The 144,179-nt window shown below is 39.4% G+C and overlaps 1 protein-coding gene across 2 annotated transcripts; it reads left to right on the top strand.

The window, feature by feature from the left end:
- Positions 1-52,636: 52,636 nt before the first annotated feature.
- On the top strand, positions 52,637-133,365 carry LOC136857531 (UPF0047 protein YjbQ). 2 transcript variants are annotated; one of them, XM_067136260.2, is made up of 6 exons: positions 52,668-52,746; positions 52,833-53,043; positions 53,913-53,967; positions 87,193-87,232; positions 110,366-110,407; positions 124,980-133,365. In XM_067136260.2, the coding sequence occupies exons 2-6, from the start codon at positions 52,878-52,880 to the stop codon at positions 125,193-125,195; spliced, it is 519 nt and encodes a 172-aa protein (XP_066992361.1). In that variant the 5' UTR covers positions 52,668-52,746; positions 52,833-52,877; the 3' UTR covers positions 125,196-133,365. The 2 variants fall into 2 exon arrangements, with proteins under 2 accessions (XP_068081327.1, XP_066992361.1); XM_068225226.1 differs by having other exon boundaries at positions 52,637-53,043.
- The last annotated feature ends 10,814 nt before the right edge of the window (positions 133,366-144,179 follow it).

The raw sequence follows: 144,179 nt of genomic DNA, 5'->3' as shown, positions 1-144,179 counted from the left end.
TTTATTTTCTCTCGACATTTGAAGTCAAATATTGGACTCTAATACTGCTAAGAAAATTACATTTCATTGTAAAACTGTAAATTCTCATCAATAAGGAAGACTGTTCGGCAATATCAAACTTAGGTGACTGACTTTCAGCGCGCAGTTCACTGGTAAATGTTTTCACGTTGAAGATAAGGCATGGACTCTCGAGCTTGCATCCGAGGATAAGGTGTGAGTGAGGGGGGTGAGATGTAAGGGGAAAGCACGCTGGGGGACAGTTCTTGGGAGGGGGGGGGGAAGGGTGCGGGAAGAGGCTTTCATGTGGGCAGAGTCCGTAGCACTAAAGGTGCCGATGTGTGTTTGGTCCGCGAGAGCTATGTTATTTCACTCTCCCCAGACCTAAGAGTTCACCAGCTGCCACTGTTTATGAGAAAAAGAAAACGACCAAGATCAAGACAAATACAGGTGGTAAAAGACTAGGAATACTGTTGATGATGATGATGATGCATGTTTAAAGGGGCTAACATCTAGGTCAACGGCCCCTAATGGAACGACATGAGACAAAATGTAAAAGTCCCAAATCATCCACTGACCAGTGTTCAAAACGTGATGACGAAGAATGAATGGATAGATATGAATTTAAACTAATCAGTCGATCCGATCCACAATGCCCCACACTCACAAAAACTATCGTGAAGCAACAGTATTACTGACCAAGGGACTGCTTCTAAGGCACAATCCTGAATCGATGATGCTTGTAGTCTAAATGGGTCCAAAATCCAGGTCATTGGCCCCTCATAATGGTACTTATCGCTAGGAAAGTAGAACCATGATATTTGTCATGTTGTGGTACTAATCAAAAGTAGCGTAGGCTCGCGGTATTCTACACATTATGGTACTACTCACAGGTAATGTAACATGCACATGTAACACAGACCTATGGTGTTTCTCACATTGTGATACAATTTACATGCAACGCAAACCTATGGTGTTCCTCACATACATGTACTAATCACAGGGACTCATACTATCCCGTAGCATTCCTCACATAGTAGGTACTAATCATAGGCAAGGCAGACTCATGGTGTCACTCATAGATTGGTACTAATTACAGGTTTCCTATCTTCCATTCTAATTACAGGTACTGTAAAACTCACCTTGACTCCCACACTGTCGCTACTAATCACAAACCTATTGTGTACCTAACACAGGGGTACTATGCACAAGTAAAAGGGACTCATAGTGTTCCCCGTGTGGTGGTACTAATTAAAGTAGTCGCATGGTTCTTATTCGATCATCTCTTGGTCGCCTCTTACGACAGGCAGGGGATACCGTGGGTGTATTCTTAGTCTGCGTCCTCCACCATGGGGGATGTGTGTTTGGTCCGCAAGAGCTATGTTATTTCACTCAAGTCCGCCAGCAAGCCAGTTAGGACTCCCCTATCCGCCACCTGGGAGTATCATATCTGCCCCCTCGAGTACAAAGCCTGCACGCTTTATGATGCTGTGAAACAGAAATGAGCTGATCAGGGGCTGACAAGAAATGGGTGTAGTCGAACTAGGATTGAAAGAGAGAGACCATTTAGATGGCAGCCTATAAAGATGCAGAGACTGTCTTTGTCCTTTTGTGTTTTCATGTTTGTCTTCATCTCCTCTTTCTGTTGCTCCCTCTTTCCACACTGATCTGTCACTATCGTATTATGGGAATTTACCTTACAGTTGGTGGCAGGAAAATTAACAATCTCAGATATGCGGATGACACTGTGATAATTGCAACAGATGATCATGAACTAGAAACCATCACGCGGAGGTTAGACGAGCAAAGCAGAGAATATGGTATTGAAATCAACAATAAAAAGACCAAAGTGATGATTGTAGATCATGTTAATAACAACAGACATGCCATAACCAGAATTTCTGATTATGAGGTTGTCAGTTGCTTCGAGTATCTGGGATCTATTGTCACAAATACCGGAGACTGTGAACCTGTGATCCATAACTGCAATGCGATTGCAGGAAATTCAACAGCAAAACTTACTCGCATCTGGAAGGACATCTCCATCACTTGCAGGGCAAAGTTCACCCTCGTTAGAACTCTGATCTTCCCTATCGTGACCTATGCAGCAGAAACTTGGACGATGAAGATGGTGGATCACCGCAGAATTGATGCTCTAGAAATGTGGCGCTATAGGAGATTACTGTGAATACCATGGACAGCACACCGTACTAATGAATCAATCCTACAACACCTCGGCATCAGAACAAGACTGTCGACCCTTCTTCTTCTTCTTCTTCTTCTTATTCATCGTCATCATCATCATCATCATCATCATCATCATCATCATCATCATCATCATCATCATCATCATCATCATCATCATCACCACCACCACCACTTCCCTTTATCCAGCTGTAGCCGGGTAGGGGCAAATATGGTTCCTCTCCACTTCGGTCTTTCCACCACTCCTCCTTCAACACTGTGTCCCAGTCCAGGTTTCCTTCTACAACCTGTGACAATAAAATACGATCCGGCAACACTGGCGACACACTACGCTGTACCTGCATAGCAGTAGGTTTTGACCACCTGCTCCCAATGTTGTTCAGTTGAGCATTATTGTGTGCCGTGTTTAGTGCGTTGTTTCTGAACTTCAAACAGGAACATGAACAACCAAAAAATCAATGTACAGTTTTGTTTTAAGCTTGGCAAGACAAAGAAAGAAACGCATGCGATGCTGGTACGTGTTTATGAAGATCAAGCACTGTCCTTGAAGTGTGTCTACGAGTGGTTCGCCCGTTTTCGAGGAGGCCGGGGAAGTGTTTCTGACAACCCCCGTAGCGGAAGACTGACAACCACCGTCAGTGACGAAAACACTGAGAAGGTGAGGACATTAATCACGAATGATCGGCGATTAACTGTGCGCATGATAGTAGATGAACTGCAGATTAACCATGAATCTGTGCGACAAATCGTTACCCAAATTTTAGGGAAGAGGAAAACGTGTTCTTGTCTTGTGCCACATCACTTGACTGACAATCAGAAGCAAGCACGTTTAGTGGCTTTGATTTTGTCGAAACGGCGGATGCGACACCAAACTTCTTGAACTGTACTGTCACTGAGGATGAAACCTGGTGTCTCAGGTAGAGCCTGAAACGAAACGGCAAAGCATGGAATGGCAATCTCAGGGATCCCCTTGTTGGAAAAATTTCAGAGCCGAAAAGTCATGCATCAAACTCGCTTTGAAAGGAAAGAGATTTGACGATATTCCTGACATCCAACGAAATGTGTCAAGGCTTTTGAACACGATCCCAAAAGAAGCCTTCTTGCAAAGTTTCCAGGACGTATCGCCGATCTCAGCAGTGCATAGCTATGGGAGGGGACTATTTCGAAGGACAGTAAGGTCACTGTCATGCATTGTTCATCAAGTTGATAGTACAGGACTATTCATCGAACTTTATTGTCACAGGTTGTATAATACTGCATTGGATTGTGTCCTTCCATCTCAATCGTGGTCGTCCACTGACTCTCCTTCCTTGCATTTCCATCACCTTTTTGGCATTCTTTCATCACTCATTCGCTTTATGTGCCCACTCCAATTTTTTCCCAGATTTTCTCATTCCTTATTTTCTCTCTTCTACTCTTCTGTATCATACTCCTCAAGAACTTCATTTTGGCTGCCTGTATTTGACTCCCATCCTTCTTCGTCATTGTCCAAGTTTCTGCTCCGTAAGTTGTTTTGGGTACGTAATACATCTTGTACACATAGTTTGTTTGCTTCCCTTAGCACATCTTTGGCCCATAACATGTTTCTTGCACTATGATAGAAACAGCTTCCAGCTTGAATCCTCTTACTAATCGCAGAATCCAGTTGAGCATTCTCCATTAATTTACTCCCCAGGTATTTGAATGTCTCGACTATTTCCAGAGGCTTGTCTGCAAGACTAATCTGACCTTTCCCTTCTTTCTCCTCTCTAGTCATAACAAGAGTTTTACTCTTTTCTACACTTATTTTCAATTCACATTCTTCGATCTTCCCATTCACCACATCCAACTGTTCTTGAACCTTCATGTCATCTTCTCCCCAAATCACAATACCATCTGCAAATAACACGATGTTCATTTCTCTTCCTCAATATGTTGCTTTTGCTGTTCTCATGATATCATCCATTACTAATGTAAAGAGAACTGGCAACAGAACACTTCCGTCTCAGCCCACTAGTGATTTTGAACCAACTTGTGTTTGCACGCAACAACAACATACCTTGTACATTACTATGACCATTTTTATTAATCCCTGTCCAATTCCTTTTTGCACCAGACTATCCTAAACTTTAGACCTGGGGACACTGTCATATGCCTTTTCAATGTCAATGAATGTCAACACCATATCATTTCCATACTCCCATTGTTTTTCCATTAGTTGTCTCATAATGAAAATGGGCTCTATTGTTGACCTTACACTTCTGAAACCAAACTGATTTTCCTGTATCTGATTTTCAACCCTCAACCTTAACCTACTTCCAGTATCCTCTCCATTATCTTAGCAACATGGGATATCAGAGTAATTCTGCTGTAGTTCTTTGATACTTTCTTATCACCTTTCTTGAAAATTGGGATGATTATTCCTTTTTGCCAATCCTCAGGGACCTCTTTATTCTCCCAGACAATCCTGAGAACTCAATATGTCCACTGCAGGCCTACAGCTCCAGCTGCCTTTATCATCTCCATTGAAATTTCACCTACTCCAGCAGTTTTTCCATTCATCTTTCTTACTGCCATTTCAATTTCATTCATTGTAATTTCTTTATCCAATTCTTCATCAACTAATTGCCTTTCCTGGTCATCCATCGAATGACTGTCATTAGTTCTCATGTTCAGCAACTTCTGAAAATACTCTCTTCATCTATTTCTTATTTCTTCTGGCTTTGTTAATATAATGCTGCCTTCATCCTTCACAAATCTGGTGTTTACTTGATCTCTCTTTTTGTTTCTTAAAATACCATACAGTAATTTCTTGCTGCCCTGCATATCATATCACAATTTCTGTGTGATCAAGGGCCCGCTTTTCCTCTTTTCTTCCTCCACTACTTTCTAGGTCAAATTTTTTGCCTCCACATATTTTCTTCTACTTTCTTCAGTCTTAGATGTTTTCCATGCTTTCCATACTATTTTCTTTTCCTTCACTTTAATCTTTACCCTATCATTCCACCAGTGTGTCTCTTTGTCCTTCACATTTCCTGATGTTCTACCATATACCTTTTCTGCACATCCAACCAGTGCTTCCTTAAATCTTTTCCATTCATCTTAAACAATTCCCATCTCCACCTGGGTACCAAGGATATTATTTCCCTTTAAAATTCTTCTTGTATGCTTTTCTCTTCAACTTCCATACTTTAATTATTTTCTCTCTTCTTAATGGGGGTTTTTCTATCTTTTCCACTTTCAATTTTCCTATCACAACTCCATGATCTCCACCAAAGGTTTCTTCAGGCATGGCTGTAATGTCTAAAAGGTTCTTCCAGTGTCCTTTCTCTATGATTATATAATCAATCACGGTCTTTGTTCGTCTGTCTCCCCAACCATACCTTGTAATCTTCTGACTGTTCTTCTTTCTAAACCAGGTGTTTCCAACAATCATTTGGTTCCTCATGCAAAAATCCAGCAATAACTCTCTTTTTGGATTTACATTTCCATATCCAAAGGGCCCTACAACATCTTCCTTTCCTTGTCTTTCCATTCCAACTTGTGTATCTCCCATCAATAGCACTTATCTTCTGTCTCTCCACTTCCTCTTAAAAATTCTCTAGATGTTCATCTATGCAACCTGTTTGTGGGGCATACAAATAGAAACAGACCTTTCATGCCATTTTCAAACTGGAGTCTCATCACCATCATCCTATTACTGACACATTTTGTATATTCCACATATTCTTGGATTTCTTTTCTCTAAGTATGATGGCCACTCCATTTTTTGCCTCAGATCCTCTGCTGTAATACAGCCTGTGTCGTCCTTTCAGAGGAATCTCTCCCGTACCCCTCTTCTTGGTCTCACACAGTCCAAGTATGGCTATATCTTTTTCTTTCATGAAGTCAACCAGTTCTTCTGTCTTTTCCGTCAGTGTCGGAACATTTACTGTCGCAATCTTGATGTAGTTTGGTGCTGGTTGCCCACTTCTCACAGTTCTCCCAGCACCCGAGGAGCTGCATGTCGCTTTTAGCAGGGGATTCCCTAAACTTTTCTGAGGCACTATATCCGCTTTATCCATATAGGCTATTGTTACAATGGGCTCGTCACACCCAAAGGCATTTTATAACTACTGCCAGGTTCAAAATTAGGCCGCCCCTAACATGGAGACAGACGCCTTTCATAGCCGCTCTTCTGGAGTACAGACGCTACGTGTTTGCCCCTTCCACCATCTCCACTGCTGTACCGAAGTCCAACTTCTCCGCCGTAGATGCCATTGAGGTCTTCACTCGTAACCCTAAACTGGGCCCCATACCAGATGTTACACACCGGGTCAGTGTGCCAGGGGCGCCACTCCCTGGGTAAGGCTGCCTCCGAAGAGGGTCCCTACCTGCTCGACCCCTATCAACCAAAAATGTCCGGCTCCTTGGCTAAATGGTTAGCATGCTGGCCTTTGGCCACAGGGGTCCCGGGTTCAATTCCCAGCAGGGTCGGGAATTTTAACCATCATTGGTTAATTTCGCAGACGGGGACTGGGTGTATGTGTCGTCTTCATCATTCATTTCATCCTCATCACAACACGCAGGTCACCTACGGGTGTCAAATAGAAAGACCTGCACCTGGTGAGCCGAACTTGTCCTCGGACACTCCCGCCACTGAAAGTTATACGCCATTTCCATTTCAACCAAAAATAACTCAGATATTTTGGTCATATTGCCAGAAGCCAGGAGGCAATGGAAATACTTATCATAGAGCGAAAAGTTGACAGCCGGAGACCTAGAGGACGTGCACCATTATGATGGATGGACCAGATCAAGAGCTTAACCAGGATAAGCTTAGAGCAAGCAAGTCACCATGCCCAAAGCAGAGACTCCTGGAGGCAGATCACCAAAAGGCTTGTCATGTGATGCCACCACACCCTTACAAAGGGTTGGACTCAGAGAGAGACCTTTATACATGGCTTGATAATGAATATTACTATCCTATAACCTGTTTGAATAACAATGGTTTAAATATGCTTTGGAGATTAATAGGAAATATGAATGTATGAAATGTTATTTAAGTTCAGTACATAAATGAAACTGTATCTGTACTTCCTTTTACTAAGATGATATGAAGTTCTGTAAAAATAGGCAGCGCATGCATGCATGCAATACTAGTGATGGGTAGCTCATGAATGACTCAAATTCAATGAACTGGTAGTTCAAACACTTCACGGTTCTCACACTTATAAAATTCACAACTCATTCGGTTCGTCTATTGTTCGCTCACTCACTCTCTTCCCCCTCCCACTATCTGTGTCATTCATGACCCCTTCACTCCCAGACGCATCCTACCTGCCAAATGCGTTCTACACGCATTTCCTTCTTTATATAAGACAGCCTTCTCTGATTACCTTTTCCCTACCAACGGTTATCTAGAAGCTGTAAGCGGGTAACCCACTGAATGTCCATAATCAAACGGCTCTGCCATCTGTTGGTAATATTATTAAGTAGTATGAAGCTTTGATAAACTTCACCATAATAGGTATTTGCTTTGATCCTGTATTGACTTGTCTGAATCTATTAAACAAACTATTATAGTTTTATTTTGAGTCCACCTTGTCAATACACCTTATAATGATAGAAAATTATTAATTAACCGCACAGCCAACTCACCCGGTATATTTTTATTTTGGAGGATTTTGAAAAATATTAATTTAAAAATTACACTGCATTGTTATTAGACACTTTTCATGACAACATGCTATTTTATTAATTACATTAAAGCTTAAAATACTTAAGTTCCTTAAGTTTTTCCAAGCATGAAATGGTGATTATGGGAAAGGAAAGACCTAGGAGTGGGAAGGAAGCAGCTATGGCCTTAATTAATTTGCCTGGTGTGAAAATGGGAAACCACGGAAAACCATCTTCAGAGCTGCTGACAGTGGGGATCGAACCCACTATCTCCCAGATGCAAGCTTACAGCTGCATTCCCCTAACCACATGGCGAACTCGCCAGGTAATTATATAAAAGCCAAGGGCAGGTATTTACAGAAGTGGAGGTACATATCTTCCCTAGTACTTTGTCACTCAACTGTCCTAGAAAAGAGGCTTATAGTGGTGTCTCAACAGTGCACCAGCTGCCAGCGTCTTAGAAATGTGTGGCAATCCAAATGACGAACCCACTTCCATACTGAGGTGAAACACCACTAATTTCACAACTAAAAAGCCTAAAGAGCTTGAAGATTTTAATATTTTTAATTGATGAAATTAAATTAAGATTTCCCTCCAGGAATGTAATTTTTGACATTAGAGCTTAGACTATTTCATGAGAGCAAGGCTGAGTAGCTCGTACGGTACAGCGCTGTCCCTTTTGAGCCCAACTTAGTAGGTTCAATCCTAGCTCAGTCTGGTAGTATTTGAAGGTGCTCAAATACGTCAGCCTCATGTTGGTAGATTTACTGGCACGTACAAGAACTCCTGCAGGACAAAATTCCAGTACCTCAGATTCTCCGAAAACCATAAAAGTAGGGTGCTTTCTCACAAGTTGTTTTATGTCGCACCGACACAGATAGGTTTTATGGCAACTATGAGATAGGAAAGACCTAGGAGTGGGAAGGAAGTGGCAAAGGCCTTAATTAAGGAACAGCCTGCTGTGAAAATGGGAAACCACAGAAAACCATCTGCAGGGCTACCGACAGTGGGGTTTGAACCCACAATCTCCCAAATGTAAGCTCCTAACCGCATGGCCAACTCGCTCTCTGTAAAAGGAGTTGGTGCAACGTAAAAATCAATAATATTATTATTATTTCATCAGTTTTCAAATGAACCCATATCAAAGAATAAGTGGTCACCTGCACCAGAGATTCTATCAGTTTTGTTGATTTTATTAAATCAATAAGCCAAAAAATTACTGGAACATGCATTCAGCATATTGTATACAGTAATACCACTTATCAGCCTACTTTCATGTCGAATTTCAATAAAATCTAAAGCAATAATGTTGAAAATTTGTAACTGTTAGGTTCCTCAGTCTCCCCAAACTAATTTTGAGTAATAAATTTATAAACTACCTGCAAAAGAAAACATATGATAACAGTATTATACCTAAAAAAGCTTCATTAAAATTAATTAATTAATTAGAACAACCCTGCCACTGTGGTATACTGGTTAGTGTGATTAGCTGCCACCCCGGAGGCTCAGGTTCGATTCCCAGCTTTGCCACGAAATTTGAAAAGTGGTACGAAGGCTGGAGCGGGATTCACTCAGCCTCAGGAGGTCAACTGAGTAGAGGGGAGTTCGATGCCCATCTCAGCCATCCTCGAAGTGGTTTTCCGTGGGTTCCCAAATATTTTTTTTTTTACTTTACGTTGCACCGACACAGATAGGTCTTATGGCGAAGATGGCACAGGAAAGGCCTGGGAGTGGGAAGGAAGCGGCCGTAGCCTTAATTAAAGTACAGCTGCAGCATTTGCCTGCTGTGAAAATGGGAAACCATGGAAAACCATCTTCAGGGCTGCCAACAGTGGGGTTTGAGCCCACTATCTCCCAGAAGCAAACTCACAGCTGCGCATCCTCTAACCACATGGCCAACTCGCCTGGTGATTCCCATTTCTCCTCCAGGCAAATGCCGGGACGGTACCTAACGTAAGGCCATTGCCGCTTCCTTCCCTTTTCCTTGTCTATCCCTTACAATCTTCCCATCACCCCCACAAGGCCCCTGTTCGACATAGCAGATGAGGACACCTGGGCGAGTTACTGGCCTTCCTTCCCAGTTGTATACCCCAATCCAAATTCTTATGCTCTAGGACACTGCCTTTGAGGCAGTAGAGGTGGGATCCCTCGCTGAGTCTGAGGTATAAACCAACCCTGGAGGGTAAACAGATTATGAAAGTAAGAAAGAATGAATCAGAACAACCAATTCAATTCAACCAATTGAATCAGATGTTGCACTCATGATACTATAACATAGTATTTTCAATAGACTAGATAAAGGTACAATAGGCTTAATCACATGTTGAGCATGGACAACAAAATGAAAATATGAAACATTTCATGGTGTGGCATCAAACACTCTCCTGCTGTATTACTTTGACTGCCATAAACTGCTAGAACATGGAAAGTTTGAAACTGCTATCCATGATAAAACTGTTATAAAGAATTGTTTAAATGTTTTAAGAAAAAAACTGAAGGTATATTACTCCTATACAGATATCTTAATATAACCTCTCTATAACTTACTTTAATTAATACATTAATATATTGCCCATATTTAATATCTTATAGCCATGCCTGAATATACTTCTGAAAAACTTCAGTACACTTATCATTTGGTATGAAAACACTGACATATGCACAGATTGGGAATGAAACAATGCAGATGGTAATAGCATTGTATCAAAATTGCAAAAGCTGTGTTAGAACCAAAGTGGGTCAAACCGAATGGTTCACAGTTGAGACAGGCTTAAGACAGGGAAGTGTATTGTCTTCCTTACTCTTCATTATCATCATGGATAGAATTCTACATAATATCAAGGAGAAGTTGATGGGCGAGCAAGTAAAGTCTTGCTCTTTGCTGATGAGATTGTACTTTGGAGAGATACTGAAGAGGAAGTACAGACACAAGTTGATTTATGGAATGAGAAGATAAGAAATTTTGGAATTAAGATTAGTACTGTGAAAAGTAATACTTTGATCATGACAAGAGGTAACAGAAAATGCAGGGGAGTGATAAAAATAGGAAATGAACCTCTTGAAGTAGTGAACATGTTTTAATATTTGGGCAGCGTGATGTCACAAGATGGAAATTTGGATGGAGAAATTGATTTAAGAATACGTCAGTCTGCAAGTTTCTAACAGTGTGTGAGAGACATTGAATGGAACTAAGATGTGCCAATGAAGTGCAAGAAGGTTTTATACTCATCCTATTATAAACCTATACCGACCTATGCTTCAGCAGCTTGGATGATGACTAAGCGGAACCAAAGTAATATACAAGCAGCTGAAATGAGGTTCTTGAGAAGCATACAGGGAAGGACAAGACAAGATAGAATACGAAATGAGGAAAAATAAGGAGAAGCATGGGAGTGTGTAAACTTCAAGAAGATCAGTGTTCTCCCTAGGACCTTTCTAATGGGCCATTTTCACTGACCGCCTGACTGTCATAACCTAAGTATGCACTAGTTACATAATATTTAAAGTTGCTTTACGCACACTGACACAGATAGGTCTTATAGCGACCATGGGGCAGGAAAGTGCTAGGAGTGGGAAGGAAGTGGCCGTGGCCTTAATTAAGGTACAGCCCCAGCATTTGTCTCATGTGAAAATGAGAAACAATGGAAAACCATCTTCAGGGCTGCCAACAGTTGGGTTCGAACCCTCTATCTCCCCAATGCAAGCTCACAGTTGCGTGCTCCTAACTGTATGGCCAATTCGCTCGGTTTACGTAATGTTAATACATACCTGAGTTATTGTGTGTTTCAAATTAAAACGTAAATACTGTAAAATTGTTTATTTAAATGAAAAATCATCATTATTGTTAGAATAATTGCGCGAGTTACATTGTAGTTTAAATGTTCAGCTTATCACGTTGTGTCATGTGCGAGCAGTGTCTGGATTAGCATGGAATCGCATGCGAGCAGTCGATTCCGCGGGATGTAACAAACCCGTCTGGCTCTCCACAGCAACTGAGTGATTATGAACAAGCAGTAGAACACTATAGAAGTTCAGAATACTCCGTTATGTCTTCATCGTGATAAAACTAAAATAGTTCATTTTTGCAGTTAATGTTTACATGTCTAATATTATTGTTAATGGTCTGAGGGGAATAAGCTGAAATTTTATATTTATTTTTTTACGTAGTATTCCTCGCCCGGCTACTCATTCCTGCCACTCAGCTAATGAAAATTTCTGGGGAGAACACTGAAATATTGATATAGCAAAGCTAAAATGGTTTGAACACATGATGTGAATGCCACGAGAGAGAATACCAAAGAGAACATTCATGGATACAGAGACTGTAAAGAGGCCTAGGGCACGGCCTAGAATGAGATGGAGGAGCTCTTGTCATGGACTGTATTGCAAATAGAGGAGTCAATAACAATAAAGTACTAGAAGAGGAATGGTGGAATGATCCAGTAAGGTGGAGGGCTTTGGTACACTATCCTACCCAGAGAGAATCTGGAAAAGGGAATGGATGATGCAGAAGAAGAAGAAGAAGAAGAATTCTGAAAAACCATGATGCTAACATGTTGAGGAAAAAAACCTCTCTTAGTTGTCCAAAAATGTACTTGTCACTTTACTGACAAAGCTATAGTATATGAAATATAATTAATGTATCACCTTGCCAAAAGTATGTACCGGTACTGTACTATCCCCATCATGAGCCATAGGCTCACGGGACCTTTTGTCACCAATATATATTATATATATATATATATATAAAAATCATATTTGATGACTCACACTGTTTATTCTGGGGAATAACCATAGCCGTCTTTTTTTTAAAAACAAGTTTCTTTACATTGCAGCGACACCGATAGGTCTTATGGCTTCACAATTAAGTATTTATTTTCCACCTAGTCGATACAATGATTGCTTAAGGCAATTTTTAATGGTCAAAAGTGGTACATGTTTCGTATATTATCAACATCTTCAGCCACATAACACTATTTAGATGAAAAATGTATAAAATTGACAAAGTAATGCTTTAGAGGAAGTGTCCTTAAAATTAACATAAGATTGACAAGATTAAAACAAACAAATAACTCAAGAGAAAATATATATACATTTTTCATCTAAACAGTGTTATGTGGCTGAAGATGTTGATAATATACGAAACATGTACCACTTTTGACCATTAAAAATTGCCTTAAGCAATCATTGTATCAACTAGGTGGAAAATAAATACTTAATTGTGAATCTATTGAAGTGCGATACGGACCATGAAGCTGATTTTATGTAAGGTCTTATGGCGACGATGGGATAGGAAAGGGCTAGGAGTGGGAAGGAAGCGGCCATGGCCTTAAGGTACCGCCCCAGCATTTGCCTCGTGTGAAAATGGGAAACCATAGACAACCATTTTCAGGGCTGCTGACATTGGGATTTGAACCCACAACCTCCCAAATGCAAGCTGACAACTAAGTGATCCAAACCGTGTATTGACTGGCAATATTCTACTACAGTTGATTTCTCATATTACTGTTCTTACACCAGGTGTAACAGAATTCAATACTCAACATTCTAGGGATCAACATTCTAGGGATCAGAAGAGACCAAAACCAAGTTTAATTAAATACAGTAACTATAGGTCATAAATTGATAACTGAGGTACTTTCTGATGAGCTTGATAATGGAACTATTACATTTCTCTCATGAAGTTTGAACTGCAGATTAGCCATGGTAGAACCTGCTCATTCTCTCAAACTCACCCTTTTTGACTTTTTTTGTGTGGAGGCACTTCAAGAGGCTGGTGTATAAGACTCCAACTGAATCGGAAGAAGAGCTCTTGCACTGCCTACTCTCTGCAGCATGTCCGCAGTCTTTGAATGGCATGTCATTAGCCTGTGTTATTGCAGCAGGAGGCTGCACTTTTGAACAGTTTTTTTTTAAAGATTTACAATTAACGTGAAATGTAATGGTTTCATTCTCAATCACATCAAAAAGTATATCACCAATCAATTTCTGACTTATTAATAAAGCATATTTATTTTGCTCTTCTATAATCCGTAGAAGTTTGATCATTAAACTTTGTTACCCTTGGTGAAGTCTGGTGGATCCCTTTACTTTTCCTCCAATGAGTCTCTTGGTCTGACTGAAAATAAAACAAGCAGTGCAGTGAACCCTTCCCCAGGTGCTAATTTAGAATGAACATTAGCTGTATCTTCAAGTACACTGCTGCCAGTACTAATAACATTTATGTGAATATACAAATATCTACTTAACATTGTGCTAGAGAGAAAATAATAGCCTGACCTTGTTCCTGGAGGCTTTCAGTGGAACTACTTTCATCATCATAATCATAACAGATCTTAGTATTTCCTTTTTGTCCCAGACTGCTGTGCAATTTTAAAGCTTTCAGTTCGTGGAGTTTCAAGTCAACAATGGTACAAAATCTTCCTTTCAGAGGTGTCTTGTTGGGAGGCTCACTAGGGAGATCACCGTTTAATGGTCTTGACCTGCCCTCATTTTGCGAAACTCTTCTTTTATGTCTTAGAACACGTTTGCTTTTTGAAATGGTTAACTTCTCTTGTAAATATAAAACAATAACTTCAAGCATAGTTTTGTAAGGGTTAACTTGTTCTCGATTTCTTTGTAAGAGTTTCTCAATACATAACATGCGAGCAAGAACCACTCGACTTCGAATGCTGTCTGGAGTGCAAGGACATTCCCTATCCATACACTCCAACGTATTCTGCAAGCCCTGTGAACAAAAATCAAAATAATATATATTTTGTACCAGAAGTTTGAACAATTGCTCTTGACAGAAGCAGCGGTGACAATAACAAAAGTGTCAGGGGTAATAACTTGAATGGTACCTGTACAGGTTCACTAACAGGATGTTTCTCGGTGCAAATTTTTTAAAAAAAATCTCAGTGGCTACCTATCAGCAGAAAATTTAGGCAAGCAAGCTTTTTAAATGACCGTTGATGGAAAATGCTATTAGGATAAGAACTGATATGGCAAGAACCAGGGCCACCCTAAAAAAAAATGGGGCAATGCACAAAATGGTGGCACCTGTGGCTGCAGTACTGTTCAAGATCTGGACATCTGTACCATTGCCTAAACTGTCCTGTGAAAAAGTATGAATATTTTGATGCAGTCAAAGCTATACCAGCTTCTTTATACTAGAGCAACTTAACACATTTGAGGAGAATCATATATGATCATCATCATCATCATCATCATCATCATCATCATCATCTCACTGTTGATATCATTATCACAGCCATGTGAACTCCAATTTTACAAGGAAAGTAAAACACAGTAATGTGACTATTAATGTTGAAATGAAATGTCGTATGGCTTTTAGTGCCGGGATATCCCAGGACGGGTTCGGCTCGCCAGGTGCAGGTCTTTCTATTTGACTCCTGTAGGCGACCTGCGCGTCGTGATGAGGATGAAATGATGATGAAGACAACACATACACCCAGCCCCCATGCCACTGGAGTTAACCAATTAAGGTTAAAATCCCTGACCCGGCCGGGAATCGAACCCGGGACCCTCTGAACCGAAGGCCAGGACGCTGACCGTTCAGCCAACGAGTCGGACACTATTAATGTTTAAAATCCCATATAAATTAACTTTGTATAGAAATGTGGCTATGTCAGTGAGAAATCAGTGACTTTTGTCAGACACTATTCACTGTAGTGTGCTTCAAGTGGTCTAACAGATTTATAATCATTCAAGAAGGGAATAAACGTATGGTACTGTATGTTCCTTGTATTTAATGTTTTATCCGACTAAGGTCATTTTCAATATTATCAAAATATAATCTACCTTCCATGTAGATACAAACTTGCAGACACCCACAAAATCTATAGGTTCAATTGTTTCTGGAAAAAGTGTATCTGCAAGGAACTTATATACTACAGAAAAACGTGCTCAAAGCGGAACTTGAATAAAGTGGAAACTTGTCCACTATGGAATATTTTCTCAGTCCCAGCAAAGCTTACGGAGTTATAATGTTAATGTTGATGATGATGCTTGTTGTTTAAAGGGGCCTAACATCGAGGTCATCGGGCCCAAATGGTATAAAATGAGACGAAATGGAATGACAAATTAAAAGCCCAAAATTCGCCACTGACCAGAATTCAAAACATGAGGACGAAGAATGAATGGATGGATATGACTTTAAAACAATCAGTGGATGCCACCTGCAATACCTTACATTCATAGAAACTGACGGAAAAACAATAGGATTTCTGACCAAGGGACTGCTGCTAGAGCATAATACTGAATCGAGGATGCTTGCAGTCTAAAGGGGGTCCAAAATCCAAGTTATCGGCCCCTCATAATGGTACTCATCGCTAGGAAAGTAGAACCATGGTATTTGTCATGTTGCGGTACTAATCAAAAGTAGCAGAGACTCGCGGTATTCCACACATTATGGTACTACTCACAGGTTATGAAATTCGACATATAATACACACCTATGTTTTTTTCTCACATTGCGACGCCATTTACAGGCAACACAACCCTATGGTGTTCATCACTTAAGAGTACTAACCACAGCGACCTTCCGCTATCCCGTGGTGTTTCTCATATAGTGGGTACTAATCATAGGCAAGGCAGAACCATGGTAGCTATCATCCCATGGTCCTGCTCATATGATGGTACTAATCACAGGTACTGCAAAAGCTGACCGCACGGTGCTCCTGTGTGCTACTAATCACAAACCTATTTCGTACCTAATATAGTAGTATACACGCAAGTAAAAGCGACCCTTGATGTTCTCCGCATGGTGGTACTGATCACAAGTAGTTTCATAGTTCTAATACAATCATCCCTTGGTCGCCCCTTTTAGTGGCCTCTCACGACAGGTAGGGGATACTGTGGGTGTATTATTCGTCTGCCTACCCCACCCACAGGGGGTAGTGTGTTTGGTCCGCGAGAGGTATTTTATTTCCCTCAATCCGCTGGCAAGCCGGCTAGGACCCCCCTATCTGCCACATGAGACGCGCCACATGGGAGTATCACCTCTCCTCCTGCTACGCCTGCATAGCAGGTTCGTGGTATAATGTTAAGGTTCTTATTTTTGTATAATGAGGAATTTCAATGTGGAAACAGAAAGGAAAAATTAAACAATTCTCTGAAATCTACTTGTACAATGTGGAAAATATTGGGAACTGATGTAGTCCTTCCAACAATAATTGTGCATTTCTGGTGCTGGTATGATCAATGTCATTGTTTGGACAAACTGACACACGTGTTCGGAGAAACTGGTAATATGAACAGTGGAACGAATGAAGCGCTTGAAAACACACCGAGCAAGAACTTACGACACACCACATTTTTGAATCAACTACAGCTCTTCTAGCAGTGAGAAAGGTCAAGTATGAGGAGAAGATGGAAAAACATAAGGAGACGAGCAAGAAGATGAAGATCAAAACAAGATCCGAACCCACGAACAGGCCGCAATGCTTTTGTAATATACAGCAATTTCCCATTACATCTAACCCTTCCACTCTTCTATGAACTAATGTACTCAGCTCAGGACTGCATTCAGAAAGACATGATCAGAAAAAAGAGGAAACAAGTTTCTTTGTTTGATCTGTGAAAGAAAGCTTAATGTTGTGAAGTACTGCATAGAGTTTTATGATTGAAATAAATTTGAGGAGTGCTAAAGAGATGTGTGTATCATTCTGTATGTAATAATAAAGTGTACTAATAATAGTAATTAACAAATCAGTGTACTACAGAACTACATACATGAATCTGGATAGCCAAGCATCATGCGTAAGCAGATACAGGTGAACTCTAAACAATATTTCAAATTACTGTTTACTGCTTTAAGGCAAATAACCTGATGTTTTGTGTAATGCAAAAACTTGTCTAATTCGGAAAACATTTTTCGTCCCTTGCGATTCCGCTTTGAGCAACTTTTACTATACCATGTGCTTATTCTTTTTATGAGTGACTGTACAAGAATAGTCATTGGAATTTCTGTATACAAAAATATTTCTCTTATTATTGAGTGTTGAAACATGGCTGATAGTGCAGGAGACTTCTAGACAAGATGCTTTAAATGCTACATATACCAATTTTGTAAAGGTAAAAACAGAAACTTCAGGTGTAGACATCTCCAAAAGCAGGAATTAATTTTTCCCTAGAACTTCTAGAGATACATTCGGGTGCATCCATTATGCAAATAAATACTGTAGGCCTACAGTATGTGGTATATGGTGGTAAACTTTCTCTATATCCATGAAGACCATAATGACTGTCTTTTTTTCCCCTATGTTTTTCAAATAGTAATCTGGTTGGAATAATAAGGTCTAAAGTTGATCTGCCAGGTCAGAAAACAAGCTGCTCTTCCTCAATGTTGATTTTGAAGCTCAGACATAAGACTCACCAAAATTTTAAAGCCTTTTGACTCGTTCGTTCAGTATTTCATTCCATTTACAATGTTGTGAGTGAAGGAATACACCCACCCGGAGCGTTGCATCTTTGAGCATGTTAAATAATAGTAAAGAACGTTACTGCGACCAACAGATGAGAGGAGAAACAATCTGGTGCATTTCTTGACTGACACGTGTGTCTTGATTACAGTGTGTTCTTGTACTGTGTGTGCAGTTACAGCTGTTAAGTAAACGAACTGTGGATATTGTCCGTAAGAGACAAGAACAATCCTTCGAGGGTTGAACAAGGAAACTTGTGCATACGCGCAGAGCATTATCTCTGTCTCCATCATACCATACACCCCACTTCGCCTCCCTCCCCTTCTCTTCCCTTAAGCACGGCAGCGGCTTGTGCTCCGGCATAGCAAACACGGTGAGTTTGTCAATCTGAATCGTGCGCCCGGAAGTAAAAAAGTAACCTCATTTTCTTGAAAAGAAAAATGTTCTCCGCCAATCCGATTGCACCATTATAACACAAAGAGCATCCCTGATATTTTTTGTCAGTATAGTTCTGATACATCCTGTATAACAACAAATTCTACTGCAATGATATGAGCAGTGTTTAACTTTCACCTTCTCAATCATTCCACAGTTATGTGTTGCAGTGTTGCATAATCACGAGTATCGCACCTGCTTAAAATAAATTTGTTTGAAACCGCAGGGATTCACCCACCCAGCTGTAATGCATTACAGGTGCATTATATGATATACAGTTATAGAAATCTCTGTCAACGACTTGTGCAGTGCAACCCATGTGATCGTAAAGAGTGGTCAGACGTGATCAAACGATAATGTGCTACAATACGGTACAGTTTTTGAGTAAGTAAGTATTATTCTGGTGGTGTCATAGTATTTGTTAATGAAGTTGGTTTCATCAATTTACATTATACTGTAATTTGAAACATCATTTTTTATTAAACTCCCACAAAAGGAAAAATTACAAATACTATGTGATTCTGAAGACAGTAGTGGTTCTAGCAACAAAATATCAAGAATACAGTGATTGTGACACAGTTTAGCACAAGACAAAGGTATCAGCATTTGAGCGCACAGAGCACAGTGCAGCTGGAAATGGGTTTCCTAATACATCTGGTCACTCAAACCACAGCATCATTTGCATTCCTCACACAAGTACAGTCATCACCCTGAACTGGATAGCTTAGGTGATGGATTAACTCCAGCAAACTTGGGGTTGAGACACCCTTTCACCAAGACTCAGACCAGGAAAAGCCATATTCCCACTTCCTTCCACCTTATTTCTGCATGCCTCTGCACTCACCTGTTGTAGATATGAATAGTCAAGTAAACTTTGTTCTTATAGTGGCAAGTATGATTCTAAAGAGCTGAAAAGTGGAATTCCCCTTGATTTAAGTAAAATTTGTGAAATTAAATTTAAAAAAATTGTCTAAGAAAAGATATTTCTGATAAAAACAGGTGCTTCCAAATTAATTGGTACAATAAATATTCCTTGGATATAATACTCCAGGAGACGTGATTTTCTTTTTCATTTATAGATATATCATGACAAATAGACATGATGTTGAAGTAATGACAAACATTGGTTATAAGGATTGGAAAAACATATGTACCACTTTATGATGATAAGCTATCACTCACTGATGAGTATGATTGTCTTCCTCCGATGCTTGCTGGTGACTCTACGAGTTCTTAAGTGACTGTGGAGGACGATCCTTGAGTCACAAATTCTTCGACAGTGGTGGCAAACATCGTCAGCGTTGAGATCCAGTTGTAATAATAATGTCATCTGCTTTACGTCCCACTAACTACTTTCATGGTTTCTGCAGATGCCAAGGTGTCGGAATTTCGTCATGCAGGAGTTCTTTTGCGTGCTAGTAAATCTACAGACATGAGGCTGGCATATTTGCGGACCTTCAAATACCACTGGACAGAGCCAGGATTGAACCTGTCAAGTTCAGGTCAGAAGGTCAGCACCTCAAGCCCCCTGAGCCACTCAGCTCGGCAGAGATCCAATTGTTGATGGTTATTCAACCCTGAGGAACGCTCGCTCTTTCCGAGCAATTCTCTTCTCAGGTTTAAATCTTTGACGTCGTTGTTCAAAGTTCTTAGGGCTTGCCATTGATGCTTTCATGGCTTATGCCGTGTCAAGAATATAAGGTGAAATTCATTACATTTCGCAGAGAACTTTGCTCTGCGTCATCAGAAGAAAATCTCAACTGTCCACGAGAAAGGCTTTTTTGTGGATAAGATGATGTCATACCAAGTGGTTTGTTTCCCAGTTAGTGGTGTTGATGTGGCAATTCTTCATGTCTGACTTTAGTACGTCCCTGAACCTTTTTTTCGTTGTCCACCCTGATGTCGATGGCCACCCTTTAGTTGAGCATACATAATTTGCTTTGGGAGCAAAAATCAGGTATACGAACGACATGACCTGTCCAACGAAGTGGATGTTTCGTGATCATAGCCTCAATTAGTGATGGGCAGTCTGAGACGAGGTCTCGAGATTTCTCGAGACTAGCGTAGGCACTATTTCTCGCGAGAAATTTTGTGAGATCTCGAGAGCGTTGTCCCCACATTGTGCGGCGAGCAGCGTGTCGTAGGCCTACAGGTAGTCAGAGCTGAATGTTGTTTGTGCCGAGTATGAAGTAGTATGTAGTAGTATTTATTAATGAACAAAACAGGGTTCCAGCCCAGACACATGTTCACAAAGCAATAATCCTATTAAATATAATAATAATAATAATAATAATAATAATAATAATAATAATAATTGTACCGGGCGGTACACCTCTACACCGTTTATTTAAAAGTTGCGCCAGTCGAAACTCCTCTTCTGGAGGAAGGTTGAACTTTATCTATTCTATTAATTCTCTACTTTCTCAGAAGATGTCACCACGTGGAAAATTTTGAGTTTTTGAACTGTGTCACTTTTGATGTGTTTTTGTTTCGCTTGAAGTAAGAAGTGTGAACTTTCTCTTCTAGAGGACACTACTGAAGAATTACAATAGTGCAACCTAGTGCGAAATCAAAGAACTATTTTGTTGGAGAAATTTTTATTTCAAGAGTTTGTTCTTTGTTAAATTTCTTTCTGTCATGGTTTACGTTGGCTGTATACCCCTCCTTTTCCCCTTATTTTGGATCTAGCCAATCCCGAATTTCTTTAATTAATTTTCCACCAATAATGTGTTTCTTCTTCCTCTATGTAGGGGTTTCTTTTCCCTAGCCAATAAAAACTTTGAGGGAGGGTGTTTTATTTCCCCTAACGCCTAGAATCTTCCGCGAGAGGATATAAACTGCTGATTTTGGGGTCTCCGGGCCACTTCTGTTCCATCTTTCAGTGTATTAAGTACATAGCAGGAGGCGGGAAGCGCCTCTTTCTTCTTCAGCCGTTCAACACCAGGTAATGGCCTATTAATAACTTCTTTTCTTGCTAGGTCGGCAGTTTAACACTCGCGGCGGGTTCGAAGCATTTCCATCATGTAACCTTTTCCTAAAATGTAATTACTCTTTTCATCTTTTTCTTGTAAAGCTACATATTGGGATAGAGAGTGCTAACCCTCTCGAGCTCCCACTCACAGTTGTTTTGAGGTGAACTTATTTTCTCAAACTATTCTTCGTTTATGTAATGTAAAGTGTTCTTCTCTAAGTCACCTCTGTAGTATGGGATTAGCCCTTGCGTTAGCGGCCCAGAGCCAGATTAGGTTTTAAAAAAAAAAACAAAGTGTATTAGGAGTGCAAGATCGCCTCCTCTCAAATTGTTATTTTAGAGGTCATATAATCAACCTTCTTTTCATGTAATAGACCTCTGTAGGTTGGGTATTTTACCCCTGTGAATACGTCCTTAGAGGACAGCTTGAAGGTAGAGTTTGGTGTGGCCTTTGAGAGGCTTAAATTTTAAGAGCGGATCGCTCTTTTGAAAATGGAGTGTCATATGCCTCATGGAGGCTTTTCTGTGTAATTCGGAGCCAGGGGCTCCTAGGGATGAATGGGGTTTTCTGCCCCTCTGTTAAAACTTGTGTTTGTGGTAAAACTGAGCTGATCGCAGAAGTCAGGGCGTGAAGCCCAAAACCTGTAAATATTGTATCTCCCCTTGTTTTGCTACATTGTACCTGCCATGTCTGTTATTGCTTTGTTTTTGAAAAGAAAATATAACCTAGTTAAATTTTAAATTACTTTTACATTAACTTTGATCCCGTAGTTTGAAACCCATTCACGCCCGCACCTTCTTACGCCTCTACCTACCGCTAAAACACGGTAACAATAATAATAATAATAATAATAATAATAATAATAATAATAATAGTAAAAATAATAATAAACAAAAATCTACCTCAAAACAACTAATCTGGCCCTACCCTGACCTTGCATTCACCACATGACTATACACTCCACATGACCTTCACAACAGATTATGCTGCAAGAACCGCTGACTGTACTTTACAACAGATTCGGCTCACGCCCTTGTAATCACTACTGCTTACTCTGCATTCTTTATTCCATGACCTAATTCCTCTGGATTCAAGTAAACCAAATGACAAAAACTGCGTACAATACTCAATATCGCAATCGGTAAGGCATCTACATTCCAAGATACCAAAACATTTACTCACTCACTACCTCGCTACCTCAACAACCTTTGTTATCATTTGGTCTTACTTAGCCTTCAGACTCGAATTCAAACTACTTCACTATATCCACATCACCCACACTTCACTAGCTTCTAAATTTTCCAACAAATTCCAACGACTGAATACCCTCATACTCTTAACCACTTCTCCCTTACATCCTGACATATCGTACTATGCCCCTTCCTCTTCCATTTTTTTCACACAGGAATTTTTTACCGCACATAAATACCTGTTCAGTTCTCCTCTGTTTTCCCATTCCTTAATAATCCACCTTATAATACCCTGCTCATCCCCTTTACCTAAAATTTTCTGATGTTTGGCACTCAGTAAACTATTTCTAATCTTATTTGTTTCTTCACACTTACCTAATAAGTGAAAATCAACGTTCTCCGCCCCACAAAGTATACATACTGCCTTATCTCTACCTCTTGGCCACCCCGTATTTTTATGTATCCCCAACAACCACTATACCAACCCTCTTCTTCTCAACCTATCAACGTATCTAATATTTATCCCCGTTACTTCCTCAACTTTATTAAAAACACTAAGGGAACTTTTTAATCTACATTCGGCCAATAATTTCTGCCTACCCAGATCTCTAATCCTCCTTACCAGTACCTTCATCCCTCTAGCTTCTGTCTTCGTCCACACCTCTACCGACATGTACCCCAGACCTATCATCTCCAAGTACAGTAGAGTCTCGATTATCCAACCTAAACGGGACCTGGAGTACGTCGGATCACCGAAAATGTTGGATAATACAGAATAACTTTGAAAATGAACTAAAGCGAACACGAAGGCTATACTGTATTACTGTGTTTTATGGTACTCTATTGACTTACCAATTCAATTGTACAGTAGATGCAGTATTGAACGAAAACATTCCAAATGTCTTACGAAAAGGAACTTGTCAACAATGTCTGCTTGCCTGCTGATTCACGTTTTCTTGGTGCGAGACCCCACCATCGACGATAATCCTTCACTGTGAGTCATCGTTTTCTCCTTTTGTTCCGCAATGCCTCTTTCTTCTTCTTCATCATCCCCATTTTCGTTAGCATTCACAAAACCAATAAAACCAGGGTTAGTTAGTTCAAACAGCTGATCTTGTGCACACCATTTACATCTTGAGTCGTAGAATCCTCACAGCCAGGAATGCAATTCAGTAAGGGAACAATGTTTTCCATGTCTTCTTGTACCACCTCCTCTTGATGTTCAACCTCACTCAACAATATGTTCCAAGACTTTCTAATGTCATTGTTTCAACTTCTTCCCATGACTGCGCTATCCAGTATGCCACGTCTTTCATGTTTCGTTTTAACTTTTCTATCATGTCATTGCCATTGTCCATTTTCTCTATCAGGAATGAAAGGAGTTTCCGCCGATATTTCCTCTTCAATGTTTCCAGCACACCTTGGTCCATTGGCTGCATAATGATGTCACGTAAGGAGGGAGGAACAGGAACATTAACAGAAATGTTTTTTAATGTCCTAGGCTTCTTTGCCTTGCCGATCATAAGCATTTTTTTTAAGTTCCCAGTAATATTACTACAGGCATGAACAGTAACTCTTTCCTTACTACACTTATAGCCAGGTGCAGACGTCTTGGCTTGGGCTGCGAGAGTTTTGATGGCAGCATCTTGAAATTCAGCCCAGTCTCATCATTTAAAAATCTGATCACCGGTTCATCTTACAGCAAGATTTATTTCTTGAAATTTCCTTTTAAATTTCACAACCTCATCAGATTTAGCTGACAATTTTCTACACGGATATTAAGCTGCCTAATGCCGGACCGTTTTTCCCGCCGATCGAGCCACCCAGGATTGGCAGTAAAATTAGGGTCCCCTTCATTAAACTCCTTCTGGAAATACAAAGCCATTTATTGCAGAATGGGTCCAGATATTGACAGGCCTTTTTCCCGGTTTTGAGTGAACCAAAGAAATCGTGTTTCACTTAATTTTTCGTACTCACATTTTTCATTGTTTTTCTAATTTTCAGTGCATCACTTGTTGCTCTGGCAGAGCACCACCTTTCAATTTCTTCCCTCTTATGTTACCAGTCTCCCACTATAACACGTCCAACACCATAATCTCAAGCCATTTTTGAAGGGTTTCCGCTTTGTCCAGTCTCTTTAACCCACTCAACTTGTCTTTCACAGTAACAATAACTTTCTTCCCTTTACTCGCCATACTCATAGAGGAGATGGAAACTATAACATAAGCACCCAACCAATACTACACTGAACAATGACTGAAGACTCGCTGTACCTGTCCTTGAGAAAACCTGGTCCTACCACATGACTGCCAGTGCTTGTCCCATGGTCGGGTGTCCCAGAAATGGCTCCACCTAAAGTTCAAATTCAGCCTATTGATGTCGGATGACACGGAATGTCGGATAAGCAAAGGTCGGTTGAGCGAGACTCTACTGTATCCCTTAATTTTATCTAGCCAGCATCCCTTATACATACTATTCCGTTGTTGTTCGTAAGCGGCCTGTAATACCCTCCCTCCTTCCTGTCTTTTCAAATTCATCCAATATTTAACTATTCTTTTCACACACTCAGATTACAAATCCTCCCCACACATTAATTCCACCCCTGCATTGGCTATGCACATAGGGAGCCCCATTACCATCTTACCGAAATTAGTAATAATTCGTTTTAACTCAACTCTTTTGTCATCCAACCCCCAAACTTCAGCGCCATACAATACCCTCCCGAATATCACCGATCTTAGAACTAACCTCGGCGTTTTATAATTGATACCCGGATATTTCGCTAGCAAGTTTTTGACTGAGGCTAGGGCGGCCAACCCTCTGTCCCTCGCCCTCCTAATGTGATCATTCCAGGTGCCTTTACTATTAATAATGACTCCTAGATATTCTAACTTGCTTATCAGTTCCAACCTTTCTCCCTGCACAACCCATTTCCCGTCATCCCTTCTTCCTTTGTGTGCCCGGGCTATTAGCATTTTAGATTTATTCCCATTCATTTTCAAGGCCCATTTCTTCGCAAAATCCGACACTGCATTTAAAGCCTTCTGCATCCCCCCTGGGGTTAGAGTAATCAAAATTACATTGTGCCGAGTATGCGAATAGCCAACCACGGGCCTTCTCAATTTCGTAAATACGTGTCAACATGCGACTAGGACGTTCACTTCTACCGAGGTCTATTTTGACGCAGTACAACATAATTATAAAGGATACGCATTCTGGCATTGTATTCACTGGTAGGTACACAAATGAGTGGTTTAAGTACAGAACCTGACGGCTACTGTAGGTACACGTACCTGGATACTAGAGGTATGCGTTATTTGAACTCGAGACGAGGCAAGATGCGTCTTGTTGTATATGCAACCACCATTACGCATGAGTGGAATGTGTAATCTAAAATGCTTCACTTTGCTCCAATTGTTTCGACAGGTAGGTGTACATCGTTATCGGACCCCGCGTTCAATAACATATGACCATTGCTTGTGTTTACCGATATTTTGGTGACGAAGGAAATAATTCCTTATAATGTTATAGAGTATTCGCGTCATAATTAGGTATGGTACTTCGATATATGACTGCGCCATGTGAAATTGTGTCTAGTTGTACGCGACAACTTGCAGACGATGTCCGAAATGCAACGCAAGTCGTGGATGTCGGTTATTTTTAAGAGATGTCACATAACACAGCCCACAGTGTTGCTTATTCAAAAGAAGTAAAATACATCGGCGGAAATACTTCTGGGATGATCCGTCACTTACAAACGCATAGGCCTATCAATGAAGGGGAATCGTCACATAACACCTCCGACCCGGTCTGAATCACAAGAAGCTACCCTGCCGACAACGATTGTAAGGCATCCAGGTAGGTTTAAATCCTAATAACAATTAACAAATTATACACGTTATTCTGCTAAGAAGTCCACCTGACATAACTCGTGAACAGTTTAAGATACTGGCATTCTGTATTCACTTTCGTTAATGGTATTTTAAGGAGCTCATAGTTCAACATGCAGCGCTTTCCTAGGCTTTTGACAAAATTTATCGTCACACACGTTTCCATATGAGAAATGCTGATAACTATCAAGCTTACACTCTTAGTTACTGGGACGTTGCACAGTTCGCAGCACACGAGAATCGGTCTCGAGAGCGTTGCCCATCACCCCTGCTAAAAGAATTGGAGCAAAGTCGGGCATTTTAGATTACACGTTCCACTCATGTGTAATGGGGGTTGCATATGTAGCAAAGCACATCTTCCCCGTCTCAGGTTCGAATAATGCACGCCTCTAGCATCCAAGTAGGTGTACATCCTATCTACAGTTATTCACTAATTTTACATGGTTATTCAGCTAAGATGTCCATTCCAAATTAAGTCGTGAACAGTTTAAGATACTGACATTCTGTTTTCACTTTCGTTAATGGTATTAAGGGGTTCATAGTAGAACATGCAGTACTTTTCTAGGCTTTTGACAAAATGTATTGGCTCACACGTTTTCATATGAGAACGTTATTTCACGCAATAACTGCCAATGCTATACTATCAAGTTTACAGTAGTAGTTACCGGTACGTCGCACAGCTTGCACTACAGGACAATCGGTCTCGAGATTCTCGAGATCTGTGACATCAGTCTCGAGATCTGTGACGTCAGTCTCGAGAGTCTCAAGCGAGAGCGTTGCCCATCATTAGCCTCAATGCTGATGGGACAGGCTTCTTCCAAGATACTGATGTTAGTTCGGTGTTCTTGCCATTTAACCCTAAGGATCCTCCTCAGACAGCACTGATGAGATTTCTCCGGGCACTCTATGTATCATTGCAAGTGGTTCAAGTTTCACAGCCATAAAGGGGTTTTACAATAGCCTGGTACACATGAAGTTATGTCCAAGTACTGATGTTTGGTTATCAAAGACCCTTTGTCGTAGACGATCAAATGCTGTACTACTACACTCAGGCGATACTGAATTTCAACATCTGTATTAGCATTTGCACTTAAACATCAAAACTGAAATTCTCATAAGGTTTCAGTATGGGGTTACCATAGTATTTTTCTCTCAAACTGGGACACTTTATTAAAACTATTGCTTTCTATGCCTTGGTTACACTATTTAAGCCTATGGGTACATATTAATGAGTAATATACTAATATTATAGCATATTAAGTGTGTTCAAATGCAAGTACAAAAGAAGTACTGCATATTTTACTACCACAAAGACAAAAGAAGTACTACATATTTTACTACCAGTACCAGAGAAACGAAGTTCAGATATCTAGTTGCCTGAATGTGACTGAAACCATTCATATTTGTTACTGGCAGGGACCTTGTTTATAAAGGGTTTGCCATTACTTTTGCCGTAAAATTAAGTATTGCTACGTTCAATGTTTTAATTTACAGATCACTAGAACTTTTACAAAGGATGCTGTCATTTTACCTCTTTCTTCAGAGCATATATTCTTCGTAAGACTGACTGACTTGAATTAAATATACCCTTTCAATGGGAGAAGACAAGTCAGGCAGACAAAAAGATATACTCAACAATGTGGCTGAGATTATACACTGACTGACAGAGCAAATGCAACACCAAGAAGGAGTGGTTCGAAAGGGATGAAAGTTGGGGAAAAAACAGAGACGGCACGGACGAATAATTGATGTTTATTTCAAACCGATATGCAGGTTACACAATGCGCACGGCATCGACTCAGTAGGATGTAGGACCACCGCGAGCGGCGATGCACGCAGAAACACGTCAAGGTACAGAGTCAATAAGAGTGCGGATGGTGTCCTGAGGGATGGTTCTCCATTCTCTGTAAACCATTTGCCACAGTTGGTCGTCCGTACGAGGCTGGGGCAGAGTTTGCAAACGGCGTCCAATGAGATCCCACACGTGTTCGATTGGTGAGAGATCCGGAGAGTACGCTGGCCACGGAAGCATCTGTACACCTCGTAGAGCCTGTTGGGAGATGCGAGCAGTGTGTGGGCGGGCATTATCCTGCTGAAAAAGAGCATTGGGCAGCCCCTGAAGGTACGGGAGTGCCACCGGCCGCAGCACATGCTGCACGTAGCGGTGGGCATTTAACGTGCCTTGAATACGCACTAGAGGTGACGTGGAATCATACGCAATAGCGCCCCAAACCATGATGCCGCGTTGTCTAGCGGTAGGGTGCTCCACAGTTACTGCCGGATTTGACCTTTCTCCACGCCGACGCCACACTCGTCTGCGGTGACTATCACTGACAGAACAGAAGCGTGACTCATCGGAGAACACGACGTTCCGCCATTCCCTCATCCAAGTCGCTCTAGCCCGGCACCATGCCAGGCGTGCACGTCTATGCTGTGGAGTCAATGGTAGTCTTCTGAGCAGCGCCGGGAGTGCAGGCCTCCTTCAACCAATCGACGGGAAATTGTTCTGGTCGATATTGGAACAGCCAGGGTGTCTTGCACATGCTGAAGAATGGCGGTTGACGTGGTGTGCGGGGCTGCCACCGCTTGGCGGCGGATGCGCCGATCCTCGCGTGCTGACGTCACTCGGGCTGCGCCTGGACCCCTCGCACGTGCCACATGTCCCTGCGCCAACCATCTTCGCCACAGGCGCTGCACCGTGGACACATCCCTATGGGTATCGGCTGCGATTTGACGAAGCGACCAACCTGCCCTTCTCAGCCCGATCACCATACCCCTCGTAAAGTCGTCTGTCTGCTGGAAATGCCTCCGTTGACGGCGGCCTGGCATTCTTAGCTGTACACGTGTCCTGTGGCACACGACAACACGTTCTACAATGACTGTCAGCTGAGAAATCACGGTACGAAGTGGGTCATTCGCCAACGCCGTGTCCCATTTATCGTTCGCTACGTGCGCAGCACAGCGGCGCATTTCACATCATGAGCATACCTCAGTGACGTCAGTCTACCCTGCAATTGGCATAAAGTTCTGACCACTCCTTCTTGGTGTTGCATTTGCTCTGTCAGTCAGTGTACATCAAAATATTTTTATTCTTGAAATGATCAAACAGTTCGACCCATTTTTCTTCACATCTTAATTTCTGGTTTTCCAGGTATTCATAGTTAATGTAAACAGTAAAAAATGTGTCTGCTTGACCCAAGGTGGTGTAGCTGTTTTCAGGAACACTCCCACTGGAGATCAGCTGCACGTACCTATTTGACCACATACTAGTCTCCTGCCAATCTTAAATTTCTGACAGTATTGAGCCCACAAGGATGGCAGCTAACAGCACTAATCGTCACACTATGGAGATATGGTAATTATTGTTTTAAGAGGAAATACAAATAGGCAACAATCCTATCAAACACTATGAAGGTGGGCAATGTAAACAGTAAAATAGTTTCATTCATTTCTTCTGATTAAAGAATATTAAGTCAGCTATAGACAAAGTCATTAAACTGACAACACTGAGGCAACAGACTGTCCAACATTTCATTTCCGCCATCATATTATTTATTTTACGAGTAATACATTTCAAACTGGGACAATTTATAAAGTAGCCGGGACACCAGGACATGGTAAGCTTATGTTCCTGATAATGATGATTGTTGTTTAAAGAGGTCTAACATCAGGTCATCGGCCCCTAATGGTACAAGATAAAACCAAAATATAATGAGAATTAAAATTTTAAAATTTATCCATTGAGAAGGAGTAAATGAAAAGGCTGAAGGAAGCAAAACAGGGAAAGAATGGACAGTCATGAAGAATGAGGTCAGGAGGGGTGCTGAAGAAAGGAAATATCAACTACAAATCAATGGATAACTCAGGAGATACTAGAACTGATTGACGAACGACTTAAGTATAAGAATGTAAACAATGAGGAGGGCAGAAGAGAATACAGACAATTAAAGAATGAAGTAGATAGAAAGTACAGGACAGCTAAGGAAGAATGGCTGAAAGAGAAGTGCAAGGATATTGAAGATTGCATGGTCCTAGGCTCAAGCGTAAATATCAGGGGCAAATAAGAGAGGTGGCAGCAAAAAAGTCAGGAACTGCAAAGTATGTCTGATTCCAGAGACCTGCTTAACTTCTATGCAGGAATAAGAGAGTTATATGGCCCTCCTCCTCAGGACACTGGAAGCTGCTGATAATGCTACCACTATTACTGAAAATCAAGAAATTCTAGAAAGTTGGAAATAACATTTTTCCACTCTTCTTAATCTGAGTTCAAATGCAACTGAAGACTTTCTCAATTATGTACCTCTACATCCCCAACAACCACAGTTGGCTCTACCACCAACATTCAAGGAATTCAATTCTGCTCTTAGTAAACTGAAACCTGGCAAAGCTTCTGGCACAAATAACATTCATCTGGAAATGATTCAAAGTGGAGGCCTACATCTAAAGACCAGACTTCATATGCTTATCCTCTTAATATGGGAAACCTGCGAAATACCTGGTGACCTTGAACAATGATACTATTGTTACTCTTTTTGTTACTCTTGTTTGTGGCAGTTATTGGAGTATATCACTGCTGTCTATAGCCGGTAAAATTCTTGCTAGCAGTTTGCTCAATTGCCTGCAGATTATTTCCGAGAGGATCCTACTCGAGTCACAGTGCGGTTTTCGAACATCCAGAGGCACAACAGATATGATCTTCTGAGCAAGGCAAATCCAGAAAAAATGCAGAGAGCAACAAACACCTTCATAACTAGTGTTCTATGACCTGGAAAAGAATTTCAACTCAGTCCCGAGACCAGCTATGTGGACAGTACTGAAACACTTTGGCTGTCCACAGCATTTTGTAGATCTGGTCAAAGCTCTTCATGATAACACATCTAGACAAATCATTCATCAAAATATTATCTCTGATCCATTTCCAATCACTCATGGACTGAAACAGGGATGTGTTTGCTCCAACACTCTTCACTCTTTATCTAGCTGCCATGCTATATGGAACATCTACAGACAACTAAGGTGTAAAGCTCAGGCATCACTTTGATGGGGCACTGTTCAATATGGCTAGACTTTGCTCCCAAAAGCTTACTAAGATTTCCTCTGGTACGGAATTATAATATATGCAGATGACACTGCTGCACCTGCTCTCACCGTTACAACAGTCCGTCAGTTATTCCAAGAGTGCTTGCAATCATTTTGGTTTCTGCATTAATGTTCAGAAAACCAAAATGCTCCACAGCCTGCACCACCTGGATCGAACCTCCCAACTTTTTTTTTTTTTTTTTTTTTTTGCTAGGGGCTTTACGTCGCACCGACACAGATAGGTCTTATGGCGACCCTCCCAACTTTCAATATCTCCATTGCAGATATTCCACTGGAGCAGATCGACCACTTTTTATAACTAGGAAGTATCCTCTCAACAAGTGCTAACTGTTCACAAGATGAGGATAGGTGAATTGGTACTGCCTACTCAGTATTTGGACGTTTATCTCATCATGTCTTCATGAATAAGAACCTTACAATGCATACCAAGATTATTGTTTACCATGCTGTTGTCATATCAATACTGGTTTATGATAGTGAAACTTGGACCCTCTACCATCAGGATATCAAAAAAACCAGAGCGCTTTCATCTGAAAAAATTTAGATCCATCTTGAACATCAAATGGGAGAACCATGTCACCAAGCTTGCAGTTCTTGAGAAAGTGCATGCTATAAGCATTGAGGCCACCATCACGGATGGATAGGGCATGTCCGTCGCATGAGTGAAACCAGGCTTCCTCGTCAACTCATGTATGGTGAGCTCTGCTCTGGCACAAAATTTCATTGAGCCCCTTTGCAGCATTTCAAGGATCAGCTAAAGCATACTATGAAAAGAGCTGGAATTAACACTCAATCCTGGGATACATCAAGGTCATCGGCCCCTAATGGTACGAAATGAAATAACAAAAAGTTCAAATTCATCCACTGACCGAAATAAAATAAAAAATGTCATGAAGAATCAATGGATGGACATGAACCCAACAAAAAAACCCAGTGGGAATCAAACTCAAAAAAAGATCGTAAATAATAGTATTACTGACCAAGGGACCACTTATATGCTTGTTGTTTTAAGGGGCCTAACGTCGAAGGTAATCGGCCCAGGACCACTTATACAGCACAATGATGCTTGATGTCTAAAGGGGTGCAAAATCCACGTCTAAGGCCCCACAGAATGGTACATGTCGCGAGTAAAGTAGAACCATGGTATTTGTCATGTTGGGGTACTAATCATAAGTAGCGAAGACTCACGGTGTACCACACAAGATGGTACTACTCATAAGTATTGCACTTCGTACAGGGAACGCAGACGTATGGTGTTTCTCACACAATGGCGCCACTCATAGCCAACGCAAACCGATAAGGTTCCTCACCTAGGTGTACTAACCACAGGGACTCGCACTATCCCGTGGTGTTCCTCACATAGTGGGTACTAATCACAGGCAATGCAGACCCGCGGTGCCGCTCATATAGCAGTACAACTCACAGGCTACGCCCAGACCTGCGGTGTTGCTCACATGGGTACGATGCACAGGTACTGGAAACCCCCAAGCCAGCCTCTTTACTGCTACTAATCACAAACCTATTTCGTACCTAATTTAGTGGTACTACTCGCAAGTACAGGCAACCCATGGTGTTCCCCGCATGATGGTACGAATCAAAAGTAGTTTCATGGTTCTAATTCAATCATCCCTTGGTCGCCTCTCACGACATGCAGGGGATACCGTGGGTGTATTATTCGTCTGCGTCCCCCACCCACAGGGGTAAAGAGAGAGAGAAAAAAGAAGAAGAAGGGATCCGTCACTTCGAAAAATGAAGTAACGGATGAAGAAAGGCAAGGGCCACGAAGGGTGTGAAAATGAAAGACTCCTTAGGCTTTGAATACTCTAATACTGTGGGGGTCAGAAAAGAACAAGAGTTGAATAAGGAAGGTTGGATAGGATAGACGAAAGTGAGGAGCCTGGCACAAGTAAGTGGAAGCAATGCCAAGAATCAGCTAAGGGCCCCGTGGTCGCCAATCCACACTCCCAAGTTGAGAGCCCCTTGGGCCCCTTTTAGTTGCTTCTTACGACAGGCAGGGGATACCGCGGGTGTATTCTACATGTGTGCCTCCCACCCGCAAGGGGTTATTTCTAATTTAAATGGTACTATGTTTTTATAAAACTTGCAGCAGTAGGAAGTCTGAGTTTTCTAAAAGCTTAATAATTAAGTATCATATGTCATGTTTTTAACATACTTTGATTAGGTGGAAAGCCCAATCTTTATACATGTCATCATTGGAATTATCAATAGGGGACATGAAGCTAATAGATTATGACATCACAGCATTGTTAATACGTTCTTCATTAAAGGTTCTACAGGGGCCGATGATCTTTGGTGTTAGGCCCCTTAAAACAACAAGCAAAGGTTCTGCAGTGAGCGAAGTTAAAGGACTTGAATAAGAAAGATTTTTAATATTGTCAACACATCAACATGTATCATTTTTAATGTGTAATCCTCATTCTTTCCATGTTTTAATAGTTCAAGACATTATATTAGGACCAAATTATTTTAATACGTATATATATGTTTAAATATGCTTTTTATCTTATATCTCAACTAACTGTATAAAAATATTTTATGGCTGATGGTGGCTCAAAGAGCAAAAACATGTACCAAAGTCTATTAAAATGATCTAAGAGATTATTATCTTTTACAAGCTGCCTTAAAACCAAGAAACAATGTTAGGTTTTGGTCCATCCTATCAATACACATCATATTATATAATTTTTCTATTTAAACATGTAACATTATTAATCTACCCAATCAATACACATCACTTTACAAGGGAACTATTTAATTAAAAAACAAATTATTTAGGGACATGTTTCATCTCTATTTGAGACTTCATCAGCCATAAAATCATGTGGTAGATTACAAAACTCAAAATCAGAAATTGGAAAAAAATGTGGAAGGACTCAAATGCCTTTTAAAGGACTGTTTGAAAAACACAAAAGATATAAATATATATACATTACATAAAATGACCTCACATCTTGCAAAAAATTATTTAGTTGTCTTCAATGTTAAGAAATGAAATATAACCTGAAATATGACAAGCCTGCCATAACGCCTGGAACGGAATCAATATCTATTGTTGCTAATATTGTTTTAATTATTAGTTTTAACTGTATCAATACGGATTTTACGATGAAGTTTGTAAATTGTACTAAGCTGCTTTATGTCGCACTGACACAGATAGGTCTTATGGTGGTGATTTGATAGAAAAGGAATGGGAGTGGGAAGGAAGCGGCCGTGGCCTTAATTAAGGCACAGCACCAGCAATTGCCTGGTGTAAAAATGGAAAACAACGGAAAACCATCTTTGGGGCTGCCAACAGCGGGTTCAAACCCACTACCTCCCGAATAATGGATACTGGCTGCAATTAAGCAACTGCAACAATCGAGCTCGGTGACAAGTATATTATACTGTTTCTTATGAATTAGTCCTTAATCCAATATAAATGGTCCGTTATTGGTTATTATAAATTTTCCAGCTAGCTCATTCTTGGTTGCCAGCGTTTCGCCCTCGTGTGCTAGGGTGGGCTCATCAGTTGGTACCTAGCACACCTACCAATACGCTGGCTAGTGCATACCGTGGAGGCCACTGCGTGGGCTAACTGGAGCCACCGGCAGTGCCAATGCACTAAGAGACTTTGTCTCATCACTAAAAATTGATGCCTGCTTGGCCATCAGATGATATAGATGTTGATTCCCATAGGGAATCTGAAATATTTGTCCTGAATGAGCAAATTTATAATACCAATATAAATGGTCCGTTATTGGACATTATAAATTTTCCAGCTAGCTCATTCTTGGTTGCCAGCGTTTCGCCCTCGTGTGCTAGGGTGGGCTCATCAGTTGGTACCTAGCACACCTACCAATACGCTGGCTAGTGCATACCGTGGAGGCCACTGCATAGGCTAACTGGAGCCACCGGCAGTGCCAATGCACTAAGAGACTTTATCTCATCACTAAAAATTGGCACTGCCAGTGGCTCCAGTTAGCCTACGCCGTGGCCTCCACGGTATGCACTAGCCAGCGTATTAGTAGGTGTGCTAGGTACCAACTGATGAGCCCACCCTAGCACACGAGGGCGAAACGCTGGCAACCAAGAATGAGCTAGCTGGAAAATTTATAATGTCCAATAACGGACCATTTATATTGGTATTATAAATTTGCTCATTCAGGACAAATATTTCAGATTCCCTATGGGAATCAACATCTATATCATCTGATGGCCAAGCAGGCATCAATTTTTAGTGATGAGACAAAGTCTCTTAGTGCATTGGCACTGCCGGTGGCTCCAGTTAGCCCACGCAGTGGCCTCCACGGTATGCACTAGCCAGCGTATTGGTAGGTGTGCTAGGTACCAACTGATGAGCCCACCCTAGCACACGAGGGCGAAACGCTGGCAACCAAGAATGAGCTAGCTGGAAAATTTATAATGTCCAATAACGGACCATTTATATTGGTATTATAAATTTGCTCATTCAGGACAAATATTTCAGATTCCCTATGGGAATCAACATCTATATCATCTGATGGCCAAGCAGGCATCAATTTTTAGTGATGAGACAAAGTCTCTTAGTGCGTTGGCACTGCCGGTGGCTCCAGTTAGCCTACGCAGTGGCCTCCACGGTATGCACTAGCCAGCGTATTGGTAGGTGTGCTAGGTACCAACTGATGAGCCCACCCTAGCACACGAGGGCGAAACGCTGGCAACCAAGAATGAGCTAGCTGGAAAATTTATAATGTCCAATAACGGACCATTTATATTGGTATTATAAATTTGCTCATTCAGGACAAATATTTCAGATTCCCTATGGGAATCAACATCTATATCATATAGTCCTTAATCCTTCATGAATGAGTGTTTTGCATGCATTATTTCGTGTTGTTCATATTATGTCCTCTGTGTGTACGGTTATTAGATCCTAGACCTTTCCAATCTCATTGTTGCCTTAAGACCTATCTGTGTCGGTGCAACGTAAAGCAAATTGTAAAAAAAAAAAAAAATTATATATATATATATATATATATAAAGGTATGTTTATTAGACTAATATATTTCTTTTAAAATATGGTTTACAGCATGGCAAACGTAAGTAGCTCAATTCAACTCCATGCTTTATATTTTCGGTCACTTCACATTTACTTCGATTTGCCTTGTATTTCCAGAATTAATGAAAGATTTGCCAGGCTGAGTGGCTCAGACAGTTGAGGCGCTGGCCTTCTGACTCCAACTTGGCAGGTTCAATCCTGGCTCAGTCCGGTGGTATTTGAAGGTGCTCAAATACGTCAGCCTTGTGTCAGTAAATTTACTGGCACGTAAAAGAACTCCTGCGGGAGTAAATTCTTAAAATTTAAGAAACATAAGTGAAATAAGTACTTCATTTGCAATACAGTATTTGTGGAGTGGGACAGAGGAATTTTTCTTCTAATGTTTACACTGTACGCGTATGTACACCAACAATATGCCAGCAAAATATAAAATAGGTGGGGAAAGAAGTAGCAACAATGTACATTGATCAATAATGTCGCACAAGGTCTGACTAATAAATGAGATGTTCCCTCTGTCCCTTCATATTGTAGAAATTGTTGTGTGACACACTCAATTCCTTCGCAATGCTCACGTTTGTTCCCCATTTTGTAATTGCCATATTATGTGTGACTCTTCTTCAATATTAAGCACTTCTCCTTTCTTTTGCGACATCTTCACCGCAATGCTTGCCTTGACTATTTAACACACAGACTGACTTGAAATCTATAATCTACTGAAAACAAGAGTTTGAAAATAAGCTTTACATTGTTGTCAGCAATCCACAAACGTGTAACAAACAAAAAAATCAACACTGGACGTTATAGTCTATACATTTCCCGAAAATGTCATAAAAACACGCCATTTTATACATGTCGTAATAAGCAATCTGAACTAAGCGATATTTTATATACAGTGTTTATATAGGATTTAGACGGCACAGTTAGATTTCGCCGTTATATCCAATACATCATTAAAAGCAGTATTGAAATAAACGGTTTCTACTGTACTTTTATGCAAGCTTTAATGTTTACTAGTGGACCTGGGATGCTCCGCAGCATTCGTTGTAAATAGGTCAGATAACTCTTCTTGATATGCCTGTCGTAGACATATATATCCCCTTTCCAGTAGTTTTATGAACATTTAACACTGATTTATTCGTAATGTAGTTTATAACACTTCTTTCCGTAAAGTATTTACTGTGCTTCGACCATTCAGGCGTATCTGGATCTTAAAATTTTCAAACGATCATGCCCAAGATAGTGCAACATACAATTGGCTGTGACTGGACATTGGTTTGGGTAAGTAGACATCCACTTTTTCAAGAGTTGGTCCCTGCGCTTTATTGCTGGTAATGGTCATACAGAAGGCTAGTTGACTTGATACCTTCCCGTCTGTGTGTATGTCTATGTTTTCTATCAGCAGCATGTAAGTTATTAGGAAAGTTCTGCCATCATGGAAGTGTATACTCTCTGGCTTGACAGGTAATAATCAAACATGGCTGCATGCAATGACATTACTAAAGACGGAAATTTCATACATCAGAATATTAATGAAAGTGCTAGTCACTTCGCAACCTGTTAAGGACAGAATGTATTGCGGGTGGGGTAAGCCTTTGCCTGCAATTATTGGAGTGATCATTTAATGATTTGACTTGATGATTACTCAAAGTTGGCTAAACTTAGAGATCTATTAATGTCTCATGATTCACCGGCAGGTAATTCAAGAGAGAGTAAAAGAAAAATGAAGCAAATCGGTCCAGTAGAACGGCTGGACGGATCTTCCAAAGCTGCTTTTAGTATAGTTGTAGCTGAAGGAGGTAAATTTGACTGAAACATCCACAATACTACAATTTGTATTTGTAATAATTTTTAAAATTGTAAAGTGCTGAAAAAGGTAGTCGCTGCGCCTAACTTTTTCTGTTAGGCATCCCAACAAACGTCACTGGTGTTTTTATGGTCAATTGTTCTTTGCCATACACCAAGCAACAGTCGCCTTTAACCACTTACTGCACCATCTCCTTTGCAAAAACATGCACCATGCATCAAACTGTCATACAGTTATGTAAAAAATGTACCTGCTAATTAGAAGCTTTCAGTAGGGTATGAAATGAACGCTAAACGCAATGGCATGCTGATAGAAAATGTGTGTGCAATTGTGAAGCGGGAATTAGTTTTACACCAAGTATGTGTTCTGATAAACTCGAGGCAACAGTCACCATGGTGTATTGGACTAAGTACAGAGATGGTACCATATCTGTGTTTGGGTGGTGGGTTCGAAACTCACTGTAACCAAATAATTTTATTCATATCATGAGCTTCAATCATTACACACAAAGCCAATCATGCAGCATTCTACAAATAGCACGCAATGTTTGCAAAGAAATAAAGACATGCACCAAATCTGCAATATTTAACTGATTACTGTTTGCATGAAGGAGTTATACAAAATGAATGGAAAATTGCTACAGTAGCCCCAGTGCACAAAGGAAAGGGTGATAAACATAAAGCGGATAACTACGGGCCAGTCAGCTTGACGTGTTGCATGCAAGCTCTGGGAAAGTGTTCTTTCCTCCTCTCATCTTCATCCATTCCTTTTTCCAGATTCTCTCTGGGTAGGGTAGTGTACTAGAGCCCTCCACCTTACTCAATCTTTCCACCATTCCTCTTCTAGTACTTTATTGCTATTGATTCCTCTATTTGCAATACAGTCCACAACAGAGCTCCTCTATATCATTCTAGGCCGTCCCCTATGCCTCTCTCCAGTCTCTGTATCCATGAATGTAATCTTTGCCAGGAGAGAGAATACCATTCTCATCATGTTCTTTCATATTATATTATATTATATTATATTATATTATATACGGTATGTTTGCAAAATTACTAACTGGTTTGATAGAAGGCAGTTTGGGTTCGGGAAAAGTTATTCCAGGGAAGCTCAACCTGTATGATTCCGGCAATATACAGGGTGTTTCTGTAAGTGTGTGCAAAAAGTTAACAGGACATAGAGAATGCTCTAATTAACAATTTGAGGTAGGGAAACTGGGGTAGGAGAAGCCAGCTTAAGGAGATATGGAAGTAAACTTGTCTACCGCTTTTTCTCGCATTACAGTTTTCCTCCTTATTTACAACTAATATGCATACAAGTTTACATGTACTGTGTTGTTTATTTACACGTACAATCTTTATTTCCTGTAAGGATACAAGGAGGAAGAGTCTGATTACTAGGAAGTTGTGATGCAGTTTATGTTTACCTGTCCATAAAGTGGCTCTATGTATCGTATTTACCTTGTGCCATGACAGAACGTGCTTTGAATCACCAACACACCCATTCGTTACTCAGTGCTATTCAGAAAAGTACAGTACAATACGATGGAGCGTTACCAGTACAGTTTTGCAGAACTCACTGACATGCACCTTGTGTATGGGAAAGTATGTTGCAATGCTCTCGCTGCTGAAAGGCTGTACAGGGAACGATTTCCTAACAGGCATCATCCATCACGACAAGTGTTTATTTCTCTTGATTGACGAATGCAGGAGACTGGTTCATTGGAAAGAAGAAACAAGGGACCTGGCAACATGATGATCACTCGCACACCCGATTTTGAAGAGGAAGTGCTGGAATATGCTGCAGAGGACCCCACTACAAGTACTCATTGTACTGTATGTGAAATGGGGGCTGCACATACTAGCGTGTGGTGAGTATTCCACAAACAACAATTACACCCATATCACCCACAATGCGTCCATGCAATGCTTGTGACTGACTTTGCACCATGGGTCAGTGGTTGCTACAACAATGGATTGAGCGACCAGATTTCTTCAAATCATGCTGTTTACTGACGAGGCCTCATTTGATCGTGATGGTATTTCGAACAGCAGGAATAGCCATGTGTGGGCTGTGGAAAAAACTCGCACTATAGTAGATTCACACCATCAAGTACCTTTTGCTGTGAATATCTGGGCCAGCATTGTAGGCGACAAATCTCATTGGGCCATACCTTCTACCTGGCCGTCTGAATGGCCACTTGTACTTGAGGTTCTTGCAAAGAGTTCTACCTGAGTTGTTGGAGGACGTACCCTTGGCTGTTCGTGCGAGGATATGGATACAATATCACGGTGCACCGCCTCACTTCAGTGTGGATGTCCGCAACCATCTCAATGCTGTATTTCCTGGTCTCTGGATTGGAAGAGGAGGTCCTATTCCATGGCCTGCAAGGTCACCTGACATCAATCCCCTTTATTATTTCCCATGGGGATATCTAAAGTCACTTGTGTATGAGACCCCAGTGGATATGGAGATGGAATTAGTTGCCAGAATTGTAGCTGCTTGTGATGTGATTTGAAACACACCGGGGATATTTGTCAAGGTGTGTCAGAACCTTGTTCGCTGATGTCATGCTTGCATTGAGGTTGATGGCCATCAATTTTAGCACATTTTGTAAGAACCAGTGCAAACAGTACGTTCATTGTGTCAATGATGGTATTTCCAATTGTTGTCGTTTGAGTCATCAGTCCAAAGACTGGTTTGATGCAGCTCTCCATGCCACCCTATCTTGTGCTAACCTTTTCATTTCTACGTAACTATTGCATCCTATATCTGCTCTAATCTGCTTGTCATATTCATACCTTGGTCTACCCCTACCATTCTTACCACCTACACTTTCTTCAAAAACCAACTGGACAAGTCCTGGGTGTCTTAAGATGTGTCCTATCATTCTATCTCTTCTCCTCGTCAAATTTAGCCAAATCAATCTCCTCTCACCAATTCGATTCAGTATCTCTTCATTCGTGATTCGACCTATCCATCTCACCTTCAGCATTCTTCTGTAACATCACATTTCAAAAGCTTCTATTCTCTTTCTTTCTGAGCTACTTATCGTCCATATTTCACTTCCATACAATGCCACGCTCCACACGAAAGTCTTCAAAAACATCTTTCTAATTCCGATATCAATATTTGAAGTGAGCAAATTTCTTTTCTTAAGAAAGCTCTTCCTTGCTTGTCCACCTTACTTCTGCCATCGTTAGTTATTTTACTACCCAAGTAACAATATTCATTTATTTCCTTTAAGACTTCATTTCCTAATCTAATATTTCCTGCATCACCTGCCTTCGTTCGACTGCACTCCATTACTTTTGTTTTGGACTTATTTATTTTCATCTTGTACTCCTTACCCTAGACTTCATCCATACCATTCAGCAACTTCGAGATCTTCTGCAGTCTCAGATAAAATAACAATATCATCGGCAAATCTCAAGGTTTTGATTTCCTCTCCTTGGACTGTGATTCCCTTTCCAAATTTCTCTTTGATTTCCTTTACTGCCTGTTCTATGTAAACACTGAAAAGGAGAGGGGACAAACTGCAGCCTTGCCTCACTCCTTTCTGGATTGCTGCTTCTTTTTCAAAGCCCTCGATTCTTATCACTGCAGACTGATTTTTATACAGACTGTAGATAATTCTTCGTTCTCGGTATCTGACCCCTATCATCTTCAGAATCATAAATAGCTTGGTCCAATCAACATTATCGAATGCCTTTTCTAGATCTACGAATGCCATGTACGTGGGCTTGTCCTTCTTGATTCGATCCTCTAAGATCAGACGTAAAGTCAGGATTGCTTCACGTGTTCCTACATTTCTTCTGAAGCCAAATTGATCTTCTTCCAACTCAGTTTCAACTTGTTTTTCCATTCTTCTGTAAATAATACGTGTTAAAATTTTGCAGGCATGAGATACTAAACTAATGGTGCGGTAGTTTTCACACCTGTCAGCACCAGCTTTCTTGGGAATAGGTATAACAACATTCTTCCGAAAATCGGATGGGACTTCTCCTGTCTCATACATCTTGCACACTAAATGAAATAACCTTGCCATGCTGCTTTCTCCTAAGGCAGTAAGTAATTCCGAGGGAATGTCATCAATTCCAGGTGCCTTGTTCCTATTGAGGTCACTCACAGCTCTGTCAAACTCTGACCTCAAAATTGGGTCTCCCATTTCATCAGCATCAACAGCCTCTTCATGTTCCAGAACCAAATTATCTACATCTTTACCTTCATACAACTGTTGGATATGCTCCTGCCATCTTTCTGCTTTGTCTTCTTTCCCTAGAAGTGGCTTTCCATCTGAGCTCTTAATATTCATACACCTAGATTTCCTTTCTCCAAAGGTTTCCTTGATTTTCCTGTATGCAGCATCTACCTTTCCCAGGACCATACAACCTTCGACATCCTTGCACTTCTCCTTCAGCCATTCTTCCTTAGCTACCTTGCACTTTCTATCTATTTGCAATTAACTGTAACTAATGTAAATAAAAAAGCACACTGTAATGTGATTGTATTCCTATTATCTCCTTAAGCTGGCTTCTCCGACCCCAGGTTCCCTACCTCAAACTGTTCAGTGGAGCATCCTCTATGTCCTGTTAAATTTTTGCACGCTCTTACGGAAACACTCTGTACATCAGATATTTTAGATTCACGAGGTCAAATGGACTGTATTGTTATTTACTTATCCAAGGTTTTTGATAGGGTGACTACTGATGAAAATGAGGTCTATTCAACTACACTAGTATCGAAAAGTTAAGCTTAAGTTATGAGTAAACAGGGCAACAGGAAAAAGACCGCAAATCGCACGACATATTCACCTACCAACTTTACGTGTTCGCTCTGTATAGGAAAGAGGTGTTTCCTGGTTTGTACTTGAGGTTCTTGCAAAGAGTTCTACCTGAGTTGTTGGAGGACGTATCCTTGGCTGTTCGTGCGAGGATATGGATACAATATCACGGTGCACCGCCTCACTTCAGTGTGGATGTCCTGGTCTCTGGATTGGAAGAGGAGGTCCTATTCCATGGCCTGCGAGGTCACCTGACGTGAATCCCCTTTATTATTTCCTATGGGGATATCTAAAGGTAAACACAGCCAGTGTCTGCGCACCACATTCCCTCAGTCGTGTTTGCCCTGTAATAGTGTAGCCTCGTGGTGAACGTGACAACATAATGGCATGACGCCGCCATTTGGACCCCGTTTTGCAGGGTAGCAGGCCAGACAGAGACCAAAGTCGCCGTATCCTTGAATGTGCCACAAAGTGTCATTTCCACACAGCACCGATATCTGGTCTTAACCGTCCGACAAAATCGGTGTGCACCTGCAAGACAATTATCGGCAGAGCTTGCAGCAATCTCAAGGGTTGCCGTTTCCCGGCAAACTGTGAACCGGAGGCTCAGAACAGCAGGGCTGTTTGCCCGATGTCCAGCGGTGTGCGTCCTGCTCACTCCAGCACAGAGACGGGCCCGTTTTCTGTGGAAACTGTACCATGATTGAATGGAGGCATGTGCTCTTCACAAATGAATCCCGCTTCAGTTTGCAGAACGATTCCCGTCGCACATTAATCTGGAGAGAACTGGGTATTGCAAAAAATCAGCTTCATTTTCCATATCAAATTCTATTACAAAGACTTATAACAATAAAAATCTTCCACCTTTTTGATACTTACATTTGCATTTTAGCAAATTAATTAATTACACACAGTACATGTTTTGTTCTTTTTTAGAACATCTTCAGCTGTTTATATAGCTTAGGTGATTCACTAAATGTTTATCTTTAAGTACATTATAATCAGGTACCTTGTTCTTCTTAAATATTAAGTAAATATGAATTGAATTAAAAACAATGTGGTGGTTAAATGGGTTAGTGAAATGAGATGGAATGGATATACTTATAGTTAGCCTATTTTTAAAACTATTTCTATTCATTTGAACAGTTGTTGTTAAAAAGTTTCCAGCACTTTTTCACTAAAATATTTCACTTGTCTTCAAGTAAAAAGTTTTTTAAAAGTGTATGACTTTCCTTTGACTTCTTTCACTCCGTCCAAGGTGGCTGCTATTTGTTTTTGAACTTACATAATCTTGAAATTGGTTTATTTACGGAACCTTGAAGCTGATTGCCGTTTGCTAATAATAAAGAAGCTTCCACATATTCTTGCTGTTGTCAAAATCCATTCCTACTGTGACCTTGAAGGAGCTATGTTTGAAGCGGCCTAAAGACAAGCGAAATATTTTAGTGAAAAAGTACTGGAAACTTTTTAACAACAACTGGTCAAATGAATAGAAATAGTTTTTAAAATAGGCTAACTATAAGTATATCCATTCCATCTCATTTCACTAACCCATTTAACCACCACATTATTTTAAATTCATATTAATTTGATTCATATTTACGTAATATTTAAGAAGAACAAGGTACCTGATTGTAATGTACTTAAAGATAAACATTTAGTGAATCACCTAAGCTATATAAACAGCTGAAGATGTTCTAAGAAAGAACGAAACATGTACTGTGTGTAATTAATTTGCTAAAATGCAAGTATCAAAAAGGTAGAAGATTTTTATTGTTATAAGTCTTTGAGAACTGGGTAGCCGATACAATCACAGGAACATCGTGGAACGTGACCAGTACGGTGGTGGTGGCGTCATGCTGTGGGGCAGCATCATGTCGAATGGCCGTATGGACCTGCACATCTTCATGGGTGGTCCGAGGAACACTGTTAACGCTCGGAGATACAGGGATGAGGTACTGAAACCACATGTTCGACTCTTCAGAGGTGCAGTTGGTCCAGACTTCCTTTTAATGGATGATAATGTCCGACTGCACCGCGCTGCTCTGGTGGATGAATTTCTGGCTGGGGAAGACATTCATTGCATGGATCAGCCAGCGAGGTCTGCGGATCTGAAATCTATAGAACATGCCTGGGATGCATTGAGGAGGCGAACTGTATCCCGTCAGCCTCCACCAAGTACCGTCCAAGACCTTTGCATTGCCCTTTCGGAGGAATGGGATCGACTGCCACAAGAGCTCTTGGACCATCTGATAGAGAGCATGCCACATCGCTGCGAAGCATGTGTGGCTGTTAGGGGTAACCATACACCCTATTAAAGCATATTTTGTTGTGGAAGACATTGCCAAGTTTTGTTAGTTGTTGTCAAAGGTGTACCTTAGCTATCAGAATCTTTCTGACACGTTTTTTTTTTTTTTTGGACAAGCTGTGCGACATATTGTGTGTGATTCAGCTTCCGTTTGTTCAGCAATCCATCTGACATTCCTATCAGGTGGTATGGCCTAGTTTAGTAATTATATTAACTTTTGGACACTGAAATGAAATGGCGTATGGCTTGTAGTGCCGGGAGTGTCCGAGGACAAGTTCGGCTCGCCAGATGCAGGTCTTTTGATTTGACTCCCGTAGGCGACCTGCGCGTCGTGATGAGGATGAAATGATGATGAAGACGGCACATACACCCAGCCCCCGTGCTAGCAAAATTAGCCAATTATGGTTAAAATTCCCGACCCTGCCAGGAATCGAACCCGGGACCCCTGTGACCAAAGGCCAGCATGGTAACCATTTAGCCATGCAGCCGGACACACTGGTGTACACAAAAGAGTAATTAAATGGGTGGCTACACTTCTAGAAAACAGAACTCTTGGGAATTAGAGTAGATGAAGCTTTATCTGATCCTGCAACAATGGGGGGGGGGGTGTCCTGGAAGCCAATATTATTGGACCTTTGTGTTTTCTGACAGTGTTCTCCAGCCATTTTTACAGACCGCCCGGCTAACATAACCTAGATGTGTGCTAGTAACATAATATTAATACATATTTGAGTTGTTGGGTGCTCCAAATTAAAATGTAGACCTAAATACAGTAAAACTGAAAATTGAAATTTATTGTCAGCGTAATTGCATCAATCACATCAGACTTCAAATATTTAGCTAAATAGTGCCGTGTGTGAGCGGTGTCTGGATTGGCGTGGAATCGTAAGCAAGCATTCTATTTTGCATGACGTTGCAAACCCATAGGGCATTGCACAGCAACAGAGTGGTAAACTGTGGTAGTATGTGATTATGAACAAGCAGTAGAACACTAGAGGTTCAAAATTGTTATGTCTTGTTCAAGATAATAATACTGAAATATTTCAATTTTGCTGTTAATGTTTACCTGTCTGATATTACTGTTAAGGCTCTGAGGGGAATACATTACAATTTTATCATATTCTATGTAGTATTCCCCACCTGGCTACTGATCCCTACCACCTGGCTGACTAAAATTTCTGGGGAGAACACTGTATAAAAATTATATGAGTAAAGAACTGGAATCACAGACAAGGTTTTTTGCAGATGATGACATACTGTATACAGCAGTAAATAAGCAATAAGATTGTGGGATGGACAGCAGACAATGATGTGATGGTCAATGGGATGTAAAGTCAGGTTGTAAATTTTACCAAAAGGAAAAGTCCACTCAGTTAAAATTACTGTGTTGATGAGGTGAAAGTAACTCATGGGGATCACTGCAAGTACTTATGTGTGAATACACTGACTGACAGAGCAAATGCAACACCAAGAAGGAGTGGTCAGAACTTTATGCCAATTGCAGGGTAGACTGACGTCACTGAGGTATGCTCATGATGTGAAATGCGCCGCTGTGCTGCGCACGTAGCGAACGATAAATGGGACACGGCGTTGGCGAATGGCCCACTTCGTACCGTGATTTCTCAGCCGACAGTCATTGTAGAACGTGTTGTCGTGTGCCACAGGACACGTGTATAGCTAAGAATGCCAGGCCGCCGTCAACGGAGGCATTTCCAGCAGACAGACGACTTTACGAGGGGTATGGTGATCGGGCTGAGAAGGGCAGGTTGGTCGCTTCGTCAAATCGCAGCCGATACCCATAGGGATGTGTCCACGGTGCAGCGCCTGTGGCGAAGATGGTTGGCGGAGGGACATGTGGCACGTGCGAGGGGTCCAGGCGCAGCCCGAGTGACGTCAGCACACGAGGATCGGCGCATCCGCCGCCAAGCCGTGGCAACCCCACACGCCACGTCAACCGCCATTCTTCAGCATGTGCAAGACACCTTGGCTGTTCCAATATCGACCAGAACAATTTCCCGTCGATTGGTTGCACTCCCGGCGTCCGCTCAGAAGACTACCATTCACTCCACAGCATAGACGTGCACGCCTGGCATGGTGCCGGGCTAGAGCGACTTGGATGAAGGAATGGCGGAACGTCGTGTTCTCCGATGAGTCACGCTTCTGTTCTGTCAGTGATAGTCACCGCAGACAAGTGTGGCGTCGGCGTGGAGAAAGGTCAAATCCGACAGTAACTGTGGAGCGCCCTACCGCTAGACAACGCGGCATCATGGTTTGGGGCGCTATTGCGTATGATTCCACGTCACCTCTAGTGCGTATTCAAGGCACGTTAAATGCCCACCGCTACGTGCAGCATGTGCTGCGGCCGGTGGCACTCCCGTACCTTCAGGGGCTGCCCAATGCTCTGTTTCAGCAGGATAATGCCCGCCCACACACTGCTCGCATCTCCCAACAGGCTCTACGAGGTGTACAGATGCTTCCGTGGCCAGCGTACTCTCCGGATGTCTCACCAATCGAACACGTGTGGGATCTCATTGGACGCCGTTTGCAAACTCTGCCCCAGCCTCGTACGGACGACCAACTGTGGCAAATGGTTGACAGAGAATGGAGAACCATCCCTCAGGACACCATCCGCACTCTTATTGACTCTGTACCTCGACGTGTTTCTGCGTGCATCGCCGCTAGCGGTGGTCCTACATCCTACTGAGTCGATGCCGTGCGCATTGTGTAACCTGCATATCGGTTTGAAATAAACATCAATTATTCGTCCGTGCCGACTCTGTTTTTTCCCCAACTTTCATCCCTTTCGAACCACTCCTCCTTGGTGTTGCATTGTCACTGTCAGTCAGTGTATAATGAAAGATCCTTTTTTGCTATTTGCTTTACGTCGCACCAACATAGATGGGCCTTATGGCGACGATGGGATAGGAAAGGCCTAGGAATGGGAAGGAAGCGGCCATGGCCTTAATTAAGGTACAGCCCCAGCATTTGCCTGGTGTGAAAATGGGAAACCATGGAAAACCATCTTCAGGGCCGCCGACAGTGGGGTTCGAACCCACTATCTCTCGGATGCAAGCTCACAGCTGCGTGTCCCTAAAACGCATGGCCATCTTGCCCGGTATGAAAGATCTTAATTGGGATAATCGCATAAACAAGGTTGTAAGAAAAGGTTACTGATGATGATGGCCCAGACCCGTAGTGTTTCTCACAATGGTACTAATCACGGGTACTGTAAATCCCACCCTGATTCACACTCTGTTGCTACTAATCACAAACCTATTATGTACCTAACATATTGGTACTACTCGCAAGTGAAGGTGACCCACGGTGTTCCCCGCGTGATTACAAGCAGTCTCATGGTTCTAATTCGATCATCCCTTGGTAGTCCCTTATGACAGGCAGGGATACCGTGGATGTAATCTTCGTCTGCGTCCCCCACCCACAGGGGGTTGAAAAGGTTTTAGATCTCTTCATATGGTTATGAGATGGTGGTGGTGGTGATAATTGTTTTAAGAGGAAGTGAGGATATAAAGGAGAGGGCATATACCTGTAGGTCTCTGTTAAGACACCAATCAGAGTATGGTTTCAGCACATGAGATCCACACCAGGATTACTTGATAAAGGAACAAGTAAAGATCCAATGAAAAGCAACATGATTTGTTCTAGGTGATTTCTGACAAAAATGTTCCAACAATATTGCAAACTTTTGGTTGGGAGTGAGGAGACTAGCTGCTCGACTAAGTGGAATGTTCTGAACTGTCAGTGGTGAAATGGCATGGAATGACATTAGTATATGAATAAACTTGAGTGGAGCTTTTAAAGATACAAAAGATCCTAATATGAAGATGAAATTGGAATTCAAGAGGACAAAGTGGGGCAAATATTCATTTATAGGAAGAGGAATTAGGGAATGGAACAATTTGTCAAGGGAAATTGTTGATAAATTCCCAACTTTTTTGAAATCATTTAAGAAAAAGCAACTGATAGTGAATCTGTCACCAGGGTGATTGTCCTAAATGTAGATCAATGATATTCGATTGATCGATTACAATGATACACTGTACTTTTTGTACCAGTAGAAAAGAAACTGTACTACAGTTATACTTTAACATGACTGATATCACGATAACCACCACAGGGACAAAACTGGAATGACAAGTTGTACGATCAGATATCCTGAAAACTACAAAAGTTCAATCAATCAATACATATCTGCATTTAGGGCAGTCGCCCAAGTGGCAGATTCCCTATCTGTTGTTTTCCTAGCCTTTTCTTAAATGCTTTCAAAGAAATTGGAAATTTATTGAACATCTCCCTTGTTAAGTTATTCCAATCCCTAATTCCCCTTCCTATAAATGAATATTTGCCCTAATTTGCCTCTTGAATTCCAACTTCATCTTCATATTGTGATCTTTCCTACTTTTAAAGACGCCACTCAAACTTATTCGTCTACTAATGTCATTCCACGCCATCTCTCCTCTTACAGCTTGGAACACACCACTTAGTCGAGCAGCTCGTCTTCTTTCTCCCAATTCTTCCCAGCCCAAAGTTTGCAACATTTTTGTAATGCTACTCTTTTGTCGGAAATCACCTAGAGCAAATCGAGCTGCTTTTCTTTGGATTTTTTCCAGTTCTTGAATCAAGTAATCCTGGTGAGGGTGCCATACACTGGAACCATACTCTAGTTGGGGTCTTACCAGAGACTTATATGCCCTCTCCTTTACATCCTTACTACAACCCCTAAACAAGTCTGCAGGTGAACCGCAGAACAACAGAACAAGGATTGGTATACATAAGCCATCCGAATGTGCTATAACTCTGACAAGTGTGCTATATGCCAAACAGGTGAACGGTGGTGGTAGTGATTATTTTTTTAAGAGGAAGTACAACTAGGCAACCATCCTCTACATACACTAATCAGAGAGAAAAAATGGAACGGATCTGACACTTCAAAAATGAAGGTATCTGCCAAAGGAAGGTAAGGTCCACGAAGGGCGTGAAAATGAAAGACTCCCTAGGCCTCGAGTGCTCTAATACCGTCGGGGTCGGAAAAGAACCAGAGTTGACCAAGGGAGGTTGGATAGGATAGATGAAAGTGAGGAGCCTGGCACAAGTAAATGGAAGCAATGCCAGGACTCGGCTAAGGGCCCCGTGATCACCAACCCACGCTTCAAAGTACAGGGCCACTGGGGCCCCATTTTAGTCACCTCTTTCGACAGACAGGGCATACCGCCCCCACCCACAAGGGGAAACAGGTGAACCATGAAGCGATGGAACAGGAATTTGTCTCTTTTAATAGCACGGAACTATGCTGTTTTGCTAACTGGGCTGCCAATCAGCAATAGGATTAATAAGAAGAGAAAATGGTTATTCAAGACCAAGGAAGAAAGAACCATCCTAGATTTTAACTTGAATTGCAATACGTTACAAGGTTTTGAAGACAGCAGCCTTATAAAGTATTTGACGGATCTCCAGTTGGTGCAGTTGGTTTATATGAAGACTATATTAACGTTCTGTGGAATGAACAGAAATTGATTGCTTGTATCCAGTTCTACACTGATGCAGAGATCAATTGCATACCATGCTAATGTGCGGTATATTAATCTATTGGTGTATGTAACTTTCAGAGGATATAACAGAATGGCTAATAATATACTCTACTTAAAAGAGCCATTTATGTGAAAACTACCAACTATCTTGACTCAAGGCATGATAAAACTCAGCTCTCTTCTGAAGCAGCTTTGAAGCCTCATACACCTTAAAAGAACCAGTAGGGCCTATTTATTTCTCTCGCCAACTTTGCCGACCATTTATTCCTTTGATAGAAACTAGAATCCAAAATTTGCGATAGGGAAACGATACACTACAACATACAGAAATCTTTAAAATGTAATAAAAGTAAAGCAATTTCCAGGTGTCTCAAAAAGGAACTTTCTCAATCATAAGCAAATATTTCAGTGATATCATAAAAATAAAGGGGAGGGGATGCAATGTGCAAAAGCAGTGAATTTACATCCTCAGATCTGATTGTTCCAGTTGACTAATGTAATGTGGGTACTAAAGCTGTGCGATTCACATGCCATTGGTAGTACCTTTCTGTAGAGATATTCACGCACCAAAGCAACCCCAAGGTTCTGAATCTGACTACAGGATAATGTTTCCATTCTTCATATCCAATATTTTTCAACTGCAAGACATAAAGTAAAGGCATTAATTTCCAACCCCGAAGAACTGCATTTCAGGCAGGAAACCAAATCAAAATATTTTTCAACCCAGTACGGTAACACTGTCGTAAAAACAAACAAACAAACAAACAAACAAACAAAAACAAAAATCAAGTAACTACATACAGTTGTTAACAACTTGCATATAGTACTATACGCGAACCTTTTCTTGATACCAAGTTCCGATTCAGCACCAGGGAGCTCAGGTATCAAGAAAACTATACTATACTTCGACTTTGATCAATTGGAAACAACTACCAAAACCAAACATTCGAAAGAGTTCATAATACGTATCAACCCCAACAATTACGATACTGTTTAAAAAGAAAATGAATTTGTATCGAATATGAAAGCATATTCAACGACCTTTGGTAAATACAGTACCAATGATCAAATATGTAAACTACGTAGGTATGTACAAGTACACAATACTGTACTGTCGATGTTGAGTGTCGAACAAACCAGCCTATAACACAACCTCCACGATCTTTGAGTCTTTTTGATATATGTAGCCCTTCCACGACAATTGAACAGCGGATGACAGCTTAAACATCTGGTGTAAGATCGAGTCGCCATGGTCAGAGATACTCTGACAGTGACAGTCATATTTTCTTCAATGAAGTGATATCACTGCCCACTGGTGGTTGAGTGTAGAAAGTGGTGCTATAGTGAGGCGATACAGTGTAGGACCTTAGGGCGATATACTACATGATTAATTTCCTCCAAAAAAGTTTATCTGTTGGTGTGTAAAAATGTGTTTCACGTAAAAATGGAAGACACAGGGTTGTTGAGATTATAACATTAAAGCTCATGCTGCAGTTCTTTTAGGTGCATTGAAAGAAAACACGGCCCCCTGTCTGTGCTGTGCCCAACATGGCTTCATCGAACAGGGGGATAGGCCTACAAATAGGATCGGCATGGTTTCAAAGAAAAATCAACCTTAGGCCGCAGCATAGAGGTGTGCATTTAGTAACGGAAGAAATACTTAGGCAAATGCCAGAAATATGTCAATTTTCTGTCGGATTATTTCATGTACAGAGTAAGTACAAGGATTCTGTCAAAAGTCTTAACTTCGATCAATTCATCATATTAAGACAATCTGATAGCCATGAGATTCATTCTTGTAGGCTCTAGTGACGTTTTATGATTGCATACCAATGCGTGTTTACATTCTACTGTGTTACTGCCGTGGTTTATTATGTACTCCAAATGTTGCCGCATCCGTTTGCGTTTCCGCACGTTGTTAGGTTATGGGAAATTATTTCTGTTAAAAATGACTGTTTTAGCATTGGTTGATCTTTTAGTTTGTGTTGGTATTTCATGAAATTAACTGATATTGTTGCAGAATTGCACTTTATTTTAGTAGCATGTTGTGGTCGTGAGAATACTCTCTGTATCCTCGTGTTCCTTAAATGTAACTGTCATTTGTGACAAGGAATTTGCTACCGATTCTTAATTCGCTTCAAATCATGGCTTACATAGCAAGGAACATTTTGTGTGAGTGGGGTAAGATGAGTGGATTCAGTGTGGTAAGATACAGGATACAGTGTCGGATTATATATGTTGTAGATTATAAATGGGAGATTTAAAAAAATGGTATAAGCTGAGTTATCTATTTCTCGGAGGCTCAAAAGTATTCATTCTCATCACTTCATTTTATACGTCAGTTGTATAGCCTACAGTTTGAAAGGCCCTACTGTAACCAGCTTAATGTGATTGTTTTATCCTCTCAGTTGTATTAAGAAGTGAAACATTACATTCTTGTCTCTTTCAGCACTTGTCATTGACATAAAATTTGTGCATGAATTGAACGTTTCACATCAGTATGTCCATTACTTTTCTGTTTCATTTTGGTATTTTTGGGTGTTAACAGATATACGTTTCTTATTGTACTGTGTTTGTTTACAGTACTCCATACTTCAGCTAGTTTAGCCCTCAATGAAAGTTGGGACCCAGATGTAAGGTAAATATCAATTAGTATTGTGAAAATTAATATTTATGCTATTATATAACACAGTTTCTGTCATGAAACCCTTCTTCAATGAGACAAGTGTGTTAGTGATAGCCTACTAAATGATTAACTTGATCAACAAGAAAAATCTTTCTCTAGGTCACAGCATTATCATAAATTAGGCTATGTATAGATGAATGACTAGAGTCTTCACTTCTTGTATTTCATGCTTATCATTTGGAATTTCAAAATGTGCTCTATACTATTGCCGTACTCATTTTTTTTGGAATTGATGGGTTATGTATGCCTTGTATTATATTGATCTTCCAACTCTTCCATACCCTCATGTTATATTATTGTTCTAAGAGACAAGCTTTTTAGTAGACTTATACTTTTAATGTTGAGATATTCAGTGGAATGATAGAAACTTTCAAGATGTTCATAATACTGTAGGCAGAACGGCACTGTTCATGACTAAACCATACTTCAGAATATGTTGTGGCTTAGTATTTAAATTCCAAGGCTCGTTTGCTATATAAAGAAAGTGAGCTAGAATCACATGAATTTGGTAGTGATGGTCATTTTGACTAGCAATACAGCTACCATTACAGTAGGTTACTAGTCCCAAGTAAGTTACCAGTTTCATATTTTTGCCTCTGTGGATCTGTGGTAGAGTGTCGGCCTCCGGATCCCAAGATAGCGGGTTCAAACCCGGCAGAGGTAGTCTGATTTTTTAAGGGCGGAAAAAAGTCCACTCGACACTCCATGTCGTACGATGTTGGCATGTAAAAGATCTCTGGTGATACATTTGGTATTTACCCGACAAAATTAATTAAATCTCAGCCATAGACGCCCAAGAGAGATCCGGTTTACTCTGTCTGCCATCTAGTGGGCCTAGAGTAAAACGGAACGTTGAAATTGACGAGCAGACAGCCAGATGGTGTCAAATCGAAATGTCTGCACACGATAGCTAAGGCCATACGATTATTATTATTATTATTATTATTATTATTATTATTATTATTATTATTATTATTATTTGTAAATTTACCGATTCTACTTTGCCTTGAACTTGAATCAATCAGTTAATTAATTATGGTAATTCACTGAAATATCTGTAGTTTGGACACCAGAGTTCTCCAAAATGGACCTCTCAGATTTAGATAGAGGATGATAATTTTCTCCTCTCTCTCGGGGCGTGTATATGAGTCTGTGTTCTGGTACATCCATTACTGCCCTAACCTAACCCTCTGAAAACATGATAAATGCACCTATTGTGCAGGGGTGATAGTATAAGTTGTGTATTTTTTACCTTTGTAAATGCTTAATATCATATGATCTTTCACTCAAGATATCAATCATCCAGCTATTATAGTGATCTGCTTCACAGATAATTTACTTTCTCTCTACTTATGTATTACCAGTTTGATCACTTAGTTTTGAGCCCTTTCATGCAAGTTAGGCTGTTTATTTATTTTAAAGGAGATGCTTTTTCTCCAGCATTGTTCCAAAGCATGAATAATAATATTTTTTTCATTGCTTTCCTCACTGAGCCAGAGAGTTGTATTTCTGGCAGACACTGGCATTGTACTGTACTTTATTTGAAGACCCTTGGCTCTCGTCATAATCTTTATCCAAGTAGTCAGCCAACAGTTACGTTATTTCCCTAGTGTGCCTCTTCAATGATGCTTAGTTTTGTGACAGCTTATGGTGGAGCTGTTGGAAGTCCAACCACAGTTTGGTCTGAAAACTAAGTGTACACATCTACTCATTATTGATGTAATCTATAAAATTGTTTCTCACATTTTAATTTTTTTCCCCTGTGGGTGGGGGATGCAGATGAAGGATACACCCATGGTATCCCCTGCCTGTCATAAGAGGCAACTAAATTGGTGACTAAAGGATGCTAAAGTTTGAACCGTGAGATTACTTGTGATTTATACCATCACGCAAGGAACACTATGAGTCGACTTTTCTTGCAATTAGTACCGCTATGTGAGGAATACCCTGGGTCTGTGGGTGGATCACTATGGGTTTACAATACCTATGTATAATATCCTCAACTATGACAAAGGCTCATCCACTGTCCAGGTTCGATTGACACACCCCAAGGAGATAAAAAGAAGCTATCCCCGCAGGGTTGTTTTAGCATCACGGGTCTACGCGTTGTCTGTGGTTAGTACCACTGTATGAGCAACACCAAGGGTCTGCATTGCCTGTGATTAGTACCCACTATGTGAGGAACACCACAGGATTGTAAGAGTCCCTGTGATTAGTACCACTATGTGAGGAACACCATGAATCTGCATTGCCTATGAGTGGCACCATTGTGTGAGAAACACCATAAGTCTGCATTACCTGTGAGTAGTACCATAATGTAAGGAGCACTGTGAGTCTGTGTTACTTGTGATTAGTACTGCTACATGAGAAATACCATGGTTCTACTTTACTAGTGAAAAGTACCATTATGAGGGGCTGTTGACCTGGATTTTGGATGAACAGCAAGCATCATCGATTCAGAATTGTGCTTTGGAAGCAGCCCTTTGGTCAGTATATACCATTGTTTGAAGTTAGTTTCTGGGAAGGTGGAGCATTTCAGGTTGCATCGATTAATAGTTTTAAGTTCATAATCATTGTTCATCGTCGTCTTTTTGAATTCTAGTCTGTGGATTGTTTTTTGGAATTTTTTTGAATATTGTGAGTTAGATCTGCTGATTATTTTAAATTCATATTCATCCATTCATTCATCAAGTTTTGTATTCTGGTCATTGGATCAAATTTGGAATTTTAAATTTTCATTACATTTTGTCTCATTTCGTACCATTAGGGGCCAATGACCTAGATGTTAGGCCCCTTTAAACAAGCAGCATCATCATAATCTATTTTTATTTTTTTAGTTTTGTTAGATTAATCAACTTAATTTTAGGTTAAAGAATATGTCTAATACTAGACTTCACTGTACGTTTTATTCCTTATTTTTTTACATAGGCATCTAGATGCCACAACCATGCTGTTTATCAGATGGCATTCACTCTTGATGCATATTGGATGATCAGAGACTTTCTCAAAGAATATTTCTTAACCCCCCTTGCTGGGAACAGACTGAATAATTTGGTATAATGTACTGGTAGGAAGAATTATTCCTAGGTCTATTGACCCTGTTTATTGGCTGAACCAATCATCAGTCTAAATATTTATAATTTGCTACTTTAATTCATTGAAAGGGTAATAGGAATACTGGCATAGTATTTTATTTCAAGTCCCGTGGCACTCGCTTTAATCTTATTCCAGGTAGCCAGCCAACAGTTTATTTCCATAATGTGTCTATTTACTGATGCCTAGTTTAGCAGATAGGTATAGTAGCTGGATGATTGATATCTTCAGTGACAGATCAAATGAAGTCAAACTTTTAAAGATAAAGAATAGGCTACATTACTTGTGATAACACACTCTCTCTCTCTTTCTCTGTATTCAATTGAGCTGTATAGGCCTATCTGAAGAAAAGTTTATGGTCAGAGTTCTTATTGAAGTAAAGATACACCAGCTTAGTAAAAGTTAACTTACTGAATCTTTTCTTTTTTTTTTTCCAACCAGATAACAAGCACAGTTGACGTAATCCAACATTTTATGTTTACCGACAGAGGTTGAAGTGCTGTATTATTTTCCTGTCTTTCATCACCTTTCTTTCAGGGGTCATATTATTCCTCCAACTCTTTCAGATCTTTTTTTTTCCTCCTTAAAACAATACCTTAATGAAATTCACTTGCAGTTAAAGAATATCGCGAAAAATATATTATTGATCTGTATTTTTATCTCATGCTTTTTTTGTAATTTAACTCAAGATTCCAGAATTGCATAATCTTTTCCCCCATGCTGCTGTGGTGTTAAGAGTTCACTTGGATGATTCTAGTAATTGTTGGGTTTGCTGTTATATTCCTCCATTTCATCAATGTTTAAAAATATTTTATTGTTTAATGAGCTGGAAGTACAAGAGGTGAATTTTCTAGCTGGAAGGTCTTTTAACTTTGTTTGATAAGAAATAGAGAAACTAAAATCAATGCTCTTGGTTTCATTCAGAGTATTGGCTTTAGTTGTGTGACAAGCTATGATGCCAAGTTTTGACTCAGAATTTCCTTATTAACTATTAAAATGGAGATAACAATATAATTATTTTCTTGGTTAATATGTCCCTAGGATCTTAAGTGTAACTTGTTTTCATTCTGCAGCTGTCTACCCAGATCACCAAGAACTGTTTTAGTGTAATGAAATAGGTTGTTTCAAATTCTTGGAAGGATTTCGGTTCAGATACAAATTAGTTCGTGATTAGACAACTTTCTGTATGAAGGTTAGAAAATGATTTGGAAGAGAAATTAACTCCTTTTTGGCTGGTTACTGGAATAGCCTACCCTGAATTATTAATGAAGCTTAACTTTTTGGTTTATAGGTTGTAAGTTCTGTTCTTTTCTTATGGAGTATCATGAACTTTATGTAAATTGACTTACACAGTTGAAATTGTCATTGTTACATGTAGGTTTCAAAATACACTTTGAACCTATTCACACCGGGTAATCTTCTTTGATGTAGGCCTACTTGGCATAATAATATAAGGGACATCCTTTTTATTTTATTTTTTAACCTCTGCCGAGTGAGTTGGCCATGCAGTTAGGGGCATGAAGCTTGAGCTTGCATTCGGGAGATAGTGGATTCAAATCCTACCTTCGGCAGCCCTGAAGATGGTTTTCTTTTCCATGGTTTTCCACTTTCACACCAGGCAAGTGCTTGGGTAGTATGTTAATGTAGCAAACATTTTTTAACTTCACTTAGTGCAGTTCATGTCGTTGGCAAGAACAGTGTGTGTACATCAAACTGACCGTTCGCTGGGGTCACAATGCCAATGAATATCATAGAGCGCCTGTGAAAGCTGTGTTAATAATGTTCTTACGTACTGAACCATCGTGAAATTGGCAGCAGCATTTCAACATGGACGTGAAACAAGTAGTGGCATGTATCGGTCCGGAGGAACTGTTAATGTCCAGACTTAAGTGCCATGTGCAGTAATTACCTAGTGCATGGAATTGGACAAAAGATACTTAATCAGTTTACCGTCTAGGGTTGGCTTTTCCCTCAGACTCAGCGAGAAATCCGATCTCTTCCGCTTCCAGGGCTGTGTCCTGCAGCGCGAGATTTGGGTTGGGAGACAAAACTGGGGAGGAGGACCAGTACCACCCTCGCTTACTATGTTGAACAGTGAACAGGGGCCTTGTGGAGAGAATGGAAAGATTGGAAGGGATAGGAAAGAAAGTGGCCGTGGCCTTAGGTTAGTTACAACCCTGGCAATTGTCTGGAGAAGTGGGAAACCATGGAAAACCACTCCAAGAATGGCTGAGGTGGGAATCGACCCCCCCACCCCACCCTCCTCTACTCAGTTGACCTCCCTGGGATGAGTAGACCCTGTTCCTGCCTTCGTACCACTTTTCAAATTTTCTGGCAGAGCCGGGTTGGGGTGGCAGCTAACCACTACACCACAGAAGCTGGCAGACAAAAGATACACTAATTAAAATTGAGAACCTTCCACTTTGTTCTTTGACAACATAATAAATATATGCATTAAAAGGTGGAAGGTTCTCGATTGTAATTAGATAGTGTCAATGCAAATACTTAATAATGTTCATCAATTGAAGTTCCAGTACTTGACTTACAATTTTACAGGAAGATCTTCATCTCTTTACTCATAAAATTGCACTATGGTGGGTGCTACATGTGCTCACTGACATGAAAAATTGGACATGGTATGCTCTGACCACTTGGTATGGTACCGGCAGTAAGGCAGGCAAATACTCACTCACTCCATAGGCTTCTGAGGGACGTGAAGTTCCCGTGCCAATCTTACAATCCTCTTCCATTCTTTTCGATCTTGAGCCTGCTCTTCCCAGTTATCAGTTTGGAGGGTTCGGCATACCGTGTTGATCTTCTTCCATGTGTTATGGGGTCTTCCTGAAGATCTTTTCCCCATTAAGAGATCCCTTGTATAGATCTGCTGGTGCTCTGTTATCCTGCATCCTCAGTACATGTCCAGCCCAGCACAGTCTGTTGGATTCTATCACACCCATTATAGTGTGTTCTTGAGAGAGGGTGTAAATCTCATAATTAGATCTTTTCTGCCAGCTTTGAGAGATAGGATCGAACTATGGGCAAAATATTTTTCTATAAACTTTATTCTCAAAGACTTGCAACTGCTGCTGCTCTTTCTTGGTTATACTGTACTCCATGTCTCGGAACCATACAGAAGTACTGGTCGAATGATTGTATGGTAGATAATTATTTTTGCATTCCTTGTTAAAAACTTGGAGCCTAATATAGGGCTCATAGATTAAAATGGCTTAATTGCATTCTTAATTCTAGCTTGGTATTCCTGTTGCCTTCAGTTTTGTTCATTGATTAATACACAAAGGAATTTAAACTCCTCTACTCTTTTAAATATATATTTCCCAATCTTCAAAGGCAGTATGTCAACCTCCTCATGATTCGGTCTCTGTGCAACCATGTAATGTGTCTTTTTATCATTTTCTCGTAAGCCAATTTTTGCTGCCATTTCCTCTAGTTCCACAAGTAACTGCCTAATTTCTAATACATTGCGGCCAATAAGAACAATATCATCCACATATGCGGGGACTTTGTCTCCCCAATATGATGTCAGCAGTTACAAGAGCTAATTTCCTGATGGTTCTCCAGTGCAATGTTGAATAAAAGAGGAGTTTTATTCTGGAAAGAACTTGATTTTCTGCCCTTGAGCAAAACACAGCTAACATTACCATCCATACACAGTTTACACACGTTAATTAATTTTATGGCAAAGCCAAACTCCATCATGATGTTCAACAGCCCTTCTCTATCGATTGAATCATATGCCTTGAGGAAATCTATAGAGAGATAATGAACCGACTCCTTGTGTTCCCACACCTTATCATTAATATAATTGCATTATCATATCTCAGCTCCTCCGTAAGCTCTGATATCAGTTATGGAGCTTCAATGCCTGTTATCAGTTAGTACATGATCTATCTGATTGGCAATCTTACCGTCACACGAATACCATGTTTCCTTACGTATTTATGTGGGAAAGTGGTACTCCACACATTCATGTTTGTGGATTAGCAAAATTGATTAGTCTACTGGCATTATCATTGCTTTTGTCATGCAGACTTTCCCTTCCTATTGTTGGCATAAAATTTCCTTTCCAACTTTGCATTGAAATCACCCAAAATCATTTTGACATCGTATTTGGGTAATTTATTCCACAGTTCTAACAGATCCTCATAAAAGGAGTCTTTAACGTGATCATCTTTGTCGTTTGTGGGGACGTGACAGTTCACCAGTGATATGTTAAACCATTTAGAATGTACCCTCAAATAGCACAGTCTTTCATTCACATGTTCAAAGGACAGCACTGACGATACTAGTGAATTTTAGACACAAAATACAGTACCAAATTCATGGGGTCCAGTTTCTTTACCACTCTTAATAAAAGTGTGTACTTTTCCATATCCTGTATACATGGGCGCCCATACCCGGGGGCAAGGTGGGGACACCCCCCCCCATTAGATCTCGGGGAAAGGAAAAAATCTAATATAGTCAGCTGTTTTTCTTTCAAGAAAATGGTTTAAACGTTGGTATTATGTAGAAGTGGTAGGGGATACCGTGTGTGGTATTCTACCATGGAATACAAGTCGACATTCATCTCCCTAAATATTAAAAATACTACATACCCTCAGGTCTAGCGCCCTCCCCCCCCTCGCCCTACAAACTATCCTATGGGCGCCCATGCCTGTATACCATTACCTAATAATCTAGTCTCTTGAATTGCAGCAATTCCCGCTCTATACTTCTCCAGCAGTTGACTGAGGATTTTGAAGGATCCAGGTTTCTACAGGGTTCTTATATTCCAAGTTCCTATTCGTGAAGCTGATTTCCATTGCAGGGTCATCATATTTTGATATCCATTCTTATTCATCTGAGGCAAATGCGAGATATTTGTAACAATTTTTTTTTTTTAATACGCAATAGAGCCGTTAACCCTATGTGTAACCCCCAACCTGGAGGGCCAGAGACATTTGTCAGTTTTGCCATACCTTAGCCGATAGTCCCAGTTTTAAGGCGCCAGGTACTCGCCCTCACCACTTCTTAGAATAGGATTTGCTAGTTATAATGTATAGCAGGTGGTCGGTCAGCCAAATAATTCTTGAGTTTTAGCAGGTACATTTACTCGACATGGGTGCACCTCCCAAGGTTTTCAATCAGCCGATGCTTGGGATACCCATTCAGGTCTTTAATGGAATGGTTTCCCATTCCCTTCCCCATCCTATGCCATTGGCCATCGAGTGGTTCTTTTGTCTTTAGGAGCAGTTTCACATTCCAAGGGCAAGAGAGTGTCCTTCCCTCTACCGGCTCACCTGCCCTCCTAGGAGGCTTATAGGATATAAACCGCCGAGCTCGATAGCTGCAGTCGCTTAAGTGCGGCCAGTATCCAGTATTCGGGAGATAGTAGGTTCGAATCCCACTGTCGGCAGCCCTGAAAATGGTTTTCCGTGGTTTCCCCATTTTCACACCAGGCAAATGCTGGGGCTGTACCTTAATTAAGGCCACGGCCGCTTCCTTCCCACTCCTAGCCCTTTCCTGTCCATCGTCGCCACAAGACCTATCTGTGTCGGTGCGATGTAAAGCAACTAGCAAAAAAAAAAAAAAAAAATATATAAACTTCATGGTTTTGATCCGTATTGAATTGTGATCACAGTGATAATTATTCAATTAATGTTGTAATGGTCCACTTTTTCAATACTATAATATGCAATATTATTGAATTACATTACCAAACTAGGGACTAGTTTTGGCCTTGGCTTAATGTAATACATCTAATAACTAAGCAAATGTACAAACACACAATTGGCATTAAAATCTGGGATGAACTATGTGTAAAATTTGAAAAATAAATTTAGCTCTAAATTCTTAGCATCTGGAGTATGCTCATCATCCAGACTCTTTCTTGCATTAATATACATAGAATTGTTGGTTCCATCACTGCTAATCATTACAATTTCAATTGCTAAGTGGGAACTGGTAAATTTTGATTCTGTAGTCAGATCGTCAATCACCAAATCTACTTGAATGGTGTTAGCAGTATACAAGCCACTGGACGCCACTGTAAATAACCACCAGCTGATGCAGAACTGCTAGATGGTGTTTCCGCATCAACCAATGTAAATCAAATGAAATATTCCCGTAGTGCATGTTAAATTCATGCTGAAATGCTGTTGGACATTGTCAGGACAGCACATGAAGATATGGTTAAAACTGACACATTCTTAATTTGTGGCTGGTATAAATTTGCAATTCATTGCGGTGTCCATGAAGTTAACCTCTCGTTGTGGCATGTGGTGCGTGGCATATTGTTGTGTGTGAGTATGAGGCAATTCATTGGAAATTTATACCACGACGCATGGCTAATGCATACCGTGGAGGCCACTGCGTAGGCTATGTGGAGCCACTGGCAGTGCCAATGCACTATGAGAGACTTTCTCATTTCCAAAAATTGATGCGTACCTGGCCATCAAATGATATAAATGTTGATTCCCATAGGGAACCTGAAATTTACTCGTTCGGGACAAATATTTCAGGTTCCCTATGAGATTCAACATTTATATCAGAGACAATTACGTCGTGCCAATAGGGACGAATGTCCGGATCTTCTCAACGGTGTTATCCTTCTCCAAGACAATGCGACGGCATGCAGCAGTTGGTGTATGGTGGCAACTTCAGTGCTCTAGTGGAACACCCTCCATACTACTGGACCTGTGCGATGATGAGGTCATCCCCAAAGTGAAAGAACCATTGCATGGGGTACTGTTTGGGACACAAGGGCATTGCCAACGCTGTGAAGCATGACATTGCAAAATTCACACATGGTAAGGCAACTGGTATCGGACATCTTGCATATCGTTGGCAACGTGTTGTGGACAATCTAGGGGACTAATTTGATGGTATACTCTAAAGTTTACTATACACTCTAAGAATAAAGATTATATAGCACAAGGATTTCATGGCAGACAGTTTCCTCGCTTTATATCGCACACCTGGTAAACCTACTTGCCATTATGCATACTTTCCACTGCACTTTTTGCTCCCCACTCCCATCTGTATATTTCCATTTGTCTGGTAGCTCCCGCATTTGTGAGGAAAAAAAATATTTGCCATGTGTTAAACCTCAACCCTTGTATTCTTGTAAAATTATTTTAGCATTTGTCCTCTTGAATTCCAACTTTATCTTCATACTTTGACAAAATGGGACAAACATTCCTTTATAGGAAGAGGAATTACGGATTGGAATAATTAACCAAAGAGATGTTAAATAAATTTGAAATTTCTTTGAAACCATTTAAGACTAGTTAGACAACTGATAGGAAATTTGCCACCTGGGAGACAGCCCTAAAAGCAGATCTTTTAAAAACTTTTCAGGCTTCTAATGTCATTCCATGCCACATGTCCACTGACAGCTCGGAGCATACAGCTTGGTCGAGTATCCCATCTCCTTATCTTGAAGTCTTCCCAGCCCAAAGATAGCAACATTTTTGTAACGCTACTCTTGTGACAGAAATCACCCAGAACAAATCCTGCTGCTTGCTTTTGGATTTTTCCAGTCCTCGAATCAAGTAAGCCTGGTGTGAAGTTCCCATACACTGAAAACATACTCAAATTAGGGTCTTACTATTGACTTATATGCCCTCTCGTTTACATCCTTACTATAACTGTATTTAATATCAAGATGAGCTTTCACCTCAGTGAAACAATCTGACTTTTCATTCTTGTTTACCATCATACTAATGTCTATCCATCCATCTCGCAACTTTATCAGGGTCTTTTTCCAATTGCCCACAATTCTGTCATTTATTTATTATTCTGTACGTTATAATGTCATCTGCAAAAAAAAGTATCTGTGATTCAGTTCTATACTCGTATAATAATAATAATAATAATAATAATCGTATGGCCTCAGCTACCGTGTGCATACATTTCAATCTGATGACATCTGGCTGTCTGCTCGTCAATTTCGACATTCCGTTTTACTCTAGGCCCCCACTAGATGGCAGACCGAGTAAACCGAAACTCTCTTGGGCGTCTATGGCTGAGATTTAATTAATTTTGTCGGGTAAACACCAAATGTTTCACCAGAGATCTTTTACATGTCGACATCATACGACATGGAGTGTCAAATGGACTTTTTTCCGCCCTTCAAAAATCCGACTACCTCTGCCGGGTTTGAACCCGCTATCTTGGGATCCGGAGGCCGACACTCTACCGCTGATCCACAGAGGCAGCTATAATAATAATAATAATAATAATAATAATAATAATTTCGTGTGGCTGTTTCTAGCCCAGTGCAGCCCTTGTAAGGCAGACCCTCCGATGAGGGTGGGCGGCATCTGCCATGTGTAGGTAACTGCGTGTTGTGGTGGAGGATAGTGGTGTGCGAGTTGCAGGGATGTTGGGGACAGCACAAACACCCAGCCCCCGGGCCACTGGAATTAACCATTGAAGGATAAAATCCCGACCCGGCCGGGAATTGAACCCGGGACCCTCTGAACTGAAAGCCAGTACGCTGACCATTCAGCCAACGAGTCGGACTATACTCGTATCATACATACATTATCATTATAGACTGTTATGCATTTCAGCGTTCAGTCTGCAAACCTCTGTGAATTTACTAAACGTCACCACAATCCTCTATTTGCAACTAGTGTTGTGGCCTTATTTAGTTCTATACCTCATCTTTAAATCGTTAGAAACTGAGTCTAACCATCGTCGTCTTGGTCTCCCTCTACTTCTCTTACCCTCCATAAGAGTCCATTATTCTCCTAGGTAACCTATCCTCCTCCATTCCCCTCATATGACTCCACCACTGAAGTCGGTTTATGCATACAGCTTCATCCATAGAGTTCATTCCTAAATTAGCCTTTATCTCCTCATTCCAAGTACCCTCCTGCCATTGTTCCCACCTGTTTGTACCAGCGATCATTCTCACTACTCTCATATCTGTTATTTCTCACTCATGAATAAGATACCCTGAGTCCACCCAGCTTTCGCTCCTGTAAAGCAAAGTTGGTCTGAAAACAGACCGATGTAAAGATAGTTTCGACTGGAAGATGACTTCCTTCTTACAGAATACTGTTGATTGCAACTGCGAGCTCACTGCATTAGCTTTACTACACCTTGATTCAATCGCACTTACTATATTACCATCCTGGGAGAACACACAACCTAAATACTTGAAATCACCTACCTGTTCTAGCTTTGTATCACCAATCTGACATTCATTTCTGTTGAATTTCTTAATTGCACGTATTTTCGAGTTCCGAGATATTAGACTGCAGGCTTTCGGCACAATCTGCCATAAAGACCAAGTTGTCAGCATACGCCAGACTGCTTACTAAATTTCCACCTAACTGAATCCCTCCCTGCCATTTTATACCTTTCAGCAGATGAGCCATGTAAACTACAAACAGCAAAGGTGAAAGATTACGGCCTTGTCTAACCCCTGTAAGTACCCTGAACCAAGAACTCATTCTACCATCAATTCTCACTGCAGCCCAATTGTCAACATAAATGCCTTTGATTGATTTTAATAATCGCCCTTTAATTCATAGTCCCCCAGTATGGTGAACATCTTTTCCCTCGGTACCCTGTCATATGCTTTCTCTAGATCTACGAAACATAAACACAACTGCCTATTCCTCTCGTAGCATTTTTCAATTACCAGGCGCATACTGAAAATCTGATCATGACAGCCTCTCTGTGGTCTGAAACCACACTGGTTTTCATCCACCTTCCTCTCAACAACTGATCGCACCCTCCCTTCCAAGATGCCAGTGAATACTTTGCCTGGTATACTAATCAATGAGATACCTCGATAGTTATTGCAATCCTTCCTGTTCTCTTGCTTGTAGATACGTGCAATTACTGCTTTTGTCCAATTTGAAGGTACCTTACCAACACTCCATGCTAATCTTACCACTCTGTGAAGCCATTTCATCCCTGCCTTCCCACTATACTTCACCATTTCAGGTCTAATTTAATCTATTCCTGCTGCTTTATGACAATGGAGTTTATTTACCATTCTTTCCACTTCCTCAAGCGTAATTTCACCAGCGTCATTTTCCTCCTCCCCATGAGCTTGGCTGTTCACAACACCACCAGGAAGATTTCCTTTTACGTTGAGAAGATGTTCAAAATATTCCCTCCACCTCTCCAGTGATTCCCTGGGATCTATTATGAGTTCACCTGAATTACTCAAAACACTGTTCATTTCTTTTTTCCCTCCCTTCCTATGATTCTTTATTACTGTCCAGAAAGGTTTCCCTGCTGCTTGACCTAGCCTTTCCAGGTTATTACCAAAATCTTCCCACGACTTCTTTTTGGATTCAGCATCTATTTGTTTCGCTCTGTTTCTTTCATCTACGTACAATTCCCTGTCTTCCTCAACCCTTGTTTGGAGCCATTTCTGATAAGCCTTCTTTTTACGTTTACAAGTTGCTCTCACTTCATCATTCCACCAGGATGTTCGCCTTTTCCCATCTTTACACACACTTGATCGTAGGCATTCCCTTTCTGTTTCTACTACAGCATCCCTGTATGCCACCCATTCTCTTTCAATATCCTGAACCTGCTTACTGTCTACTGTTTGAACTGCTCACTAATTATATCCATGTACTTCTGTCTAATTTCCTCGTCCTGGAGATTTTCTACCCTTATTCGTTTACAGACAGATTTCACTTTCTCTGTCCTAGGCCTAGAGAACTACAGATCAGATAGTAGTCTGTATCATCGAAAACTCTCTGGAAAGCTCGTACATTCCTAACAGATTTCCTGAATTCGAAGTCGGTTAAGATATAATCTATTATTTATCTGGTACTCCTAGCCTCCCATGTGTAGCCTTATGCCTAAAGAATGTATTCGTAACTGCTAAACCCATACTAGCACAGACGTCCAGCAAATGCTTCCCATTCACATTAGCTTCCATATCTTCCCCACATTTACCAATCACCCTTTCGTATCCTTCAGTTCTATTTCCAACTCTCGCATTGAAATCACCCATTAGCACTATCCTAGTCTTGCTGTTGACCCTGATAGTGATGTCACTAAATGCTTCATAAAAGTTGTCAACTTCATCCTCATCCACCCTCACATGGTGAATACACTGAGACGATTCTCGCCCTGATTCTTCCAACTGCCAAATCTACCCACATCATTTCCTCATTTACGTGCCTAACAGAAACTATGTTGTGTGCAATGGTGTTCCTGATAAGCAGCCCTACCCCATACTCTGCCCTTCCCTTTCTAACACCCGTCAAGTACACTTTATAATCTCCTATATCTTCTTCGTTATCTCTCCTTACCCGAATATCACTTACTCCTAGCACATCCAGATGCATCCTGTTTGCTGACTCAGCCAGTTCTACTTTCTTTCTTCCATAACCCCCATTAATATTGATAGCTCCCCATCGAATTCCATTGCGTTCGCCAAGTTGTTTCCAAGGAGTCCCTCGCCCGTCAAATGGGAGTGGGACTCCGTTACTCCCGTAGGTCCGAGGCTTGCTTAAAATGTTCTGAGCTCGGTAAATTCATGAAGCTGAATGCTACCCTACTTACACATAGTCCAAGTGTGATCCACCGGTGGATTGTATAGTCCTAGCCGCCTGAGCACAAGAAGGTCCATGACTCAGAATATGTCCGAGTTGCCCACTCCCATTCCATAGCAACTGGTATTCCGACCCTCAGGACCACTTACTAGGCCACTCAGCCATTGCCCATAGTTCCCAAACTAGGACGTGACTAGAGTAATCCTCACCATGAACCATGCTACTCGTATCGTGTATACCTTCTATGAAACCAGTTAGTAATTTTGCAAATGTCTCTAATATAATCAGAATGAATTCTTTCTCAGAGCTGACTGTTTTGAAGTGTTTTTGCATAATTTCACAATCCTGTAATTTATTAATTAAATTATAAATACTATAAAAAAGCCTTATCTCTGATTTCAGTTCTTTATTTACTTGTACTGTATGTGGCAAAAGAAATGACACTGAAATTACTGTTCATCTGCTGTCCACATTTTCCTAGCAGTGAAGTACAGTACAGTTCAGTTGGGACCAGACCCAATGTAAATAATTGAATGTCTGGATAATTTATTAAAAAAGAACAAATCTTTCTGCTTTCCTTTGGATCTTTTCCAGTTCTCGTATCAAGTAATCCTATTATAATTTATAACTTTCATTTCCTTGTTGACGCCTGACTTATATAATAGGAATTAATCGAGGGATGTTTCACCATTCAACACTTTGTGTGTTTGTAGATTAGCCTTGCAATAAATAAATAAATTGCCAAAATATATCCAGTGACCAGAAATATTCTTTCAGCTTCAAATCCAGTACAGAGGCTCTCTCCCTCTACACTTTTGTACCTAAAGACTTTTTTATTAGTTTGTATAAAGTACACAGATTGTTACAGACTCCATTTTGGTATTTATGTAAGTATTCCAAGCAAGTGTTTTTACTGTTAATATTCTAAATCTTTTTCTTGGTTAGCTTTAATGGCATATTTCTGTTTTCATAATTTCAAATTTCTTTTTTAAATTACCTCAAGTTTTGGTTTGTGCAGTGATTGGCTGTGTTTTTCCTATTGTAATGTGGATTATTCTAAATTACAGTTCCCATCAAGAAAACACTTCTTGAAGAGATGCATGTAGTTTCCAGGAATAGTCAGCGTTACAGTTTTCCTTAAAAAAAAGATTTGGGTGTTCTTGGCCTTATACACTATCATTGTTTGCATTACCTTGAAAGTGAAAAATATTTGAAGGGGCTTAGGCTTATGTTGGGTATGGAAATACTGACCTTGGTGACTTAAATATTAGTTAGATCTTTCTTTTTACTTCTCTACAAGTGTTGTGTCTCCGAAGTTTAGCAACAATTTTATACCACTTCTTCATGAAACGTTTCTGCTTATGCAGGTCATTCATTTTAGACTGTCTAGGTAAATTGGCGCAGATTTTACTTTTTTAATACAGTGGCTGTATGAAATACAGATACTTTTTTGGTCTGGTGGTTCCTTATTTAACTTTCAAGGAAATTGTGCCTATTGATGTCCTACTGGTTGATTGAACTTGACTATCATTTATCACTTCTTTTGTAGGCTATATATCATATTGCAGGTAGATCCACTTAATTGATAAGAAAGGGAAGAAAAACATGAAAATTATCACCAGTTTACAGTATTTGCTGTTTTTACAGTAATGTGTCTATTTATACGACATCAAACGAACTAGTTGTGATGTACCTAATTTCAGAAAGGTCACTCGTCAAGCGTGTCGTTTTATTCCCGACACAAAAGGAGACTACTTAATATCGTGCATAATGGGTTCTTGGAAAGTAAAAGATTTGGTCACTGTGGTAATATATATGCTGCACATAGTGTTGTACAGGGAGTATAATTTAAAACTTTGCACTTCTGGTGACAGGCTGCAGGAATCCCCAAGCCAGTGCCATATGGGATGTGTCACTCTTGGCCTGATAAGAAGTGTTGACAGCTGATGCAGCTCTCTCGCTCAGTTCACTAGAACTATTGGACTTTTTTGGTGTGTTATAAGGTTATATTCACAATGGTAAAGTACTCTACAGCACAGAGAATGTTTGGTCGAGTGTCCTTTGCAGAATAAGAAGAAACCAGTTTAAAGGTGTCTCTGAATATTCCGTAGGCAGTTTCCCGAATTCCGTAACTAACAAGAAAAAAAAAGCAAAGGGGAGGAGCTCTTACACAGGAGAGGTTAGAAGATATATGGCAAGACTGCAAGTCATTCCACAAGTCTCTTCGGAGAGTAGCTCAGGAAACTGGTATTTCACGTTCGTCAGCATGTAATCAAACAAGATGATTACGTTTACTATCTTACTGGTCTCATTCAGCCCATAACATACCGTCTACAGATTTTATTATAAGAATAGGTTATAATTTTGCAATTGGCTAATGAACAGTGTTCACGACAGTATTGAGGATCCAAACTTTATTTTTATATATTTATTTATGAATTTATCCTGAGCATGTGTATAACTGGCAAGTTCAGTTTCATTTACTTTATATAGGTGTAATCATGCGTCTTCTTTGAGACGATTACGTCCTCTCCCTGTCTCCTACCCTGGGCTTTTATTTCTCGGCACTCTGCTACGAAATCTTAAATTACACTCCCTGTACCATCTGTAGGTCATTTACTTAGGTATCAACCAAAAATTTCATGTGCATGGATATTAAATTTGACAAAATATGTGAAGAGATACTCTTATCCTTACAGTACAGTTGTAGCTGCACAAGATGTTGTGGATATTTTTATTCAGAGGAAGATACCTTACCATTCACCACAAAGATCTAGTAGTGACAGTGCCGAACAATCCACCTTTGCCAAACAGTAGTGAGGATCGTGTTAATTCAACTTTGCATGCGATAATAACACCAGTGTTATCTGTAATGTATATAATATTCTAACTCTTGCAGTTTTACTGTCATGCTTTCCTAATTTGTTATTCACCTAATATTTTATCATGTCATATTGAACATTTAAGATTATTTGTGTGTGCTAGTGAAATTTTCTTCAGGTTTGGTGACACAATTATTCATCTATATCTTGTTAGCAGCATATTTCTATTTATAGATGAGACATAATTTAATAACCAAATGTTCAAAATTAACTCACATTTTTGTATTTAATCAGATTTTATGGTTTGAGGAATGTGTTGTATTTGAAGTAATTATGATTTCTTATTTCTGGTCAAAAGGATTGTGTATTTGTCTTGTACTTGGCATCATGTAGCTGATTACCAATTGTTATACTAATTGTATGGTTATGCGAGTAAGACATCTATAGAAATTACTTTTTTTTGTTCGGTGCTAAGTGATGGTTACAAGTTAGTAACAAGCATGTTTTCTATACTAGTAACATTTTTTCACAGCAGAATTTATCAGCCTATTTCAAAATTCATTGAACTTTAAAGTCCAGAGAGTGCATATTAACAGATTTATGAAGATTAAGTGTTCATTCAAATTTGAAGGCAGTTTTGTGAGGTTGTTTTTAAAATTTGCTAAAATTACTGCATTTTCAGCACATAAACTACTGATCACCTGTAATAGAACTACATAAAGATCTTACCTGGGAAAATCGGAAAAAATAATGGTAATCTTTGTATACCGTATTTTTGAGTATGAATTCTTTCCCAGGCATGGTCTTATTGGTGTATGTATTAAAACATGAAACCAGAACAAACCAATAGGGATGTTTTTTATGTAATTGCTGATTATGTAGACTGCAGTTGCAGACAAATTATTAACTTTAACCATTGTAACTCATTTTTGAAGTTGTTATTTTTGCTATGCAGCTTAGTCCTGGAAAAGTGTAGTCTTACTTTGTCTGTGACTGCACTAAGTTTCTAGCATTAGATGTGTGTTTCAGTTGCTGTAGGGTAGATAATTTTGATAAAAATATCTCTTATCCTCTAAAGCAGGTGCCCATCAGATTGGTACTCTAGTTTGTTATATAGTCTTCAGTAACGTGCATATCTAATAGAGTATTTTCTCTTGCAAAGCATGATGTTACATAAGTGAGGGGTTCCTTTTTTAGTACTTTGTATCACTTACTGTTGTTAATAATTGGTCAGAGAAAGGAGATTTGGATCTGCAAGTGTACGATCATTGGGTGGCCTAGCCTTTTGGCAGTTTTGTAAGTTTGAAATAATTTCATTCAGTATTATGAGTTCATCCTCTTTCTTAAAAAAAAAAAAATCAAGCATTAACAGTGTAGTCAATACTCTGAAATATGAGGAGTTTCTTAATTTTTTAAGGTCATACCATTGGACTTATCTTCAGTTCCAGTACAAAATGCTGTAACTGAAGACGATTTTATTTTTATATATAATGGTATCTTTTCACAGTTTAAGACTATATTCTCTTTGTAGTTTTCTTCTGTAGCTATGCACATAAGTATTGTCATTTGAAAGGTAACTTAAACAATCAATACTGTGTAATGGAATTCTTGTCTACCTTTGTCGTATCAGATTTTGGTTCGGACATTGCAGTGAAACTTTGTTCTTAGGAGAAGGAGCCTTATTTGAACTTTCTGAATTGTATCCAGTCATTAAACTCTTTCATTAAAATGTTCTAATAATACCTTTAAATCTACAAGTTTAAAAAATTCTGATTATGTTTATAACTTAAATTAATTTAATTTACCTTATTAATGAGAACAGTACAGAGCTCATCCAACCACAAACATGTTTGTTATGTGGTCAAGCTCTTTACTGCTTAGAAGCTTGGTTTTTGTGGAGAGTGCAAACATTGCATTTAGACAGTCATTGGGCATCAATAGTTGGTGGATCAGTGGTAGAGTGTCGGCCTCTGGATCCCAAGATAGCGGGTTCAAACCCGGCAGAGGTAGTCGGATTTTTGAAGGGCGGAAAAAAGTCCATTCGACACTCCATGTCGCACGATGTCGGCATGTAAAAGATCTCTGGTGACACACTTGGTGTTTAGCCGACAAAATTCATTAAATCTCAGCCATAGACGCCCAAGAGAGTTTCGGCTTACTCGGTCTGCCATCTAGCGGGCCTAGAGTAAAACGGAACGTCGAAATTGACGAGCAGACAGCCAGATGGCGTCAAATTGAAATGTCTGCACACGGTAGCTGAGGCCATACGATTGTTGTTGTTGTTGTTGTTGTTGTTGTTGTTATTATTATTATTATTATTATTATTATTATTATTATTATTATTATTATTATTATTATTATTATTATTAATAGTTGGTAACTCTGAATGTGCCTGAGCAACGATGAAGCATGGTGTACAGTGCATTTGGTGACAGAAATTCAGGAAAATATCCTGGGGACGATTTCATGCATTGTAGCAGTTCCCTATGGGTATTCCATGAAACGTGCCTTTGTGATGTTGCTTGTAATTTAGTAATTAAAAGTAAATTTACTCATTCATCTTTAAGGGGGGAGACCTAGCTTAACACGGGGAAAATAGGCAAATATTAATTCAATTGTTATATATGCTACAAAAGTTGATGAAAACAGCTGCACATATCCCAGTATTGGCATGCTTCAGAGCAATCAGACCGACTTAGATTTAAACATAGCAAAATTAAATAATGCATATTACTCATGTCAAGTTAACAACCTCAAACCATGTCAGAACATGGACAAAATGACATTACCTCTGCAAGTCTACAAACAACTGACTGCTGAAGAAAAGCTGAGCGCGCGTAGCAGAGTCTCCACATTGTTGCAAACTTGGACATTAGTGTGCTGCAGAAACACACCACTAATGATGTTTGCCTTGAAGAAAAAGTTGAGAAAAACTGCTTTACAAAACTGATTTGTAGAATTATTATGTGATCTACATCTGTTAGTGATGATGGATTTTGACGTTTGATTTTTCCAATTCTGTGTGCATCTTAGGATTATTTATAACCTATTACTATTAGGTCTGTGATCTCCAGTTAACTTTATTCAGTTGATTCACCATAATGCACTTCCCTTTAATTTTTGCTTCATTATGTTTTCATATTTCAGTAACCTTATTTACAGTAACTTCCTTATGTAGTTTTAGACCAAAAACAGCACAAGACAAAATTTCATTGATATGTTTACAAGAAAAAAGTGTAAAATTGTATACATTTATAAAATAAGAAACAGAAACCCACTAACATCTGGGTGATACCAGAATTGGAGGAGGCATAAGGGAAGAGAATATTGAGATCTTCATTGAAAGAAGTGTTACAAAGGATGGGGATATCTGTGAAGAGAGAAATTGGAACGTGGAAGATATACTGTATATCATTGTAATTGGGCAAGTTGAAGCATAGAGGGGGAAAGAATGGTACTAATGTTGTGTTAGTCTGCAGAGGCCTTGTACATTTAAGTTTCTATGAACAGAAATAAATCTTAAGATTATGTTTCGTTAAACACCTCAAATTATGATACTGTGGTACATGAACTGTGACTATTGCAAAGGAAGATTGGACACAAGGGGGTCGATAGTTAGTTCGACTTGGCATTTGTATGGCAGGTATTAAACATCAGGAACCATTCCCTTGTTTTCAGACCAAAGAGTTTTAGCTTTGGACCAGACTTCAATTTATCTAAATGGTTTAGTGGAGGATTTGTATTTCTTTTTCTAAGTATCTACATATTTTTGTTGTTGATTTATTGATCTTTCCCTCTGGGTTGCCGTTCATCATGAGAGTGTTAGTCGTTTGGTTTGAAGAGACATTGGCATGAAGAGGGCCCTTAGTTCATTCTTTAACCATTTGAGCTGCTTTCCAAGCCTTCTGGGCGCTTTGAGACATATCAGGCTCTTTTTTCCATGAGTGCTATCCACCTTTCTTTTTTGGCCTGTCACCATGTTCCATGTGTTTCATCACTCCACGGGCTTTTCTAAAATATTGTTTTTTTTTTTTTTTTTGAGACTTTGTTTCTGGAGCAGTCCATGGAACTAATTGGTTTGGCAGCCCAAGGAATTTGAAGCACATCTTCATCAGTTGGACTAACTTGTCATAAAAGAGCCAGGTGTACGACTGGTGAACAGGAGGTGAAATATTGTCCTTTTTCTGAAGCCTTTTAGTTTGCTTGTCTTTTGTACTGTAAATCACTTAATTCAACTCTCACACTCCCTCATTCTGTTATAAGTAATTGGTTATGCACACAAACAGGACCTACGTCATTCCTCATATATAATTGGAAACATATACAACAATAGCCCGAATTTGACAATATTCGGCTAGCAATGTTAACTGTGGACTACAGCAAGTCATACATCACTATTCTCTACAGAGAAAGAACTATAAATCTCTCCTAAAGGAGAAACACAAAGAACATTTAGAAAATGAAGCTCAGAAATTAGCCAACGGAGCTGCAGCAGACCCATTTATAGCCCTAAAGCAAAGAAAACTCCCATCACCACCCACTACACAAATGAAGACTTGGCAAGCACATTTCAAAAATATTCTGAATCCTGATAGTGTACTGAGAGCCTTCTCTCCTCCGCCACCACCGACAGCAAGAGAGCACAGTCCAGTCACAGAAAGTGAAACTGAAGAGACTATCGCTCATCTTAAAACACATAATGCAGCCGGACCTGACGGAATCTTCAATGCACACATCATTGCATCATATCCATTACGAGCGAACATCTGGCAATCTCTTCTAAATAAATATCTCAAAACAGGAGACATGCCGAGCAGCTGGAGAGAATCAGCAATTAAATTACTCTATAAAGGCAAAGGTGCAAGGGACGATCCAAACACATACAGAGGCATAGCTTTGGAAAACAACTTCAAACTACTAACAACTACTCTTAACAAAAAGTCACTCAAGTTGCAGACCCTCTGATCCCCAAACAACAATACGGCTTCAGGAAAGGGCGCTCCTGCCTACAAGCTGTACAAAACCTCTTAGACGAAAACCTTGAAGCTCTTTATATGCCAAAACAGAGGAAAGATGGGAATAGACATCAATACTAATACCCTGATAAGAAACATATTGTGTTACAACATGATCAGGATAGATGACTCAGTCACATCCTCAGAAAAAATCGCTCAAACAAGAGAAGGGTGACCCCCTTGGCCCGCTTCTCTTCAACATCGCCACATCTGACATTAGCACAAATATGTTTACCTACAGCATCACTGTATATCTTTGCTAGCAACATGGTCCTTGGTTCAGGAAACAAAAACGGCTTACAAAGATCACTTAACCTCCTTATAAATTGGGCGGACTGAAATAAAATGGAAGTAAATCAAAAGAAAACACTCTAAATGATGTTTAGAAAAGGTGGGAGAAGATCAAAGGGAGACATTATCTTGATAAAAGAGAAGCCACTGGAAATTGTGAACTCCTTCAGGTACCTGGGAGCAACTCTCCAACCAACAATAAAATTGTTTAGAATACACATTATGGAGAGAGCCGTAGCAGCGACCAGGGGAATGTTCGACATCAAAAGAAGTCAAAAGCCTAGTCTCCCTTCTGCCCTAAAACTATTTGACTGAGCTTGATAGCTGCAGTCGCTTAAGTGCCACCAGTATCCAGTATTCGGGAGATAGTAGGTTCGAACCCCACTATCGGCACCCCTGAAGATGGTTTTCCTTGGTTTCCCATTTTCACACCAAACAAATGCTGGGGCTGTACCTTAATTAAGGCCATGGCCAGTTCCTTCCCACTCCTAGCCCTTTCCTGTCCCATCGTCGCCATAAGACCTATCTGTGTCGGTGCGACGTAAAGCAATTAGCAAAAACAAAAAAAAAAACCTACTCAAAGCTAAAATCATTCCAACCCTGTGTTACGGTATAGAAATCATCTGACAAAATCTCAGTGTAAAGGACCCCAAGAATCTAAAGAAAACAAAGGCCCATTTCTTAAAGTTAACCCTGAGACTGTCCAAATATATTCCATCAAGATTAGTATATAAACTCACGAAAGAGGCTTCTGATGGAGGACCTACAAATAAGATTCTTGCCCCCCTTCATGACTAACTGGGCAAAAGTTGTACAAGAAAGACAAGAGAAGAGGAAAACCATATGGCCCGAGTTTTACACCACAAATGCAATGCTAGATCGGTCACGGACAGGACCCAAACAATACATTTGTTACTTGACAGCGGGATTAGCGGTGCACAGTTATCATCAGAAAATATGTAAAAACAAAACATTCCATGAACCTCAACAGAACTCCGTATATGATCTCTGCAACCTGCTGTATGACAGATGTCATATTACCAACTATATGAAAAGAACAAATTTAGTCAGTTCCTATTGTAAGATGTGATATTTATCCCATTATGCACTCTTGTGCACAATTCTTACATTATCAGTGTATTTAAAAAAATGAGCCGAGATGTTATCAATTACAGTTGTTAGTTACAGGATGCTAATTCGAACTGTAAATTCACTACCAAATGCCAGTGAATGTTAATAAAATAATGTGATCGACATACTGAATATAGTTGCTTCTTTTTGGGGTAGTGCTAGAGAATGTTTGCAAGATTAGTAAATTCGATCATATATGAAGAGTGCCGAACTGATTTGTGAGAGGGGAATTACTTTGTAAACTTTTATCAGTAAAGTAGGTCAGTTGATAGGATACCTCTTGAGACATTGAGGAATCATTGTTAGTATTTGAGTAAGTGTGGATGGGAGGGATAGTTGAACAATAGGGAGAGGCCAAGACAAAAATACGTCAAGCAGTTCTGATTATATGTAGGCTGTATTAGCTGTGTAGCAATTAAATTGTTAGCACCATGTAGGATGAAATAAATAACTGCGTCAGAGCAGTCCACAGACTTGTTTGATGGGCTAAATTACAGTATGCATTTGACTATTTTATTTTGAAGAAGTAATACAGGTGTTCTTAAAATTCTTAAAATGGAATTATGGTATAATGGACTTCTATCTGCCAGTATGAAAACATGACGAGACCTTCAAGGGAACGATTACTAAATCTATAATTGTTCACCCTGTCTGTGACTGAATTGAAGTATTCTTAGGATATTTAGATGATAATATGTTGTATACAATATTGAAGAGGACTAAAATATTATACAGATAGACATTTCTAATCTGTACACAGTTGTCACATTTGATACGTAGAAAGATACATGGGTGCATCTAAGAGTCAGTTGCACTTTTCTCCTTCCTTCGATAAAATTACTCATGCATGGTCTGAAGTACTCTAGTGGGGCTGGTGCATAAAAGAAAAAAAAAAAGCCGAGCTCGATAGCTGCAGTTGCTTAAGTGCGGTCAGTATCCAGTATTCTGGAGATAATGGGTTCAAACCCCACTGTCGGCAGCCCTGAAGATGGTTTTCCATGGTTTCCCATTTTCACACAAGGCTGTACCTTAATTAAGGCCACGGCCGTTTCCTTCCAACTCCTAAGCCTTTCCTATCCCATCGTCGCTATAAGTCCTATCTGTGTTGGTGCGACATGAAGCCACTAGCAAAAAAAAAAAACTTTTAAAAATGTTTTGGAAAGCTTTGATCTAAACTGAGCTTTTGTCCATGTAAATATGCTAAAAACAGTCTTACTGTCAGCATTGCTATGCGAAAATGATAGAGATTCTGTCATATTTAAGAACACCACCGGCATTATCATCTGCCTTGCCAGTGCCCACTTCAGCTACTTAAAGAAAGGCTGCCGACAGTGGGATTCGAACCCACCATCTCCCAGATGCAAGCTCACAGCTGCGCACCCCTAACCGCATGGCCAACTCGCCACTTCTTTTTTTTTTAGTTCGGCAAGGCCAGTGCTTTTAGCATAAATCTAGTTCAGAAATTCATGGAAAGGCCTAAGGCAGTTAGAATGAAGAATCATTTGTTCTAAAGCTCGGATACATGCAGTATTTATAAAAAATACATAAGAGTAGTATAACGTGTTAAATATTCTTCAAAGTTACATCATCAATGATGTCATAAAATGTTGGGATATATCGCAAAAAAAATCTCCTGATTTACCTAGTCGTATGGCTAGTGCACGTAGTGGAGACCATGGCACAGGTGACTTGGGCCTCTCCAGAACCTAAATCCTGAAAGAGGTGCAGGAAGAAAACTACCTTCTTAGATGGGGGAATGGACTATGGACAATTTGCTTCATGCAAATTATGATGTGGTATCAGCTGTTTTCTCTTGGATGCTTCTGGTTTGAACTAAATACAGAAGGAAAAGGTAGCCAAACCGTCCATGTAGTATAGCGGTGAGACAGAGGAGCGAGGGTGGACAGCATCACCGTTACCTTTGCAACAAGCGCTAAAAAATACCTGAATTAAGTGGAAAATACAGTATTGTTAAACAGTGCATTGCAAAATACTGTAATGACATTTTTAAGCAGCAAACATGTTTCATAAGTACAGTACAGAGTTGCTTATAGCTTTTGTCATGTCTATTTTATACTCTTACTTATGTGAGGCTCCTCATTTTCATCTTTTCTATCTGATCTCCTTTGGTCAATTCCTTTCAACATTGGCGGTAATAAGTTTCCGAGGCCTAGAGAGTCTCTCATTTTCACACTCTTCGTTGCACTTGTCTTTCTTTTGAAGATACCTTCATTTTTCAAAGTGCTGGCTAGTCCTTGTCCATTTTCTTTCTGATTAATTTTAATAGAGGATGGCCGTGCAGTTGTACTCATATTTTGCAATGAACCTATACCAAAAGCTCTTCGTGCCCACAGTGGTCAGACCTCTTGCCATGTCAGTTGTAAGATAGCAGTTTAGGGGAGTTGGCACTTTGTGCGTATGGCTGCATGTTTTGGTTTCACACACTAAAGAGAATATGATTTGCTTTTAATTATTGCTGTAATAATAATTGTAATTATAAAACAGAAGTGGATAACATTTATTTTTGTGTTGCAGTTTTGTGTACGACAGAGGATGTGTTTTATATTTGTTGTTGTTGTTATTATTATTATTATTATTATTATTATTATTATTATTATTATTATTAAAATAAGTAGGTATGGTTACACTTATCAAACAATAATTAATATTTTTGTGTTTAGTTTTCCTCTGCTAAAAATGTGGTTTATTATTATTTTTTTAATTTCATTAGGGCCATCTGTGGACCATAGTGCTTGTATTTTAGGTGTTTCTTAATGTCATCGTCGTTGTTTGCCACAATTGGTGTTCTTAGCGGTTGGTTTGGCAGCTGTTTTCTTGTTGGTAACTCGAGCTTTCCTGGTGGCTCAGTAGTCCTTCATTTTCCGGCTAAATTCAATCTTACATTCCTCAGAGCATTTCCTGGTCTCGTCTTTTGGTCTGTGGGTAACTTCTGTGAGGGATGTTACAAAGGATTTAGTTTTAAGATTTGTATGATAGTTACTCTGATCAGCTATGTCATTTTGATTTAATGGAGTTCCGAAAGGTCCTTCTCCACTTGCTTCATCCACACAAATCCAGTAGCTTTGTCCTTGTTAGCAGCCTTGAAGATCCTATGGGATAACCTATTTGAGTCCATTTTGGATAGATGTCCGTAAAAAGCCAGTCGCCTTCTTCTGATGGCATCTGAGATTTTCTTGGTGTTTATATAGCTCACGATTTGGTTGATACCATCGGCTTCCATCTGGTAAAATTCTTGGTCCAATTATTATTATTATTATTATTATTATTATTATTGTTGTTGTTGTTGTTGTTGTTGTTGTTGTTGTTGTTGTTGTTGTTGTTATTATTATTATTATTATTATTATTATTATTATTATTATTATTATTATTATTATTATTATTTAAATACAGTTTATGTATACATCAGATGCTAGCTGTTGCTCTTTGTTTTCTTATGATTACATTTATTGAATAAAATCATTTGTGGAGTTTCACTTGAGGACATAGTCATTTGCACTGCAGTGCTTTCTTTCTCAATACTCCCTGAACCTGCTGTTACGATGCTTGCACTGTATGCGTGCTCGTGGCATTTCAGCTTGTCATAATTGATAGGCCTAACTGTATTTGGATTCTGTTCTGGTCAATGCTTGCTCAATCATTTTTAAATACAGTACTATGATGAAATCCTTTCCTTACTCTGCGAGAGGGATTTTGTCCCTCTGTCATGGATTGCTTGGATTATTCAAAATTTTGGATTTTTAGGTTTCAGATTACCAGAGTTCTGCAGTATTTTTTTTTTTTTTTTTAGATGGGTCTACTCTCATTCCCTTTTAACCATACGGTATTTCATTTTATCTTACAGCTGTATCTTGGATTTATGCAAAAGTGACAGGGTACTCAAAAGAAGACTTGTTGATTAAGAGGAAAATTACCTACTTAAAAATTTCAGAAGGACGTTTTATTTTTAAATAATACCGAACAAGGTTTCACTGTAGATGTTAAAATATTTCCATGAACCCCAAGCTTATTCTGTTAGCTACAGCTTTCAACAGTAGAGCTAGGGTAGGAATCTAACTGCCCCAGCAACGTGCAGTCTTTAGCTATAGGTGATTAGTAGTTCTTGTTGAAGTATATAACATTATTACATAACTAGTTTTTGATTTCAGATGTCCTGCCAGTCTCATTATAGTGGTGCTGCATGGACTAACCATTGCATGGAATAATAATTGATTACTTTTAGATTTAAGCAGTTAGTATAGCATTGCATAATTATTACTGTCCTGTCAATTGTCTTAAAGTCAATTTCATTGAGGTAATTCTAAACTCTGAGGGAAATATACTTTCTCTGCTCTTACAGTGTTCCATATTGCAGTATTCTGCTTTACTAGTGTTATAGATTGATGGATAGATTAGGCATCTACATTATTTCTATTCAAGACTGTAGTGTGTAAGAAGTACATCATTAAGTCAGGAATGAAAATTGAAAATGTTTGTGTTCTTTAGCATGGTCCAGATTTGGAGGTTTTTCACATAATGCTGAAAATTAATAATCTATATATTCCTCATGACAACAATCCTAGACCTGTTTCCCTTTGAGAAATGCTATTGAGAACCTATTTATTACCTTCCAGGATTGTAACGTAACTTTCAGTACCTAATTTTCATTTATAGCTCCTTTTTCCTAACGTTCACAGTGTCATTATGCTACCTTTCCTGATTTTGTACAAACGTTTTCTTCAGTGTTGACAAATGGTTGATATTCTTTGCTTCTTCAACATTCCCAATCTCTTTCCTGCCGGGCTGAGTGGCTCAGACGGTTGAGGCGCTGGCCTTCTGACCCCAACTTGGCAGATTTGATCCTGGCTCAGTCCGGTGGTATTTGAAGGTGCTCAAATATGTCAGCCTCATGTCGGTAGATTTACTGGCACGTAAAAGAAACTCCTGCGGGACAAAATTCTGGCACCTCGGCGTCTCCAAAAACCATAAAAGTAGTTAGTGGGACATAATGCAAATAACATTATTAAAAAAATTTCTTTCCTTAATATATTTTTTTTTTTTAAGATTCTTACTTACCTTTCGCTTTCCCGGTCATATTCTCCTGTCTCTTCTTCCACTCTTGGTATTACCTGCTCTGTGATCAGTAAAATCTTTCTCAGGAGTGGCTTTATCCTCCTCAAGTTGTTTTTGATAAGTCTTTTTCATCAGTGTAATCAATCTAGGTCAGATGAAGACGGGAAGCAGCGCTGTGGGATCAACCCACTCCGCTCTACGTCCTCACAGTAAACTTGTTTGGGGAGTTTGTGAAATGTAGACAGTAGTTGATAGGGAGGAAGAGTGGAGGTATTAGGCATATGAGCAGTGGTGAGTTAAGGTGATACCCAGGAGTTAATGACACAGCTTTTTTTCTCTCTATATTCTCTCTTTAATTGCAATATTTTTCACAGATTGTGTAGGTAAATAATTTGTGTTTTGGTGTTAAATGTATAACAAAATAATTTGCTGGAGAATAAAAGTTGTTTTTGCTCATATAATTGTTTAATTTGATTTAATTTGGCAAAAGATACAGTAAATAAGGGAGAATAATAAAATAATTACGCACATTCATCTACAGCTTCAATGTATAGTATGATTTGAATATTATTTGTGACTTACTTTTTTTTTTTTTTTTTTTTTTTTTTTTTTTTTTTTTTTTTTTTTTTTTTCCAGTGTCAGTATTGGGATGTAATAACCGGGAAATAATACAAGACTTCATGTTAGGTTGTGATCTGATAAACTTCTTGATTTGGACTTAAAATTTTTGAGTGAAAAAATTGGCACATGATGCTGATCCAAACATAGGCCTACTGTATATAACATTTGAGCAGCTAATGCATATAATCTTGGAATCCTTCTCCTTTTTTGAATTTGACCAGTTCTATAATCTTATTTGTCAATTTCAAAAGGTTCCCAATTTTATAATGCCCAACTGAGCGAGATTTGGTACTGGCCGTCAACACTTCACAGCTTCGTTAGTATTCACAGAGGTGCATGTCTCTTTCATTTCAGCTGTAGGCTTTTGTTACCAAGGGGTCTTCGGTCCCAAAGGTATTTTGCACCTACTACCTCCTAATATAGACTCATACCTCTTGTAGCTACCTGTAACCTGGATATACAGATGCTGGATGATCTGCCATTCCCTCAGCTAAGGTCTGTCAACCCATCTGAAGCCCTCCTTCTGAAACCATTGGCATATTTAGGGAGTTGAGTCATTTGTTGTTAATTCAACAGTTGCTACTTCCATTCCTGATAGTAGTTAAAAATTAGGACATAAAAACTTTCCAGTCTGTCAAACACACAAAATTTGAATAAAATTATAACACTATAAATATACCTGTAAAAAATACACACTATTACACAAAGAATGACATGTTTTGTTCTACAAGAACATCCTCAGATTCTATCATCACTAGAATCCTGCTTAAATATGCACAGTATTGTTCACGTTGCATAAACTTGCCAATGATAGAGAGTTAGATGATAATATGAGCAAGTATTAATAAATGATGATTTTATAAGTACTCAGCCAACACTGTATTAACATAATAAAAAATAAAATTCTGTACTAAGCTTCAACAATCCAGATAAGTACAGAATTTGTTTTTTCATTATGTTAATACAGTGTTGGTCGAGTACTTATAAAATAATCATTTGTTAATCCTTGTTCATATCATCTAACTCTCTATCATTGACAATTTTACGCAACGTGAACAGTACTGTACATATTTACGCATGATTTAAGTGATTGATGGGATCTGAGGATGTTCTTGTAGAACGTAACATGTCATTCTTTGTGTAATAGTGTGTTTTTTATAGATATGTTTGTAGTGTTATAGTTTTTATCAAAATTTTGTGTTTGACAGAGTGGAAAGTTTTATGTCCTATTTGACTAGGTCGACACTGGAAAGTATGGCTTTCTTCTTAACAAAAAAAATGTTAAAAATTATCTCTACATTTCATAAATCGTGACAACAGCGTTATATTGTCCAATAACACAGCAGCACAGGAAATCCATTATGTGCATTGAAAGCCAAGGGAATGTGTGTCTCATTGCTAGCACCAAATGGGGTTAAGGCGCTAACAGCAGGGGAACACTTGAAAGAAATGCACGTACTGTGTAGTGTTACAATATTTTATTGTGCACAAACTGAACATAAACATACATTACAAACAGTTAACCCCTCAAAATAGTCCCCCAGGGCAACGATAGAGAAGGTGTTGAATACCATTGGTGGTCTTGATTTAGTCAACGTGTACCACTTGTTGCTGATATGCCAGTACAGTGGCCACCTCATCTGCATAGCTCATTTCAGACATCTTCTGTTTCGTAATTATATCAAAGTCACGTGAACTGAGAGTTGTTGAATAAAGGTGTGTTCTAAGACTCTATTACTGCTGCTGTACAAGGTCTCTGGTGGGAACCACAGTGTGGTTATTATGGAGTAGGGAATTGTTTTCACTGAAGTGTACAATGCAGATGGCCCTGCAGAATTGAGTGGTAGTACTAGGCATTGATAGTGTGGCTCTCTCAAATAGGACGACTTTTAAGAACACCTAGGCTGTCATACACCGAAATGACTATGACCCTCATGAGAAGTGGATTCTGTCACATGTTCTGTCATCATCGTGGCGCAGGATGATCTTTGCATAACTCTGAACGGCATTTTTGCCAAGGAGAAAGACAGTTTTCATGTATGACCACTGTTCTGCTTTACTTACATCCATCTTGGAGCCCAGCCAGATGTACACTGACTGTCAGACGTTGATTTCTAACCACTGGTGTCCATGGACACAATCTATTGGTGGTCTTCAGAAGCATGTGCCACACGGTTTTCAATGTAATACCAGCCTTTACTGTCCCATCACACGTTTGGACAATGTAACACTGTTGGTCTTCGACAAATTTTCTAGCACTGTTAACTTTATTATCGTTGTTTTCATAGGCGAACAAGTGAGGAAGGAGAGTAGATTGAGATGTTTCTACATGTAATTTTAATTAAGCTGTCGGGTTTTTTAAAAATTCAAAGTGATGTATTCTGGTTTCAGTTATATAAACTAAGATAGTTTAAAGTTTTAAATATGAAGTAGCTAGTACCATTGTACTTGATATAAAATTATTAGTAAAGGCTTATGAATTAACAATAGATATTGCTATTTGTATATTACTATAGGATGTTGCTGCGTACTCATTTGGCAGAATTATGGTGCAAAATACGCACAAAAGCAGTTCTGGTTTTTGTCTTGTGCAGCCTTGTGTTTCATGCTATTCAGAGTCTCCAAGTCTAGTGAAATGAGTACCATTCATAAGATTTTTGACAATGTAAGCAATTAATAATGAAGTATCGTATAGAATGAAGGTGTTTGTGTATATTCTAAGGAAGTGGCAGATTTGTTTGTATCTGTGGGGTGACAAAGTTCCAAAAAATGATACAAAATGAATTGTACGGCTCAATACAGATTTTGCCTCATGTTCTGATACATGTATCCTTATATTTCACATTGATAAAAGTATTCAGTTTGCTCCTCCTTGCTCCCAGTAATGAACTTCTATTAATTCAACTTCCTTTAAATCTTTTGTTAATTTTACTGTACTTAGGTTCTAAGAGTAAAGAACACGTGTAACTTGAGATTTTTTCAGGGCATTTCACATCACACATGTTGCTTGTGTGATTTTTGCATGATGTGAATATTACTGTAAAAATCTTGGACCTTGTGAAAAATAATTGTATATGATAGAAAGGGCTTAGATCTCATTAGCCATTTGGAACCCAGTTTGTAAGAGTTCAAATAGCTTCAGATTGTTTTAGTGCAGAGTTTAGTGCAGAAGCCATGTCAACTGGTTTTAAGGGTAATATTTTAAATTCATTTAGAAATTTTAAATTCTGTGTAAGGAAATATTAGTAGAAACTTGAAGCAGTCACTTACTTCATGGCCATTAAAAAGCTGGTTGGGTTGTTCTTCATAGAATCTTTTACCTTTATATTCATATTATTTAGAATGAAATTTATTTCTACAAAGTGTTAGTCAGTTATTGGCAGTTTCAAATGCCCTCCTTATGAATTAGGTAGTATTTTACAACCAGCTTTTTAGATGAGTGCTTTTTTGTTGTTGTTACTTATTGATGTACAAATTTCATTGCTAGACATTGGCAAGGTATTTTCAGAAATATGTAGGAAAAGGATACTAACAGTCATTTTCTATATAACTTTCATTCAGAATTATGTGTGCCATAATTCTTTTGTTTTTTCATTCTAGAGATGACATGGAGATGATGTTAAATAAAATAGTGCCTGAGGTGAGTTGATATGTGATATGTTAGCAATGTAGTAATTTAGGGTAATCTTAATGTTTCATGAACTTCTTTGTTGTACTTACTATTTATTCAGTTATCGGTTTATACATTGGTGTTGGTGATTGTTCTTTTAAGGGCAAAAATGTTTCATTAACAAGCCTAGCGCGTTTTTCAAAGATTATGTATATAGATACCTTCTCAGGGGTTACTAGCCTACTACAGGCTACAAATAAGTCTTGTATTTTATATGATTGGGGTAAGGTCTGATCTTGAATGATGTCTGACGTGATGATTTGGAAATAAAATATTTATGTTGAATTTGCTGTGAAGTTACCAATATTATCCTGTGAAGCTTCATTCGTTGATTGAATTATCCAGCTACTACATCGTCAAAATGACTGAGAATGGTGGGAGGGATCTGGTTACTCTAACAATGTGTCCTTCCCTGGTGTGCTTTCTCAGTTCTCTGTACAGATAGCATTGAAATTAGCATAAGCTTTAGTATGTTTTGATATGTGCTATGTAATGCTAATTTGATTTATTACACAAAGGCCACGAAATAGTTTTAAATTATCATTTATTAATGGTTAATTGTTGCAAAATCATGGCAAGAAAACAAACTTATGAGTAATATTTTATTTGAAATGTACATTGTAGTGTTGTGAAAGTAAGTATTAAAATGCTAAACATTGGGAATTATGGGAATTATGACTTGTTCAATGCACAAGTACATAGGAGAAGTTGGTTTGGTCAGCAAAATTAATATATCAGAATAAATTGCATATAAAGCTGTTGGAAGGTTTATTTTTTATTTTTTAAGTACCGAGCTCGATAGCTGCAGTCGCTTAAGTGCGGCCAGTATCCAGTATTCGGGAGATAGTAGGTTCGAACCCCACTGTCGGCAGCCCTGAAAACGGTTTTCCGTGGTTTCCCATTTTCACACCAGGCAAATGCTGGGGCTGTACCTTAATTAAGGCCACGGCCGCTTCCTTCCCACTCCTAGCCCTTTCCTGTCCCATTGTCGCCGTAAGACCTATCTGTGTCGATGCGACGTAAAACAACTAGCAAAAAAAAAAAATTTTAAGTGTCTGTGCTGATGACTAGTTTCCAAGTATATAGTTTTGCCTGCTTACAATCCATTTGTTCTCTTTGCTGTTTGTGCTTGTGCTTCCAATGTCCGAACAAGCCAATTCTAACATGAAAATTGCATCTACATAGATTGTACTCGATGGATGGCAGAGGACAAAGCTTCACCTGACGGAGTATCTGTAATTTAGATTCTTCATGCCTGCGACACTCTTGTTCAAACAGTCCGCTGGCAGTACATGTTATTCGGTACCAAAGCAAGCGATCCTTGGCAAGTGTGTTATTGATGTAGATGTTGATTCCCATAGGGAACTTAAAATATTTGTCCTGAATGAGTAAATTTATAATATCAATATAAGTGTGTTATTGACGTCAGAAAAGTTGGATGGCGCAGCCACGCGGTAGAATGTTGAAGCTGCAACATAGTGACTGGTGAGGTTTATTTACATGGCGAAGCATTGACGTCGTGATGGAAACAGAAAGAAAATTGTCAAATTTGAGGAAGTACTGCTCTGTATACGGTTTCAAATCGTATAAAACGGATGCAAAATATGTTCACTACTTTCCTGTACAAAAAGTTCAGAGAGAAAGATGGGTTTCCGCGCTGTCAATTGGAAAATGCGTTACGTGATATATGACAGTGTGTAGTCTGCATTCTTGTGAAGAAGACTTCTTTCCACAGCGTAGGTATCGGTACTGTTTATTGTACTCATTGATACTTATTGTCTCTAATTTGTATTCACAAAGATTTAGCTACATCAAAAATACTGATAAACTTGTAGCCTAATACTTCTGTGCCACACATAGAATGTAATCTGCTCTTTGTAAACTTCTTCATATGTGTAACAGCAGACAGTAAATTAACTATCTACATGTGAGTAATATCTTTAACTGGTAGTAATTAAGCACTGCATTTAAAGTTGCCTATAAAACACTTCCATCAATGAAGTAGTATTTTGCCATCATAAATTAACTTTTTTTGCTATTTGTTTTACGTCACACCGACACAGATAGGTCTTATGGCGACGATGGGACAGGAAAGGTCTAGGAATGGGAAGGAAGCGGCCGTGGCCTTAATTAAGGTACAGCCCCAGCATTTGCCTGGTGTAAAAATGGGAAACCACGGAAAACCACCTTCAGGGCTGCCGACAGTGGGGTTCGAACCCACTGTCTCCCGGATGCGAGCTCACAGCTGCACGCTCCTAAACGCACGGCCAAGTCGCCCGGTCATCTTAAATTAGAAGCCATAACCTAATTATTTGGTAGAATTGGGCAAACAAAGTTTTCTTCAACCCCAAACAGCTCCTCCCCCGTTTCGGACGTCAATAGATTTGAGAGTTGATATGTGACCTTCATGATTTGAGCTGGTCTTTATAACACTTCAAAGGGGCATCATGGGGTCTTGCCAAGGGGAAATTCACCATACTAAAATTGGAGAGGAAATGTGGCTCCGTTTGCAAAAACAGTGTTATGAGTGGTAGACGCCTGCAGATTCCTGGGTCTCCATTTTGATAAGAGACTAATGTGGCAGCCCCACATCCGTCAGCTAAAGGTTGCCTGCATAAAGAGATTTATGGCCTGTTTCTGGTACACCACAGTTACCTGTGAGTTACCTAAATGTGCTTGTAACTTTAACTGCGCTGTTAACTTTAATGAGTTTCCAGAAACTTAAATCCAGATTTATAAGCCCTGGTAATAAACAGTACAATTATCGTCATATTTAGTATCTCTCGTCCTCCAATAGATGTGTCTACGCAAATGCTTTTTGGGTTATTTTGGTAATAACTAGTTACTTTTACTAGCAGAAGTTTTCTACAATGAAAAATGTTTGGCAAATATGTACACAGTCATCTCAATCTGAGTCAGCATGTAATAATCTCTCATAATATGGATATATGTACGATCTAATAATGAAAAAAAAAGAGATATATTTCCTTTTCTTTCCTATTCACAGTACGCAGACATCATCTTAAATTTTACCTTGTTCGTTGTAGTCAGTAAAATTATTAAAAATACACCGCAATTACCAAGCAGTTCACTTTTCACTGATCCAGAACACAACAATCATAAACAAAAATAATTACATAAATGAAAACGTGCAGCACACTTTGGAACCTATCATTCCGGCACTGAAGTTCTGTACTGATGGTGCGATATCCATTTGTTCTCGCTTCAGCTGTTGCAGATTTTTTTTTAGTAGACTGCAAACAAACTGAAAACTTCTACTTAAAACACACATGCCGTTTTTCTCTTCAAGGATGCTGGACATGTATGGCAAGATTGCAGTTTATTCAGTCTTTCTTCCGTATCTTGGCGCCGAGTCTTACATGCAAAATGTTGCTTATTCCTGCTTGTATCTCTCTGGGAACTGACTCATTTATTTTTCTTCTTTGACATGTAATTTCACCTGATCAGATGCCAAACCCTTCAAGAATTCCATTTTATCTGGGCTTTTATGGCACAACTTGAAAATAGCTATACAGTAGAACCTTGGATTGCGAGCATATTTCGTTCCGGCAATATGCTTGTGTAATCCAAAGCGTTCGTATATCAAAGCAAGTTTTCCCATAAGAAACATTTGAAACCTGGATGATTCGTCCACAATACAAAAGTATTTATTCGCATACCATTTTTAAAACAAAATATAACGTAAAACAAATTAAAGTGCAATTTATCTTACAATAGAATCATTGTTGGTGTGAGGGAGACGAGAGATAACGTGAGAAGAGTTACTGTGTAGCACGAATTTCACTAACGGAATCACTGCTATCTGTTGGCTCACTGGAATTGTTTCCTTTTCTTACAACATTAACGAGGAACCTGTCTAATGACTGTTGCTTTTGCCTCTTTTTTTAGAATTTCACAAAAATGTGACATTGCATTGTCATTGAAGTGATGCATCGCTCGTACTGCTACAGCCTTATTCGGGTGGTGATTTTCTACAAAATTTTTCACCGTTTCCCACAGTTTGCACTTCTCCCAAATCTCGGTTGAAGTGAGAGATTCCATTGAATTTTCCTCCTCCTCTTACCCAGACAAGATCTCCTTCATAACCTGCTTGTGTTGTTCGCGATGCAAGTGGACATTTCCTGGCTGTGTTCTTCCATCAGCTCTTGAATGTCCACGTCATTCACCTCCAGCCCAATAGTCTTCCCTAACGACACAATTTCATCGACAATCAGCGGCTCATTGTCACCAACAATCCCCTCAAAATCACGTCCAAGAACACAGTTAGGCCACAGCTTTCCCCAAGCGGAAGTGAGAGTTCCCTTGGTGACTCTATCGCAGGCTTTATCGATGATCTTCAGGCAGTTCGCGATGGGGAAATGATTTTTCCCAAACTCTCGGAGGGTAAGGTTTGTTCCTTCAGTCACTTCGAAGCATCGCTGAAATAGTGCTCTGGTTTATAGCTTATTGAAGTTCGAAATGACTTGCTGATCCATAGGCTGGAGTAGTGGAGTAGTGTTGGGGAGCAGGAGCATTGTCCATAACCAGCAAGACTTTGAGCGGCAGATTATTTTCTGAAAGGTTTTTCTTCACTACAGGACCAAAGACCTTGTTCATCCATTCAACAAAGGTCTAGGGGAGGGGAAAATATAGGCACACGTGACGCTCGTATTGCGGAACCTCACTCGCTTATCAAGTTACAATGTATTTAAAACATTTGCTCGTCTTGCAAAACACTCATACACCAAGTTACTCGCATTCCGAGGTTTCACTGTACCACCAAATTTTTCATTAGTAGTTCTCTAATCTCCTCAAACTGAGAATTTGTAGTTCTTAATAACTGCAACGGACTAGTAATTTGAGATGTTTTACTTACACTGACCACGCAACATGCATTGACAAAAATACTCTCGTATGCTTTCTGCTGAGATGCAGGGACCATAACATCATTCCCAACTGTGTGAAGCTGAAGCACACGTTAAATACTCCGAAGGCCAGGCGGATGTATAAGGCTGATTCTCCACGAGCAGGTAAAACGCCGCTGTTCGCCCGCTACAAACCCGCTTGCGGAACAGAACCATGGGATATGGGTCGAGTTGTCTACACGGGCGGTTTGCACGCCGCGGGTGGACGCGTCCATGAGCGGGCAGGCGGGTCTAACGCCAGCAGAGGCGTCATTCCCGCTAGCGGTAGAACAGCGAGTCATACTCCACGTGGCGGCAGTGAGCAGTTCACCCGCCTCTGTCGCACGATAGGAACTGCCTGAAGTGTAGTATATTCTTTACTAGCTGATGTACCCGTGCTTCGCTACGGAATTCTACATTGTATACAGAATTCTAGGTTAGGTAGTGTACACGTTGTGAGCAAGATTGTATTAAATTCCATAGCTCTTAACGTTACCCTAGAAACGCGACGGAAAAGTCACCAAACGTCTTTTCTCATATGAAGACTGTGTTAGGGAATATTCATTGTAACGATAGGCCCGCTTGCCTACCATCAGTCACAATCAGGTTGGGGAGTTTAGATTATAATGGCAGACACTGCCTTTTTACATCCTCAGAAAGACTGTCTTAGTCATTTTCTCAACTGAAATGACCGTAGGTCATTACAATGATGTCAGTAGGAATGGCGCGATTAAAAGCAATGTTTTCATATGAAATACTCGATCAAATGAAAAACCACGCATTTTCTCACTTTTAACGAACAGTACTACGCTGCCGATCAAACAATCCAAATTTTCAGAGCCTGAATGACCAAGCCGCAGACAGCCGTGCCGTGAACACTCTTCGTCTTTTTTTCGGCGGGGATGGCGGAGGGTCGAATAGTGGAGAGTTCCAGGGCAAAAACTATGCCCTTTTACTAATCTGTTTCCTAGGAATAGCCTACACGATGAATCGGAAAATCTCAATTCACTACACTGGCGGGGGAAGAAACTATCTGACTTGGAGGCAAATTCTTCCTCAAAGCCAGAGGAGAAAGCCCCTCTTCACTGCCAATTTGGAATAAAATGAATATAGATTAAATAAAACTGAAGCAGAAGAAGCTTTTCTTACGAAACGGCTCTTTTCAGGGTTGAATTTTGAATTATTTTGTGAATTGTGGTTCTATAATTTGGAGTAGGCCTAAACTGTAATTCTTTGCTTTTGTTTTTGTTTTGCAAGTTGCTTTACGTCGCACCGACACAGATAGGTCTTATGGCGACGATGGGACAGGAAAGGGCTAGGAGTGGGAAGGAAGCGGCCGTGGCCTTAATTAAAGTACAGCCCCAGCAAATTGTAATCCTAGACCAGGTCATACTACTACTACTACTAAGTGAGCCTCTAACTTAAATTGTCCAGTGGTGAGCCGATTCGATAACGCAGGGTGAGTCCACCAACGTCTTTTCTTACCAGGTTCATTTTTTAATATCGCTAACAACTGTAGTTGAACAGCTCCGACAACACAACCTATTCGTACGACATCCATCATTTTAGTATGGCAGGTTTATCGCTGGTGGAGAATGGCTGCGTGTGTCGCCGGCGTTTTTGGCGCTGTTTACAGGCGTCAATTCAACCGCTCGTGTAGAATAGGCAAAAAGTTTGAGCGGTCAGGCGGGCGAACAGCGGCGTTTTACCTGCTCGTGGAGAATCAGCCTAAATGTGCTAGCAAGGCTCTTGTGATCGAGAGAGTGCATTACACTCATAAGGAACTGAACTCGGTCTCCTGAGAGTTGTTTCGTTTACACCTGCTGTTAAGCAACACTCTCGCAGGAATTGTCATTGTCATTCAATCGCATTACTGCTATACAAGCTGAACGCATATTTAACCAAGTGTCATTTAGACAGAAATCTAAGTTCCTCCGACTAGCTCAGAAACAGACGGTCTCTCGTACAAACCCGGATGCTAGTAAAACTGTCGTCAGTCTTTCCAAGAAATCCTTGGATGAGAACCAAACGGCAGTTCTATCCCCTTCACTGTCACTTCCTCTAAACTTCCCACTGAGGAGTTAATTACTTCTGTTGAGGCAGCCGTCCACAAACTACCTACAGATGAAACTGAGGAGTTAGGCAAATATGTGAGGCTCATCAGGTCCGCTGTTGAACCCGTGCCCAATTTTACAAGAAGTCAGAGAAGAGCTCTGAAGGAACTTAGAGATGACTGTGAACTGACCATTCTCTCAGCTGATAAGGGTAATGCAACAGTGGTTATGGACACTGACGTGTGTAAGAATAAGATCTCGGCTACATTGTCAGAGCCTGTTTACAGACTGAGCTCATGTGACCCTACCACTCGTGTGTCCAACGCCACCGTGAAGCTCTTAAGGCAATCTTCAATTCCGAAAGAGGAGGCTAAACATCTGTCCCCAGGGGACACTGCCACCTAGATTATATGGACTTCCTAAGATCCATAAAAAAGATGTTCCCTTCCGACCTACTGTTAGTGCGATGGGTCCCCCTACGTATGCTCTGGTTAAATACCTAAGCAAATTGCTTCACCCACACATAGGACGTACTGAATCATACGTCAGGTACTCTCTGTATTTCGTCAACAAGCTGTCAACCATAACCCTTCAACCTAATACACTTTTGGTGAGTTTTGATGTGGAGTCCTTGTTTACTAAAGCGCGATTGACTCGGTCATGTCTCTCATTGAACACCTGTTCCCTGAGGACATTAGTAACCTATTTTATCACTGCATAACTTCCAGCTATTTCTTGTGGAGTATGAATTTTTATGACCAGACGGACGGAGTGGCAATGGGAAGTCCACTTTCACCTGTGGTGGCTAATTTATTTACGGAGCATTTTGAAGAAGAGGCTATTGCTTCGGCACCTGTCAAACCTATGATTTGGTGGAGGTTTGTTGATGATACATTTGTGGTCTGGACAGAACGTCCTGAGAAACTTCATCTATTTCTAATCCACCTAAATCAGCAACATCCTTCAATTAAATTCACTATGGAGTCGGACGGATGCCTTCCTTCCTTTCTTGCATGTTCTAGTAAGAAGGAAACTGGGCGGCTCCTTGGGACATACCGTCTATCATAAGCCTATCCACAGAAATCACTATCTTTATGCAGATTCTCACCACCATCCAGCACAAAAACAAGGCATTCTCACGACAGTCACCAAGAGGGCGAGACGAATTTGTGAGCGATCAAACATCCAGGTGGAGATACACACTGTCACGTTCAAGGGTAATGGTTACAGCCATTTGGAGATTCATAGAGCCCTACATCCCAGAGAAACAGCCAAGCAAAGCTCACAGAAGGAAGAAGTGAAGGGAACTGCCTACCTACCTTACATTCATAACGCCACAGATCAAATTGCCAAGGTCCTCCGCAAACACAATATAAAAACCGTGTTTGGCACCGTCACTAAAATTGCTCACAGTCTGGGTAAAACCAAGGACAAATTGTCCCCACTTTTACATCCTGGAGTATACGAAATTCCCTGTACTTGCGGTTATACATTGGCCGAGCATGCCGGTCCATTGGTACTCTTATCAAGGAACATGAATGTTATATTCGTCTCAACCAGCCAGCCAGACAAATCAGCGATAGCTTGAGCACGCTCTATCGTCGGGTCATGATGTCATGATCCAAGGTGCTCGAGCTCTTACTCACGCAAGACACTACAGGTCCAGGATTATACGGGAAGCTGTGGAAATACGTAGAAATCCTAACAACTTCAACAGGGACACTGGCTATAAATTAAGGAATACCTGGTTGCCACCCATTAAGGATTTACATAGGTAGTTCCCTTCCCTGTCCCTTCACTATTGTTATTTCATTTCAGTGTTTTCCAAATTCATATGTTCCTCATCGCCAGATGTTTCATTCCAGACTTGTGTCAATGTCATACCTTCATATTGTGCCCGACATAGTCAGTTTACGAACACGAGACACCCCAGGGGTGCTCAGTCCGGTGGCTGTAAGCTTATAAAATAAATGAATGTGGTAGGATTGACATAGGGTTCATCGAATAAGCACGTTCCAGGTATAGAACAAATATGACACTTTTATTTAATGAAATGAAATATTGGCCATCCTGAAATCTGTGATTATGACTATGATCGCTACGTTATGGAATTTAATATGGCTCTTGATGTAACAAACCTAGGCGCAAACAAATGGGATGGTACACGGCAGTTGTTTTCCCTAAAATTCTAACAGAGTATTTTTACATGGTGAAATTTTTTTTTTATCGTCTTTAAAGTTATTAAATTATTTATTTAAAGTTGAATCAAAAATTTTCATTCGGAAAAATGAGGTCTGGGCCAAGCCTTCATCGACAATCTGGAAAAAAATGCAGTAATGGTAAGAACGAGTATAATAAAGAAATATCCAAGATTCAAAAAGTTAACAATTATAGCAAAAATAAAATTTACAGTCGTTATCTTAACAATTTTGTAATTATAAAATGAAAAGTTGAATTTGCCTTGGTTTTCTCCAAGTTAATCCGAGACGTCGGATATACCTGTTCACGTCATCTCACATCTCGTTTCGTGAGAATTAATACTGAACTTTAAGCATCTAATCAATAATTAAACAAAATAAAACGCCTTCTGGGCTTGCAAACGTAAGTAAATGGGGAGAATATCATCCATGTGGAAATCCCGTCCACTATCAATCGATAATGTCAAAGTGTCACATATTTTCAGAACAGAACACATAGAAAATAATTTTCTAACTACTAACACATTACTACTTCTACAGCTAACTACGGAAATTGTCAAGAAGACTGTGATTACCAAGAAGAAAATATCTGCACTATGTACATGTCGACGAGTGTCGATCAATCATATTACTCTCCTGTTAACAGATTTATTGAGTTACATCACGATTGAGTTACCTCATGAGAGCGAAAAATTGCACCAACGAATGAGCTTGCATAGTCACGAATCAAATATTATTTAGATATTTCGTCGAGGACCTGTTCTTCAGACCTAAGGCCTTCTCGAACGTTCACCTGTACCTTCAACTTGAAATTATTGAATTACTTGAGAAAAGTTGGGATATTCCCACGAATTAAGAAGTACATCGATTAACATGGACTTTCATTTTCTTCATCTGAAGACACTAATATTAGACTACACTGCATTCATCGCGAATAATCCATTACATGTGAAAAGCTCAGTTTCACGAAGATTCATGTCATGCACAATTATTCCATACACTCCACACGTACAGTGTACTGCCATGACGACTCTAATTTGTCGCATCCTAATCTCATATATGTGTAGCCATGAAATATCAGGACCTACCATCGTCCTACAAATACCTAATATCCACTTAAATGTGTCTCGATGATTAATTACTCTAACTAATTATCACATGCCCCCAATGCACATATTCACATTAAATTCGTATATAGAATTCAGACTCAATATCCCGATGACCCGTTATCTCAAACACGAGGTACAAGTAGAAGTTCCATTACAAGAAAAATATTGAAAATATGGACGAAATATCCTACCATTAAATCCATCGGACATAAATTAATTCATATTCGTGACGAAATTCACTCAATAAGCAAAGATGGTGTCGATAACACATGGATAACTCTATCAGAACCCTCACTGTCAAATTCATGGCCACATGGTCATCAAGCAATCGCATGTGTCAGTTTTTACGACATATTCGAGCAAATATACAACCATAAAATGTGTCAAAATAGCTTGCTAAGAAGAAAGAAAGAATAGAACAAAACTACATAGAACAGATATAAATGAGACGTAATCGACTTAACTTAAGGAGAAATCTTCACGTCTGGAAGTCTGGGTTCTCAATCAGCCATGCTAGGATGAAAGAATCTGCATCCTGACGCTGCCGACGGTGGTCGATAGTTTAGAACTTCATGGTGAAGCACTGGTAATCCATAATGCGAAGTTCCGTCCTCTTCTGGAAATGATCACGTCCACGTCTTCCGCGTCCACTCGTGAGAAAGCTGAAACTTACACAAAGTGCTTTAGAATAAACTCCAAACACACACGTAACTGTATTTTGGAAATGACACGTACTTAAGGGATTAATATCTGCACATTCGACGTCTGATCACAGCACTGTTCTAAATTGTATACAGTTATCGGAAGTGTAGAGCACAGGAGTGAAGCCACTATTCTTGACGAGAGTATTCACGACGTTCCACGCTGAGCGACTGCAGATGATAGTCCAGGAACACGTCAGTGAGTGTGAGAGTGAGTACTTGTATCACATGACTTAAATATCGTGTCTGGTGCACATGCACGGAAGTAAAGTCAATTTAGATACTAAATTCTTCTACTGTACGAATCTACAACTTCATTACCATTTTAGCCACAAGGTCGTGTAAATTATTTCAAAATTTCAGTTTTTAATTTATATCCTCTAAATGTGCTATTTTTTATCCAGTTTATTTTAATTTAATCCTTGAGCCTTCTGTAAATATGCATGTCACGCCACCAAAGATATTATAAATATTTCATTCATATCGTTCCTCGCAATTACAGGTGACACGTGCTGGTATCTCTCTTTCTCTCGCCAACCTTCATTTTTTTAATTTTTATTTTTGTTAGCCGGGCGGTCGCCCTCTTCACGTAAAAAAAACTCGTTCTCGTCCTCGCCCAAGGTCGCGCACACCCCATCTCGCCGACAAGCGAACACAAGCCATACCAACACCTGTCTATTCAGCTGTGGCCTCACGGTCACATCCACCTCTTACTGGGACAAAAAATTTTAAACAAGGTTAAAAATTTTTAAATCGTGTTCATTCCTTAAAATGTGGTCCGTATGCTGTCTACCTCACTGTTTAATTTTCCATGGTATTAATAATTTCCAAGCATCTGTCAGTTGTCTGAACGGTAATCATTCTGCACGACACAAACTGGTATTTCTTTGATGGCCGACCTGGGTCTCTTCTTTTTTTCTTTCTTCACTCTTCTGCTTTACGGTAGAGTCTTAGGTTCGAGGCATTGAATATAACTGTTCATAGGAGAGTAATAGTTTGATATCTTCACATTGGAGTCTTTCTTCTGGCACCCTGATTTTCAGGTTGATATTGTGGTGCCGAAGGATTTAATCTATCGTCATGAGGTGAATTCCGGTGTCGCTGGAACTGTGGGCTCTCGGCTCCCATCACATCTGGATCGGTGTCTTGATTACGAATGGCGTCCTTCCATTTTGAGCCTTTTTCAGTTTCCTTCCTTAATTCTTCAATGTACCGCATACTTTCTCGATGACGGTTCTCCATTTCATCTCTGAAATTCTGGTAGTTACGATCTGAATAATATCTAGGTCTATCATAGGGCCTATTTCGCCTGTAGTCCTGTGGTCGGTCCCGTGTCCTGTAATTTCCCCTTCTTCGGACGTTCTTCGGATCTTCCATCCTGTCCTCTCTGGGTCTCGTTCTTCTCTCTTCCCATCGACGGTCGTACGCTCTGGGATAGTTTTTGTACTCTTTAGGTCCGCTCTGACTTCGGTTTTCAGGCATTTGAGTCGAATTCCGGTTTTTCGGAGTGTCTATTACGTTGACCTGGTAAGTATTGCTCCTTTGAGTTTTCGGTACTGTTGAGACATTCATGGTATGGTCGAGTTGTCTGAGGATAGCCTCAGCCTGCACTGCGGTCTGAACATTGGCAGCAATGAGTAAACGCTGTACTTCCACAGGAAACTGCTTTGTTATCGCTTGGACCAACTCATTTTCAGATGGTGGAGTGTCGAGGTCTTTCATTCGTCGTACTTGATTACAGAAGTAATTAGCGTACTGCGTCTGCCCATCTATGGAATATTTTCGTGAATACAAATCCAACCGTAGTGCTTGTTGCAAATCCGCTCCCCAGTATCTCTGTAGGAACAAGCGCTTGAAACCTTCATAGTCTTCAAACGTATAACGGAAAGCGTGGTACCAGTTGAGCACGTCTCCCTCTAAAAATTTCTCCGCCGTTCAAAGATGTTTTTCGGTAGGGATCTTCTGTTCGTGGATATATTCATCAAGGTCCCTAATGAAATTTTTAGGTGTGACCCCATTTAAGTTGTTGAATTTTCTAGGCCTGTCCTCGCTCATTCGGATAAAATTAATGATCTGAGGTACACTTTGTGCCGGCGTAGTACTTAGATTTACTGTGGGTTGTTCGATATGGGTAATATTCTGAGACGATTCAGCTACTGGCGATATTCCTTCTGTTACAGTAGATTTAGCCTGTACGACCTCTTCGACATTACTCTGTCGGTCCATTAATGATGTCACTAAGACCCTAGTGCTCCTATCCTGCAACTTCAAGAATCCTACTTCTTTTTCTAATTTTTGGAGGGCGTCCATATTTTCCTCCATCTTCTGTTTCCCGGACTTGACATCTCTGGCAAGATTAATAATTTGTTCAAGTATTTCCGACTTGTCCTTGTCAATCATGCTCTTGATATCATCGAACTGAAGTGAAATATCTTGTATCTCCATTTGGTTGACTGAGATACTGTCCTTTACGGATCGGAGATCATCATCGACCTTCTCTTTTATTTTCTTTAAGTCTTCTGTGACCTCTCCTCTAAGATTTTTCACTTGTTCTGACATCTCTTCTTGTGCTGTAGAAATCTCTACTTTTATAACATCTATCTCCTTCCTCACGGATTCAGTGTTATTTCTTACTAGGACTACGTCACTCTGAAGAGCGGTGACCTTCCCGGTGATAACCTTATTATCCTCTTTAATCTGGCTCGTCAAAGTAACAACTTGTTCCAGGGTTTTTTTCTGATTTTCCCTGCACTCTAACACGATATTGTCAATCCGACAACTAGTTTCCTCCAGTTTTGCATATAGTTCGTCACGACCCTTTTTCGCCTCTTCCTGTATCGCAGCACCCATAATGTTCATTTTTTGACTTATTCGCTCATTACTATCTTCCTGTATTTTCCTAAATTCCTCTTTATTCTCGTCCTGTATTTTCCTAAATTCCTCTTTATTCTCGTCCTGTATTTTCCTAAATTCCTCTTTATTCTCGTCCTGTATTTTCCTCAATTCCTCTTTATTCTCGTCCTGTATCCTTCTACTCTCTTCCTGTGCTCTCCTACTTTCTTCCTGTGCTCTCCTACTCTCTTCCTGTGCTCTCCTGTTCTCCTCTGTCATAGTTTCTAATAACTTCCTAATCTCCTCGAGATCCATTCTATTATTCATAAAGTGACCTGTGTCAGCAAACGCCGAAATGCAGAGACTTTCCCCCCCAGACATGTTGATTATGATAAGGCAAATTCAAGTTTCATGAAGAAAATTCCTAACCCTCATTTTTCCATGTGAAACACATCATCATAAGTAAAATATTCTGAAAATTCTGCGTACTCTGTTAGAATTCAACCTAGCTGGGATGGCATTAAATCTGAAATGAACCTGCCGAACCGTGAATAATTAATATTTTAATCAAGTCTATTTAAACCACGTGGAGAAGCAATTAATCAAGTTCCACGATGGATTTAGCCACTTTTAAGCCACAAATCGAGCCCCACGGAAGGGACTAGCCACTAAGATGTGCCCGACATAGTCAGTCTGCGAACACGAGACACCCCAGGGGTGCTCAGTCCGGTGGCTGTAAGCTTATAAAATAAATGAATGTGGCAGGATTGACATAGGGTTCATTGAATAAGCACGTTCCAGGTATAGAACAAATATGACACTTTTATTTAATGAAATGAAATATTGGCCATCCTGAAATCTGTGATTATGACTATGATCGCTACGTTATGGAATTTAATATGGCTCTTGATGTAACAAACCTAGGCGCAAACAAATGGGATGGTACACGGCAGTTGTTTTCCCTAACATTCTAACAGAGTATTTTTACATGGTGAAATTTTTTTTTTTAAATCGTCTTTAAAGTTATTAAATTATTTATTTAAAGTTGAATCAAAAATTTTCATTTGGAAAAATGAGGTCTGGGCCAAGCCTTCATCGACAATCTGGAAAAAAATGCAGTAATGGTAAGAACGAGTATGATAAAGAAATATCCAAGATTCAAAAAGTTAACAATTATAGCAAAAATAAAATTTACAGTCGTTATCTTAACAATTTTGTAATTATAAAATGAAAAGTTGAATTTGCCTTGGTTTTCTCTAAGTTAATCCGACCGGGCGAGTTGGCCGTGCGCGTAGAGGCGCGCGGCTGTGAGCTTGCATCCGGGAGATAGTAGGTTCGAATCCCACTATCGGCAGCCCTGAAAATGGTTTTCCGTGGTTTCCCATTTTCACACCAGGCAAATGCTGGGGCTGTACCTTAATTAAGGCCACGGCCGCTTCCTTCCAACTCCTAGGCCTTTCCTATCCCATCGTCGCCATAAGACCTATCTGTGTCGGCGCGACGTAAAGCCTCTAGGAAAAAGTTAATCCGAGACGTCGGATATACCTGTTCACGTCATCTCACATCTCGTTTCGTGAGAATTAATACTGAACTTTAAGCATCTAATCAATAATTAAACAAAATAAAACGCCTTCTGGGCTTGCAAACGTAAGTAAATGGGGAGAATATCTTCCATGTGGAAATCCCGTCCACTATCAATCGATAATGTCAAAGTGTCACATATTTTCAGAACAGAACACATAGAAAATAATTTTCTAACTACTAACACATTACTACTTCTACAGCTAACTACGGAAATTGTCAAGAAGACTGTGATTACCAAGAAGAAAATATCTGCACTATGTACATGTCGACGAGTGTCGATCAATCATATTACTCTCCTGTTAACAGATTTATTGAGTTACATCACGATTGAGTTACCTTATGAGAGCGAAAAATTGCACCAACGAATGAGCTTGCATAGTCACGAATCAAATATTATTTAGATATTTTGTCGAGGACCTGTTCTTCAGACCTAAGGCCTTCTCGAACGTTCACCTGTACCTTCAACTTGAAATTATTGAATTACTTGAGAAAAGTTGGGATATTCCCACGAATTAAGAAGTACATCGATTAACATGGACTTTCATTTTCTTCATCTGAAGACACTAATATTAGACTACACTGCATTCATCACGAATAATCCATTACATGTGAAAAGCTCAGTTTCACGAAGATTCATGTCATGCACAATTATTCCATACACTCCACACGTACAGTGTACTACCATGACGACTCTAATTTGTCGCATCCTAATCTCAAATATGTGTAGCCATGAAATATCAGGACCTACCATCGTCATACAAATACCTAATATCCACTTAAATGTGTCTCGATGATTAATTACTCTAACTAATTATCACATGCCCCCAATGCACATATTCACATTAAATTCGTATATAGAATTCAGACTCAATATCCCGATGACCCGTTATCTCAAACACGAGGTACAAGTAGAAGTTCCATTACAAGAAAAATATTGAAAATATGGACGAAATATCCTACCATTAAATCCATCGGACATAAATTAATTCATATTCGTGACGAAATTCACTCAATAAGCAAAGATGGTGTCGATAACACATGGATAACTCTATCAGAACCCTCACTGTCAAATTCATGGCCACATGGTCATCAAGCAATCGCATGTGTCAGTTTTTACGACATATTCGAGCAAATATACAACCATAAAATGTGTCAAAATAGCTTGCTAAGAAGAAAGAAAGAATAGAACAAAACTACATAGAACAGATATAAATGAGACGTAATCGACTTAACTTAAGGAGAAATCTTCACGTCTGGAAGTCTGGGTTCTCAATCAGCCATGCTAGGATGAAAGAATCTGCATCCCGACGCTGCCGACGGTGGTCGATAGTTTAGAACTTCATGGTGATGCACTGGTAATCCATAATGCGAAGTTCCGTCCTCTTCTGGAAATGATCACGTCCACGTCTTCCGCGTCCACTCGTGAGAAAGCTGAAACTTACACAAAGTGCTTTAGAATAAACTCCAAACACACACGTAACTGTATTTTGGAAATGACACGTACTTAAGGGATTAATATCTGCACATTCGACGTCTGATCACAGCACTGTTCTAAATTGTATACAATTATCGGAAGTGTAGAGCACAGGAGTGAAGCCACTATTCTTGACGAGAGTATTCACGACGTTCCACGCTGAGCGACTGCAGATGATAGTCCAGGAACACGTCAGTGAGTGTGAGAGTGAGTACTTGTATCACATGACTTAAATATCGTGTCTGGTGCACATGCACGGAAGTAAAGTCAATTTAGATACTAAATTCTTCTACTGTACGAATCTACAACTTCATTACCATTTTAGCCACAAGGTCATGTAAATTATTTCAAAATTTCAGTTTTTAATTTATATCCTCTAAATGTGCTATTTTTTATCCAGTTTATTTTAATTTAATCCTTGAGCCTTCCGTAAATATGCATGTCACGCCACCAAAGATATTATAAATATTTCATTCATATCGTTCCTCGCAATTACAGGTGACACGCGCTGGTATCTCTCTTTCGCCAACCTTCATTTTTTTTATTTTTATTTTTGTTAGCCGGGCGGTCTCCCTCTTCACGTAAAAGAACTCGTTCTCGTCCTCGCCCAAGGTCGCGCACACCCCATCTCGCCGACAAGCGAACACAAGCCATACCAACACCTGTCTATTCAACTGTGGCCTCACGGTCACAATATGTGCGTACGCCAGTTATGTTATGTGACCCTCCCAGGCTGATTCTGATGGTTCCATCAGCTTCCGCTTCGAACGCTGCACTGTACCATGTCTGAGGAGCTATCTGGTGATGAATGAACATACCATTTCTACTTCTATTGGGTAACGTCTAAATTCAAAGCTCATTGTTTTAGAAGTCTTTCTCGAGGACAGTTGAGATTTTCTTCTGATGATGCAGAGCATAGTTCTCTGTGAAACGTAAAGAATTTCACCTTATTTTCTTCACACGACATAAGCCCAAAAGCCTATACCATGTGTATAAGTACAGCCCGTGAAAGCATCAATGGCAACTCTCGTAACTGTTGACGTGAAGTCCACTTGAGAATTTGAATCGAACGTAGCGAGCTAACCCTGACTCAGGGTATGAAGTGTGTTGACACAGATAAGAAGGCAACATAACCTACAGCTCCCTGGAAGATTTTTAATTAAATAAGTCCAGATGTTTTATATTTATTGGGAGTCTATGAGACCTCACATCACCGGTTAAAGGATATAATATCATTAAAAAAAGCAATGAAAAGTCAACATTTATTATTCAGCACACTTATATTAAATGCATACCGGTACTTAGGATATTTATTATTTAGTACAAATGTAAATATTAACGGTAAATACTCCATAATTTCAGATTGTGTTCCCTAACTGTTGGTGGGACATATGATTCAAAGCCTGACGAAAGAGATCTTAACATTATAGCTACACTGAAAGATCAGTTTGAGTCTGATGAAAATACGTTTGATTCGAGTTATATTGTATTTGACGATTCAACTCCAGTATTGGAAGATATATCTACAGTAGAGGCGTCATGCTGCGAAGAGATTGTAACCTAAACAGCTGGGACTGATGACACTATACAAGTGGAATCGGTGACTAAAGCCAGTGATAACGTGGAAGTAAACGTACTGTCCAAAATATTGTAGACTCCAGCACAACCAAGCACGTTAAAACTACAATGAATGGCTGTAAATATATTATAACCAGTTCATTATCACTTACTAATGTTTACGAAACTAATATAAGACCTTGTACGAAACGGTGTATAGTGGCACCTCATATTCGTATTTTTAGGAATCTATTCTAACTTAGAGGTAACTACTGCACTAGCTGCAGTTACCAGTTGTTGCACAGATAACTGTGAAGAAGCCGATAACTGTTGTTTCAGAAACTCATTTTCAACATATCACCATGTTAAGTCACTGATAACTACGCATCTACATATAACTGTCACTCCAGAAACCTGCCATTAACATGCTTAAGTTTCTCAGGGGCACTTCGTGGGGGGCTGACTGTGGTGTGCTGCTACGTTTCTACACTGCAACGGTTCTCTCCCGAATGGACTATGGTAGTGTGGCTTATGGCTCAGCATTCCTCTGTTTATCGGAGGTATTTCCAGGACTTTGTTCATCAGTATCCGGCCGCGAGACATATCTTCACGGATGGTTCCAAAACCGGAGAAAATGTTGGTTGCTCTATCGTCACTGATAATATGAGCATGAAGATCTCGCTTCCTAGTGTATGTAGCGTGTATACTGTGGAGCTTTACACCATTTTTTTTTTTTTTGTACCGACTTAAGATCTCTGCAGTGTATTGAAACCTGTTTCTTGCAACGCTCACTGGTGCAATCATATTCATGACCTTCTAGCCAGGTTAATGACGCTGGCACCTGAATCACTTTCGCGTGACCACGTTGGGATTGCGGGAAATGAACTTGTGAATAAAGCTGCAAAGGAAGTGGTACTATTACGTCCAAGACCTATTAATGTACCTGCTAAAGATATTTGTTCTTAGCTATGTTGAACCATCTTAGCATCCTGGGAATCTGAGTGGCTGGCTATCCAAACTTCCAACAAGCTGTGAGCAATTCAGAAGGCAACCACTGTGTAGCGGTCCTCTTTCCGGCCTTCACAGAGAGAGGCGATAGTATTGTGTAGGCTGAGGATAGGTCATGGACGATCTGCGCACTTGTATCTCCTAAAGAGGGAAGACCCCCCAGTGTGTTCTTGTGCTGCCAACTTCACTGTGGCCCACATCCTCACAGAGTGCACCGATCTCTCTGGTCTAAGATGGAGCCTCGGCCTGCAGGAAACACTCGAACGCATATGAGAGGTTTAGAGCACAAGTGGTGTAGCTCCACTTAGGATTGTTGTGAGTAAGAGGAGCATTCATTAAGGAGTGTATAAAAAATTGACATTAATAACAAATGTGTATTTATGAATACAGAATAATAGGCACTAAAGTCTGTTTAAATAAAATAAAAAACAGAATATCATACAGAAAATTTATACGAAATGACTCGTTATACAGAAAAGAAAGGAGATTTTATGTGCACTGAACTCTTGTATCATTCATCCTCTGTAACTTCAATTACATTGCGTGAATAATAATTCATCGTCGTCCTTGTCCGAAATCTGATCCTGGGAATCTGAACGACTAATAGATTCCTTCGTAGGCAAGTTCTTGAAGAATGCATGATTCACATCAGGAATAAATTTTAGATGATCAAGCATATAATGGCACAACATTAGAAGGGGTGCAGTTGAAAAGAGCTGAAAGCTTTAAATACCCGGGGAGGGTAATTGAAGAAAATGGAGAAAACCAGGTGGGAATCAATAAAAGAGGAAGGTGTGCAAATGGATTCTTTAAAAGTGTGGGAGGATTGATAGGGAACAGGGATGTACCGCAGAGATGTTAAAGGAATTATCTACAGGACTTAATTTTGTGCCTATTTTGATATATGGATTAGAAACGTGGGTGATGGAGAGGGATACAAGTAGAATACAGGCAGTAGAAATGGTTTCAAAGGTGTCGAGTAGGTTTAACAAGAATGGACAGGGTAAAAAATGAGAGAGTTCGGGAAATAGTAAATTGGGTACTCCTACAGGAAAAGATAGAAAAATCAAGGCTGCAGTGGTATGGACATGTTAAGAGAATAGAAGAGAGGATACCAGGAAAGATGTTAGAAATGGAGTTAAAGGGAAGGAGACCTAGAGGAAGACCGAGGTTAACAATCCCTATTTGCTAACATGGCAGGACCACATGGTTGGTCTGCCACTGCTAAGCAGAGTCTTGGAGGGGTGTGCCAATCCAACTGATGAGCTCAAATGGCATGTCTGGGCAAAACTCTGCAAGTGCACACGGCCTAACCACCCAAAAGCTGGTTCTGTTCCCGTGATCGTAAGATCTACGGCCATGAAAGCCATTTTGGAATAAGTGTAGGATTTTCCATTTGCATTTAGATTTGTAAAGAACCAACATTTATAAACATGTGAAGCTAATCACCCTACTGATAAGTTAAAAATTGAGGCTTCTACAAATTTTTTACATACAAATCAAAAACTCAGCACTGAGGTACCAAACTGTCAACTAGTAACTCAGCATTTAAAAGGTTAGTAGTTTTAGATCCCATTCAAAATCGCTAACAGAAAAATGTTCAGAATGCACCCGGCACAAATCTGCATTCCACTTTCCATCATGCTTACATTTTTGGGTCCACTTCATTCGTAGATTTTTTTGGGAGGATGGGGGGGGGGGGGGGAGGAATTGAATTATTTGGTATGACTTTTGGAGGGATCTCTCCTTGTTTTCAGCCAGCTGTTTGTGCACACAGCAATCGTATGCCTCATACCAGGCTGTTTATATGCAGCCTGAGACGAATTCAAGTCAAACTCAGAATAATACTGGAATAAGAAAACAGCTATTCAACACAAGGACTAGTCATAAAAAACACCATGAAACTATAAAATCTAAACTACAGCCCACTTGCGCATATAGTATTAAAGAAACTCACATGCTACTCACATGTTAGCGCACAGACTGTTAGTGAGACTGGCGGCGGGTAACTGGCTAGTGTCATAACCAAGTGTAACCAAAACCTTCTGAACGCAAAAACCCCTGTTGTGGGCAACCATCTGTTATATACGAACCGTGTTCGGAATCGTTATAACCGGTTTTAACTGTATGAATATGTTTAAAATATTGGACTCCATTGTCGTTGAAAGGGGCATGGACCAAGGAGATGTGGAAAAACATGCTAGTGAAACACTACTTCAGGAGATATCAATAACTATCACTGAAAATATTTCTCTCTGGTAAACATACAGGGATAATGGCTTTGATAAAAAAAAAAAAGTTTCTAACTATTCATCACAGGTTTGATGTATGGTATCTTGCAAAATTGTTCATGAAAACATTTAATAGGTATAGCAAAGATTCTTTGGTACATGAACGGAAAAAGCCAATTTATAACCATCTCTGGTGGGCCTCAGTTTCATATGAAATTGATCCTGAACTCCTACTTGAAAAATTTACTTCAGTTCTAACCCACACATTTAATATTCATGGGAAAATGGAAAGAAATTCATATTGTGTGCGGACGGCAACCAGATTGGAGACCGTAAGTGGAGTTCGAATATTTTGCTCTCCAAGGGATAATTTATGATAGAAGATTTCTGAAAGATCTGAATCATGCAAATAATTTTCTACATACACTGGCAGTATGGAATGTTTTCATAACAGACTGAAATTTGTATTATTTATAATTATTTATAGAATTATTGAGTTGTATTTTCCTATGACAATTTTTTTAGTTGAGTGCTCCTTTAAAATAAAAGCAAATGTTCAAAACAGCCAGTTAGGAGTCTTTATTACATACTACTTTAAGCATGCATGTTTTGTCCTGTTTTAAGGCCTTCATTGTGTTAGATTCTATGGATCAACACATAAATAATTAATTTACAGTAAAATTCTTTGAAGCAAATTAAAATTAACCTTAAAAAATAGTAATTCACTTTAAGGAAACATATGAATTGAGGTTAAAGTATTTATACATGGTGTTTCAGAAGGAATAGTAAATATGCTGGGAGGTAGTAGGGCTGTTTTGAGTGATAGTAATCATATAAACATATGTCCAGTTTGCAGTGTGAAGAATTACGTGCTTAAAATTACTAAAGAAACTCAAATGACGTATTAATGTAGAAATTTTACATAATGTAATCCAAACATTTTATTAATGCAAAAACATGCATAATGTGCAACAAACAAAACAAAAATGACTCAACAATGCATTTGTTGTTGCACAAACCTTTGTCCTTTGGAACAGTTCACAGTAACTCAAAAATCCCACCCCAACTTCAGTGCACTTTTCAGCTCTCTTGGTAATAGTTTGTGTAGTTCATTGGAGATTATCTTGGCTTTCCTTTATGTGGGCAGACCTGTGCATAATGTGAATGACTAATTCATCTCTTGTGTTTACTTTTTCGGTGTAGACTTTGCTTTTCATCTTTCCTCAAAGAAAAATTCTAAAGGGGTCAAGGTCTGCATCAGTAAGTAATAATGGCAGGTGGCCTTCACAGAGGCCTTGTGCAGATGTTTTGAGTTGACCTCCATGAGTGACCTGCATGTCTTAAGTATGAGGCCCCACCTAGGATGCTGAAACTTTAGTAATAACTATTCATTGTGATGTGTTTTCCTATTAATGTATGAAATGTATTCATAGAAATCCTTTTATTTGCAGGGATTGCCTTATAGACACTCGTGTGAGGGACCTGATGACATGGTAAGTTGTTTGTAATTTATTTAATGATTTTTCCAACCTATCTTATTGAAAATTAATGTAAATGAAAATTAAAATATTTAAAACAGTGCAGAGATTCTCAAACATTAAGATTGTACCCCTCATTCATGACTTAAGGTAAGACCAAATGCCCTATCTCGCCAATGTTAATTTTATATAATTTATGTTCTTTTTTCTCAGAAACTCCTAAAGATAAATGCATTAAATTTTTACAGCATATTCCTCAACTCTAAGTGCTGGGGTCTACAATCAGAACTGTGGTTCAATGAATGTGGGAGTAATGATTTTTTCTTGAAAATATATATTCCAGTTTAAAAAAATCATGAACAATGAGGCATAACTCTCAAGGTATTAGACACAATGACCTGATTGTAGATCCCCAGCTGTATTGTATACACATTAAGTACCTGTGTACATTGTATAGTTTTGAAGAAAAAGGAACATTTATTGTTTTTTTGTAAGGCCGCTATTAGCCGTGGGCGACTAGTGGATTTAAGTACCGGGCGATCAGTGGCGCAACTTGTGAATACTTGCTCGGTTCATACCGGGGAATAGTCAGTTGAGAGAATGGCGTCCTACGAAGAACTTCTTCTTGCGCTTCTATTATAATGGAAAAAACCGAAGGGTTAGGAAAGTGCGGAAACATCCTATATTTGTTTTTCGGCTGACTAGAGGTTTATATTATACATCGTTTGACGATCTAAATGAGGATGATAGTAAATTTTTCAATTACCTGCGCATGTCAAAGTCGTCATTTTGCGAACTGCTTGGACACATAAAATAAGAAATAACGGGAAACGACATAGGACTAAACAAGTGTTTCCCAGTTGAGCTGTAATTCACTAATAGAGCCATATAATGGATCAATGGTACTTGTAAATGTAAACGATTATAGAATTTATATGGGCATTACGTACTGTATTTCCACATAAGAGTAGTAAACGTTTTATAATGCTCACACACCGGGCGAGTTGGCTGTGCGGTTAGGAGCGCGCAGCTGTGAGCTTGCATCCGAGAGATAGTGGGTTCGAATCCCACAGTCGGCAGCCCTGAAGATGGTTTTCCGTGGTTTCCCATTTTCACGCCAGGCAAATTCAGGGACTGTACCTTAATAAAGGCCATGGCCGCTTCCTTCCAACTCATGACCCTTTCCTATCCCCTCGTCCCCATAAGACCTATCTGTGTCGGTGCGACGTAAAGCCACTAGCAAAAAAATATATAATACTCACCTAAATTTCTTTAAAATGCTGTTCCAAGAATTCAGTGTTTTTATTTTGTCAGTGTAGGCCTAAGCTTCAGTTCTGGGATCCCAAGTGACCGGTTTTCATTCCAAGTCAAAAAGGGTCTTCATTATTTATTTGACTTTCAAATTATTTTGCCATCTCCTTCATTTGCTGTTGTAGTTTATTTGATGTGTCCATGTTCAATAAATAAACTACCACAATAAGTAAAATATTCACTCTGCCACAGCACGAGACCAAACAAGGTAATGAAGAAAAATATCATGGTTAGGTGGATCGCTGATTCAATTGCGTTCCATCGTCCGCATTACGTCAAGCTGGTGTGAGAACACGAACTTGAGTGACGTTTCCGTATGCGCGGAGAGGTACATCCGGCGACTAGTTGCGCCACTAGTCGCCCACGGCTAATAGGCTACATTTACTGCAATGCCCCGTCACGCAGTTGAGCAACTAAAAGTCGCCAGAGCAGTTGCCGGCTCAGATGACGGCCGGCAACTAGTCGCTCAGTTGCGCCACTAGTCGCCCGCGGCTAATAGGCTCCATTTGATCCAACGGTCCGTGACTCGCCAGAGCAACTAGTTGCGCCACTAGTCGCCCACGGCTAATAGCGGCCTAAGATTCAAGAAAATCAACTCCAAAGTTGAAAAGTGAAAAAAGTATCTTAACAGTTACCCTATACGTTTTCCTAGACCAATTAGAAGCATCTAGCACCATAATCTGACTCGTCACTGGCTAATCTGCTCCTTTCTTCTTCTTTCTTGCTTCTTTTGTTGCCAGATTTGCTGCAAATTCTGCTTTTTGCACCCTTAACCTGTCAAGCACTTTTTTATTATACAAACACTGTCGTTATGACGGGGTTCTCGTTATATACCGTACTACTGGGCGGTTTGGCCGTGCGGTTGGGGCCGCGCAGCTGTGAGTTTGCATCCGGGAGATAGTGGGTTCGAACCCCACTATTGGCAGCCCTGAAGATGGTTTTCCATGGTTTCCCATTTTCACACCAGGAAATGCTGGGGCTGTGCCTTAAGGCCACGGCTGCTTCCTTCCCACTCCTAGACCTTACCTATCCAATCGTCGCCATAAGACCTATCTATGTCGGTGCGACGTAAAGCCAATTGTAAAAAAATATACCTTACTCACTATAGCGAACTTCTACTGTATTTGGCACAATCGGAGATATGAAGAAACTTGTTCTGTCTCTGCAATCAAATGTCGTAAGATTTTGTTAAAGTAATGAAATTGTAGTCTTTAGCCGAATCGAGAAAGGAAAACTTTGCCAACAGCACGACGACACATCGAATTCAAAGCCAGGCAGGAGAATATTTTGAAAATAAATATTTACCTTACCTTTATATATTTTTTCATTTCTTCTTGAAATTTTTTCTTGATAGCTGCTGTGCACTCTCTTTTAAGGTCTCACATATACTTGTAGGGGCATGTGTACCAGACTTTAAAAACCTCTGATACAGAGGGTAACTTAACAACGTACGAAAGTAATAGTCTGACTCACTATATTCTGTATGATGTCGTATCTAGTACTTTGTTACCACTGCTATGACTTATACTGGTGCTAAATCAATATAGATGCTGAAATTTAATTTCCTTAGTCTTTTTTCAAGTATTATAGTGTTATATCTATTGTGTACTAGGTATAAACCTGTACATGTAGTGTGATCAGTGCTGTTTTACATATTGCCAGACTGTGGCTCTGATGGTAGAGTCTGGAGTGGCAGGTTTGTTCCTGGCTTAGTCCACTGGTATTTGAAGCTGCTCAGATGTACCTGCCTTATGTTGGTAGATTTGCTGGCACATAAAGGAACTCCTGTAGGATAACATTTCTGACACCTTGGTATCACCAAAACCCATTTAAGTACTTATTGGGATGTAAAACCAATATAGTTTGTTTTACTTACTTACTTGCTACTGGGCGAGTTGGCTGTGCGGTTAGGGGCGCGCAGCTGTGAGCTTGCATCTGGGGGATAGTGCATTTGATCCCCACTGTCGGCAGCCCTGAAGATGGTTTTCCATTCTCATATACCAGGCAAATGTTGGAGCTGTACCTGAAGGCCACGGCCGCTTCCTTCCCACTCCTAGGCCTTTTCCTATCCCATCGTCGCCAGAAGAAACTATCTGTATCGGTGCAACGTAAAACAAATTCATTTTTAAAAAAAACATTACGTACTTTAATGAGTTGCCTGCACTGATTATTACTTTGGTTGTTTGCTTGTGTTGCAAAGTGATGTCATGTAGTCTGAGCATCTATTTTGGTGAAGTGAAGAACAATAGTAAATAAGATGTATGAATGAAAATACAGTGAAGAGCTGAGTGATGGTGGACTAAAACGATGTGCAGAAAATCAGCATTACTGGGTGCAGTATATGGAAGTTTTCCTGCCTAGGACCATTGAAAATTCCACCATGTCATGTATTCTGTGAAAATACGCAAGTGTGATTTTTCACTTAAACATGGAGGACATGATTACTGCTGACATTATATGAGATCTAAAAAATTAGGAGTATGTATGCATCAAAGAACAGTGCAACACACTCTCATCTTTTTTAATACAAAAAGTAAGTATAATAATACATTGGCTAAATGTTATTTCACACTTTTTTGTTCAACATAATCTTCCCTTAGCTACAGAAGACCATGCCAGATCATAATTCAAGGCCATGTTTCCTGAGTTGGAAACCAGTAAAAAGTATGGAAGTAGCAGACATATAGCAGGTACAATACTGAGAACCCGAGTCATCCATATCTGGAATAGTTAAATCTTCAAAATGCATCCTACTCATCGTCTACTGATAGTAATGACAATACTAACTGCAAATTATGTCCATTGCTGGTAATTTTTTTTTCCTTGAGGAAAGAGATCTGCTTGCTTCGTGGAATGTGATAACACTGGGAAAAGGAATATTTCAGATGTCATATGGAAAATTATGAACAAAATGCTGTTTATCATATGCTTGTGAAAATGCAAATGCAATAGTTCATAAATTTAAGGGACTCTTAGCATATTTGAAACAGCAGAATCCCTCAGTTTATATAGGCTGTATCTGTAACCACCATCCTGTTGCTGTCCAGAAAGCTACTATGAGGGTGGATCAAATATAAACGAGAATTTAAAAAAAAATTATTGCATCAACCAAAAAATATATATATAGATCACTTTTCTAAGTGTTATGCCTTTGATACACAGTTTCTCTATCTGATTGGTAAGTTTTTGATGCTGTCCTGATAGAAAGAAGAGGTATAAGAATAAATTGACAGTACATCAAATAAATTATATTACATAAGTCTTGGGACTAGTTTCAGCGACTTAGTGGCCATCTTCAGCCAAATAAAAATTAAACAAATTATGTGAGAACTAAAACATACGTATACCAGGCAAAGACAATGTTGTAGGAATAATTATAACATTAAAATATATTATAACAAAAATTAAAGTTACGATCTTGTTGTCACAATTGATGATGTCTTTAAGTTGATTTAGGACCTCAGGCAAAGAAGAAAATCTGAAAATGATAGCCAAAATTAGGAATGAATAAATATACAGAAAAGGAATTAAAAAGGAGAAAAATTATGAGACTCCCCTTTCTCCTCGTGGCGACGCAGGATTCTCTGACAAACTTCCTGGGGTGAAGTTTTTGTTCCTGGTTGAGGAGATGAGGAACTCACCTGGCAGACAACTTTCTGAAATGGAGTTCATCTTGGATGATGGTTTGAACATTTCCGTAACTTAATCCTACGGCTAAAACAATTTGCAGAATTTTTATTCACCATTCTTCACATCTAATGTCACAAATGGCAACAATGTTGTCTGCAGTGATGATTGTCCGCAGTCTCCTTTCGTGAGGTTCACTTCCCGCAGCTTCTCTTCCTGCAACAATTTTTTTTTTTTAGCCCACTCATGCACTGGGGTCTTCATAAGTGTTTCTTCCCCAAAATGTGTGCAGGGCCGTTTCAAAATTTCGGTAGGTTTTGTGCCCCCTTTTGCAAAAAATTTGATAATGATGTGTTATGCAACAGGCGTGTGTTCCTCTTACTCGCTCATGGCGTACTGAAGCTGCCCAGTTCTCCACTGTCGTTCGCGCACTCAGACCCCTTCTCCAGACATCCCCACCAACATCCTGGCAAGAATTATTACTAACAGCAAGCGGTACATTGAAATGCTCATTTATATTTGATCCACCTTCGTAAATATTAGAAGGAGGTGTGAATTTGGAGACATTGTTAGTAGGCATACTTTTTTTTTATTGAATGTTGTTCCCAAAAGGAAAGAACAATTAAAGTGGACCTGAGCTCAAAAGCCACAAAATCTAAAACATGTCAGCACAAGGGCAATGCAAGCTTTATCGCCATAAGAAGTGGCCCACAAAAGTCTCAATAAATTTCAAATGGTCTTAGCCTGCTAATAATAATATATGATTATAATAATGGTGAGTATCCTCCGGAGAGACCTGGAGCAGGTCTTTCAAATCGATGCCGTATAGGTGATCTGTGCATCTATGAGGATGAGGCCCTACGTAGGATGAATCCTAATATTGAGGATGACGCTAACACCCAGCCCCTGAGCCAGAGGAATTAACTACAGTAATGGTAGTTAAAATGCGCACCCATGCCAGGAATTGAATGATTATACTCAGGTGAAATGAATGCAAAACAAGCAAGAAATATAAACGGAGGCTCACAGCAATGGAACCAGTTTTTAGGTTGTTATGCCATGTACATTTGCAGAGTTTCACCCAGGTGTGTCATTTGGGCTCATCAATTGGATTGACATGCTTCTCCAAAACTCTGCTTAGCAGTGGCAGAATTGACTTCTCAGTCCCACTGTGGTAGCAAAGAGGGATTGCTAACCTGCTAAAGGAGAAGTGAATTCTTTGTAATAAAAAATGTGTATCTCCCTTTGGTAAAACAGCGACTGTTAACCATGCAAGTCCAACAAGGTATCTTTAGTACACTTGTATGTAAATTTGAATGGATCAAATCACAGCTTCTTGTCTTCTTTCAATAAATAATAATAATGCCTTCATTGAATGTCATGGTTCGTGGACATCTTCGTGTTAAAGATCACCCAGCTGTACCAAGCTCGTCATGTGAGCACCCTGGGATGTATGCTTGACTTGTTATGCAATTTTCTGGCAAACTCCAAGAGTTATGAACAAATTTCATGTTTTTATAGGAAAATTAATTCTAAACCCACCCTACATGTAATGTGTACTTCTTTTTTTTTTGGTAAGTCTAACAATTGCCCTTATATTTCGATTTTCATTGGATATAGCGTGTGCTAAAATTCAAAACATTTTTCCTGGAAAATTGTTAGAAATAAAATGCATACAAACTTTTGTGGAAATGTTACTTCTGAGTACATATTATGAGGCAGTGTATTCACTTTTAAGGGTCCTAGACACTCAATTTTTCCAACTTGGCTGTACTTTTAAAAACCTGCCTGCTCCTCTGATAAGCTGCCATAATTATTTTATAGCCTATAATAATATGTTAAAAACATTTTCTAATGGTGAAAGAATGATATCAGTTGAATGGTTCCAGAGATTACCTACCTTATTATTATTATTATTATTATTATTATTATTATTATTATTATTATTATTATTATTATTATTATTATTATTATTGTTGTTGTTGTTGTTGTTGTTGTTGTTGTTGTTGTTGTTATCATCATCATCATTAACTTTAACAGCAAAGACCCTCCGGAAAGCCAAAAGGAATCAAATATAAGAAATCCGAAGTATTGACACTGAATTTAAGAAGAACAATACTAGAACCTTTTACAGTACCTTTAAAGAGCACATAAATGGATATCAACCTTCTACCATGCGATTTCGAAAGGAAGATGGAAAATTAGCTGTGAATAAGAATGAAAATTGTGAGATATTAGCTACATATTTTGAGAAATTGTTGAACTGTGAAAAACCTAAAAATAAATGGCCAAAAGAGGATCCAAAGCAATGGAATGAAAACTCAATACCCCTGACATAAAACAACTCTGTGAAATAATTACAGACTTAAAGAACAACAAAGTTGCAGGGAAAGATTCTGTCACAGCAGAGATGCTGAAAAGTGGTGGAGAAATCGCAATCACAATTTTAAGGCAAGAAATGGAAAAGGTCTAGGAAATGGAGGTTTTCTCTGAAGACTGGAAAAATGCTGTCATTCATCCTTTACAGAAAAAAAGGTGTTAGATCAGATCCTAACAACTACCGCAGCATTTCCATCACACCTGTAACATATAAGACACTGTCTAAAGCACTACAGAAGAGACTTGTGGAACAAGTGGATCACCAACTAAGCAAGTATCAAGTGGAATTTATTAAGGGAAGATCATGCGTTGATCAAATCTGGAGTCTGAAACGTGTACTAGAGAATCATCTCTCAAAGGATCTGGTAGTAATTTTTGTAGACTTCAAGAAAGCGTATGATTCAGTCGACAGGGAAGTGCTATTCATTATATTGGTGGAATTTGGAATAGACGCCAAAACAATGGCAATTATTAAGCCGACTTTAACTGGTACACATTCAAAAGTTAAGTTCATGGGAGAGATCTCCAAGCAGTTCGAAATTAAAATAGGAGTCAGACAGGGTGATGGACTGTCACCAATTCTTTTCAACTGTGTGTTGGAGGAGATTATCCGGGAATGGGAAAAAGAAGTGGACAGAAAAGGACTACTTAACCAAGTATACATTGGAGGATCAAAAAGTGGTGACATGATTAATTGCCTTGCCTTTGCTGATGACTTCGCGCTGCTATCTAGAAATACTGACACAGCAATAGAACAGCTGAATGTACTAAAACTACAAGCAGAAAAAGCAGGACTACAGATTTCTTCCAAAAAAACTAAATATATAACAAACATCAAAAAAAAATAGCCCCTCAGTACGTGAAGACAGAACACGGTAAAATAGAGATAAGTACTTAGATGATTTAAGTACTTAGGTGAAATAGTGGAATTGAAAACTAATGAAAGAGAAGCAAAAAACACACCAAAGGGAGAAGACGGCTGCAGCTTTTCGTAGTACATATCCTGTATACAAGAAGAAAATCATCTCCAGGCAAGCTAAACTCAGGCACTACAATACAGTGATTAAAACGGGATGAATATCTTTACGCTAGTGAATGCCTCCAAATGACAGGGAAAGCGGGACTGGGAGAAGCTGAGAACTTCGAAAGAAAGATCCTTCCAAACTAATGGGTCCAGGAATTGTGGATGGACAGTATAGGTTGCGAGGAAGGGAAGAACTTTACCATGACAATGAAGGGCTAACTGAGGCCATGAGAAAACTGAGACTTAAATTCTATGGGCATTTATTTAGAACGGATGAGATGAGACTAACGAAAAGGATTTTCACAATACTAGACAGCAGACGTCGGACAAATGGTTCAGGGAGGTAAGAAAGGATCTCAAACAGGTGGGACTAAATTCAGAAGACAATTCAAACCAAACAAAATTTAGGTCAGTGATCTACAAATTCCAGGGATGTAAAGGTTTCAAACAAATTTATTTAGAAAAAACACCATTTAAAGTATTGGAATGGTGATATTTTAATAAATTTGTTTGAAACTTTTACATTCTGTACTCCCAATACGGCTATCATAATGAGACTCATAACATGTAGATTCCAGGGATTCGATGACTAACCAAAACTTAACTGTGGGTGGACTGAAGAAAGAAGACAGGCTGCCAGAGAAAGGATGTTCAAGTTTTGGGCTATGAAGGCTTCCAGAAACATGTAACTCTTACCTAACGTGATCTCTAATGGCTGTAAATGAAAATATATATATTAACTTTATTCGCCACATTGGACCACTTAAGTCGTTTCACATTCACTTTCTTTTTGAAGGTTGGTTTTCACAAACTGCCCAGTACTTTTTCGTTTGTTCCAAACATAATTTTCTCAGTTCATCTGATGTTATGCCTGCTCACACTCCTTTGTTATCCAGTTAATACTTTATTAACGGTAATACCATTTTACATAACAGTAGAGAAGAATAAACAAAACAAAACACACTAAAAAGAAAATTCAATGGAGTATAAGTAGAAAAATATGTACAGATATATACACAGGTTATATTGCAAGTAATCACAGGAAAGTAATAGTCAATTTTGGAGATTATGTAAGTGATTTCTCAATTTTGACAATGAGCAGTTAAATATATCAATATCCACTTTGTTTAGAGATCTTGACATTCGTTCAATTGGCCCATTGACTGCGTAGTTAGTTCTATGCCAATTTGTAGACAATGTATTCTTGAACCTTGTGCGTCTGTCTGGTACATGTACGTTAATTTTAGCAAGGAGTTGTGGACAATTCACCAAGGAATGAAGCAATTTAAAAATGGAGAGTGTATCCAATAATTCACGGCGTTGTGACAGGCTATGCATATTTAAGGACTGTTGTAAGGATGTATAATCAATATTATTATATGAGAATCCTGCTCTAAATGAATATAAATGAAGAAATTTGTTGTACTGAATCTAATCTATGGATAGAGGTCTGATGAGAAGGGTTCCAAACAGGTGTACAGTATTCTAGTATAAGGCGTACCATAGACACATACAGCAATCGATAGGTAGCTAAGTTTGAAAATTCTCTAGAATATCTAGTAATGCAACCCAATCTTTGAAATGCTTTCTTACAAATATTTTCAATATGTTCATTAAACGATAGGTTATAACGGAATAACACACCAAGGTCATTAACTTGTGAAACAGGAGTTGGAATGTTATTACTAAATTTGTACTGAAATGATATTTTCTTCTTGTTTTAAAAAAACGATATTATTTTACATTTCTCATGATTAAGTTTCAACCCATTTTGAATACAGTACTTTTCCAGATGATGTAAATCTCCTTGAAGTTTTAAACAATCAGGTGGACAATTAATTTGCATAAAAATTTTTGCATCGTCAGCAAACAAAAGCAGTTCAGAATTCTTAACTATATTTTTAATGTCATTTATGTAGAGAGTAAAAAGTAAGGGTGCAAGATGAGATCCTTGAGGAACTCCACTGGTAACAATAATAGGTGCAGAAAAACGATTCCTTATTTTAACAATCTGCAGGCGATTTTTAAGATGCGATTCAAACCATGAGAGGAGAGGCCCATTAATGCTGTAGCCTGTTAGTTTTTGCAGCAAGATATCGTGGTCGACAGTGTCAAAAGTTTTAGAGAAGTCTGTATAAATACAGTCCACTTGGGAGTGGTTCTCTGTTGCATCCAAGAGGAACTGATAGAATAAAAGAAGATTGCTACAGGTTGACCGTCCTGAAAAGAATCCATGTTGCTCATCAATGATGTTTCTAAAGAGAGGTGTGATTTTGTCAAGAATTAGTCAAAAATTTTGGAAATATGAGAAGAAATTATAACTGGTCTATATTGTTTTATGTCAGTTTTATCACCATTTTTGAAAACTGGACTAACAAGTCCTTTCTTCCATTCCACTGGAAAAACGCCTTGGTTTAATGATAAGTTGAACAGATAAGAGTGCTTCATATAAAATAAATGAGCAGTACTTGAGCAGGTACGTTGAAACAACAGGTCCGACAGTTTACTTTAATTCCAGAGATATCAGTTTGTTGTAAATTTCTGCCTTACTAATGTTTATAACTGATAGATTGACAGAGAAAGGATAATCATATGGCATACTACTACTATTCTGATAAGAATAAACGGATGAAAAGTGGTTAGCAAAAAGACTGACAATATTTTCTCCAGTATCTGCAGTAACTTCATTAAGATGCATTGTTGAAGGAATATTATTTCATGACCTTTTAGAACTTAGATATTGCCAGAATTTCTGTGGATTGGAAGTAATACTTCGTTCACAGTTGGAGACATACATTCTATAGCAAGATTTAGATTCAGACTTGCATTCATTTCTTAATTTCGAGAAATGCTGATAATCACTATTGAGACCTGATATTTTGTATCGCTTGTGTGCTTTCTTCTTTTCAATAATCAGGGACTTCAATTTATGATTAAACCACTTTGGGAATTTGGGAGTCTTAAAATTCCGTATAGGGATGTAAAGTTCCATGCCATAATGTAGTACTGAATAGATTTCTATTGCTTTAACAATTGATACATTTTGAAACATCTCCTTCCAGCTGAACTGTGACAGATAATAATTTAGTCCATTATAGTCACCATTTAAAAAGTCAAAATAAAAACTATCAGCAGGCAAGGAATTGCATAGCTCATTTATAGGTAAAGAAATCTCTAATGCTGGGTGGTGTCTATCGAGGGGGACAATGCTTTCATTACTAGATTTTACTTCAATGGAACTGGAGTTACTGAAAACCAAATCAAGAAAGTGATTCAGAAAATTTGGGATAGTATTAAAGTGATTTAAACAGAGATAAGAGTGTTTTGTTTGTGCATGATCTGTTGCACTGTGACCCATCGATTCACTCTTACCATCCAAGTCAGTTGACAGTGACCCCTGTCATCAACACATTGTACTCTATGGCACTTGATGCTAGCAGTGATGGTTTTGCCCAAATCTGTGTACTAGTGTTACACTCTGGACACAGTGGCCCATTGCCTGCACGACTTCAGAGATGTAATAGCCCATACGTATAGCACCAGCAATCTGGCTGCGCTCAAAGGCACCCAGATCTTGTGTCGCACCCCTGTTGTGTTCAGCGGTTATTCAGCATGGCCAGTACAAGGTCTGACATCACAGTTATGTACCACGCTGAATTATTTCATTCGCCGGGCCATCCACAGCACCATTTTGCCAAAAGGTAGCAATCTTCAAATTCAGTTGCCTATCAGTGTAAGCATAAATATAAAACTTTGCAGAAATCTTTATTTTTTAAATTTTATTTTAAAAGTTGCTTCACATCGCACCGAGACAAATAGGTCCTGTGGCAACAGTAGCATAGGAAAGGACTAGGAGTGGGAAAGAAGTGGCCATGGCTTTCATTAAGTCTGCAGAAAACTAAATACAATTCCTGAAATCTTATGTATATTTTTTGTGACTCCAGAATAAAAATAAGCTGTTATTTGTATGTATTTAATACTAGCTATATTACCCGGCGCTGCCTGGGCACTTTATTGATTGTTTACTTTTAGGTATTTTATTACCTGTTGACGCAAATTTTTGTAGATTTCGTTATTGTGATGTTGACTGATACTTCACCCCTTTCCACCCCCGCCCAGAGGGGTGCACACACATAAATCCATAATCTGGGCCGTTTTGGACTTTTTCACCCCTTATCTCCCCCTATGCCGATGGGGCTGAACTTGGACTTAAACGACATGCTGAGTGTCGCTGTTCATCTCGGCGACTCCCAAACCTATGGATTCGACAATATTTTAAATTATTTTTATATACCAATCCCTCCCCACCTCCACCCATAGGGGTGGCTTACCACCACGGTGCTTTTTTCCAGACAATCACATGTGTAGCAGATTCCTAGAACGGGGTAGTGTGATGGCAAAATCACCACAACGGTTGGTTTTAGGCCCTCAAAACATGATTTTTGGGACCCATAGGGCCTTACCGAGATTTGTTCTTCCCGTCGTGAGGCTTAAAATGAATTTTGTCTCGTCCTTATGCGACAGATTCAATATTTCATCTATATTGGCTTATAATGACTTTTATAGGCAAATTTTTGATACCTTGGGGTACATTATTTCAATTTTTGTTGGGATCTGTAATTGTTTTGAAAATAAAATACAGCCCATGTTACTGGTAATGTAGCTTTCTATAGGTGAAAGAATTTTTTAAATTGCTTCAGTAGTTTGAGTTTATCCATTACAAGCAAATATACATACAAATCTTCTTCTCTTTATAATATTAGTATAGTTCAACTCTGGTATAGTAATGGCTTTTTATATAAAATTATTTGTGTGACATAATGTGTGTGTTACCTTAAAAATAATGTTTGATCATCATTATCATTATTTCCCTTTATCCAGCTCCAGCCGGGCACTTCTTCATCTTCCTCTTTCCTTCCACCATTCTTCTTCCACGATCTTGTCCCAGTCTAAATTTTGTCTTCTGATTCAATCCACCGTGTTCTAGGTCTTCCTCTTGCTCTTTTGCCCTCGCACTTTGCCTCCAGCATCTTTCTCGGAATTCTATTCACCTCCATCCTCTTTACATGTCCAAACCACGTCAGTTTATCTTTCCAACTCTCTCATTTAGCTTTCCTATCCCAACTTCCTTCCTAACGTCTTCATTTCTCACTCTGTCTTTTCTTGTTTTTGCCTATCATACTTCTTAGGAATTTCATCTCACTGGCTTGGATTCCACTCTCTTGCCAAGTTTGATAGTATATATATATAAAATTATATATATTTATAATACTATTACATTCGCCAAGCAAACCACAGTGCCATTTTGCCAAAACTGTAGCTATCTCAAAATTAATTTGCCCATCAGTGTAAGCTTAAATATAAAACTTTGCAGGAAACTAAATACGATTCCTGAAAGCTTAGCTATTATTTTTTTGTAACTCCAGAATAAAATAGCTGCTATTTGTATTTATTATTAACTGTGGTAAAATCAATTGCTTTTTAAATAAAATTATTTGTGCAATGTAACTGTTACCTTAACAGTAATTAATGTTTGATACTTTATGTGTGTATAAAAGTGGAGGAAATTGTCAAGAAGATACTTCTGCTATTCACATTGCCATGTTTTGAACATAACTGCTTGTAAAATCCACATTCTGTACATTTTTAATATAGTGATATATTTCCATATCTTATCTAATTGTCAGTTTGTTAGCACAAAAATGTACTATATGTACTTTGATTTGGCATTGTAATAATTTTATTAATTTTTTAATTCTACCAAACCCCAAACCCCATGGCACTACAGCCCTTGGAGGACCTTGGCCTACCAAGCGACCGCTGCTCAGCCCAAAGGCCTGCAGATTATGAGGTGTCATGTGGTCAGCGCGACAAATCCTCTCGGCCGTTATTTTTGGCTTTCTATACCAAAGCTGCTATCTCACCATCAGATAGTTCCTCAATTCTAATCATGTAGGCTGAGTGGGCCTCGAACCAGCCCTTCAGGTCCCAGTAAAAATCTGACTTGGCCGGTAATCAAACCCGGGGCATCCGGGTAAGAGAAGCACGCTTCCCCTGCACCACGGGGCCGGCCAATCTTGTAATTTTGCATGTGGTTAATCACCACCCAGGTAGTTAGTCATTTGATACTGTATTAAATATTTGGTTTAATTTGATGGTAATGTAACACAGTACTTGTATCCTTAATCCATTTTGGTTTTTCTATTGCAAAGGTTCTCATTTGTATGAATATGTTTTATCTTGCAGCCAGCGCACGTCAAGGCTTGCTTCCTGGGTTCCTCGCTGACAATTCCCATAACGGATGGGAAACTGAACCTGGGGACTTGGCAGGGAATCTGGTTATGTGAGCATCGAGATCATGCTGGCTCGCGTAAAGTTGTAATAACACTCAATGGTTGCCTCAGAGACTCTAGTCGGAGCCCCTTGAGTCCAGTCTCCCCCATGGCTTCGACGAGTAGTTAAGGTTTCTTATACGTATGTACTGCGGTTAATAATTTAACAAGAGCTAAACTCCATCAATTTTTTGTGATGATGGAGATGGTATAAATTACTTCAAGGCTCCTGCCTTTCTGTCCACCGGTTGGTGAAGGGTATTAATACACAGAATCTATAATAACGAAACAACGATGTTTCACATGATTTTGGATAGGTCAGGAATAAAACGGGTGACTGAGAGTGCATCTGAATCATCATGGCACAAGGGTAGTTATTTAAACACGTAACATAAATGTATAAAAACACACAAAGTTAGTGGAGCATTCACACGCCCGTCTCGTGTCAAGTGAGAGGAACTTAGGTAGACTGAATCTCACCTCAAGTTACGAGTGTGTGGTGGCACCACTGCTTCTGCGCCGATGACAGGAGATACGCAAGTGAAAGAAGAATTTTTAACCATGACAGATGGGGTAGATTAAGTCTCTCTCTTGCCAAGAAAGCAAGGGTTAAGGTATTTATTGGTAGCTGGGAAAGGAATCGTCAAGATTTGGCCTTTCACTGCCACAGCACAAGAAGTATACTTTTATTTTGTGAAACACAAATAATGTACGTACATACTGTATTCAGCTTTATGATATGTACTACTGTACAGTAAGAAAGCAGTTGACAGTTACATATATTAGGATCCTTCCACAAATTTGCAGAAAAAGATAGAAACAAACAAAAAAAAAAAGCAAATATTTCAATGTTTTCTACACTTGCATTATCAAGTCCTTAAGTACTGCATCATATATTTTGAAATAACAATATGATTGCAATCTTGAAAACCATACCTTCTGTCCTGTGTGTTGGATTATACTTGAGTTTTTATCATTCCTATGATTTGATAATTTCTTGCATTTGTAATTTTTGCTCACTGTGCGAATATTTTAAGTCTGGAGCACACATGAATGAATGATACTAGAGAACATTTTATACCGCCAGAATATTTTCTTGTTTGGTTGCTGTAAGCTTGTTAATGAATGAACGAATGAAGATGAAGAATTCCTTCGTACCTGATACTTTAATCCCAACGATGACTTATAGGAGTTTTGTAACATTTTTCCATGTCAGAATATTGTTAACCTACATGAATATACTTGTACACTCTTTTAAACAATTTTTAAATTATGTGTATTTCATTTTCATAACGGAAAGATATATCCGAGGTCCATTTGTAAAGTTCATTCCTGTTTAACTGTGGGTGGAGTGTACAAGTGCACCTTCCAGTATGCCACATGATGTATGTTGTGGTTATAAACATGCTTAAACAATTCATTTTATCCATTTTATTGTTCTTGATGCCTCAAGATAGATATTTGCTTTCACTCTGTTTGTTGCAGATTATTTTGATGTTATGCAGTGGCGAAGCTAGTAGTCAGTGAATGGATAGGCAGAAAACCTGTTATTAAATTTTTGTGTAGGTTCACATCTATAGGGTTTTCTTGGTAGTAAAATTGTCAATCAGTTTCTTCACAAGCTTTTTCTCACTAGCAATTGTGCTAACACACCTGAGACTCTCTTTGGCTGTAGTGTTATGCATGTTCATTTTTTACCTTTTTCAGAGTACCCATACCCTCTACCAATCAAAACACACAAATAATGGAAGGGTTTGTTGGTATTAGAACAACATGTCAGCCATGAATATTGTGTTCACCAAGAGAACTTGGAACTTTCTCACCAAGAGAACTTGGAACTTTCTAGTTACTTAACTGTCAAAATATTTTAATATCTAAAATAGGCTTACGCCTCTTGTTTTTTGCATCATATTTATCTTTGTAATTGTTTTTAAAATTGTAGAATACTGGTACTTGACCAAGTTCCTGACTGAACCAGGTTAAGTCACTTCGGAGTAACTCGCTTTTTAATAGTGTTGTTTTACAACCTGACTGCAATAAATGAGTCTCCAAACATTAAACTCATTATTCTTATTGTCGAACTATAATTATCCTTGTAAGGATTTTCATTGCCAACAACAGAGATAGGATCAGGGTGCACTGCAAAGGATACAAATTAGAACAAGATTGAGGTATGTGTGAATCATCTCTGTACATCGTGAGAAGCACTTCCAGGATACCTTCCTGCTCTTCCGTGACCCCTGTTGAGAAACCATAAAGCTATATGACTGGGCATAATGTTTGCTTACCTCTAGTGACTGTTTCCACGTAGCGACCATTCAGTATGTGTAATTACATTTGTCACCATCTAGTGGTCATTCAATGAAACATACATATAAAAGAAAGATTTGTTACTGTATGTAATAGCCTATATTGGATTTTTTCTGTCTGGCTGTTCGATGACTGCTGTTAGGCAGTGCCTCAAATGCCTTAGAGAAACTTCGCCACTGATCTTATGCTATTATATGATATTTTTTTTCTATGTGAGCATCACAAAGTAGGGGTCTTCCACATTGTAAAGTAATAATAGTAATGTATGATACACTTTTAACATTTTTGTTATTTTTAAATACAAGAGTAATTTGAAGTTCATGAGAGATGTTTATAGGTTCTGTTACAAAACTAAACAGTGCTACTGCTGTATAAGTTGAACCATGTAATGGTACTATGTTTGCGAGAGAGCATGTAAATTGTGCATTACTGTATTTAGTAAAGTTACTAATAGATATGAAACGTATAGCTTTATTCTTGTAGTGAAATATATCCCTTGAAATATTTTCCAGTGAATGATTGTCAGGCAGCTCTTATTGCGAGAAAAGATAGTTTGTGGAGAATATCCAAAAATCTGTTTACAAATACAGGATGGACTATATGCATACAAATTTTACTTCATACAAACAAGAAGCTGTTTTTCTGAATGCATATTGTCTGTTGCTGTTTGTGGGCTTATTTCCTAAACTGTGCTACCTGTTGCCATTTGTTCCTGAGTTATCTTCGGTGGAGACACTTCATTTTGCTTTTCTTTCAACTAAAGAAAAGCATATACCTTCAGATGGAATAATAATTAACTGTTGTTATACTGAATTTGTTATTTCTTTATAAATTTTAATTTGTTAATGTTTTTAGATATTTTAAACGAAAATACATATGCAGTTGTTTGAATGGTTACAAGGTGCTCTGATCAATGATATAATTTGACTACTGGAAAGTCATTAGCTATGCAATAATATTCGTATCAATATTTGTATTATATCCTCCATGTATGTTGAAACGTTAAATAAAGGAGGCAGTTGTAACAAATCTCATTTTATATCAAACCATCAATTCCATTTTGACCATCAGTCTTTCCATTACTATCAGAATGAAATCCATTACTGTCTCTCTATTGTCAGTGGTACATATAACGTACTAGGAAGAAGAAATCAATTATCTTATTATGTATAGTTGAAAAACAAAATATATTGAGCACAAATGTACAATATGAGGACAAGAGCCAGGCAAATGATACTATTTATACAAATGAGGATGTGCTTCAGCATTTCATCAAACTCATCATTAATCACATTACACAATTTTAAGGAAATTTTCATATTGATGATTGAAAAGTAGGCTTAGTTACAAAGACGCTTCACAAAATAAGGTAACATGAGCTCAAACAGAGAAACTTTATTTTACTGGCAGTAGTAAGGCACTGATACCTATTACTACCGTATTTACTCCCATATTAGCCGCACTCCTAATTTTTTGGCCGGATATTCTCATACATTTTTGTGCTGATTAAGAGCCACACATCCAATTTGTGGGCTTGTCGCAAGATTGTTCATCTGCAGTAACAAATGTAAAGGGCCACTGCAGTGCACAGTCTGAACTAAACCACTTGGAGCTTGTTAATAAATATGTCTTTGGGAAGTTACACGGCTTCATTCAAGCTGAAAGTGGTGAAATTCGCAGAAGAAAATGATAACAAGAGCAGTGGGTCATGAGTTTTCGGGTCACAAAAAACAAAAAATGTGAGAAATTGGAAAAAGCAGCAAGTGGCATTTCATGGCCATAAAGAGGGCAAGTTCCTGGGTGATGAGGAAGCATTACTGGATTGGGTGAGAGAGATGCGGAACAGCAGTTGCACTGTTTCTCACCAAAACGTTACTAATTAAAGCACATGAAATTGCGCGATCCTGTGTTAGTCTGGGAAATGTGTTCAAGATATGTCGCAGGTGAGTTACTTGGTTTATGCGGCGCAATAATCTGTCATTGCGGCAGAAAACATCCTTGTACCAAAAACTGCCTAATGACTGCTCCAATAAAATTAAGAGTTTCACAGGCATGTGATCATCATAAATCAGCAGAACTCTTATCCCTTACAGATCGGCAATGCTGACTAAATCCCTTTGTATTTTGACATACCAAGGAAGACTACCGTTTCTGAGAAGGGAGCAGCAAGTGTTCTAATTTAAAACTACTGCCAACAAAAAGTTACGTAGTACGGTGATGCTGGTCGTTACTGCTGATGCCTATAAACTACCTCCATATGTTATATTTAAATGCTAAACATTTCCAAAGAACATCACAGTCCCAGTGTATTCACAAGACGAAAATGAAACTAGCCACTCTACTTGAGATTGAGTAGCATTTTTTTAATGACATGGTACTGTACGATTATCTATCTTTTCTCCATAGTTCTTTAAATGTAAATAATCTAGCCCCTCTGCAAGTGAAAGGACTACAGCAGGGCCTCTCAGACACCCAAAATATCATGTGTGCAAACATAGGCGCTCTGTTCGCACCAGCATTTTTCTCAGGATGACTCTGTTAAGCTCGGCTGTTGGAGCACTGCAGAGCAAGTGAGGAAGGGGGAGACAGGTGGAGCGAGCGAGACAGGCTTAGGGAAAGAGAGAGACAGCGCTATTGCTGAAAATCCAGGAGTGGGGGTCTGTACTCTGGTCAATCTAGCAAAGTCATCTTTTGCACCTTGTGCCATGCAATGCACTAGTGCATGTACTCTGAGAGGCCCTGGCCTACAGTGTTGGTAAATTATGAATGGAATATAAACTAATAATAAAAAGCCTCCGTGTACACTTTGTCTTTCCTTGTTTCTTGTACATTTGTACATACAGTATTGTAAGGTGTTAAAATCTTTTGAGTGTATCTGGTAAAATATTTTGTGAGGTAAGTTCAAAAACACAGGCAACATTGCACATTACTCATTTCTTACAGTATGCGTTACCATGTTACTGATTACTTCTGTGTTTCATTATTGACAATACCTTATGAGTAACCTGTGATGATCGTAAATGCGTGACCCACTGCCATCTCAGCACGGGGATGCGATTGAGCTCATTGTGGCTTTCACGACAATGAACGAGGAAGTGAAGTGTGATTGGCAACATCTGGCACACAAACAAACTGACTCAGGAAAACACCATGTTACTGATTACTTCTGTGTTTCATTATTGACAATACCGTATGAGTAACCTGTGATGATCGCAAATGCGTGACGCACTGCCATCTCAGCACGGGGATGCGATTGAGCTCATTGTGGCTTTCACGACAATGAACGAGGAAGTGAAGTATGATTGGCAAGATCTGGCACATAAACAAACTGACTCAGGAAAACAGCGCGCACATTTCCTACTAGTTCATCAGGCTGACTACAGATTTGCGGTTTAGAAAAAAAAATCTATGATTGAAGTTAATTACACTCGCCTTATGTCTTGACGATGTGAAGGTAAACTGGTCGAAACAAGTCTTTCTTTGAGCATGTTCTGTGAGTGACGTTTTACGTTTCGACTATTATCTCGGTATTTAGTATAGTTATTGTTTTAAGTGATTGGACACAACACAACGGGCTGGATATTATAAAATTGCAATTAATATTTCCATTAAACATGTTGTAAGAAGACAGCATCAACCATCTGCTGCTCCCAGTCCAATGAAGTCATACGTAACGAGACACCATTAAATTCCATTATGGCCTTCAGTGAAGTTTGAAATTATTGCTCGTTTTAATTATGTTTTCGCGCAATATTTATCATGCTTAATTTTATGGTAGGTGTACGGTCTAGGACCCTATTATAATGCTGTAGTAGTAAAAACTGTACTGGCAGTTGCGCGGCATCTCTTTGTTATTATATAAATACTTCTCTAATAATAATTTCAGTGGCTACAGTATGTCTCCAGGTCTTTTAAAAGTTTGTGTGAAAATATTCCTCATAATAGCCTTAGAATCAGAATAAAAATTGTCGCCGATATGAGAGTAAATACGGTATTCAGTATAGTCGCCATTCTTGTCCAAGCACATCATCCAACAATACACCAAGGCATTCACCGTGGAAGACATCTGTATCCAGTCCCTGAAGCCTCGTAATGATGGCGTGCTGAACAGCTCTATCGTCGTTGAATTGCTTACCACCCATATGCTTCTTGAGTGGTCTGAAGACTGGGTGCCAAGTCAGGGCTGTAGGAAGGATGACCCGGATGGTTGATTTACTCTCCAGGGAAGTGACAATGAATGCCGCCAGTTACTGTGCCATACTGAAGTGTTTGCGTGTAGCAATTTGCAGAAAACGAGCTGGACCTCTCGCAACAGGCATTGTGTTGCTGCAAGACAATGCCAGACCATATGCAGCCAACAGCATGCGTGAATTGTTACGTTGCTTCTGGCAGAAGGTACTGCCTACAACCTGAGCTTGCTACCATCTTTGGACCATTGAAAAAGCAACTGGGTGGTAAGCGATTCAGTGATGATACGGCCTTCCAGCATTCCGTCATGATGTGGCTTCAGGGATTGGATGCAGAGTTATTGGCATCAATACCTTTGTGTATCATTGAAACAAGTGCTTGTTCAAGAATGGAGACTATTTAATAATGCATATCAGTGCCCTCCTACTGTGTTTCCTTACATCTGGCTGTAAAGTTTCTCCATGTGAGCTCTGTTTACCTTATTTTTTGAAGCTACTGCATCTGAAGAGGACTTGGTTCCATATCATTGTTGTGAACATTCATATGAGCAATTGGTTGTATTTGTTAAAATAGACTTAATAATTCAATATTTTTCTTGGTATGATCTAAATGAACATACATTTTTGAGCAGTATGGTGTGCTGTTGAAGTGAAATTTATTATATTTCCCTTCTGTTTGATTTACATATCAGATATGGTGGTCTTTGTCTCATACCTGTAGATATTTCCAATGGGTTTATTGTTTTGGCACAAATCTGGACTTTGCCTAAATGTTGATCATATCAGTGACCGTTAATAGTATGAAATAGCCCAGTAATCGTTGTAAACAGTGCAGATTTGGTTGTGCATGATGAAATTACTTTCTTGCTGATAAAAAAAGATGAGTTGTGGCAAAAGTTTAATATTAATCATTTTTTAAAGCAACTCTTGCTGTTGATTAATTTTGGATGTTTTCTTTCAGAATTCCTGACTGCCCACCTCGGATTGTAAATATTTCTGGTTGTAGTTTTTTTTTTTTAGATGTCAGTCATGCTTTTCTTTAATGCTGTGAGCTTTCAGAGGTCAAAGCATAATGTGGTTTCAGAATTGTAGATATGAAAGTTCCTAATTAGGATCATTGAATATAGCTATATATCACAGATATGGTGTAGTGTACCTCAAGCTAGTTTTGGTTTGGGAAAACATTGTCAGATAAGTAAAAATAAAAATTGCTTGATTTTTGGATCAATAGTTGCTTGAATGAGTGCATTGGGCTTTCACATAGATGCCTATAAAACTGGGATTTAATGTTGAGGTATCAGTACGCTTTTGTAGTGCTGTTTGGTAATATCCAGAAGGACACTATCAGTTCTTCACTTGCTGCTTGATAGCGTAGATGTGAGGATTAAAGGAAACTACTTTAGAGAAAAATGATAAGATGGATAGATGAATCTGTGGTGCAGATTGTCATCCCAAAGAATTGGGAATTTCTATGTTTGGATTATCTGCATCAGACCAACAAAATTAAAATAGCATGTTTTTTCATGGAAAAGTTATTGGGTAATATTATATACATATCTTTTAGCATTTTTGACATTACGCTTTTGTGTTCCATCAGTTTTTATTGTTGAACCTCATTAATTGACTGTGATCATAATATAATGATTTCAGAATGTAAAATATGACAAGTGGTGGCTGCAGCCATACACTGTGTTAAAATGTGATGTAAAATACAAAAGAATGAGTGGATTTTAGTGGAGAGATGTGGAAGACATTGTGAAATCTCTTGAGGTTTTCCTGTTTGAATTGGTCTGAAACAAATAAAGCAGGATATTTTTTAGTTGAACTTGATGTTATGAATAGTAAATTTCCTGCTGTTAAATGTCTCCTAAGTTGTAAATGTTACTTTTAATTACGGTATATATACCAGTGAAGACACTGTGTATATGACTCCTAATGTTCACTTTATCAACTTTATTCTCATTTACGTATTTGGCATAAGCCCCAGGATTAAAAGTTTGATGTTTCAGACCGTGAAAGTCTAGATCATAACATGTGCAGTGATATTTTCTACCTGTTTATTCTGAGATCTATATGACTTCAGCGCTTGGTACTTAATTTCAACCTAACAGTGCTTGGGAGTCCATAAGATATTTTCATCCAGACCTTCCAGTAAGGAGATGGAATGAGTAAGTGTATGCATGTGGTTTTCCCCTACTATTTGTGTAACCCTTTATTATTCAACTTGGTAATTGAGAAGTTTTTAATATTCTGTTACCTCTTCAGCCCAATTGGATCCTCAAAATGGCATCAGTCAGTCATCACTGATGTGCATTTAGGGGCTATCGCTCAGCTGTCGAATTCTCTATCAGTTCTTTACCTAGTCTTTTCTTAAACAATTTCAAAGAACTTGGAACTTTATCAGACATCTCCCTTCATTAATATTCCAGTCCCTGATTCCTACCTTATAAACAAATATTTGCCCCAATTTGTCCTCTTAAATTCCAACTTTTATGATCTCTCCTACTTCTAAAAACTCCACTCAAGCTTATTTGCCTACTAAAGTCATTCTAAGCCATCTCTCTGCTGAACATTCTGCTTAGTCAAGCTTCCAAGTCCTCTCAGTCCAAAGTAAGCAACATTTTCATAACACTACTCTTTTGTCAGAAATCACCCAGAACAAGTCATGTTGCTTTCCTTTGGATCTTCTCCAGTTCTTGAATAAAGTACAGTAGTTCTGGTACAGTAACACTGGAACCATACTCTAATTGGATTCTTATGAGTGACTTATACGATCTGTCTTTTACATCCTTACTACACCTCCTAAATACACTCGTAACCATATGAAGAGATCTGTAACAGTTTTCAATCCTGTCTGCAATTACTGCAATGAAGATATCCCCTTCTATTAAAACCTAGATCCTTACAGTGATCCCCATGAGTTATTTTCATCTCATCATCACAGTAATTAAAACAGAGGACTTTTCCTCTTGGTGAATCTTACAACCTGACTTTTCACCCCTCAGCATCATCAAGATCTTTTCGCAGTCACTCAGACGCACATCCACGTAATGTAGCGGGCACATTCAACTCCGTTATTTTTTGTGGTAAAATATATGTGTAAACTTTCAAGACAAGGAAGAAGGATGGAAACTTACACTTGCCATAACGACCAGTTACAGGATAACTGCAAAATCCAATGGCTATGTCATAATGAGGTGTACATGGCATAACTAGGAGTGAGGTAGTTTTTCATAGGTTTTCTCGGTGGGCCATAAAGTGCTATTGAAGTATGACCAGCCATATGAGTAGCACTTTTCATAACATCCGGATGCACTAGTCGTGCTCTGAACGTTGTTACTCAGCGCCACTCATACCTTAGCAGCGCCCATACTGTCACAGTTATAAATTAGACTGGGACTTTGGGTGGAAGCTACAGTTTTCTCTGACCTGTGCTTAGAGACAAATGTAAAAATACTGCTTCTGGGCTAAGTAACTCAGACAGTAAGAGCGCTAGCCTTCTGAACCCGGCGAACTGCACACCATACATAACTGACCAATTGTATTGTAATATAAATTTACTCGCTTAAGAAAAATATTTCAAGTTCCCTTTGTTGGCTAAACATCATTCGTACCTCAAATGAGGTTTCATTCTGGGGCTGATGTATGTAGGGTTATTCATCATGAGGAATGTCCGCTTCTTCTGAGCAATTCGCTTCTCAGTTTCAAATCTCCAGGGTTGTTAAAAATTCTTAGGACCTTCAAGGATAAGACGTTATACAAGGCAGTAAGCTGCTTTTGTTTCCCAGTTAGTGGTGATGCTGTGGCAGTTCTTCATGTCTGACTTTAGTACCTACCTGAGTCTTTTTTATTATCCACCCTGGTGTTGACGGCCACCCTTCAGTTGAACTTACTTAATTTGCTTTGGGAGGCAAAAATCAGGCATACGAACGACATGGCCTGTCCTACAAAGTCGATGTTTAATGCCTCAGTGCTGATGGTACAGGCTTCTTCCAAGATACTGATGTTAGTTTGTGATCTTGCCATTTACCCCTAAAGATCCTCTTTAGACAGCGTTGATTTTTCTCCAGGCATTTTATGTGCCTCCTGTAAGGGGTCTAGGTTTCACACCCATAAAGCGGTGTTTGTATTACAATAGCCTGGCATACAAAGTTTTGTCTGAGTACTAGGATTGGGCACTATGTCCCTGTTTTGGCACTGTGTCAGTGCACAGTTATGTTCTGCTGTTCTGGAACACCCAGTGTCAATTGTTTAGAAGCATTCTCAAGTGAGACCAAGACGGTGACTCGCTATCCTGTCAGAAGCGCCACTATGCACTGCCCTTTGCCTACTAGCTGACTGTCGATACCGGCAGTGTGCCACCATGTGCTGGAGTATTCTGTGTTCTGTCATATCCTCTTTGTTCTGTGAGTCCCGTTGCACCAGCCACTGGCCTTCGGTACATGTGAATCACTTAATGTGTTCTGTTTTGTTTCCAACTGTTCCGTAAGAGTTTTTTCAGTGAAGCCTAGTAGTCATATTGTATTCCTTACAAAAGACGGTACCGGGCGAGTTGGCCGTGTGGTTAGAGGCATGTGGCTGTGAGCTTGCATCTGGGAGATAGTGGGTTCAAATCCCACTGTCGGCAGCCCTGAAGATGGTTTTCCGTGGTTTCCCATTTTCATACCAGGCAAATGCTTGAGCTGTACCGTGATGAAGACCACAACCGCTTTCTTCCAACTCCTAGGCCTTTCCTATCCCATCGTTGCCATAAGACCTATCTGTGTCGGTGCAACGTAAAGCCACTAGCAAAAAAAAAAAGACTGATAAACTTTGCAGAATGTCACACCGGAGTTCTCTTTGTAATATTTTTTAAGCATGTCTGTTGTCAGTGTAATTGTGACAGGTGTATTTCAGAATGAATTAAAACATTCTTATCACAATACAGGCCGATACATTTCAGTTGGTGAAAATATCCTTGGATTATTTACTTTTAAACACGCATACTGTCTCTGTGACCATGTGTATTTGATATTGACTGCAAAATCTCAGCCTAAAAGCAGCCTTCAAACGTAATTATTGGGCTCGAATGTCAGTGTTCCGACTGTTCCTTCACGTTCCACGCAGCTTGACTCGGCCGTAACTACACGCATAGCATGTCTGGTACTAGCATTTTCCTGCTGATGCGGAGCATGCCATGGTGTCTCACGAAGTTATCTCTTCCACACAGTTACAATTCCGTGTGTCGTGTGCCAGCACAATGTACCGAAACACTCCAGCTCGAGCTCCTAAAGTTTTGGAACAGCTGACTGTTCCGGTCTGCCCATCCCTACTGAGTACTGGTGTTACGGTTATCAAAGATCCGTTGTCATAGACGACCGAATGCTGCACTAGCATATTTCAGGCGATATTGAATTTCAGCATCTGTATTAGCATTTGCTGAAAGGTGACTACCAAGGTAAGCAAAGTGTTGGATGTTCTGCAAAATCTCGTCATGGATTGTGATGGTAGGAGCAATAGCATTGACTTTGGGTGCAGACTGATGCAATAACCAAGTCTTTTTGATGTTGAGACTTAAGGTGCCCGTACACTTGAGAGTAAATACTGGCGAGAACCTCTCGATAGCAGTTACTCGCCAATGGAGACAGTGCCGAGAGCAACAAACGGAAATTCGCTGGCATCTCTCCGAGAGCTAACTTGTCTCAACATACTCGCTAGTCGGCACGTGCTCCCCGGCCCTCTCAGAGATTAGCTCTCCAGATACAAACTGTGTTCGAATTGTGGTGAAGCTGTCGAGAGCTTGGTTCTATTTTCAATTTCAAGATGACTAAAAATTGGTCACTGGAGGAAACAAAATTTTTAATTGAAATGTTTGAAAGTTGAGAAATTTTGTGGAGTGTGAAATGTACCGATTACCGTGACAGAGTGAAGAAACATAAAACTTTAGAGGAAATAGGAGTGAAGTTTTCGTGTTCCGGAGCTGAAGTTCAAAGGAAACTTCACAACTTATGGAATCAGGTATCGTAATTTAATAAAGGTGAATTAAGAGTAAATTGTTAGTTTATATTTTATTATAATCACATCAATTTGCAGGGAAATATATTGTAATGGTTGTAGCCTGGTTGTTATTATAATAACAAGTAGGCCTATATAATGTAAAACATTATATACAATATTTAAATTAATCAATCTTTACTGTTTAATGTATCTCAAAGATTAAAAAGAATGAAAAACAGAAAAAGCGGTAGGGGGGCAGATGACAATTATCAAAGTAGAATTTTCCTTTTCTACAGAGGATAATCACATCTGCTGCGACTTGTCAGTAGTAGTGTGATTACATTTCGACTACTCTCCACTCTCTACAGGTGCACAAGTGGACAGGGTGTGACGAGAACTTGTGGAAGCTATCTTGGCAAGTGACTTGCCGGGTACTCTCGATAGTTATTTGGGCCGAAATTAACTCTCAAATGGACAACAACTTGAGAGCGGATATTGAAAGTTACTCTCCCAGTTAATCTCAAATGGAAACCCGCCCTTAGACAAATGCTCTTTTATGCTTTTGTGAAAGCATTTAGGATGGTGTGTAGATCATCTTGAGCTGGCCAGAGGAACATTGTCATCTGCATACTGGAGTTCCATAATGCAGGCCATAGGAATCTTGGTCTTGGCATACAGTCTGCTAAGGTTGAATAAACCACCTTCAAACCTGTGCTCTATTTCTATGCCCTGTGGTAATTTACCCTTAACAAGGTGAAGTATGGTTCCAACAAAAATTGAAAATGGTGTGGGAGTAATTATACGTCCTTGCTTTATACTGGTAGTGATCTCAAAACGTTCTCCAGGTCCATTATTCGTCAGAATGGTACCATTCATGTCATGTAGGAGTAAAGAACTTTAATAAATTTTGGAGGACAGCATTTTGTATGGATGAGATTGCTGTCTTTTTTTTTTTTAAACCTCCTCACTGTACTATGTGTATCTATCCATACAGCTTCATCATGTAGAATCAATGAACGATGAATGTCATGTCAAATCCAGTGGCATATACTGAGGGCTACCAAGGCTATCGGTGAAGCCCAAACCTCAAATGAGAACTACGGAAATCTAAAGCACATTAAAATGTAGGCATATGACACATTCTTCCATTTACAAAACTTGAAAGCAATGAGAAAAAACATTGCACGTATTTCTGAGAGCAAGGCATCGGAGACTGACATTGCAGCCCAGGCTCTGCGTCCCTCTCCCCTTCACCCACATTGTGCGGCTTGCTGATGTATGCTCGATAGGTTCGGGGACCGGTGGGGGATAGTTATGCTAGGTTTCGGTCTATCAGATCGCCACTGCTAACTAACAGCCATGCGTTCCTCATCGTATATACTTCATTACCTCATACTCGTAGATAACAAAGTGCTGACATTTCACTCCCGTTACTTCTACATCCTTGTAGGAAGACACTGCAGGGCTGCTGTTATAAGAGTAATATAGTTTTATTTTTATAGGTAGATCTGCTAAAATGAAATGCAATCTTTCAGGTGTAGTGTTCTCTTTTGTTGGTTGGAATCGAACCCGTGATCATGGATCGGACAACACCACTGATCTCTCGAGGAAGCTAATAAACCAGTGAATTATACGTACGACCTCTGTAAAATTCAAAATTTGTATATAATAATAAATAATAGTGCATGGCATCTGCATAGGTTTGGTGGTGACCTAATGAGGATGAAATGAACGGCGAAGACGCCATAAACATCCACTGCCCAGGCCAGGGGAATTGACAGTACGAGGGGTGTGATTGTGAGAACTGAACCGGGGCCATCGTACCAAAGGCAAGCATTCTATCCATTTAGCCACAAAGCTGGACTTTAATTTGCTAAACCTTAGGCTACCATCTCCACTGATCCAGGTGTTCAGTATTGATAGTAGCAGAGGCTAGGACAGTAGCTTCTGAAACAGCCTTGACAACGCAGGAGGCTACTCCGTTGGCTATTGGCTGCAGCTCAAAACTTGTAAAAGGCTTGACATTCACTAAACCAACCATCGAAAAGCAGGTAACCTAAGTCTATAGTGGTAGCCCACGTCTTGGACTCAGCATATGCCACTGGTCAAATCAATGAAGGAATGACCAAGGAGTGAACACTTAGCTTACTGTTTCATCTAGCAATAATCCGTTTTGGGCAAAAATAAAGCTCCAGATTACACATTGTACGTTCATGTAATTTCCATGAACGTGCAGATGTATAACATGTAGTCTTCTGCAGAAGGAACACAGAGGATCAACTTGCAATAACCTCGTAAAGAGCTCCTACTGAATCTTGTCACACGCCTGCACACGTATATGTAATCTTGCTCTACGTGGCTATAGCATCTCCAAAAGTTCATTGTTAGCAACATTCTCCCTTACAATCTTCAAGCGTCTCTGTCATCACAACCTCATTCAAAATTGGAGCCTCTGGTTTATCTACTGAGCAGCCGATACGAAAATTAGTGTTCTCGTATTCGTGAAGAGGCCTGTTCTTCTGTTGATGAATTACAATCTTCAGCCTATACTTCCTGACTGTACCCCAGGTTTTCAAGCCACTTGTTATAACACTTTACCGATGTAGTCGCTGTTTCCCATGTTACACAATTTTAGCAATCTTCAGTGCCGTGCCATATGTACAGATTCTTACCCAAATTAAAAGTTATACAACCAGGCAAGTTGGCCGTGCGGTTAGGGGCGCGCAGCTGTGAGCTTGCATTCAGGAGATGGTGGGTTCAAACCCCACTGTTGGCAGCCCTGAACATGGTTTCCCATTTTCACACCAGACAAATGCTAGGGCTGTACATCAGTTAAGGCCACGACTCTTCCTACCCATTCCTATCCCATCATTGCCGTAAGACCTATCTGTGTTACTGCAACATAAAGCAAATTGTAGAAAAAAAGAAAATTGATACAAATATAATGATATACTTGTTCAATATTCCCTAACTACAAATTCTTCGTATAATACGATATTCTTACGTCATAATTCAACACACTCACTTGGTTTTCACTACTTTATATTACAAATTATTTGTCAAAAATTTTCTAACCTAAAATCGGATATCGTACTTGTGTATGTTTACAAGCTGCTGGCAGCAACTGATTTTAGGGACGATGTGGAAGTGTGTAAGCATGCACCATTTTATGTAGCTGCCTACACTCAAGGAGCCAGTCCAGAAACTTATTGACTGTTGAAGTATGTTTTGTTAGGAATGAAGCCATACTTTTCAGTGCTGACTTAGTTAAATGTAACAAAACTTTTCAGTCTGTCAAACACACAGCAATTACAATATAAATTATAACACTATAAACATATCTATAAAAATACACACTATTATACAAAGAATGACATGTTTCATTCTACAAGAATAATTTATATTGTAATTGAAGTGTGTTTGACAGACTGAAAAGTTTTGTTACATTTTGTTGAAGTATAGTCTTTTTCTTTTTTTCCCCCTCATCCTTTACTGGCCTGCCATTGTGTTTACCCATGCATAGGTTTCTGTCGTCCTACCTAATTACTTGTGTTTGATGTATATTGATGTATACACTCGTCAGCTCTCCTTCTGTGAAGTAAATATTACATATTTGACATTTTTACTAATACATATTAATGCTACAAGTCCAATTTGACGTGGCAGTAGTTTTACATGGATTAAATATACAGAGTTGATCAGATATATTTTAACGCGGTGTTATTCTAATGGGTGAGCTGACCACTCTGTCAGTATGCTATAATGTTTTGTTCCATGAACCCACCCTCTGTTTTTTGTGCGTTTGGATCCTCATTAGCTGACCTTATACATGTGTCCGATGTCGCAGTCTTATTTCAGCTGTTCCAGAGAGAGAGTTTGTGTGTGATATGTTCTTTTCTTAGTTCTGTAATTAATCATAAAGGGTATTATGGCTCGTGCATTTTCAATAGTACATTGTGTCTTGATGTACGATTCATGTGTGTTAACTCGGTCAGCTCGTGAAGTTCAAAGACTGTTTTAAGAAAGATTCCCAAATGTAGACTTCAGGTTGTAAACACTCCATAATCATTATAATAAATTTCAGGAAAATGGAAGTATCCTGCCTAAGAAATAAAAAAAAAGCCGTGTAGAGTTTCAACTGTATAAAATAATTGGCACATGCTCTTCAACATGGTGCAGACATTACTGGAGTGCTTTTAAACCTGACTTTGTACATGATGTGAAATTCGATATATGGTGTGCCGTATGTGATAAAAGAATCATTAGGATCTTAAAAAAAAAAAAAAGAATAATGTTGATTATGTTTATAAATACCTACTGCTGGGCTGAGTGGCCCAGAAGGTTGAGGCACTGGCCTTCTGACCCCAACTTGGCAGGTTCGATCCTTGCTTAGTCCATTGGTTTTTGAAGGTACTCAAATATGTCAGCCTCATGTTAGCAGACTTACTGGCACATAAAAGAACTCCTGTAAGACAAAATTCTGGCACCTCGGGGTCTTCGAAAACCAAAAAAGTAGTTAGTGGGATGTAAAGCCAACAACATTATTATTGATTTATTAGTAAATAGGTATTAACCCCTTTTTTCATAGAATAAGCAGACAGGGAGCATGATTTTGCAGGTTTTCAATATGACTTTGCCACTGCCTTCACTGTGAATAATTCCATGAGAGAATTCAGTGTTTCCACAGAATGAGAGTTATTTAGGGATTTGTGGCCCTCTCAGACCCCTTGATTTATCTGCCTGCGATTATTATTAAAATATTGTGTACAAGACAAACCTGCACACCATACAGGAACTGAAACATAATACTGGTATTCATCAGGAAATTGCCAGGATTTCCCACCAATGAGGTGCCAAAAATGTGTGGAGAATGAAGGCAGGCAGTTTCATCACCTTTCATATTTTGGTAAGTAATGAACTTCTTAAAGCTGTTTGTGTTACAGTTGAATGGTTTACCTTCCCACTACTGACCTCGACCCGCATACAGCAAACTAAGCCTGTGCTTGCCCACTGTAAAAACTCTGCACAGTGGAGCAAGGGATATCTGATCACCCTGTAGTATTCATTACAGTTATGGCAGTACTGGATGAAAATATGTAAGCTTTTGAGCGGATAGGTCATCCAGAAAATGTTAACTTGGTCAAAGAAGAATAGGAAGGTCTAGTTCCAGAATTAAGTGAAAGAGTCTAGGTAGAGGGAAGTTAGGAATTTTTGTTTTAATGTATAATAAATTATTTTGGGAAATATTTTCATTTGATGTATTCCATTTCTTATTTCACTGTAAAATGCATTTAATTGATATTGTGAAACAGTTTGCTTGTGGTTACATTTTCACTTAGTGAGCATTGTTTATTCAGTTTTTGTGGAACATCATCTAATTATAGCAACTGACTACTTCGATCTTAGTCTTGCCATTGGAAGTTGCATTTTGAATAAAATTTGTAATTGTAGCAGGTTTTAATATAATTGCATTTTAAAAAAAAATATTTCTATTGAAATTATAGGTTCTAATTGACATTTCTTATCAATCTGGATTTGACTGAATGATCAAGAACACATTTTTAAATTTCTGGTTGAAGTTTATGAATGGACCATTATTCAGTCACTTATTGTTGGTGGAGTTCCTTTTGAGTTGATTATTTCTCTTCAGTATCACGTTCACATATCAAAGCGTGTTCTACTGGGATACAAGGTACTCTGATCCTAAGTCTCCCTGTTCCTTTCTGCTTTTCTTTTCTTTTTTTTTTCTTCATGGAAGTAATATCTCAGGGAATTAAGGAATTAATCTGAAAGTAATAAGTTATTTGCTTGGCATGCCACGCTGCCCGTCTGTAAGATGTATGTATAACTTGGTATATTGTCCCGTGGATCAGATTAACTTTCCCCAAGTTAAGTGCTCAAGCATCTTCTGTTATACTGGTCAGCATATGTGTATTCGTTTTTCAATGTAACTTGGTAAATTGTTAAATTAAGCGGTTGGTGTTTTTGTGGAACAAAATTATATCTTTAATTGGAAATTAGTAACTCTTTCCTTGTAGTCCTCTCTTTACATTAACAATAGCACTGTTGGTAGAGGAATACAGGGTGTATCTGTGATGGGAGGAAATGCATCAATTTGAGATAAGGAACCATATTCCAGAAACGATCAAGTCAAAAGTAAAGCAAAATTCTACTCATTTAAGTCCATTAAGTTCCACAAGCTGCTCCACATACAACAAATGTTCAAAATGGCGTCCCCTTGCGTCGATGCAGGCGTGGCTTCGTCGCACAAAGTTCTGTCATACCCGTTCAAATATCCCCAGTGTCGTTTGAACAGCGTCCCAGGTAGTGAGAATTCGTCGCAGGAGATCCTCTTCAGTCTTGACAGGTGTCTCATACATAAGTCGTTTCACATGGCACTACAAGAAGAAATCGAGTGGGGTGACTACTGCAGGACGGAATTCAGACACCCCGGCATCTGTTAAGAATGGATGGACATTAAACAACTTGAATTATCAATAAATTTTGACTTGAACGTTGCAGACTTCAGTTCCATATCGCAAATTGATCTATTCTCCATCCTCCATTATCCCTGAAAGTTTGTACCTTCATCACGGATACACCCTGTATGTTGAGTTTCTTGCAACATAATCATACATTTT

Source organism: Anabrus simplex, chromosome 1 (assembly GCF_040414725.1).
Source record: "Anabrus simplex isolate iqAnaSimp1 chromosome 1, ASM4041472v1, whole genome shotgun sequence".
NCBI lineage: Eukaryota > Metazoa > Arthropoda > Insecta > Orthoptera > Tettigoniidae > Anabrus > Anabrus simplex.
Note: the sequence above shows the minus strand (reverse complement) of the source record. Positions and strands in the feature narration are given on the sequence as shown.

Excerpts from the sequence above, each read along its gene's own strand:
- LOC136857531 (XM_068225226.1), top strand. The coding sequence starts at position 52,878 with ATGGCTTCATCGAACAGGGGGATAGGCCTACAAATAGGATCGGCATGG. Across the intron at positions 53,044-53,912 it reads CGGATTATTTCATGTACAGA|TACTCCATACTTCAGCTAGT; the intron begins GTAAGTACAAGG and ends GTTTGTTTACAG. Across the intron at positions 53,968-87,192 it reads AGTTGGGACCCAGATGTAAG|AGATGACATGGAGATGATGT; the intron begins GTAAATATCAAT and ends TTTTCATTCTAG.